The sequence below is a fragment of the Pecten maximus genome, chromosome 11 (assembly GCF_902652985.1).
Source record: "Pecten maximus chromosome 11, xPecMax1.1, whole genome shotgun sequence".
NCBI classification, from domain to species: domain Eukaryota; kingdom Metazoa; phylum Mollusca; class Bivalvia; order Pectinida; family Pectinidae; genus Pecten; species Pecten maximus.
Window position 1 is genome coordinate 10815589 of NC_047025.1, and position 144179 is coordinate 10959767.

Genomic DNA, 144179 nt, shown 5'->3' on the forward strand with positions numbered 1-144179 from the left:
AGGAGGACACCACAGATGTTTCTGGATCAGGAGGACACCACAGATGTTTCTGGATCAGGAGGACACCACAGATGTTTCTGAATCAGGAGGACACCACAGATATTTCTGGATCAGGAGGACACCACAGATATTTCTGGATCAGGAGGACACCACAGATATTTCTGGATCAGGAGGACACCACAGATATTTCTGGATCAGGAGGACACCACAGATATTTCTGGATCAGGAGGACACCACAGATGTTTCTGGATCAGGAGGACACCACAAATATTTCTGGACCAGGAGGACACCACAGATATTTCTGGACCAGCAAACAAAAATCATCAAAAGGCCAACTCTGGTTATTTACGATTCCTCAACCCTTTAAAGAGGCCTGTCTGTGAATGAACAGTAACGTATTGATCGGGCAGCATAAATGCAAAAAATATACAAGGGCCCAATGGGCCCAAATCGCTCACCTGCAATGCAGTGATCTTTTCATATATGGATCCTGCAGTTATTTGAAAGCATGCTACAGGACCAATATAATGTCTCTCTGCACTTTGGCTTTTCACTAAAAGTCATTTAAAGATTTAAGCATACTTGATCGACGTGACCTTGAATGAAGGTCAAGGTCATTCATTTGAACAAACTTGGTAGCCCTTTACCCCAGCACGCTACAGACCCAATATCAACTCTCTGGGACTCTTGGTTATTGAGAAGAAGTCGTTTAAAGATTTTAGCCTTTTTGACCCGTGACCTTGAATGAAGGTCAAGGTCATTCATTTGAACAAACTTGGTAGCCCTTCACCCCAGCATGCTACAGGCCAAATATTAGGTCTCTGGGACTCTTGGTTATTGAGAAGAAGTTGTTTAAAGATTTTAGCCTTTTTGACCCTTGTGACCTTGAATGAAGGTCAAGGTCATTCATTTGAACAAACTTGGTAGCCCTTTACCACAGCATGCTACAGACCCAATATCAACTCCCTGAGACTCTTGGTTATTGAGAAGAAGTCGTTTAAAGATTTTAGCCTTTTTGACCCGTGACCTTGAATGAAGGTCAAGGTCATTCATTTGAACAAACTTGGTAGCCCTTCACCCCAGCATGCTACAGGCCAAATATTAGGTCTCTGGGACTCTTGGTTATTGAGAAGAAGTTGTTTAAAGATTTTAGCCTTTTTGACCCTTGTGACCTTGAATGAAGGTCAAGGTCATTCATTTGAACAAACTTGGTAGCCCTTTACCACAGCATGCTACAGACCCAATATCAACTCCCTGAGACTCTTGGTTATTGAGAAGAAGTCGTTTAAAGATTTTAGCCTTTTTGACTCCTGTGACCTTGAATGAAAGTCAAGGTCATTCATTTGAACAAACTTGGGAGCCCTTCACCCCAGCATGCTACAGGCCAAATATTAGGTCTCTGGGACTCTTGGTTATTGAGAAGAAGTCGTTTAAAGATTTTAGCCTTTTTGACTCCTGTGACCTTGAATGAAAGTCAAGGTCATTCATTTGAACAAACTTGGTAGCCCTTCACCCCAGCATGCTACAGACCCAATATCAACTCCCTGGGACTCTTGGTTATTGAGAAGTTGTTTAAAGATTTTAGCCTTTTTGACCCCTGTGACCTTGAATGAAGGTCAAGGTCATTCATTTGAACAAAATTGGTAGCCCTTTACCACAGCATGCTACAGACCCAATATCAACTCCCTGAGACTCTTGGTTATTGAGAAGAAGTCGTTTAAAGATTTTAGCCTTTTTGACTCCTGTGACCTTGAATGAAAGTCAAGGTCATTCATTTGAACAAACTTGGGAGCCCTTCACCCCAGCATGCTACAGGCCAAATATTAGGCCTCTGGGACTCTTGGTTATTGAGAAGAAGTCGTTTAAAGATTTTAGCCTTTTTGACTCCTGTGACCTTGAATGACGGTCAAGGCCATTCATTTGAACAAACTTGGTAGCCCTTCACCCCAGCATGCTACAGACCCAATATCAACTCTCTGGGACTCTTGGTTATTGAGAAGAAGTCGTTTAAAGATTTTAGCCTTTTTGACTCCTGTGACCTTGAATGAAAGTCAAGGTCATTCATTTGAACAAACTTGGGAGCCCTTCACCCCAGCATGCTACAGGCCAAATATTAGGTCTCTGGGACTCTTGGTTATTGAGAAGAAGTCGTTTAAAGATTTTAGCCTTTTTGACTCCTGTGACCTTGAATGAAAGTCAAGGTCATTCATTTGAACAAACTTGGTAGCCCTTCACCCCAGCATGCTACAGACCCAATATCAACTCTCTGGGACTCTTGGTTATTGAGAAGAAGTCGTTTAAAGATTTTAGCCTTTTTGACTCCTGTGACCTTGAATGAAAGTCAAGGTCATTCATTTGAACAAACTTGGGAGCCCTTCACCCCAGCATGCTACAGGCCAAATATTAGGTCTCTGGGACTCTTGGTTATTGAGAAGAAGTCGTTTAAAGATTTTAGCCTTTTTGACTCCTGTGACCTTGAATGAAAGTCAAGGTCATTCATTTGAACAAACTTGGTAGCCCTTCACCCCAGCATGCTACAGACCCAATATCAACTCCCTGGGACTCTTGGTTATTGAGAAGTTGTTTAAAGATTTTAGCCTTTTTGACCCCTGTGACCTTGAATGAAGGTCAAGGTCATTCATTTGAACAAAATTGGTAGCCCTTTACCACAGCATGCTACAGACCCAATATCAACTCCCTGAGACTCTTGGTTATTGAGAAGAAGTCGTTTAAAGATTTTAGCCTTTTTGACTCCTGTGACCTTGAATGAAAGTCAAGGTCATTCATTTGAACAAACTTGGGAGCCCTTCACCCCAGCATGCTACAGGCCAAATATTAGGTCTCTGGGACTCTTGGTTATGAGAAGAAGTCGTTTTAAGATTTTAGCCTTTTTGACTCCTGTGACCTTGAATGAGGTCAAGTTCATTCATTTGAACAAACTTGGTAGCCCTTCAACCCCAGCATGCTACAGGACCCACTATTCAACTCTCTTGGATCTTGGTTCTTGAGAAGAAGTCGTTTAAAGATTTTAGCCTTTTTGACTCCTGTGACCTTGCATTGAATGTCAAGGTCATTCATTTGAACAAACTTGGGAGCGCCTTCCCCCAGCATGCGACAGGCCAACTATTAGGTCTCTGGGACATCTGGTTATTGAGAATGAAGAAGTCGTTTAAAGATTTTAGGCCTTTTTTGACTCCTGTGACCTTGAATGAAAGTCAGAGGCTAGTCAGGTCCATTTCATTGGAAAAAACTTGGTAGCCCTTCACCCCAGCATGACTACAGACCCAATATCAACTCCCTGGGGACCTTGGTTATTGAGAAGTTGTTTAAAAAGATTTAGCCTTTTTGACTCCTGTGACCTTGAATGAAAGTCAAGGTCATTCATTTGAACAAACTTGGTAGCCCTTCACCCCAGCATGCTACAGACCCAATATCAACTCCCTGGGACTCTTGGTTATTGAGAAGAAGTCGTTTAAAGATTTTAGCCTTTTTGACTCCTGTGACCTTGAATGAAAGTCAAGGTCATTCATTTGAACAAACTTGGTAGCCCTTCACCCCAGCATGCTACAGGCCAAATATTAGGCCTCTGGGACTCTTGGTTATTGAGAAGAAGTCGTTTAAAGATTTTAGCCTTTTTGACTCCTGTGACCTTGAATGAAAGTCAAGGTCATTCATTTGAACAAACTTGGGAGCCCTTCACCCCAGCATGCTACAGGCCAAATATTAGGCCTCTGGGACTCTTGGTTATTGAGAAGAAGTCGTTTAAAGATTTTAGCCTTTTTGACTCCTGTGACCTTGAATGACGGTCAAGGTCATTCATTTGAACAAACTTGGTAGCCCTTCACCCCAGCATGCTACAGACCCAATATCAACTCCCTGGGACTCTTGGTTATTGAGAAGAAGTCGTTTAAAGATTTTAGCCTTTTTGACCCCTGTGACCTTGAATGAAAGTCAAGGTCATTCATTTGAACAAACTTGGTAGCCCTTCACCCGAGCATGCTACAGACCCAATATCAACTCCCTGGGACTCTTGGTTATTGAGAAGAAGTCGTTTAAAGATTTTAGCCTTTTTGACTCCTGTGACCTTGAATGACGGTCAAGGTCATTCATTTGAACAAACTTGGTAGCCCTTCACCCCAGCATGCTACAGACCGAATATCAAGTCCCTGGGACTCTTGGTTATTGAGAAGAAGTCGTTTAAAGATTTTAGCCTTTTTGACTCCTGTGACCTTGAATGAAAGTCAAGGTCATTCATTTGAAGAAACTTGGTAGCCCTTCACCCCAGCATGCTACAGACCCAATATCAAGTCCCTGGGACTCTTGGTTATTGAGAAGAAGTCGTTTAAAGATTTTAGCCTTTTTGACTCCTGTGACCTTGAATGAAGGTCAAGGTCATTCATTTGAACAAACTTGGTAGCCCTTCACCCCAGCATGCTACAGGCCCAATATTAGGTCTCTAGGCCTTTTGGTTATTGAGAAGAAGTTGCTTGAATGGAAAGTTGACGACGGACGCCGCGCCACGGCATAAGCTCACTTGCCCTTCGGGCAGGTGAGCTAATAAACAAAAATCATCAAAAGGCCAAATCTGGTAATTTTTACATCACTACCATGTCAGCAAATTGCAGCGCCCGGGTTTAAAGCTCCAGAGTGTCTTCGCTGCCACAGGTGTAGAATACGGAAATGTTTAATTTTCCTATTAAACTATTACCAATCAATAAAATAAGACTTGATCATTTCAAAATATATAATTCCGATAAACTGTTCGATTTAAAGTCATTTCGATTGCGGATTTTGCTGTATATGTTCTTCCAATCCTGTCTTCGGCATTTATTTTCTATAGAAATTATCGTTGCCCGGGTGTAAAATTCATCGACGCCAAGGTGTAAGCACCGGCGCCCGGTCAGTACGATTGAACCCAGACAATGGCTGACTTAAATAAAGTCCACCCGTTAATAAAGGTGTGGTAATAAGGCTGTACCTGTATAAACAGTACTGTAACTGTACATAAAGAATAAATTAAATCTACACTTTTGTACCAACAACATTTAATAAAAATTACATTGAATACAGAAATAAAATACATATACCAATAACATTAGCTAATTCAAATAAAACAACAAAGATATAAACTAATATTCTTAAATGTAAGTTAAATGCTTGTATAGAGCTGAACAATTTACAATTTTACTATATATACTAATTCATTAAAGGCACAGTCTGCCAAGATCTCCCGACACTTCACATTTTGGCATCACATATTTCAGAAGGTCTACAGAATGTAAACAAAAAAGATTGTTATGTTGATTTTGTAAGTTTTCATGAGAATTACTTTCCTATGAATTGAAAATAAATGTACTTTGTGAACTGATGTTTTCAGGGGGATTCAAAATCATATCTTTGGGATATGAGACAATGATAACTATGTACGTGGTAATGTTGGTAATGGTCCGAAATATTATGCAATAATGAAGAAAATTTTAATTAGTTTTAACAACTCTTCATATAACTGTAAATAGTTCCCCTTTTTAGAAGTGGAGGCAAATTTGTCTTCACTTATTTTTCTCTTCTGAAATCTACAGTACCAAAGGTATTCTTAATATCATGTCTAGCACTGAAAATTCAAATAATTCCTAACACGATAAACTATATGACACTTAACATTATTAGTTTAAAAGATGGCTCATCAATTTCTTTTAGAATTTTACAAATTTTGTACCATTTTTTGCTTTGGTTTTCAGTTTCAAAAATTCTGACACTGATTTTCAAAATATGTATACTGATGGTACTTATGCAAATTCCAGATTTGTTCAGAAAATGGCAATGAAACTAAAATAATGAAGTAACATAATATAACCGACACAGAGCCACAGTTCAAGATGGTTCACTACCTACTGAAGTATGGAATTCCTATAGTCATTTCACCAGATTATGAGTTCTATGGACGAAGGACTTATATTTTTCTTGGTTCTTAAATCAGGTCTTCATAATGATTATGGAGTCCCTTAAACTATAGAATGCTATTAAGATATTTTTTATGACAGCAAATTATGAGTACAAGATGTACCACTTTATCATGCATTTTATAATAAAGTTGAAATTTCTAAAAGAGGTGTTCACTAGACAAGACGGAACATATATTATACAGGAGACAATACATTATAATTGTTCACAGGGATTTGGCTCCAGTTACCATGGTCCCTACATAATATATACAATATATATATAGACCATTGGTTGGGAATTCGTTAGTTTTGCTAAGCTTTAAGGTAAATGGATGTTTTTTAACAATGCTATTATACTCAACATCTTTGCTTCATTGTTCCAAGAGAGCTCTACGATGTGTCACACTCACCGAACAAAGTGAGCTCAACGATGTGTCACACTCACCAAACAAAGTGAGCTCTACGATGTGTCACACTCACCGAACAAAGTGAGCTCTACGATGTGTCACACTCACCGAACAAAGTGAGCTCAATGATGTGTCACACTCTCTGAACAAAGTGAGCTCTACGATGTGTAACACTCTCTGAACAAAGTGAGCTCTACGATTTGTCGCACTCTCTGAACAAAGTGAGCTCAACGATGTGTCACACTCAATGAACAAAGTGAGCTCAACGATGTATCACACTCAATGAACAAAGTGAGCTCTACGATTTGTCACACTCTCTGAACAAAGTGAGCTCAACGATGTGTCACACTCAATGAACAAAGTGAGCTCTACGATGTGTCACAATCACTGAACCAAGTGAGCCTTACGACCTGTCACACTCTCTGAACAAAGTGAGCTCTAAGGTGTGCCACACACTATCTGAACAAAGTGAGCTCTACGATGTGTCACAATCATTGAACCAAGTGAGCTTTACGACGTGTCACACTCTCTGAACAAAGTGAGCTCTACGATGTGTCACACTCACCGAACAAAGTGAGCTCTACGATGTGTCACACTCTGAACAAAGTGAGCTCTACGATGTGTCACACTCAATGAACAAAGTGAGCTACACTCAATGAACAAAGTGAGCTCTATGATGTGTCACACTCAATGAACAAAGTGAGCTCTACGATGTGCCACACTCAATGAACAAAGTGAGCTCTATGAGGTGTCACACTTACTGAACAAAGTGAGCTCTATGATGTGTCACACTCTGAACAAAGTGAGCTCTATGATGTGTCACACTCAATGAACAAAGTGAGCTCTACGATGTGTCACACTCTGAACAAAGTGAGCTCTACGATGTGTCACACTTACTGAACAAAGTGAGCTCTAAGGTGTGTCACACACTATCTGAACAAAGTGAGCTCTACGACGTGTCACAATCACTGAACCAAGTGAGCTTTACGACCTGTCACACTCTGAACAAAGTGAGCTCTAAGGTGTGTCACACACTATCTGAACAAAGTGAGCTCTACGATGTGTCACACTCAATGAACAAAGTGAGATCTACGATGTGTCACACTCTCTGAACAAAGTGAGCTCTACGATGTGTCACACTCAATGAACAAAGTGAGATCTACGATGTGTCACACTCTCTGAACAAAGTGAGCTCTACGATGTGTCACACTCAATGAACAAAGTGAGATCTACGATGTGTCACACTCTCTGAACAAAGTGAGCTCTACGATGTGTCACACTCTCTGAACAAAGTGAGCTCAACGATGTGTCACACTCAATGAACAAAGTGAGCTCAACGATGTGTCACACTCTCTGAACAAAGTGAGCTCTACGATGTGTCACACTCAATGAACAAAGTGAGATCTACGATTTGTCGCACTCTCTGAACATAGTGAGCTCAACGATGTGTCGCACTCTCTGAACAAAGTGAGCTCTACCATGTGTCGCACTCAATGAACAAAGTGAGCTCTACGATGTGTCACAATCAATGAACAAAGTGAGCTCTACGATGTGTCACACTCTCTGAACAAAGTGAGCTCAATGATGTGTCACACTCAATGAACAAAGTGAGCTCTATGATGTGTCACACTCAATGAACAAAGTGAGCTCTATGAGGTGTCACACTTACTGAACAAAGTGAGCTCTAAGGTGTGTCACACACTATCTGAACAAAGTGAGCTCTACGATGTGTCACAATCACTGAACCAAGTGAGCTCTACGATGTGTCACAATCACTGAACCAAGTGAGCTTTACGATGTGTCACAATCACTGAACCAAGTGAGCTTTACGACGTGTCACACTCAATGAACAAAGTGAGCTCTACGATTTGTCGCACTCTCTGAACAAAGTGAGCTCTACGATGTGTCACAATCACTGAACCAAGTGAGCTTTACGACGTGTCACACTCTCTGAACAAAGTGAGCTCTAATGCCCAATTAAATTTTATATCAAGAGATTTTTTATATCTATCTTCCTCTCTGACAATTTGTCTGCTCCTAGAACTATTACTACGATCTGTTGTCCTCAGTGAATTTTCTATATTGTTCTAGCTCATCTGCCCTCATGCATGGCTTAGACCGTGATAAACACTTTCGTACGTTGTCCTGGAACAAGAAACACAAATTATTGTCAGTCAACTTAAACACATCTTTCTTACCCTCTTACATACCTGCTACATAAAAGATTTGTCTTTCTTTATACATAATCAATATGTCTACACTAGGATATAAAGAGGACACAGCTTCCAATGAAAATCATTATAAAATTATACTAGAACAGTATACATGTGTTCTGTTACTGATAAATAATTATAATTCCGGAATTTGTGTAACCGGTTTTTATTTTATTAAGTATCCGGAATTTAGTCCGCATTTAGTTTGCTCTTTGTTTTTCCTGTCTGCAAAAACGGCATGGTCGACGGTGTGTCAAACTGTTGAATTTTAGCAATCCCTTGCTTAGGCACGGTGTAAGTCTTTTACAAATATGTTTAATTAAGATGTTTAACAGTCTAATTGTCCAGTGACACCATGCAAAATAGCTGTCAATTGGTATTTCATCTAGTATTTGTAACCAAATTTTCTGATGCGGCGGTACCTATTTTTAGTAACAATAATCAATGGGATTTGTTTTTGTATTTTACAGTTTTTCACCGAATTGTCAACAATGTATGCCGCGTGATAATTTGGTTAGCTGTCATAACAGTGAAAAAACCTAAACAACTAGAATGGCAACACCTACGTGTTCAGACACCCTGTACCAGGGATCCCATGATACCGGTTCGCTGCACCAGCGAGATCAACATAATGACACCACTGAGGAAAAAAGGACCCACAAACCCACAGAAAAGGCTAGAGAACTATTTGAATTAGAAGTTATGAAAAACACTGCGAAACTCTCCAAATTGAACAGAGATATGGACGAGCTTCTCACGACGTTACTGTCAACGGGAACAGACAGACAGGAAAAGGAAGTAAGTTCTCTCAAAGGCACCTACAAGCAATATTTGGCTGTTTCCAAAGAATACATAGATTATTTACATAGACAAAACACTGCGGCTAGTGAACGTGAACTTGCATCACATAAGCTTATTATTAATTCTTTAAAACAGAAACTGAGTGTTGTGCTTGGACCAGAACTGCATGAAAAATCAGAGTGCTTAAGAAGTGCCCGAAAAACAAGACAGTCATCAAGAAACTCTGATAATTCAACAAAAAAATCATCAGCGAGCTTAATTTTAGCACGTCAGAAGGCCAAGCTGGAAGGGGCTAAGGTTGGCATGGAATTCGCAGCGAGAGAAGCTGATTTACTTAAACAGAAAGCTAAGATACAGGCGGAGACCCTACTCCAAAATGCAGACATTGAAGCAACACTGAAGACCTTGAAAGCTGAACAAGAAACAAAGGTGGCTAGTGCTGAAATGAATGCTGTAATGGAAGAGCTAGAAGATATCTTGGAGGACGGGCACTCAGATGTGCCGGAATCGAGCATTTATCAGAGAACGGCTAATTATGTACAGAACCAATTGAAAATTAATACCTTTTCGCATTCTGAACACCCTGTCTATGCTCAAGAAGCTCCCCCGGCTGCATATGTTCAAGAAGCTTCCCTTGATGTCCATGCTCGACGAGCTCTCCCTCAAGTTTATGCTCAAGAAGCTCCCCCAGCTGCCTATGTTCAACAAGCTTCCCTTGATGTTCATACTCGACAAGCTCTCTCTGATCATGTCTTTACTCAAGAAGCTCCCCCGGCTGTACATGCTCGACAAGCTCTCCCTCAAGTTTATGCTCAAGAAGCTCCCCCGGCTGCATGTGTTCAACAAGCTTCCCTTGATGTTCATACTCGACAAGCTCTCTCTGAACATGTCTATACTCAAGAAGCTCCTCCGGCTGTACATGCTGGACAAGCTCTCCCTCAAGCTTATGCTCAAGAAGCTCCCCCGGCTGCCAATGCTCAACAAGCTCCCCTTGATGCTCATGCTCGACAAGCTCTCCCGGAAGTCTATGCTCAAGAAGCTCCCCGGCTACATATGCTCGACAAGCGTTTCCCGATGTGCATGCTCGACACGCTCTCGCTGAAGTTTATCCTCGACCAGCTCCCAAAGCTGCCCATGCTCAACAAACACCCTCTGATGTTCATGCCAGACAAGCTCTCCCTGCAGTTTATGCTAAACAAGCTCCCCCTGATGTTCATGTTGGACAAGCTCTTGAAGAAATTTATGCTCATCAAGCTCTCCCTACAGTTTATGCTCAACAAGCACCCCTTGTACCAACAAAAGCTTATCCTTATGTGTTTGATGTACCCGATGTACAAGCCCGTCAGTCACCTAGAGTACAAACAACGACTAGTTTGCACAGTCCATCTTTTCAAGACACATACCATTCGGATCATCAGGCTACTACAAAGGAGCTTTCCAAGTATTTAATAAAACGAGAACTAGTCACTGATCGTCTCCTTAAGTTTTCTGACAAACCTGAGACTTACCTATCTTGGAAGGGCACCTTCAAAGATGTTATTAAAGAAATTGGAGCTAAACCGTCAGAGGAGATTGATTTGATGATTAAGTGGCTGGGGCCGCAGTCAAGCTCTCAAGTTGCTAGTATTAAAACGGCAAACGCTGGGAACCGGGAACGAGCCGTGTCGAAGGCATGGGAAAGAATAGATAGCTTTTACGGCAGCCCAGAAAGAGTCGAACACGCTCTTAAACAGAAACTAAATAACTTACCAAGGCTAACCTATAAGGATAAAGCCAAATTCTTCGAACTCTCTGATACGCTTAATGAAATCATGGCTGTAAAAGTCCCCTAAAAGATGACGAAAGATACAGCGCCCTCCTTGGGTACTTCGACACATCATTAGGTGTAAACCCTGTTATCCAGAAACTGCCTGCCAACCTCCAGAACAAATGGCGCGATAGGGCTGTAACGTTCAAGCGCACCCACAATGTGGCGTTTCCGCCCTTCTCATACTTCTGTACCTTTATCCAAGAGTTGGCAGCAACTTTGAACGACCCAGGATTTGATTACATATCTACTGGAAATACTGACACCAACACCCCAGCTTCACATGGCAATGGGAAGAGATCCCATATATCCGTACGTAAGACGGCCGTCTCAGGTACTGATCACCAACAAGATAAACCTAGGTGTTTGATTCATAACGCAGGACATTCAACAAATGATTGCAGATCATTCAAAGCGAAACCCATTAGCGAACGCAGAGATTTACTGAGGAAACATGGAAAGTGTTTCAAGTGTTGTGATGGGAAACATAGGAAACAAGATTGTAAGGAATCGGTCAAGTGTGACATTTGTAAAAGTGTAGATCATGCGACAGGAATGCATTTTGGCCGCAGTTCTATGGCGCCTCAGAATCATGGCGGGGAGGAGAAAATAAACACAAAATGTACTGAAATTTGTGGAAAGTATTTTGAGGGAAAATCATGTGCAAAGATAGTTCTTGTAACTGTACGTCACAAGGCCAGTAACCAAGATCCTACACTAGCTTACGCAATTCTGGACGAGCAGAGTAATAGGACACTGGGTAGAAAAGAACTCTTTGATACTTTTGATCCTCATTCAGCACCAGAGAACTATCTTTTATCTACATGCAGTGGTAAGGTGGAAACAAGCGGTAGACGTTCCACTGGATTTATTATAGAGTCCATAGATGGCACTGCTTCACTGAAACTGCCAAATGTTATTGAGTGTGATGCTATCCCCAACAACAGGGAGGAAATACCCACACCGGAAGTGGCCACCAACTACCAACATTTGGTGGATATTTCAGACTGTATTCCACCTCTGGCTGTCAACGCTGAAATCCTACTTCTAATCGGCAGAGACCTGCTGATTGCCCACCACGTATTAGAACAGAAGGTCGGACCTCCGGAACAACCATACGCTCAGCGACTCCATCTCGGATGGGTAATCGTCGGGGAGTCTTGTTTAAATGGACTTCATGCACCTACATCTAAAGCAAACGTCCTGAAAACATTATTGAATCCTACACCAGGACCAGACTCAATCTTAAGGCCGTGTGACAGTAAGATCTGTGTTTCTGACATTTTCCATCGTACTGAAAGGGACAACAAACCGGGAAGGTCTGTGGAAGATAAAAACTTCTTGTCATTGATGGAAGACCAGATGAAAAAGCATAAAACGGGTCAATGGATTGCACCACTTCCTTTTAAGGAAAACAGATCGCGCCTGCCAAACAATAAAAAACAAGCCATGGAACGAGCCAAAAGCCTCGATGAAAGCTTGCGTCGTAACCCTGTCAAAAGAGAACATTTCCTGGAGTTCATGAAAGGCCTGATTGATTCTGGCCACGCGGAACCAGCTGCGTCACTTAATCCGGAAGAGGAATGCTGGTACTTACCTTTGTTTGGGGTATACCACCCACAGAAAAAAGACCGAATCAGAGGTGTTTTCGACTCCTCAGCAAAACTTCAAGGAACATCTTTGAATAACATTTTAATGTCGGGGCCAGACCTGATCAACAGTCTCATCGGGGTCCTTATGCGGTTTCGGAAAGAAACGGTGGCAATCACAGCGGACGTGCAACAGATGTTCTACTGCTTTTTGGTACATCCAGACCATCGCAGATACTTACGCTTCATTTGGCACGAAAACAATGATTTGAACCAACCTTTAGTAGACTACCAAATGAAAGTCCATGTGTTCGGGAACAGTCCGTCGCCGGCTGTGGCCACTTTCGGATTGAGGAAAACCGCCGATGTCGCTGAACAAAAATACGTTACGGACGTCAAACACTTCATTCATCGCAATTTTTATGTAGACGATGCGTTATCCTCCGTTCCTTCTGTAGAGGAAGCCATTGACCTCATGAGTCGTACATGTGCTGCACTCAAGGAGTTTGGTGATCTCCGCTTACATAAGATAGCTTCCAATTCAACTGAGGTGCTGCACGCATTCAACACTGACGATCTAGCCAAGGAATTGAAAGACTTGGAACTTGGAACAGTGGGACTTCCATCACAACGCAGCTTAGGAATACGCTGGGATCTCCAATCCGATGAGTTTACGTTTCATGTAGAACCTGAAGAAAAACCCTTCACCAGACGATTTGTCCTTTCTTGCGTTAACAGCATATTTGATCCTTTAGGTTTTCTTGCACCAGTTACAATAGCTGGAAAGGCAATTCTTCGCGAAGCAATGTCCGATGGAGCAGATTGGGATGAGCCATTACGAGCGGATTGTCTGCACAAATGGGAACAATGGAAGCTGTCATTGCAACATTTACAAAATGTGAGGATCCCACGTACTTACGGCAACATGTCTATGAGCAAGACTGTAAAAGAAGAACTTTGTATTTTCTCTGACGCCTCAGAAAAGGCGATTGCCGCTGTTGTCTACATCAGACTCACTGACTCAAATGGGTCTCAACGCCTTGGATTTGTGCTAGGAAAGGCAAAATTGGCACCCAAACACGGGCATACTATTCCAAGGTTGGAATTGTGTGGCGCCGTTTTGGCCACAGAACTGTACGACACCATTCGCGATGAGATGGACATAGAATTTGATCGTGTGCAATTCTTCACTGACAGTCGAGTTGTCCTCGGATACATCCGGAATGAAACTAAACGTTTCTTTGTCTATGTGGAAAATCGTGTTGAGCGTATTCGCAGAAGCAGTCGCCCCGAAGACTGGAACTACGTCTGTTCAAAACTCAATCCCGCAGATGAGGCCACTCGGTCAGTGCCTGCGGATCGCCTCCAGAATTGTATGTGGCTCAACGGACCGTCTCATATCCTCATAGATGAACCTGACTTGGGAGAGGACACTGATTATCCTCTGGTCAGCCCCGAGGAGGATATCGAAATACGTACCTGCAAAACCGAGGTTGAGGAAACTTCAGAACAAAGATTCGACAGTAGCAGATTCAGCTACTTCTCTTCTTGGTACCGCCTTGTTAGGGCTATCACCAATGTGAAACACCTCGCTACTAGATGGACAAGGACCATTAGGGGCCAGGATTCCAACCATTCTGCTACGCATGACTCTAATTTAGTCAAACGGTCTAAACAGGTCATTGTGAAAGTTGTTCAGAGTGAAGCTTTCCATAAGGAGATACAATCGCTCAGCCACGGAAAGAACATTCCGAGAAATAGCTCAATTCTCAACTTGGATCCATACCTTGATGACGATGGTCTTCTTCGTGTTGGGGGACGCCTGAAGAATTCCAACCTTCTGAAGTGTCAAAAGAACCCAATAATCTTGCCCAAGGCACATCACGTGTCTAAACTCATTGTTGCGCACTATCACCAAGAGGTTAAGCACCAGGGTCGATTATTCACTGAAGGCGCAATTCGCACTGCTGGCTATTGGATAGTTGGATGCCGTCGCTTAGTCAACACTCATCTTCGTAATTGTGTACGTTGCTTGAAGTTGCGTGGAAAGCAGCAGTGTCCTAAAATGGCAGACTTACCTCCAGAGCGGCTGGATCTTGCACCGCCCTTCACATATGTTGGAATAGACGTTTTTGGACCGTGGACTGTGGTAACGCGAAGAACTCGTGGTGGTCAAGCACATTCCAAGAGATGGGCTGTAATCTTCACGTGCCTTGTAATACGCGCGGTGCACATTGCAGTCATCGAAGAGATGACAACCTCAAGTTTCATAAACGCTCTGCGTCGGTTTACCGCGCTTCGTGGTGAAGTAAAATTCTTACGTTCAGACTGCGGATCAAACTTCATCGGAGCAGCAAAAGAACTCAATGCTACAGTTATCTATGTTGAAGAGCCAAACTTACAAAGCTTCCTGACAAGAAAGGGTATCACGTGGAGGTTTAACCCCCCACATTCCTCACACATGGGGGGTGTCTGGGAGAGACTGATTGGCATCAGTCGGAGGATTCTGGATTCACTGCTGTTGGATGTGCAAAGTAAGAACTTAACACACGAAGTTCTTGTAACCTTTATGGCCGAGGTTTGTTCGATTATTAATTCAAGACCAATAGCAGGTGTATCTGCCGATCCAATGTCTCCAATGCCTTTGACACCCAACACGCTTTTGAGTTTGAAAACTACTCACACGGTAGATTTCGAAACCGTCCAGGGTTTCACTCTCAAGGACATTTACAAAACACACTGGAGGTGTGTGCAATTTCTAGCAAACCGCTTTTGGAAAAGATGGCAAACAGAATATTTGTCTAACTTGCAAGAGAGAAGAAAGTGGAGAGAAGACAGTAAGAATCTCCAGGAAGGCGATGTGGTGCTGATGCATGATAAAGCGGTTCACAGGAACGAGTGGCCCATGGGCATTGTAAAAAGGGCCATACCTAGTGAGGATGGCCGTGTAAGGAAGATTGAAATTTGCGTGGGAGCCGATAATAAGGTGTATTCGAGACCAGCCTGCGAAGTTGTGCTTCTTGTGTCCAAGAACTGAAAGCGCCTTTTCTTGCCTACCAGAACTGAAGTTGTGTTTTCTTGTGTTCAAGAACCAAAGTGATAAACCCACTACATGTAGTCGGGCCGAGACAGTATAATTAGATATTTTTGATTTTAGTTAAATTGTTGGACTAACCTGTGTATAATTAGTGTCATCATCTTCGTTAATTGTGAAATTGATGATTTCTTGATTGTAGATACATCTACAAACTTTATCAACCTGAGAACTTTGTGTGGCAACTTTTATTATTTTATAAGGTGATATAGATATATCAGACGGGGAGCGTTCTGTTACTGATAAATAATTATAATTCCGGAATTTGTGTAACCGGTTTTTATTTTATTAAGTATCCGGAATTTAGTCCGCATTTAGTTTGCTCTTTGTTTTTCCTGTCTGCAAAAACGGCATGGTCGACGGTGTGTCAAACTGTTGAATTTTAGCAATCCCTTGCTTAGGCACGGTGTAAGTCTTTTACAAATATGTTTAATTAAGATGTTTAACAGTCTAATTGTCCAGTGACACCATGCAAAATAGCTGTCAATTGGTATTTCATCTAGTATTTGTAACCAAATTTTCTGATGCGGCGGTACCTATTTTTAGTAACAATAATCAATGGGATTTGTTTTTGTATTTTACAGTTTTTCACCGAATTGTCAACAATGTATGCCGCGTGATAATTTGGTTAGCTATCATAACAACATGCATGAACAATGGTCAATATATCTCAGCTTTACTTATATATATGATATGTAATATACAATGGCTGCCACATCAAAGTTTTACCTGTATACCGTACTTACCACTGTGAAAGGCTTTACGTAAAGATCGTTAGGCTTAATATCCATCCACTGTTTTGCCTTTGCCCCCGGATCAGAGGACGAACAAACTGACTCCATATCCATCATCTCGTCTGGTTTATCCACGGACTGATGTCTTTCCTTTAAACAACAAAATATAAAGGTTCTAAGTATTCCAGTTTGAAACATACATCGTTTTTACCTACGTTTGTCGGTCATGATATTAACAAATGTCTTTTGACACATACATGTATCATTTTGTAAAATTTGGTCAAATGATGTGGCCAGCAATTCAGATCACAGGAAACACACAGACCATATATATGTGTATTATATTATCAAGGGTAGTAACTTCCAGGCAGACAAAACTTTTCAAAATTTTATTTTTGATATATTATCTGTGGTAAATTGAATTTTATCATATATCAACGTGAAGAAAAAAAGTTAATGTTAATCTGTCATACAAGGTTTTGAACAAAGAAATGTGCAAAGTATTGATCAAGTTATGGCATAACGAATTTGAAAAAGTAGTAGATTAGGCTAAATAGACAAATATCCATTCATTGGATTCATGAGAACCCGGTTGCTAATGGGTAGGTAATTATCAAGGACAAATACATATATTTCATGCTTGTTTTGCCATTTAATATTCAAAATACCCTACTGACATATTGACTGACCTGCCTGTGGTGTAGAAATTGGATTGAAATCAACAAATTTAAACCGCGTATATTTTTTATTTACCCGCCATATTGACTATACTTAAACATATAATTGTCTATAAAAAAAACATAATTCTTGTCTAGTATTCTCTTCATACTACCCTTGATACTATTAGAATTTAGACCATTTTGGGGGATTTTAATTGTGCCAATTTATAATACTCTGCAGTTCAGCTACTGAATATCAGACTACATGTATGTGGTAAAACTCACCATCCGGAAATGTGTTGCACGCTGTATTTCTCTCACTGGCTCCAAAGCAGCATCTCTCATCAGAACAAGTATATCTGATATGGTGTATCTATATAACAGAAAAGTATGCTTTATCGATATGGTATATCTATATTATAACAGAAAAGTATGATTTATTGATATGGTATATCTATATTATAACAGAAAAGTATGATTTATTGATATGGTATATCTATATTATAACAGAAAAATATGATTTATTGATATGGTGTATCTATATAACAGAAAAGTATGCTTTATCGATATGGTATATCTATATTATAACAGAAAAGTATGCTTTATCGATATGGTATATCTATATTATAACAGAAAAGTATGCTTTATCAATACCTTATAAAACAATTGTTCTTATGTTGTATTTAACCCTAATATCCAATTTAAGTTTCGATGAAATACTTAGCATCAGTCAAAATCAAATCTTATCCATTTCAAATGATTTACCTCAGTCTTAGTATCTAGATAAGCACATACAGGTATCCACCCTTAATATGCCAGGGATTACATTCACTTTCGTTTCGCTCTCTACACACCTGATAAAGTATGCCAAGACAAAATCGGACATAACCAGCTATTTTATTTTTGTCAGGATAAAAAGAACTGGACTAGTTGCTCAATTGAGGCATTTCTTCGAAAGTTTACTGAGGAGTGACAATCAAGTTCAAAGCCAGTCTGTTAAACGGTACGGTGAGCTCAAGAGTTGTTTGATGTTTATCAAAGGATTAAACTAGTCTTTTGTTTGTTCACAAGATGAAGGTGGCTGAAACTTCAGTTTTGTCATGACATATTCCAAAGTTGCAGAGAAAAGGACGAGGTATTCTGGAAAGGGTAAGCACCTTCTGATTCACCTCAACATGAAAATCTGGTCATATTCGGGTTTAGTAGTATCCTCAATAACGAGAATCAGGGTGTTTACCATTACAACAGAACCACTAGGCATATCATCAAACAACAAACGTCTGAATAACCCACATAAACCTGGAGTCACTTTAACTTTCAAACTTTATCTCATTTCTCTTCACAAGATTAGATGTACAGAGAAAATCATATTTACAAACAAAGCAAATTTGATGTGGAGGACAAATCATGAGAATTTTTGAACCATAATCTTTATAAATCTACATAAATTTCTGAACTTTTTCACATTTTTTTGTGTTCATTATTTCTGAAAATTTAATATACAATTGGTAATTTGTATACATACTTATCAAGGTACATTTTTCTTTCTGTATTCAAATAAGGACATTTCAATAAATAGTGGAAACTCGTCTTTATCTGTTAACTAAATTGTTTAAGAGGGCTCAATCTGCAGAACACTAGGAATCCTTATGAAGTCCAGTAGATAAACCACAACACACATATGAACTGGGCAGGACGTTGGTTCTTGAATATATCTTGTCTGGTTTTAACTTACATACTATTTTTCAGAAAAAAGATGGTATACATTACCCCTCAGTGTGTTTAGCTAATTCCTCGACCTCCTCTTCAGTGGCAGAAGGTTGAGCATTCATTTGTGTCTTGAATAGCAAATAACGACTAGAGTAATCTGGCATCGGAACATACACTAGGGTCGGGAAGCTGGAACAACATAGTAACAAGTTGTCACAAAAAAAAAAGATTAAGCATTTCTTCCTAATTAACCTGTATCTGATGAGTGAATCATGCTTTTATCAATTTTATTGGATAATTCACTGTCGGAAACCCACAAGACTATAATCTATCTTTTAACTCATGGGTTTCATGACAATGATGCATTGAGTTCATCTTAAGACAAATCAAATGAACTGCAGAGAGGTTCATGTTAAATTTTCCTAATCAACTGAAATTTTCACCTCAGGATGTTCAATACACACTTACCTCTTTTTCAACATCATTTGTTTGTTGAGTAACCATGGAAACCTTGTCATGGCGATGACAGGGATGGCAGCAGTCACTTTTGATTGCATGTGCTGGAAAAGTACCTCTCTGGCCTCTGTAGTTTCCCTCATCGACAAACACTTCAATGTCCTCCATCAACACGATACAGGGCTGATTGGCTACAGCACAAGCAAACACTGCTCTCACAAATCTGGAAAAAAATTAATCAGTGAGATTGCTTATTTTCAGGCTTCAAATTTGTTAAACATACAGCTGTCATTTCAAAATAATTCTAGACAAGCATCAATGCTTTTCAACCAAAATAAACTTTCTATAAAAGTATTAAATCAGTACATGTGTTATGATGTGAGGTGGGAGAAGGTTGGCAAAGAAATTTAAGTTTTTTAAACCTTCATAAGATCTTCCCTATCACTGAAGGGAATTTGATGCGAGTAGAAAAAGAAATTGATTACTATATATGGCTTGTACATATTGTCAAATATGGTCTCTGTCACTCAGCTAACATACTAACGCTTTGGTTTAGTTTGTGGAGCCATAGATTATCATGCCAGAAACACATGTTTCTGTTTGGGGCTTTGGGCGCTCAACAGAAACGTGTGTCTCTCTGTTCTTTCATACTCAAACGAAATGGTATTGAGATTGATTCTTGATTGGGATTTGTAAAATATCAAGAAAAACAGGAGTAGTACTTATATTGTATTAAAACTGTCACTTAGCTGAGTGGCAATGTGAAAGAACAAGGAAACACGTTCTTGTCTAGTGTTCTGACAAACCTAGGTCTCCGGCATGATAATCCCTCGCTCTACCAACTGTACCAAAGAAGCATGCTCCATCAGCCACTTACTCTTTCATGTTACAGAGCTATAGACAATTCTGGACCAGCTGTCTATAACTTACTGTGCTTGATCCTTGACCATTATGGAACCACTATCTATAACTTACTGTGCTTGTTCCTTGACCATTCTGGAACCACTATCTATAACTTACTGTGCTTGATCCTTGACCATTCTGGAACCACTATCTATAACTTACTGAGCTTGATCCTTGACCATTCTGGAACCACTATTTATAACTTACTGAGCTTGATCCTTGACCATTCTGGAACCACTCTATAACTTACTGGGCTTGATCCTTGACCATCATCCTAGACATCATGGAGTAGGAGTTGACAATCATCAAGCAGGCCCGTGACTCCTTGGCCAGGGCCTTCATCAGCATAGACTTCCCACAGCCAGGGGGCTACAGATAAATAGTGAAATAATGTATGGTTCACAGCCAGGGGGCTACAGATAAATAGTGAAATAATGTATGGTTCACAGCCAGGGAGCTACAGATAAATAGTGAAATAATGTATGGCTCCAGGGGAGCTACAGGCAAATAGGGAAATTATATATATCTTGCACCTGAGGGTCACTACAGTCAAAAAGGGAAATTGTGTTTGTCTCACATCCTTGGGTTAAAGGCAAATAAGAAGATATTGTATGGATTGCATCCCGTAGTTGCTACTACTGCTTAACAAGTTAACATTTTGCGTTTTGGGAGTGGGACGACTAGTTTGCCCTTTGTATAGTGTGACTGGTTGGGGTGTCTGGCTGGGTGTCTTTGGCAGTATGCTTCAGTGAAGTAGCACTAATAAGTCAACATTGATTTCATGCTATCACAAAGAGACAAACATGAACATACCACAGCCTCCCAAAACACACAGATATACTCCATACGCATGCATCTCGTACACACTGGAGGTGGTCCTGAAATGACCATAGTTGTTGATAGGACATTACACAATACAAACCAAATTAAAAACTTACCCCATACAATAACACATTTTTTGTGGTATTTATTCTTCCTGAAATGTTGAAAAGAAAAAAAAAATGATTTCATTTCATGCAAATAATACATATAGATCTGAGGAAAAATAATTACATTTCAACAGCAAGAATTACATTAGCCTCCCAAAACACAAAGGTATATATAAAATATATAACTCATATTGCAACCAGGTTCAACCAAGAACTTTAAATTCTATTCACAGGTACGTATACGTTCCATTTCTTGTAGGGAAAAAATCAATTGATCTTTCCCCACTTCATGAAACAAAATTCTTACAGGCCTATAATCTGAAAATGTCACTTGATGGTACTAACAAGTCACAACAGGGTCATGTCACCACTTCAAGCAGCATAACTACATCATCAATTGTGTTGACATCATTTGTTACAGTGCATTTTATGCGCCATTGATAACAACATGATGTACAAGTATTTGGCTCTACATTGCAGTTATAAATATTTACTGACAGAAGAGTGTGAGAGAAGAATGACTAATCGCTCCTATGTGGTGTAGATAATAGGTAGATATATCTCAATCCTAGGAATAAGATTGTTAAAGGTCAGAACTCAGCAAAGCCTCAAGCTTAACACAAAGTATTTTATCCTCAGATACCCTTGTGCACATCACATAAGGGCAAGATGTACAACATAATAGTTTATGGTTCAAAAGGAAAAACTGTCTTAAAATTAAATCAATTCATTGGTTTATTGAAAAATATGGGTTAGAGTGACATTATAGTGAGTGACAATCCTCAGATGTACTTCAATTCTCATAACTGTTGTGGACGAAATGTGGCGATATAACGAGGGTAGACTGTAGTGGTTTTGCGATATGTGTCAAGTTCGTGTGGTCTGGAAATTCTTACCTTCAAAGAGATGTGGGAACTTAAATGGCATCACCAGTTTTTCATTCAAAATAAGTTTTGAATTGTTAAGTCCGCAGAGATCGTCCCATCCTTCTGTGATTTCATCTGGGTGAATTATGGTCACTGATCCTGATAAACAAAAGTAACAAATATAAATATATAATTATCTATAATTCTATCTGAAACTGACTTTATTTTCTCCAAATATCATCATTTTGATTTTGGAATGGATTTCAGGTTTAATCAGATATTGTTCTTCTGTTTACTACACAAAGACCGCTACATCTGGGATCTTTGTCTGCCTACATTTTACATTTTGTTTCTTGCTGTGGGCTCCCTTTCTTCACCTGTCCTCATGTACATGTATCCCGGCTGATGCGAGGATGTCATATCCTAAATGATTTGTGAAATAAACTGTTGCAATTGAGGAAACCGAGTGGACGGACTGACAGACGACCAGATAAACTGGTAGGAAACCTATAGCCCCCTCCACTGGTTTCATCAGAAGGTGAATAATAAGTTGTTGTGAGGATGGACACAAAACAAATACCGTAAGCATTGTACATCCCAAGGGCCCTACCCACAAGGAAAATATTTAATTTTGTATGATTTAAGATTCAATGATTTATTATGATGCAAGCATTTATACACAAACTCTAAACTGCATAGGAAATGATCACATTTAACTGGCCAGTTTACAGTACTTTTCCCAATTCCTAACACAGGTCATTGTTCTCATGATAGATTACACTAATATATACCTGAGATGTTATTTCTCTTACCTCCTTGGTAGAAGTCCTCAAATGGTTTCAGCTGCAGAGGTAACGGTGGATCCTCCAGGTCCTCTGTACTTGGCAAGTCATTTAGTGCTTCCACCATTTCCTCTGCTCCTCCTGGGACCTGATCACTGCAAACAGTTGCATCAACCATAATCAGGTCACATATGAATACAACATCACACATAACTTACAAGTGGTTTGCTCCTAAAGGCATCCCCACTTATTCTAGGAAAGAGGATAGGTGGACTTAAACTCACTCAAACTCAACCTGTTTCAGATAAAAAGAAGTACCAACTTTATTTCCAAAATAAAATCTTCCATTTCTCTGTAATGCTTTTTATTACAAACAATTTCCCCCCTTGTCCCATGAATGTACCACTCAGGAGATTTAATAAATGGTGGCCCACCTGCAGAATTTAGGATTTTCTTCTGTTTAATTTTATACCAATGTGGAGTTCCTGAAAAAAAGCAGAAATGATCTGCTGCCCGTAAAGTTAACATTCCCTTTCTTTACTGCCACTTTTTCATTCTGCTGTTTGTTTTTCATTGGTAGTAGGTGTCACTAAAGTAACGACAGTGTCACGGAAACAGGTAAGTCACCTGTCCTCATTATTGCATGGGGTTCATACAAGTGTTATATGACCTGGCTGTTGTAAGGTTGTTATATGCACATCCCAACAAATACACAGACACGACGTACAAAATGTACCTGTCATCAAGGGAGAATATCCATTTAATTTAATTTTTTTTACCAGGTCTCCACTCCCAGCCAGATTTCACTGGGAATATAGAAAAAAACTCACAAATACCTGCTACATGTACACTTGTACATGCGTGTACTACAGTACATGCGTGTACTACACAGAAATGTGTCTGCCCCCCCCCCCCCCCCCCCCCCCCCCGCTTCAATTTTCCCATAATCCTGAAGTTACTAAACCATATAACACCCCACTGAGCTAGATTAATGTGGCACAAAAAATAGTCAGTGAGTTAAAAGCTAGTGTGTTAAGTGAAAACGCTGTTACACTGATTAAATCATTAGACATTTGATGTTACTGTACAGTCTAACATAGTTACTCGTCGTGCAAGTTCACGTTCAATTTAATAATTTATTCTTGCAACAAAAATGATATAAACAAAATAGACGTTTGATGTTTTCATCTGATTATCATTTCATGAAAGATGCACGAATGAATGAACTGGTCATGGGTGTATCAATACAACTTTTGACCCGGAAGCGAACAGGTACTACATGTAACATCGTTCCGTTGAAACTACAAACCAAAGTACTTACCAATTTGATTCAGCCATTTTGTATTATCTTCTATCTGAAGTAGATTGTATCTACTTCCACTGTTTCGTCGGTTCAATTGCGTTCCCTATCCTAATATGCCATCATGAAACAACCGTTTGCAACGGATATTGCTCCAGACGCCAAAAAGTGTTCCGAACATGTACAGATGCAATGTTTAGCGAAAACTCCTGAGGTGATCCAAACGTCTCAAAAGTTCTACTTTCATTTCATCTTCGCACTTTTCCGTCATCAATAACGGAAACGCCCGACTGAAGTGTAGACGAATTATCAAGTTGCGATTGCCACTTATTTTGTGATGTCAGAGAAAATAACGGGTTGTGGTGAATTGAATTAATTACAACATTACCAATTATAAATACTCGTCGTACATTTTAGTGTTACATATTAGCAAATTGGTGATATAATTATACTTTGTACGTCTCTGAAAATAAAGAAATAGATATCTTATACCGTATAGCTTCATGTACAATGTCATCAGAAACAAATGATAGTAAAACATTTTAATTAATATAATATAAATACATCCGACATGTAACCTGGATGAACTGGAAATAGAATATCCACACTACAAAATCTTAATAACATCTTTGAAAGTGTAAAAATAAAATATCAAATTTAATATGTTAATATTTGATCGTAAATTGACGAACTGACGAAGACCAACATATAGCTTACAGACTAAAAGAACAACCAGATTTTTGTTTCAAGTAAAAACTGAACGACTTTTCTTGAAAGACAACCAACACCTGCATAATTTCCTCCCAATATTCAATGTTAATCAAGCCTCCTGATCACTTAATTACTGTCCACTTTCTTAGTTGGCGTGTTCTTTCTTTGTCATTCAACTATATTCACCTTCTTTAATTGTTATCACCTAGATCTTCTACCGAATGATTTACCTCCCTCATCATACTTAGTATAATGTCAATTGTTGTCACCTAGATCTTCTACCGAATGATTTACCTCCCTCATCATACTGAGTATAATGTTAATTGTTGTCACCTAGATCTTCTACCGAATGAGTTACCTCCCTCATCATACTGAGTATAATGTCAATTGTTGTCACCTACATCTTCAACCAAATGAATGACCACTCAGTATTCTGAGTATCACGTCGACTGTTGTCATGACTACCAATTGCCGAGCATTACGTTAAAATAGGTTATTGTCAAGAATATACTATATGATATTTCGAAACAGCATGTTAAATTCTTCCTACAGCTCGCCTCAGAAACTTTCAATTTTGTCATAAACTAGCAAATTCGGTAAAAAACCGAAACTCACTTTTTTCGTCCTGGACTCGGTGATACGAAGGACCTGGGCGATGTGTATATCTAGGAGCCGACAGGGGAAAGGGGAATAGGTCTAACGAAATGTCAAAATTGACCGAGTTGGAACAATTACCCCATAATGCAATCAATTTCATAATTTCCAGTGTATACCAATGAATAAAAACATGACACACAGCTAGGTTATTACACCAAACCTCAGGGACAAAAGTCCATCAACAGTGTCAACCACCCGTCATCTCGAACACTTACAGTACCTTTCACTCTAAATTCACGGTGGTTTCCTCCAGGGTATTAAGACCCCTCGCGCGCTTCCATCCGGGCCAACAAGGGTGATGAACATAAGTTGGTATAACTTGTTTCGCAATTGTTCTAAAAATAAATGAAAAAAAATACAATTACATTGGCTTACTGTAGTATCCAACCTATAACTGGCTATTCTAGCGTCATTTCCAGTGTTTCGTCCTGTCTGTTCTTAATCGATTTCAACTTATTTCTTGATTATGATCCAAGATATTCTTCATGTTATCATTGAACCCATTTTGGTTGTTTTTCATTCACTTTCGTTCACAATTAGTCTTTTATATCATCTTATTACGTTCTGGCTGGTATCAGCCTTTAGCTGTTATGTCTACATTACATCTAAGTAAACGCGGATGTTATTCAGCTTATATAAAATTGACCGACATTCCAGTCATAACGGTTGTCATCTAACCCTTAGTTCCACTGATACCGGCTATACTTGGTTTATCATCCAACCTTCCTTTAAATCATTCATCAGTATCAAAATGATATAATAGAAACGTACCTAGGCATCTTAGAACCTGCCCTGTTTGTCTTACTGACATCGAGGATGAATATCACTTCATTTTTAAATGCCCGTTGTACAGTGAGCTACGAATCAAATATATTAAGCCCTGTTACCGAATAAATCCCACTGTCTTCAAATTAGTTATATTTCTATTGTCTGGTAATACAAAAAAATTGTGCAATTTAGGAAAATTTGTTCATCATGCAAACATATTAACAGGAAATTATTTAGCAGAAAATAAGATTTTGTATGATTGACCCTGGAAATATTTATTGTAATTTAATGTATGCAAATCTTATATCCATGAACTGTATCAGTTTACGATTAATAAAGAATTGAATTGAGTAATATTATAACATCTCGAGTGATTCTAAATTAAGTTACAAAGTAATGTTAAAACATAAACAACTATATAATTTATTATCTATTTGAACATTTCTGCTGATTTTAATCACTCAATGTACGTTTGTCCGTTGTTCAAAGTAAAACGTGAAACCTAAACAACTTTCTGTAACTAAATGTATCTGATTGAGAAATCTATAACTACAATAGCTATACAGTTAAAAGCAACTGAAGTTAAACAATGAAATAAAACAGAGCTTTAGTATACACTTGTGTTTTTGTGCGTACTAAAGGACTTATCCAATACACATTTAAAACTGAATCCAATTCTATTTGGTTTATACTATACCGCTTTGTGTATCGACAATGTAAAATGTTCACAGACCTAGAATATAAGGAATTTTATCGATAATCCATACGCCCGATCTAGTCCAACCAATCATCATGTGTGTTTTGAAGATCGGTCTTATTTACTATATGTAAACATTGCTTTGTTTAAGTTTAGAAAAGACTTAGCAAATATCTTCTTCTGGATATTCTCAACACAGTGAGACACTGTTAATTCTATATATGCAAAATGGATATACAGGGCGTCCGGTAGACCCTGAGTAGGATGTTTTTGACTCCTCAAAATATCTGACTCTCTCTGACATCTACTTTGACCCTTAATATTTCTGAGAAATAGAGATTTGTCTTCTGAAATTGCTTACCCTCAAGGTCAACTAGATGTCATGTGATAGATATTGTCATTTATAAGGCAGCACGGTTGCATCTCTTGAAAAAAAAGAAGAAAAAAAGAGCAAATATTATTTTCTGGACTATTCTCAGCAAAGTGAGATATTGGTAACTTAATATATACAAAATGGATATTCTTAGTTATTATGGAATATGATTTGAATCTCGTTATTACGGATGGGTGAATTAAAAACAAATGAATATTGGTTATGTCTATGTGATTTCGTCGCTTCATGTTATAAAGCTGTACCTACTGCCCTCATTGCAAAATTCGTATATGTGATCTCATCTCTCATCTACCTGCCCTGCAGGCAGGGCGTAAGAATTGTACCTGCTGCTCCCATTGCATGATCGTAAGAGGCGACTAAATTTGGGATCTTATCTTTTCTCTTCTTTCTTAACAACTTTCTTCTTCCTAACGTTATACAAGTTCAAGATACCTTATCGGACCAATTTACTAACAATTGTCATGAATGAGTAAACTACATGCTTCAGCTCAAGCTAAAGGATCCGTGCCAACTGTGTCATCAATTAGTGTTTATATTCTAACTAAATACATTTTTTTGATATTAGCATAAGCTGCTTAAGCCGAAATTAATCAATGTCTGTTGGATAAACCTACCATGTACTAAGTTTTTTGGAAACGCTGTTATAAAGATATCCAGCCATAATTTCACAATTTCAACTTCAACATACAACGACGTTTCCGTGCCAAATACCATCAATATAAGAAAAAACATGTATATCATCCACTAACCTATTGTAGTATGTCACTATTATAAAAGTAAATTTTAAATCATTATTGGTGTAAAATTAAAATGAAATATTAAGGGAATACATTACCTGACATTGGAGATAATGAATTTGTGATAGAATTACCTCCCATTGTGCCTTAAAATTAACATTAATGAATTTAATAATTCTTAATCACCTGAACGCCGATGCGATCCTACTAACTTTAAAATGGATAATTATAGCTAAATAAGATGGAATTTTCTAGCATATTTTTTTCTCCAATTTAAGGACCAAAAATGAAAAACAGTGTTTTGAGTAGGCTATTCGCGACATAGTGTAAGTTTTATCGCCTCCGTAAGCATTGTGCGGAACTAATCAATCAGGCCGATAACAATTACCCGTTATTAAAGTTCATGTATACAAATGTCATTCTCCCACGGGGCTTGAGAAACAAATACCTATGTTGTATTACCTGGCCGCTAGAGGGCACGCTTGTCGCTGTGATCGTCCTTTAGAGAATCGATCAAGTGTGGCGACGTAACAAATACATCAAATCAGTGTTTGAGGCCGTCGATACGAGGTGCTCACAGGAAGAAGAATAGCAGACGGAATACACAACTCTATTGTCTTATAGCACCTGTCAAAAATCACAGGTAAGTCAAAATATACCGTATTGTGTATGATGTACAAAAAATCAGGTAGAAATCGAGTTGTAATTTCCTATATTGGAGATTTTAACGGGTTTTATCACACAAGCCAGGTGAAAGCGTAGCAGAAATTGTTTATGTGTTCCCGTCCTAGCAACATGTGACAGCGATCTTTATTTCAACTCAGAGAGGGACTTTAAATACCTGCATGTAGATCGATAACCTATTTAAAGATGTGTCTATGTTACCTGTACAGGCATATATGATAAATTACTATTTGATTGATCTCACCTAAACCCCATTTTGAAGTGATTTCCACACATACATAAGTTTACGGTATTCGAAAGTGTTTCATATATGTATGGCCCTGTCATGTCAAAACATGTTATATATGATATATATTGACATATTTTAAATATACGCGAACACGCACTCTTCAGTTTAAATACCTAATTTTTCGCTTGTTGACATGACAGGTGTATATATATGGCTTTGAGGTACCATATAGCATATTTCTTACAATAAAAATCTACCACGAAATCAGGATGGGTACTGTCATATACATATATAAAATTTACATATGAATTTACGTCAAAAATTGTATGACGTGCAGGTGTAGTATTTCTTTCAACTTGTAAGGCTAGCTCGCAGAGTAATGTCCGTGAAAAATCTGTAAATCTAAATTATACATGCTCGCCTTTGTCCGAACAAAGGGCTGTGTTTGAGTTTGTAAAAGAATCAATTTGCAACTTACTCAAAATTACACATACAATAAACAATGGGGATATTGACTAAAAAATACACAATGCAAAATATGCACATTATTGTTCAATTACGGTATGTGCAGCTTGATACGACTCATAAGCACCAAGTATAGATTAAGATAATTATATGGTATTTGGTAGTAATATAACAATTGATATTGTTAAAGAAAAAAAAACAATCGCAGCTTGTAAACACTTACACATTGTCAGTTGAAAATCAATAAAATTCACAGTTAAATTACGGCATATTGTTAAAGAAAACAAAACATTTTAAAAAAACTTGTTAGGACTCTTATGAACGGTAAAATAAATAGATACTTACCGTAATTATGAAAACTCTTGCTGCCAAAGAAAACGCATTTTAAACATACAATAAAAGACCCCTAATGCTTTAAAATCTTTCTCAATAATTACACATAATGACAATTTGACCCCACCTTACCCCATTTATTCAACTTTCAACACACCAAAGACGAATTCCCGATGCTGAACTTGTTGTTAACAAAAGAAGTAAACTGTTATCGAAAGTTTAACGGCATAGAATGTTTACTGGGGTATCTTAAAAAATGAGGGGATGGTTATTCTCTCGTCCTAGGGAAACTTGATAAATTTTTAATCTTAAAAAGTATCTATTCTTCTGGCATACGGCATACTAATTTTAATTCATAATTCAATGAATGATGCTTATTATAATACTTTTAACCACTATTCACTAGAGCTTTAGATTAACCAACTACCCTCACAATTATCACCAAAATACATCTCACGAAAAAAAAAAAAAAAAAAATGGCAGGAGGCAATGAAATAGTTGGGCAAAGATCAGTATATATTCAAGAACTATGAAGAACCAAATACGAATGCCTGTTTATGTGATGCAAATCCTATTTAGATTTCAGGTATTTAAAATAGGCAGATTACTACGTACTGTATATACTAATACAGTAACGCCAGGATAAGTCCATCTTCGCTAGCTAAGGCTTCTGATTACGTCACACTCCACGAACAAGATGCCTTGGCTAGCGAAGATGGGACAAGTCGATGTACTACATATTTGAAAATTGTCATAACATGTATTTACAGTTCCACACAACGTTTTCCCCTATTCTACTATATCATTGAAATTGTGTATGTTGATTTTCATACTTTTCTTCCTACAGAATGTCGTGTCAACAAAAACTGCAACAGAAAAGATTTATACCCAAGGTGAGTATTTCTTTAAACTTCACGTGTAATTAATTATCGATCAGTCATTTAAAATTCAGGAAAACATTTATATACAATATCAATTTTTCTGTGGGTTGGCTACTGTTATGTGTCTATATATCAGCGAATCCATTTTAAAGTAAAATGTGACCAATGTATGTGGACAAATGTATTCAGTTGACGACGTAAGAGTCGTATGTCTACTTGGTTACAAATACATATAAATCTAGATATGGAGGAGGCAATTCATGTTAACATGATAAAAAAAAATAAAAAAGTTTAGAAAATCCCCTCATGAAGTAAAAGAGGCATGCAAGTGATTTGAATGAAGTATAGAAGGACGGAATCAGTTGAGTAACCCAATGAACATCCTTGATGCTGATTTAATCAATACTATACTTAGAGGTGTTAATCTCTAAACAAAACAGATATTGATATCTATGGTCGGGACTGTGTATTCATAAATAGGCCGATGAAGCGTAAAATGCGGGCAGAATTCTGAACTGACAGGTATCATTTGATAAACATTACCTGCATTGAAATCAACCCAACAACACAGTTATTAGTGAGCTGCCAAAGTGGACCAAATGTCTATATCTCCGTCTGTTTTCACCGAGATAGATTACATTTTGAAGAAGATATCGAAAGTTATGTTTTATAATATGAATAGGTGTGGTTTTAGTTAATAGGAAATGTTACTGAATGCCATTTATAAAGGTTAATTCTCCAAGCGTTATTTAAACACGACTGGCCAAAGTCAATATCTCGGTTCTGTTATGAAGATTATTCCGATGAATGTTTCCAGCAAAATCGATCTTAAACTATTCAACTACTGATACAGATCGATATCGCAAGCTATTCAGGGATAGATGATCACCGGAAGGCAACGGGTTTGGACCGGAAGTACAGGGGAATATAAGAGGAAAACTGGAAGCGATACAAACTGATGGCACATAATAAAGACACTTGTACTTTACATGCAAGCCACATTATGTTGTACTTCTCCGCTATGTCAATCATAATGGATAATATCTTGTACATCAATCTTGATGTTCTAGATTATACTCCGAATGTTAACAGAATATGCCGACTATGTGCAATTAAATAATGCAACGAAGTTACCATTTTCTCATTGAATCCCTGTTACACTAGCCTAGTAACAAAATAAAGTCATTAAACACCACGAAAGCACAAACGACCTCTTAGATTCAACGGGTTTCAATGTCGGCTTAGCCATGTTGCAGTGTTACGTAGTAAAAACATATTCATTCTCAGTTTTTGTGCGTTTTGCTCCTACTGATGACATATTCTTGGGAAGATACAAAACCATTCCATGAAAATAGAAAAAACAACCGTTGTTTTGGGAGTGAAATAGTCCTACAGATATCATAATTTGACCTAGATTTGTATGATGGGTGTCGCGGTGACCTATATTTGTATGGTGGGTGTCGCGATGACCTAGATTTGTATGGTGGGCGTCGCGGTGACCTAGATTTGTATGGTGGGTGACGTCAATGAAGCAGAAGACGCTTACTCTTCCGAGTTACATGGTCTTGTTCTTGTTTAGGATTCCACATACAAATCTATATTTTCATTTATATTTTTGTTTTTGAAAGTATGCCATGATAAGATGTATCCACAATTTAGAGTATATTGTTTGTCGTTAGCCGATAATGTCAAGGATGTTCACTACTTTGAATCTTTGAACTTGGTTCCTTTACTTCAATATCATTTTCCAAATAAATCAAACACCAAAATGCTGCTCGATTTCAATACAACTGCTGCAATATCCTTACTGTGAACTTTTAAATATTGCTGCTGTATTTTACATTTTTCTGAAATATATTCTGACCTTTGAAATATGCTTTGTTTCAGTTCAGGGATGCATCGGGTGAAATGTACATGCTGATACGTTTCCGGGGTGATATGTATCGACGCATGTGCAATGCACTCAGCAAAGAAAAAAGGATTATGGAAGAATATAACGGAGAACTCATCGGAGTAGCCAACTCGGTAAATGAAACTTAATTATTTCCTGTTACAAATTTAATGTTTCAATTTGATTGGCTGCACTCTCTGTCTCATTTCATTTTTTTAAAATTTGGAATTTCGAATCCTGTGTAAGTGTAAAATAGAATTTGAATCTGGACGAATGACATTTTTTCAATATGGGGAAATTAACCGAAATCATCCACCTCCCACAAAAATAAATAAATTTAATGTTTATGCGACATGATTTCGCCATTTTCCTTCTAGAATTCCTACCCTCCTCTTAAATCTTTTTTTTGGATACAAGTACACAGATATATTTCTTGATATTGATTACAGTGAGTACAGGTAAGTCCTTTATTTGATATGCACCAATACCAGCTTAAACTCATACATACATCAACGCTATGATAACTATGTGAATAGTCTTTGAAGGATAGTGATATGACGCAGTTCTGTTCATTGCGTTTATTGGGATATATAATGTACTACATGTATATATATTATCCAGTCAATAAAAAAATCGTAATAATACGATACTCTATTTTATTGGAAATGTAAAGGTGAGAGGGATTTAAAAGACCAAAGTGACCGTCATGTCAAGGAGATTAACATTGCGCATATAGGTCTTAATGGCGATGTCACTATACGTATTCATGTGTTTGTGAACCAGTGTATATATCAAATATGTACACATTGAGTACAGGATTAATCTTCATTGAGCAGTATTGACATTATTATTTGGACACAAGTATGTTCGCACCACAGTACACGTATTCTAAACAAAGTCTTATGAATTGATACAAGTGAATGTAGCTAAATTGTGTTGATGAAAAAGTTACATTGACATCACTGACACGGCAAGTAAAGTGTGTTGAATAAGGGCAGTAGTGCATGTATTCGAACCCATTCAAAAGTGATTATAATACATTTAATGCATGCATGGGTTCTAAATTGATCGTAACAGAATCTGAAAAATAAATGAATAGATAAACGATGAATATGATATGCATGATATTTATGTAGTAGCTTAACTGATGTTGATTTAATCTAAATAAATAAATATGAATTATTAATGAAGTTTTATGACAAATATTTATTGGTAGATTATGATAAAATGAATTGTATTTACTTGACAATAAACGTATATATATACATACAAATGTATATTTCGTTTAATGTGTCATGTTTATTACTTCTCCCAGGAGATAGCATACTGTAATAAATCAATCTTCAATATTTTGTTAAAGCAAAGCACAATTTCCATATTTTTACAATAAACTGTGTCATATAATTTGACAGTTAATGCGCCCTTAGTTTTATGTCGACGCTACAGTGTATATACAGGTGTATTGTATATTTGTTCAGCTAAAATCATTTTAAAAAAAAACCGTTTTCTACGTATCCAGACACTTTTTACATCTTAATTGAAAAAAAAAACTAAAAAAAAACTAAATGCCCTCCTGGATTCCCTCACGTATGGCTTCTAGCATCACTGACGAGTCGTAAAAGGCTGAAATAGCTGTATGAAAGCGTTTCATATTCTTTACTCTCGGCATTTAGTGTACTTTTACTCCATTCATATTTGAAGGATATATTATTTTGTACAATACAATTGGCACCAGACATATTTACTTGTTGCTTGGGAGGAATTCGGTTTGTTTTGCCAACACTTCAGGATAGAGAGGTAAACATTGGACTTATTTAAATCCTAGACACACTAGGCATGTAGAAAATTCATTCGATCACATGTTCGACTGTTGGAAATGACGATGCAAAACAAACTTGGTAAAGGTAGATTTAAATAAGATATTTATTACTTATGATTTACATGATATACACGTTATGGAAAAGTGGATTTAAACTCCCATTTCATTCAAGTTGCACGCTATGACTCAAATCATTCACAATATTGTAGCCGACTTTGAGGAACCAGTGGGTTGCCATCTGTACTTTAAATGCAGTAGGGTAGTGATATTCAATAACCATGACTTGCTGATGCATCACTGCTTCACAGTGCTGTTTCGTTCTTGAAGGACTTGTTAGTGATACTTTGGTGCCAAAGGTGTGACAATCCATTCTGGAAGGTATAAATCATTTATATCTTATTTTAGGATACATTTAATTTCTTTCCTATATTATGGAAGCTTAGAATAATGTAGATTTACAAAACATGTGAATGCTACCTTCAAATATGGACTCATTACAAAATGTGTATCATACAGCTGTCTCGTCATTCCTGGATTCTTCAGCGATGCTATAACCATAACCAAATGTGTGGAAATCCAGACAAAATGGGAAAATAAAAACGGCCTATATAAGATTTTAAAATATCTATAAGACAGGTGGACAAATCATGGTATATATCACTTTGATATATATATATTCATGCTGGACCCATGCTATACATAACCTTGGAGCTCAAACCACAAAGGAAAATTCAACGCCGGCAATCAAACTGCGTGTGAAACCACATCCCATTTTCAGTCTCCCCCCCCCCCCCCCCCCCCCCCCCCACTCCAAAAACAAACAAACAAACAAACAAAAGAACATTAAACAAAAGAAATAGTTTCAAATATACCATCAAATAAACATATCCATCTAACTCACTTTTATACAAGGTAATTATGGGTTTCTCGATGTTATCAACAAAAACTAAATGCTTGAGAGGAATTACCACAAGTTCAACTTGTGAATTTATAAAATTAGATTTTAGTATTACACAGGATTAAGGGATATCTACAAAGCTGCCCTAGGTTTTAAAAGGTTGATCTTCTTATCGAATTAATATATTTTGGTTTAAAATTTTGAAACTAATACTTCAAAATACTTCAAAATGTAATTAATAGAGTCCTATTCAAAGAAAGTCAATGCCTACGAATCTATTCATTTAAACAACTTTTTAATCTGACCATTCTGTTTAAAGATTTGACTCTATTCAAGTTCTCCCTTGCACTGACCTTGTACATTAAAGAGAAACACTTCTACATACATCATATTGTATTTTAAAGCGGTGTTATTATATATTATTTATTTTGAGTTCGCATCTTAAACTTATTCAACACGCGATTTTAAACCCCCAATTTCAAGTGTATGTTTTTTATATGCAAACATTTTATGGTGTCTGCAGACATTAAAATAATTTAAAACCCGTGATCGATTGAGCAATTATAAACACATATGCTTTAAAACATCACTCGAATAGAACATCCTTGTTTTAAATGCATGTTTGAACGAGGACCGTAATTAGCATTAAATACTAATGGGTAGAAGATGTCCTCGGTAATTAAACCTTTCAAATTGAATACAAATTGTTCATACTTGTTACCGGGAATAACACGTTAGATAGAGTACCCGTTTACTCGTGTAACTATATAAAAAAGTTGATTGTTGTTGTAATTTGTATATGTATATAAAACTCTATTAAAAACTACTTTGTAGTTAACTACCATCTATAATTTGTATATGTATATATTTAAAGCTCTATTAAAAACTACTACTAGTATGTAGTTAACTACCATCTATAATTTGTATAGGTATATAAAACTCTATCAAAAACTATTATGTCTGTAGTTAACTACCATCTATAATTTATATAGGTATATAAAACTCTATTAAAACTACTATGTCTGTACTTAACTACCATCTATAATTTGTATAGGTTTATATAAAACCCTATTAAAAAATACTATATCTGTAGTTAACTACCATCTATAATTTGTATATGTATATAAAACTCTATTAAAAACTACTATGTCTGTAGTTAACTGCCATCTATAATTTGTATATGTATATAAAACTCTATCAAAACCTTCCATATATGTAGTTAACTACCTTCTATATAGAGGCCACGTTTACCAAGACTTGTATAAGATATAATATGTTGTAATAAACCTTGGCGGATATCTTGTTCTGTCTATGCATTATTCGAATACCCGTATATATGTCATACCTTGAACGAAACTCCATTGCACTGTTGAATCTGCCCTTAATGCACTTTTAGAGAAACACTAAACGTGTCTATAAAACCAGCTGTTTAAGTTTCAAGTAAATGTCTAAAACCTGCCTATAAATGCTACAATTGACATTGTCTCTGTTTCGATGAGTGGCTTTGATATTCATGTTTGACTATTTCTTAACCACTCAAAATCCATGTTATCCGCATTGTAATAAATATCTTGAAGTATGACTACTACAATTAATATCAATTCGATGATATATAGTTCTCAATATGATTTCATTCAATCCCTTTGAGTGGCCGTTATAAACAGAATTGATTGTACATGACATGTTATGCTTATTTAATTACGGACATTTATTGCTTCACAATAATGACGAATATGTACATACTATTAATAGTAAACACCTATTCTTCAAACAAAAATGATACAAATTTGTCTTATACCTTTTTCTTTTTCTTTGTTAATAGGTCAATGTCGTAGAGTGTTCTTACAAGTACCCATCTGATTGCGGATTTGCCCTTTTGAAGTTCGATAGCGAAAGAGATGGTGATCATTGGCTTATGAGCGACCCAATATTTAAACAGCAAGACTGGCCAAACGCAGCCGACACATTGGAAATAAGCATGTTCCCACTTAGCTACATTCCACAAGGTACTTCGTACATTTTGTACAGTATTTATGAATTTTACATCATAACAGCATTGTCTTTCATAAACGTACAATATCAAAAAATTCTGATACTACAATAATCATTTTATTATACATTATATGTCATTTAAGACATAAACAAAACCAGTGGAAGATTATTGTTGTCACAATACATGAACAGTTTAAATTAGATGTCGTAAAAAGGCAAGTTAAGACAATTGAAGATTATATCCCAACTGACCAAACGAAAACGACTTGGATATTTCTGTAACTTCGAATGAAGACAGCCAAACTGTAATCATGAAATGATTAAATGATCATATTTTCATTCTCAAATTTCATCTTGCTTACTAACATATAAATGCTTTTCATTCGACAACATATATCACTTACTAAACACAGAACATAACATATCTATCAAATGAATAGCAATATGATCAATTTGGCGCCCGGTTTCATCATCTCAAACCATTCCACATCAAAGCATCATTAGATGCAAGAGGACTTGAAGTTCGATGAAACTAGGGCCAGGATTCTCAGAAAGAATGACCATATACGCACAGTAAAACGCAGTAAATATATTTTTTGTTATTTGTATTTTTTTCATCATGATTTAGAAAATGGATACAAAACATTCCACTTGACCGAAATTTGCAACGTATGTGACCGGAACTTCCAACAAAATTACGTCGACAAAGTGGCCCCGATCATGGATAAGTTCGGAATTCGACATGGATTGGTTGCAACAGATGACGTTAAAGATCTAAGGAGAACATGGATTGACAGGACGGCGTTTGTCTTGATCAATGCATACGAAAGTATGGAGCAATTCAGACAGTTCTACGACTCCGGTAAGACAACTTTGAATATATCAAATGACAGCGAGGATCGATAAACCATAATTACAGTAGTTAAATATCTTTCTGCGTCAGTTGGTACTTCTTCGATGGAAATCCCAGTTACCTAATTAAATTAGTATACGGGATCGGAAAGAATTGCTGTAATTATTGCACAAAAGATATTATCTGTTTCGTCCTTCTAGAATTCGGCAGTTGTGATAAGGACCTTAAGTGATTATTGTATTGGGGTGACCAAAAGAAATGTCAAAATAATGTTCTCACGAACTTATATTTCCATTTGCTCTACATTGCCACTATATAACCTTAGCAAACAAAATAATTATTTTATTATTCCCATTAGTGTAATAATATATTGAACAATATTAGTGACATCGTCACTCAATGACGTTGTTTTGTTTGACGTCACTATATCAAGTGTATTTCTGACGTCACGAAAATTCGTGCGACTGGATTAAAATATCCAATTGCTCCATCTAACTCGCAACAACTTATGTAGGTATGTTGAATAACAAATTTTATCTTCACGGTTTAAGATATTGATGAAAAGGTTGCAAATAAAATGATGACTTTGTGTTTATTTCCATTATATTCTATAATTGTGACGTCAAAAGAACGGGTCAAATGACGGCTTGAAATTTTACTTTGAAACGAAATAACAGTGTTACAACTTAAATTTAACCTGCCTTAATCATAACGCGCTAATCGACAAAATGGTATCACGGACGAGTCTTAGAAGGACAAAACAGTATCACGGATTAGTCCTAGAAGGACAAAACGGTATCACGGATGAGTCCTAGAAAGACAAAACAGTATCACGGATTAGTCCTAGAAGGACAAAACGGTATCACGGATTAGTCCTAGAAGGACAAAACGGTATCACGGATTAGTCCTAGAAGGACAAAACGGTATCTCGGACGAGTCATATATGGATAAAAAAAAGCTGAACGTTCGTATCAAATGTCAAAAGGTTCAGAAGTTTTAGAAAATTCAAAAATCTTACAAGATATTTCAATTGTAATACATGTTGTAATGTTTTATCAAACAACACTGCATGACTAATTGTTTTTTTTTCTTTTTCTTACAGTCCAATACGCTGACCTAAAGAGATATCGACAGGAAACCAGCCACACAACATCCATAGTATTTACAATTCATAACGAGCACCCGAGCACCCGGAAGTGACGTAATGGATACAAATTTAAAATATAGCAAAACGTAGCATCTTAACAATAGAACGAGCAGAACTTTTAATTAACAGGATGCGGTTTGTGTTCTGAAGTTGAACTATTTCGAAATCTTCCCTCGTCTTCCTTCATATGTACTCATGGCACATATCTACGTAAGACAAACAAATATCTCCAAAATATCTATGCTCAACATTCTCAATCGATAACAATATGGATCAAAATGGCAAGTGTTATCTCAGAAAAATACAAGCTTTAATGTCAAAATATTTCGCATAATCATAAAAATGATTTTTTATTTAAAATTAACTCGTTCAATATTTAATTGCTAACTTTTCATTCTTTTTAATTTCTTATTTCGAATATTTCTTATAAGGGATCAAAGATTATGAAAAAATAATATAAATGGGGAAGGGTCGGTCGGATAGATTTAGGTGTTGCCATGGAAACAAACTGTCATATTTCTTTCTTCTGGAGTATGTCTAATATAGAAGTTTTCAGAGTTGTTCAATAATGATTATGTTACCAACCGAACTACTTGTATTGAAGAAATCCTAGAAGATAGTGTTGGATTCTATCGGTGAAAACCATAGACTTGTGATATGTACATAAACTATGATATTACGATATAATTTATATAATATGGATGTATTGAATGTATAATGAAAACCAATTTGCGGAGCAGATTATTTATGAATGACATTTTTGTATATATTTTCTGCGAATTTTGTTCATAAATATATAACAACATATGTAGAATGAATCACTCCAAGTATGCTTGCATGGGGTAGAAAGCCAAATTAGATCTCCCGACTTCGTCTTTAGTATTAAAAATGTATAAGACGGACATAAATATTATCATATATACAATAATATGTATATCATACATCTTGGTAATAACGGTATCTATAACTATCGATTTTTATTTGTAAAATGACAACAAATATAATCCGTAATAACGTTTTTCAAATCTTTTATCAAATAATTGAAAAATATCCATGCAATAAAAAGGTTTAAAACATAGAAGATGAGTAAATATTTATGACAAAGTAGCATGCATATACATAAGATAAAAGACATTTAATTCAAGAAAAAATACAATAGGAGAGACGACTTAAATATTCTAAATGGGGAAAAGGCCTATTTTTTTATTTTTTTATTTTTTTTTGGTCCGGAGAAAATGTATATTCAAGAAATCTCTCATCGTTACTCGTTGTTTCCATCTCTGTTATCGTTATTTACATTTCTGTAATTATAATAATATGATGTTTTCTGAAGGAGCTTTTTGGAGGTACACGATGGTAATGTTAACAGATAACATTTCACAAACATTAATGTTATTAGCGCAAATGTTAATAATTATGTTGTTTTTGGTTTACAAAGATTTTAGCGTTTCTTGTCTTCAATCTTTTTATGAATACCATTCCAGTTTTAAAGCATTACATTTCAATATGAATTATTTACTGGTGTTAACGACAACATTAAACCGGGCTAATCCACAATGTATTTATAAGAATAACTTATTTAATTATTGAGGAAATCACTTTTCAGTATTTTATTACCAATGAATTAGTTTACTTCAAGTCAATAATTGAAATGTCTTCAACGTTTTTTTGTTGTTTATTTTTATAAACAACCCATATTGAACAAATCCAGCAAAGGTCTATTGTATTATTTGTTTGAAATAAAAGTATAAAAACATGAAAAATTCATACATCGCCCATTGGGCCTCATATCGTCTCTTTATAGGATACGAGGAGCAATCACAGAATTTTTTGTATTCATTTGCAATATCCGTTTATCATCTTTTCATAAAAACCATTGTTACTATAGTTTTACTTCTCTCTTTTCTTGCAGTCTTCTTACATTAAAGCTGACAATGTAACCTATTTATCTCATATTTATGGATTAGATATTTTCAGAGCGGCCCATTATTGCCCAAAAGAGAGCATTTCATTTTTGTATTTACGTATAACTAACCATGCAAGTTTTCGCCAAACCCGTATTGTTACGAGCCCTTTGCTATTTGATGCTAAATTCTTCTTTGGTCAAGCGGACATTTAACAAATCAAATCCGTTATTGTTGACCCATCGTGTGCCAGGTTTCTACAACCTGAGAATAAAAATCATAAATAAATAAGTCGATTGTCAGCTTTAAATCTAGTATGTGACAATGAAATACATATATATGTATCTATGATTTTTAGAACAAGATACGGTCAAAACATGATCGCCAAAATAAAACTGGCAGGAAATAGATCATTGTAGAAAAATGATAATTTAAGCTTTGATTTTAAGGGAAGGTTGAAGTAAAATCAGGTTTTGTATTTTGATTACATATTCGTATTATATGTAGTGAAGAAATAAATAAATATTGATATATATTTCCTCGTTCTTGTATGCTTGACATTATTGATCATCAATGATGCCTTGGTGATTCAGTTGGCAATTTATCTTAAAGTTTACAAGGAAGGTGAGCAGTATTGTACTGTGTGTTACTTGCGTTATACACATATCAATATATTATCAGTTACCTCTTGTTCTAACAATTTCGGGCATCTCCAGTGCATACACTGTGTACAGTGTATATCACGTTAGTATCAATCCATCCACATTGAAATATTTCCAGCATAACAAAAGAAGAAAACTGTAAGATTAAAAATGCTAGCCTTTATGGCAAAAAAAATAAATAAAAAATCACCGTCACATATCGTATTGAAAACATCTGACATCTAAACTACATGATAAAGAAAAAATGCTACCATTTCATCATTTAAGTACAAATTCCTTCTTTTACTTGATACCAAAAGCAAGAACCGATTAGACACCAAAGAAGCGAATGACACCGTTTTCTATGACACAAGTTCTACATGCGATACCGCGAAAGTGTGACAGGTGTGACAACCTATCATATTGGATTACTGTAGAATGGTTAAAGCAGGCTTCGCGTTGAAGCCATCCCAATAGCCTTTTGAAGCATAGAAAATTGAAAGGACCATTTTTTCTGGAAGCTCCATTCAAATTATTCACAAGGACCCCATTATATCTGAAAAGGACCCCCCTTTAAGAAATGCCCAGTGCAAACCCTGTAAAGTAATTTTACTTAAAAGTAAGTATAGCTATACTGACCTACGATTTCATCCAAATCCCATATATGAATCATCCGTTTTTATATTGACTCTTTTTTGTTAGTGTGGGAAAACCTTGACACGAGTCAAAGCCAATTTGTCATAACATCAAAAATAGTAAAAGGGTCGAAGCGTATTGATTTTTAGGCATTTTTTCTAATCGTCCAATTGGGAACGTCCGTACATGACTGTCAAGCACTGTTTGACACAAGGTACTACCTCTTTTTTCTGTTCACCATATTACTGCATCTTGAAACATTAAAAACATGAGGACGTTCAGGTATCCACGATATTCAAAGGGTTCGTTCTCGGGTTTGTAGAAAGCATTACCCTTGGACATCGAGGACGTGGAAGGAGTGCATGGTTCTTTATAGCGTTCTTGCCGATTGGATCAATTGTGCTAACAGATATTGTATTCTGAATTTGCTCTTGGAAAACTGAGAAAACCGTAATTTATCATAGACGTGTCCCTCTATTCTTTCTTCGCATAGATCTAGTCTTTTATCATAAATGCTATGTTTTTGCCAGGAAGGAGTTTATGTATATTTCTTGTCTGTATCCTGGGGTTGGATGATCAATGACTCTGGGCAGTTTTTGTTTAATGTTGTTGATGTTTAATAGTTCTTTGAAACCTTTGTGGTGATTTCCGGTTCTTCCCGAGTGTTAGGTTATCTTGTCTGGGGGAAGGATTGGTATCAATTATTCAACCACTTACTTCCATAGTCCATAAGAGATATATAATTTCTTCTTCTTCAAAATTGTCTTTTCAAATGGGCATGATGCAGCATTTTAGCCTCAGGTTTAATACTTATGAATCTGCCCGTTCTTCAAGGTTTTATAGGTCTTTTTGGAGGATGTTGTTGTCGCTGAATGGTTTTATTTGGAGATACAAAAGACAGTCGTCAGGAAACAGGCGTACTTGTGAGTCTGATAGGTCATTTATATGGCAGAGGAAGAGAAGTGGCCCTAGATAATTGCCAGTTATATGTTGTCCCCACACATATAGTATTGCTCGACTTTATGCAGGAGTTTTCTTGTGTGGTTTGGAGTCTTACGCAATGGCGAAGTCCAATATTGCTTTGCCAAGTCGTTCGTGGTCGAGAGCGAGTGCGTCTCGCACGAATAACCATATCTGAAACAGTGACTAGCATTTGCTTTGTGTTTTAGCATATATTGACATAAAATGTTCCAGAAGTTTGTACCAGACATATGTTGGCAATGCTAAGCGGTCCTTTTCCGAAGTATGTTGCATATTGTTGTTTGCATTTCTGAAGTTTGTTGGAAGTTCTCCCGTGTCAAGCGATTCAAAAGAAGATATTTTTGCGAGTCCAACAGATATTTCTTCTGTGTTTTCTTTGATGATTACATCGATTGCGTCTACTTTGAGGTACAGTACAGGATAGTTTTTTTTCCTGCTACAATGTATCTTTGTCGATGTTGACTACCGAATAATGGACCAGAATGTTCAAGTTTTTAAGTTGCATGGTAATTTTTAACACCAATTGCGTCTATTTTAATACAAGATAGTTCCCCTCTTTTTTGGTATTCTGCTGTCTTTGTCGATAGTGAATACTGTTATACCAGAAGATGACAGTAACTTTGCTTTGAAAGGCGAGACGGCGCATGCCCTCGTTGAATGCTCTCCAGAAGTCATGTACATTTGCATTAGTTTGAGTTTTGCTCGAACTTATTTGATGTCTTCTGTTAGTTGTTCCAAAATCGAAATACACGTTAATCTTGATAGAACTTCCTTGCTAGTGAGGAATGGTTAGGTTCTGTCTGGATGCCTGTAACTACCATCTCATTTTACGATACCGAGGTACACTTTAGGCTTAGGTTTGTAGTAAATATGAAGACTACATAACATGTTTTCACATGTTGGTTGGTCGTGTGATTGTGCTAGTTGTTATGTTGATATTAGCAGGGATAACTCTGGAGGGGGCCATTTGCCCCATATTTTCAAAAATGGCCCACCAAAACTCACAAATTCTTCAATTTTCTATGTTTAGGCCCATACGATTTCTGAAATCTTGTCAAAATGGCCCATGATTTGTGGGTCCAGGGTGAACCCTGATTAGTAGCCTTTATGTTTACCTATTCTGTCTTCCCTGGTTTAATGTCTTGTTGTCACAAAAAATGTCAGAGGAGTTGAAGTATCAAGTCAACATTAAGTTTTTATTTTTTTTAGTCCATAATCGTTGCGAGTCCTTTATCCAGATGCTTTTTATTAAGTCCAAGTTACTTCTGTGCGACATGTAAAAGTATCCTATTATCACGTTCTTGTTTCTCTGGATGAAATCCTCGTTTCCTCGGAGCTAGATTTTGACCTGTTCTACTTCACAGTCCTAACATATTCTGGTGTTTCACTGATGTTAGGGATTTTTTCACTTGAATAAATACACCTCCTCCAAGGGTTCCTCTGTCATATCTGCATATGTCATATTCGAATGGAAATGTTTCACTAGGTTTTATTGTGGTGTTAGAATATCATTACTCAAGTATACAGTTTTGTGGAAAAACTATTAACACATCTTTTCTGTTATTTTTAATTTTTTTTTAATCCTTTGTAAGAAGAGTACCAGAATTATTTCTAATTCAAAATCAACTTTTAAAAATATTATCATTTTGGAAAAACATGAAACCATAAACAAGTTTAACTTGTATCCAGGATTCGGATCTTCTTTTCCAGTGTCTGTTTAGGGAACATTACCTCCCTGGTGATGGAATCCAGTGTGTTCAGAGCCAGTGTGATCTGCATTTTCACACCATCTTCTTTCTCGGTCACCATGCACTGCCTTAGTGTTCGGTATACATCCCTAATAACGGATTCAAGTACCTACAACACAAAAAGGACTTGTATTTGATTTAGTAAACGATTTCACTGATCAAATAACTCATATTCATATATAGATATAAGACCTTAAATATTTTGGAGTTTTCATTTCATATGAGATTTCACAAAACAAGTGTGGAAGTTTTATTTTTGTTAGCCTTTGAGAGCAAAAATTGAAATGGTCGAGATGACATTCATAGAATCTAATATGAAATGAAATTTTGGATACTTTTATATCACATAACTCAGAAATCTTCCAAACTGACAGCTTTTTAAATCAAAATGTGTAAGACAAAATGAAATGATGTAACATCATTTGTCCATATTACATAATATGACAATTTTTTTCTGAGTGGCGCTATGGCACAGCCAATGAAACATCACTGCAGGATACCTTACACTAGTGACATATGCAAAAATATATTGGAAATTCAATGGATAACATGAAATATAATTCATCTTCATCGTATATACCTTAAGTGTATCTTTCCCTAGTCCTTCTAGCTGAAGGGATACCATCATGGCTGCAGCCTGCCTCACCTCTAAGCTGGTGTCGGACTTCAGTAACACACAGGTACAGTTAAATATCTGAAATGATTGACAGTCTTACAGATGTTAAATGTCTACCACACATCCCCAGCAAGTGATATATACACAAATAGATGTCTAGTCACAGCCCCTCAAAGTCAGGAGTGAAAATATTGTAAATTGTCACAAAGCGAGCCATATTTCAAAATTTATTTCATAGTATAAATGTATCGAATTTTTTATTCTATTTCAAATTTTACAGTGAATATTCTGATTTCCCTCAACCTAAAATTTATTTTAACGATTCTTCATTCTATTCAAAAGTAATGAAATACGAGCAGATTTCAGCATCATTAGAGCAGGTGATGGTCTGGCCTATAAAATTAGCCAAGATGGCAACTATATACAGTATATATATACAGTATATATGTAGGTACAATGTATATATCTAGTCAATAGACTTCCGTTTTTAGGTAAAACTTGTAGAATGGTTTGAGTAACTTACCAAATGAATGAAGTTTCCGACAGAGAAGCGTAGTACTTTACAGAGTTCTCCCAGGTTTGAAAGACAGCTGGCACGGATAAGTGGATCGGTATCTTTACATCCCTGTAGAAAAGTTGTCAGCAGGTTGTCACGGTAACGGGGTGCCATGTCACCTTCAGCAAGAAAGGTTAAAAAATATCAAAGTTGTTAAAACATAACAGTCCTTTGCACACCATACAAAACAGAACTGTACAACCTGCAACCATAAGTAATATCAATTTGGAATAATGTTTAAAAATCTAATTCTTTAGAACAGGTATTTTGTTATAGCTAATTATAGGTCATACGATTAAGGAACAAAAGGTCATGAAACCATGGATATTTGAGAAGCACGATAATATGACAAAGCAAAAAAGTAGATACATAGTTTTACTGGTTTTATGGTGATAAACGAAATTGATCCCCCTTTGTGCCTTTTGCGTCCACATCTAATTTACCTAATTTCCTTGAAATCTGAACCAGGCACTCTCCCACTTTAATCCTGTCATCAGCCTTCCTAGTACTGTCCCCTTGTTGTGTCGGGGCTGATGCTGCTCCTGACAAGAACTCCTCTGTCAGAACTGGGATAACCACATCTGGAAATTTGTCTACCATAGAAACTAATCCATTCACAGACGATAAATACAAGTAAGAGTCTGGGTGATGCAGATTTTCCTTGAAAATGTTCAACAGAATCTCTCTTTTCTCCATTGCTTCAGGATCTTTCTTCTGTATCAGTTTATTCATCGTGATCAATGCATGACCCCTGACTGGAATGAGGGGGTCATGGAGTTCCTCAAATGCCTGCCCTAAAGCTGAAAATTCTGAAGCAGTTTCTTTGCCTTTTCCAGTACTAGATTTTGAAGCAGAATGGTTTTGTGGTGCCCCTTCTTCAGAATAGCGTCCTTTTTCACCAGAAGCCTGCTGTTGTTTTGGAAGACTTTGCTGTAACTTTTGAGGAGAAGTTTGGCTTATCACTTCCACCAAAGGTTTCTTGCCTGTTTTAGATTCTTCAGCACCTAGGGATTCCTGCTGAAAGAAAAATTTTAATTCTGTAATTATTAAGGGACCAACCAACCAATTGTTTTTCCATAGACTTTAGTGTTAACGTTTTGGAGTATATCATTAAAATTCTTGGATTCAATTGGGCAATTATGGTTTATAACAAAATTTTAGGGTCTCGTATAACACGTAATCAAAAAAAAAAGTTGGGTCCTTCAGCTCAAATTTTTTCCAGGGTAGCCATTTTGAAAATGGGTGAATTTCGCAGTAAAAATTCTCAAAAATATGAAATATTTACCTGTTAATTATTATGACCTGATCTTTTGGGAAAAAATTCAATCGGACTTACGAAATTAATATCAACAATTCTTATGGACAGTAACCTATCAGGCCACATATCTATTTTGTTACTTCATAACATACTGGCCAATCAGTGGCAGCCAGACATTTTATCCCTGGCTCAACTTTCTATACACAGGGGATGTTTCAAAAATCTATTTTTTTCAATTGGTTGGTTGTTCCCTATAAGGTAAAATATTTAATTTACAGGAATTATTTCCTAGAGGACAATGGATGGAAAAAAGTTTGAAAGGAGTAAAACCGACATTGGACGTAATTTGACTTCATTTTAAATATTTCATGCTTTGATGTTACACATTTGTTATCAATTTTAGGACATTGCCAAGGACGAAGTAAAGTCCCATGCAGAAAGGATCAAAGCCTCAAGGGTGACCTTTGACCTTTTAACCTTGAAAAACCAGAATCTGATCAGGTGTAAAACTTGATGTTAGGATACTATGGTGTAAATAGTAACTATTTTGAGGGGTTTTCAAAGTATACTGTCATTGACTCAAATTTGGATGAGACAAGATGGGTTAGACATATTGATATGGGTAATAGTATATGCCCTCATGAAATAGCAGGACAGACAGGAAATGAAAATGACTTTTATTAAACATTTTTTACATTAAAATCAACATAAGCTCAGTAGAGCTTTTATTATGATGCCACTAAGGGACCTATTGTTGTTTTGGATGTTGGGAGAAAAACCTACAGGGAAAACCAATCTGCCATCTGTGGGAAAAATATCTACATGTAACCCAACAGAAAAAAATCCCCTGCTGCCATTGTGTCTCTAACCCAAGATATATTCTAGTGGAGACTGGCTAATACGTAACTGCACTCACAACAGAATTCTATAGTCAGCACATTAGCATTGTATCATAAAATCTCATAGAAAAATCTTAAAACTTTCATACACAACTTCCGTACATACTTTGCTCGACAAGTTTTGCTGCTTATCTCCCTTTGTGCTACTCTTCAGCAACTCAGACCAGATCACCCCATGTGTAGCTATGGCAACTCTAAGGTCAGAGGCCATTTCCTGTATAGTGTTGTCAGGATGATTGGAGCTGATATCCTCCAACAGGGGCATCAGTTTCTTCATGTATTCCCTGTCATCCTCAGTAATCTGTAATCAAATGAATAAGTTGTTCAGAGGAGCTTAATCCTAAAGAATATAGAGGATGTAGTAAGTATATGGAAAGTATGATTTTATCTGTTATCATGCATAGGCAACAAACCCTATCCTGAAAGAGCAATTACTTAAATACTGTAAATGTGGAAACTTAAAATGTGAAATATGTGGAAATCATTTACCACATAAATACTCTGTTCCCTAATGTGTCTAGTTTCATGACATGTATGGTATTTCAGAATTATTAATTGCAGAAATAACCCTCACATATAGTTAACTCTATATTAAAATTGCTATTCATTATGCAGGGAATCTGACAGGAGTTGAATGCTCAGTTATGTGGAATTAAGCTATGTGACATTCTACTGTGTATGTATATTTTTAACAGCAGTTAAACAAAGTTGAGGTACACACTTACCTTAATGGTACCAGTAAGTACAGCAGTGAGCATGCCCATCGCCATGGTAAGGGTCTCGCTCTCAAATGCTCCGAGAACTTCATCAGAGGTGTTCTTACACACCTGTACCCCTCTTTCAAGTGTTACCTGAAATACAACGCAAGTGTTACATGCATACATACTAACCCTTCCTATTTGGAAAGAAATTCTTTGTATGTTATGCTAAGTTGGAATACAAAATATTATCAAATCAATTCTTTGTTACTATATATGCCTTATTTCAAAATTCCAATAAGTGACCAGGAAGAGCAGTGTTATTCAAACATGTTAAAGGTATATGCTTGTTAAAAATTTAGTTAAAAGGCTTTTATTAGGGACCAAACAACCAATTGTTTTTCCATTGACTTGAGTGTTAACGTTTTGGAGTATTTCATTCAAATTCTTGAATTCAATATGACAATTATGGTTTATAACAAAAGTTTAGGGCCTCATATTACCTAATAAAAAAAAAGTTGGGTCCTTCAGCTCAAATTTTCTCCAGGGTAGCCATTTTGAAAATGGATGAATTCGCAGTAAAATTCTCAAAAATCTGAAATGTTTACCTGTTAATTATTATTACCTGAACTTTTGGAAACAAATTCAATCGGACTTCAAAATTTATATCAGCATTTCTTATGGATTGTTACCTATCAGGCTACATATCTATTTTCTTATTTTATAACATACTGGCCAATCAGTGGCTGCCAGACATATTATCCCTGGCTCAACTTTCTATACACAGGGGATGTTTCAAAACTCTATTTTTTCAATTGGTTGGTTGTTCCCTATATAAGTGTACTGTCATTTTTTTTCAGGCTGCAAACAATCTCTTCCCTCCCCCTCTTTATAAAACTCCTCTTCCCTCCCCTTCTTTATAAAACTCCTAAAATATGCCAGGTGGAAATTATTGTTAACCCAATGGATTTAAAGCTTCAAGTAGTCGATGTGGCTTGTACATAGTATTAAACATGGTCTCTGTCACCCAGCTGATGAAGCATACTTCTTCGGCTCTTGAACAGTTTAAAACATATACGAAAACTTTTCAATACCAACCTGTACAAACTTGAGTGTCTGCTGGGTGTTTTTCAGACATGATGGCCCTATTTCCTCACAAATAGCTGCCAGCAGGTTCAAAACAGATACTTTGCGCTGGAAGTTATCTGCCATCCGTTTTTCTTTCATTTCAGCTTCCATGAGTTCTTGTCCATTACCTTCCATTTTCAGTGGGACACGGACATCTCTGTGAATCTCTCGATTGATGATTTCAGTCAATTCCTGAATAAGAAATCACAATCGGTATTACTTACAGGTGTAACAACTGAATTTATCAACTTTCAATTTTTTTTTCTGTTTTTAAGATCCTATATCTTCAATAAGTTCCCACATTTCAATCAATTTATTTACTGTATAATGTACAACAGCAAATGTTCTGCCATACTAAAACAATGACCAGTTTTCTCCCGTTTACTTTATCCGATTTAATACAGCTGTACCTGTAAAGAGAATCTGTCTATAATTAAATGATCACTTGGTTTTAAGTCAGTCACGAAATGGCTGAATTTCTGATAATAATCTCAAATTAAAATCAATTACAGTCAATGATGAAACAGTTTTACACACAAGGAGGGGTATTCCACATGTAGGGTTCACAAAATCTGGCAAAATATGAGACTCTACCCTCATATGGAGAGTTCTACAATACTCAACTCAGATGCCGTCAAGAATTTAGGTTAAAATATCTTGCCAAATGACACAACTAAATTTGTCACATAACTCATTCGTTCTACCATGTTATACGGTCATGTCATAAATGTTGTAAAGGCAAGTGTTAATTTTGGATGTCACAATTAATAGATATGATATCACACATGGACAAACAATTTGAGAGTTTTCACTAAATATATTTTCACATTCAAATAATAGTTATGTGATAAACAGAATTTTACATTCCTGACTATGTCATTATATCAAAACTCATTCTATCATTAAATATGCCACTCACTGTAAAATATCAAATTATTGAGCTTGTTTGATGAATTACACATGACATAGGCACTCACGGAAGATCTTCTTTATCCCAACACCCTTAGGATCCAGACTTGTGACCTTGAGATCAGTCAAGGTCAGAAAACTATACACTAAACTGTGCACTACCACTCAATAATGAACATTATTATGATCAGAGTTAGTCATACCATTAACAGTGCCAAGAAGAAATCACCAGTCAGGCCACTCTTTTCTAAATCCTTCAGGATAATTAAAGCAGCAGCGGTCATCATTTCATTGGTTACTGCCCCCTCATCACCATGGTTACTGAAAAGTGAATTGATAAGTTTGATGAGTATTTAGAAAATCACAATATTGAGCCTTTATAAAATATTGATATCTATAAAACTATCTATCTTAAAGATCTGATAATGGTGGGCTAAAAAACACCAACCTGCCTCCCCTGACAACAACAGTAACTCCTCCACTGTCCCCAGCCGAAAACTGGACTTCTGGGTGAATTTTTGTGATGGCAATGGAGAGTTTGTTATCAGCCTTTTTACTCTCTGGATTTTCCTGCTGTAATTAAAGAAATATGAATTTCATCTCCACTTTAAGGGCAGACAATTATTGAATTGGATCAACAGCTTTGACATTTATCTTTAGTTAATGGGTACTTAATATGTAGGCAACTAAAGATAATAAATAAATACAGATTGGGGGGATCATGTGATTTGTTGTTGTTAGGGTCACAGATTTCAAAATGGTGGTGCCCATAGTATGTCTGAAACACTACTCCATTTGTTTTAATCAATGAAACCTTTAATTACTAGACTTCTGAAGGTTAAACAATTAATAAAAAAATTCTTGGAGTGGGACCTGCCAGCTGATGGCCTTTTATTCCTAAGGATTTAACAAAGCGAATTTTGTAATTAGGTTTAAAAGGAAAAGGATGATTCAAAGACAATGGAGGACAGACAAAAGGTGATTTTAATAAATGAGCAAAATGGAAACAGAAAGTTAAAACAATCACTTGCCAGCTGGTGTGTCTCTGTGCCGAGGACCCACTGGTGTAACAAGGCTATAGCCTCTTCCTTGTCCAGCCCCTTCAGAAGGGAAACCAAGATCTCCTTACAGCACATGCTGAAACAGTAATTGTAACCATGAATTCATTATGAAAAATCTCTATTAAAGTAATTTCAAGAAATGTTTCACTTTAATTGTTATCATTTCATTCTTATACATCAGTTTTTGGACCTCCTGAATTAAGGAAAGTTTTGCAAGTGCAAATTATATTGAAAGAAGTGGTGTTATTTTTGCATTTTAAGCCCCATTAAGTACCTGACAAGTGCAAATTACAAAGATCTGAGATTTGCAAATTTGAGGTGTTTTTACATTTTTTAATAAGATTATTTTATTCCATTAATAATGGATAAATAACTTCCCAATCAGTGATATTTTTATGAGAGTACATCTAATGTATGTATATTATTCAATAATCTCACCTGAGATGGGACACTCCCTTCTTTGTGTAGCAGAAAAGCAAAAAGATGGTTTGGCTTACAGGTAAAAGGCTTGTCATCAATGGGGTGTTTGGTTCAGACCCAGCCACAAATACCTGTAATAACACATTGCAAAAATAAAACACCAGTCATCAGGGAATATATATTAAATTTAAATATTTCTAATAATATATTACCAATGTTATAATACTAGTCATCAGCGGATGTTCGGTTCACAACTGACTACAAATACCTGTAATAACTCATAACATAGGAATTTCAATAACATTTTCTCTCCTAATCACGAATCTGGATATTTTTTAACAAAGAACAGAATTCTGAAGATATGAAAATATACCTTATGTAAGTCCTCAAGGCATGTGGTCAGCTCCTTTTCCTCCACCAAACACTGATTCTCTGCTCCGATGGCTGATGGAAATAGAGAAAAATGTCAAGTTAAGGTATCAGGTATTTATAAGTATACAACCATCTTTTACCTAAATTGTGTGTCAGGTTTTAACTGTATATTGTGTACAGTGATATGGTTGCCGTCTAGCTTTGCACTTTAGCCCAATCAGTAGAGATGGCAATTTGATTTCTTCAAAAAGTATAAAATGAGCCCATTCCTTCCAAAGTAAAATCTGCTTTATCATCTTTAACCTCAAGCTTTACTTTATTTTTCATTCTAATGTAACTACCATTTTATGTCCCCAAATGGTCATACTTCCTCGAAACACTCCTATAATGCTCATGTTACATGTTTCCCTTTAGCCTAGATGTGTAACTTATGAACATAACATACGTTTTAGCTCAGAGCATCTCTCCAGGGGCTCCATTAAGGGAGATAATAGATATTTCCTTGTCAGGTCCGGCTGCTGAGCCATCATCCTGGCTATAGTTGTACAGGCTACCCGGAGGAATTCCTGACATACCTTAGTGTCTGGGTGATGCAGTAACAGCAAAATCTGTCGTATAAATCAAATGTCTCAAAGAACAATGCATCTTCATCTTTTGAGACAGCATGGTAGATTGTTGGTGGGTTTAAAGTTTTCTAAACAACAGAAAAATCTATGACTCTTCAGAGGCCCAACATTTTGCATTCAGTGGCTTAAAATATCATAGGTCTTTTTCTGTGATTAAGACTGGCAGCCATCCCCTTCATTTTTGTAAGGAGTTGCCCAGCTCATTCCTACCTTACCTTCCCCTAATTTAAAACTTTCGATGAGACAGATCACTATAAGAGATCGAAATTATAAGTCTCATTTTTATTTATTTAAATATCCTTGAGACAGAGACCAGCCTATCTGCAGTTCTCCAATGGTCCTTCAACAGAAGAAATTGGGAAATCATCTTTAATTCTGCATGAGGCCCTCATTTGTCGCCTCGCAGTGAGACAGAGCAGGCATAATCTTTCCAACATTCTTTACAGATTGTTACACTCCACAATATCAATTCACTGCCAGCTTAAGGTAGTGAGTTTTATTAATTGTTCCCAGAACAACTCAATTACCTGGGGTGAAACAAGAGCATAGTATTCCTCCACGGACGTTGATGTCATGGGACAACAGGCAATCACCTTGGCAACCGCATCACATTTCCTCCAATCAGAAGCTGTGGATTTCCCTTTCTCTGAAAGAATAGATAGAAATATCAAATTTTGATTAAAGGTACAGTAGGGAGTAATAAACAAAGGGACACTATGTCAATCATTTACCAGAGAAATATAACTACTTTGTGTGTTTTGATCCTCTTTAGGTTACAATTGTTTTATAGGTCTTTTATCCAGTTTAATATCCCACATGCTTTCTTATCCTAATCAGCACCTACTGTTTCAGTATTGATATCCTATGTCGGTTCAGTTCTCAAGCTAACACATATTAGGTATCCCCTTGAAAAGGACTCCACTCCCTCACCCTAGATCTTTATTCATCTTCCAAACACTTTTTCTCTTCACATTTTATCATTATCATAGCGGGGGCTATGACAGCTCAGTTTGGTTAGAGTGTTGGCCATGTAATCTCAGGTAAATGTCCGAGGTGCATGGTTTGACGCTCCCTACCCGTGACGGTTTGCGTTTCTCGGGAAGCTGGGAAAGATATGGGTCTGTGCTGTCATGCTTGAGTCCTCAGGTAAGAAACTTAAGTGTAGATGGCAAGTGACAGGTCTCCCATATGTTGTTCACTGAGGTAGTCACCAACTACTACAAGGAGACCCCACATCAAAAACGACTCTGGCTGTTCACAGGCAATGAACCAACCAAACAAACAAACATTATTATAGATAATCATGTAAAATGACTAAATTTAATTGTGATATAACTGACCTCGTCCAGGGCCATCTAGCATGCCCTGCAGGACATGAATGACTCCCTTGGGTTTCATGAGGATGTTGGTAAGCAGACGTCCACACACCTTTCTCAGCCAGACTGGGGATGCCCACTTTCTCTTTGCAGTGCCAACCTACGACAAGGGATAAATAAGAAGATTATGGAGAAATACGATTTTTATATACTGTATTTTGGGGAGAAGGGATGCTTATCTTTCCTATTGGCAAAAAAACACAATTAGGGATTTACAGGGCTTTTTCTGAGGGCTTTTTGGAGCCTTTAATGGGCCCCATTCCAAATTGGAATTCTTTCATTTTAAAGCCAAAAACCTAAAATTTTCTGTTTGCTCCTGAAATGTTTCCCAATTCACCAATTTTCTTCCCAAAAAGAGACAAAAAGACCCCATCCCAAACCAGTGAGAAAAAGCCCTGACTTTGTCAGGAGTCTAGGGTTTATTTGTCCCCATTCCTAATCGCAAATCAGCCCTATATTTGCCAAAGTTCAACTTAAATTTTTCCAGTTGGAAATGTTCACCACCAACAGAGATAACAACAATTCTAAACTAGATATTACAGTACTTCAATGTTATTCTGATGATGATGACAACATGATAACCAGTAGAACCATCAAATCACTGATGCTTGTCCTCAATTTTCAGATAAATCACTGACAAAATTTAGTAACTTTAGGACATTGTTGAGTATAATTATTCCTGCGTAGACGTAGTTTTTTTCCTATTCATGGTGCTATTTTCCAAGACAGAAAAGCTAGCCAGCGTTAGAGATCCCAAAATTATTGCCATCATGTTTTTGCTACATACTGACCTGTTTGGGAGGAGCAGGTGCCCCACTTTGTAGTAACAAAAGTTCACGGACAAGCATTTGAGGATGGGCCTTTTCTAGTAGCTGTTGTAACCATGTCTCGCACAACTGCAGTTCACGGTCTCCAAGTGACTTCTTGCTGCTCAGTTCCTCCCTGAGAAACTCTTCCTTGTCCATGGCTCCCTTTTCGAGAAGTGCTCCCTTGTCGGTAGGTCCCTCCTTACATAAATCTACCATGTGGGTTCCTTCGTGATCAGGTGCTTCTTTATCAACTACAGTATTCTCCCCTTTACTTGTTGAATGCAATTGTTTCTTTACGACCATATCAACAACAGAAGCAGGGGTCCAGTTGGATGGTGCCGTAGTGGTAGCCAAACTCAAACTGTCTATTTCAGATTCTGGGGTAGTGATTTCTGTAGATTTTTTATCTTTCAAAGTTTCAGGTATCGGCTTTTCAATATGTTTGGGAATGCTGTGTAACAACATCAACAGAGAAGCTAGCAAATCATTTAAATGTCTGGACAGGACTAGACCAGCAAGTGAAGGAATATCCAACAATGACATAAATACTTTAACACAAGAAAACAAACACAAATTTCTGCTCTCGGGTGATGCTTCATCTGGTTTGGAAGATGCAAGTAACAGTTTGGCAAATTCCGATCTTCTCTCCATGGGAATACCAACACCGGAGTCAAGCTTTGGACTGATCCCCAAAATGACCACAAACTGAATTGTGGTCAGTACCATTTTATGATGACCAATGCTTAGGCTGTCGGGAGATAATGGGGGTGCTTGTCCTGGGCGGAGCTCTGGTGAAGGATTTTCTTTAGACTTTTTTGTGAATTCTTCCATTGCAATGGAAATAGATGTCTGTAGCAGTGTAAGTGTTTCTAAGCATGCACATACAAAGCGCCACCTGCATGTGTCTACTTCAGTTTCCATGGAAACAGATTCATTCAACATAAGTTTCACATTCTGATATTTATCTGTCTCAAGAATTTCTCGGTACAAGGCTAAATTTGTTTTCAACAGCCAATCAAATCCATTTTCTTCTGGATCACCTGAAATATGACAAGATATATTTCCCATTATAAATAAACGCTGTTGAAAATGTATTGACATTTCAAAACTGCTACTATGATCAGCTATTACTCAACATACATTTTTTGTAGGTGTCCAGTTTTCTTAGTTTTTTTGCATAATTTGTAATATGAATATGACTATAATTGAATTTCATTATAAAAACTACATTTGTACTCATGAGACAAAATCTTAAAGTGTCTAAAATGTAATGAACACATTTAAAATGAATCCTATTAAAATTACAATGAATCATGCATGCATTCCACAAACAAAGTGAGACAGAAAATTCTACAGAATTCAAAATCCATTCAAAGGTAATTAAATAGATAATTAGAAACAACTGTAAATGTGTATCTTACTGCTTTCTTTGAACTTTTCCATTAGTTTTTGTTTGATCAGGGGTTGTTAATGCTTCTAACAACTTCAGTACCAGACGAACTTGCTCTTCCTTTTCATTCATCTTGTCAGCACTACTGTAACAACATAATACACAATACACCTATAATTACTAATACATTATAGAGCAAAGGCTATTACAGGGTACCATGTCACTTTATCATGTCCTGTGTAATACAGTGAAACCTGTCAAAACTGGTCAACTCTATATACTTGAAAAAACTACAAAGATTTTACATGTAATGATCATATTTTCAAGCTTGAAGCTACCAGTATGCATGTAACATTAGAAATTGCACAATATAAATCAACAAAATGTTACGTAGCCTAACATGGACATGATCTCATTTGCTTGGGGTATCATTACAAAAATATAATTTTATTTTATACAAACAATGAATATAACAGAAATGTTTAATGTGCCATTGAGAAAAATCGACTTTAAACCAGACTTTTTAGGTATATAATAACATCTCACCTTTATACCACATGCAACTTCCTGTTGTCAAATTGTGGAACTCTTCAGTTTCCAAAGATAGAAACGTTCATATGGCAAATCTGGCGCGAGCATGCCATATTTTGATCTGAACTTAGTGGATATTATGGTTTAACTTAAATATTACGAAAAGGCAAACAAATCTGGCAGGTTCTTTCTGTAGAATAGTGAGGTTTGCATATTTTGCTGGAGGTAGGCAAAAATCGTTTTACCAGTTAACTGACAATCGGAGCATGAGTAAATACAAGGTGCGTTTTTGTAATCTGGTATGTCCAAACAACACACATGACCCGATCCCCTTGCCTCATGGCGAGGCAGTGGCTATCGGGCGTAGTCCATTGACCCGTATCATGGACCCGAGATGTTCCAGGAACCAGTGTAAGTATATATATTCATAACGTCAACCTGAGGAGTATGTTTAATATTCAGTACATCTACACCGGTACCTATATCAACTCACTAAATTCGTGATCACTGGCTAACGTTAAACATCTAAAATCACCAATGTTGCTGTAGCTATAGTTACATTGTAGACCAAACTTGGCTAATGTAACTTAATGATTTTATCAACATATATTTGTGATTTACTTTTGCAGATGGAAAAACAGATTACCAGTGATTAAGTTAATGTGTCATGCATGTAGTACAACCAGTTTGCCTATAGTCAGCAAATTGTTTGATTCTTTGCTTGATTCTTACCTTGAGTATGTTAAATTCAAAAGTGGCGATTTAAGAAAGAAAAAACTATAGTGAGTAAATTCAATGTGATGTTGTGGCATCTGAAATTCACAATTGACCTGGTTTCATCAAGTTTCAGTACATATGTACATGTCCTATTCATTAAATTTGATTAAAGCTGCATGGGGTCTGCATGGTCATTAAGTCCAAGATTGGGGAGAAGAAACTGAACCTGTGTTGGTCAAAATCAAATAAAAATAAGATATGAAATATCTGTGATTGCAAGTGTTCTTTAAGATGGCCATATATAGTGCCAGTGCTTCAAGAATTGTAAGAAAATTAATTATCATATATATAACTTTCAATAAAATTAATCATGATGCATGTTGAGAGCAAGCAATACATGCATATATATGTACTGTGTATAATCATATTGTTTTGATTTTGTGAATACTTCCATCTTATCTGAGATTGAAAGGAAAGGAATGAAGTACCAAATATTGCAAAATTTAAGTTTGCAACAATTCAAGTCATTTTGAATTTCATAGGACTAGTTTGGCCTTTAATGTTTCCAATGGTAATTCAATTAAAATTCACTCAACTATATATATATTGTGTTCAGAAAATGCATTGATCATTTGTTACATTTGTAAATAATCAATGCAGACAAATTTTGTTTATATCACCAAATCTGCCTTTAAAGCAAGATTTACCAGTGGGTATACATGTACCTTTGTGTGTAAAGTTTTAGAACTTAAGCTTGTATGTTGTCTATAGAAGTCAGTCATATTCTTGCAGTGTGTAAAAATGTCATATTTATTTAAATTTGCAGTGGAAGTAACAGCAGACTGGAAGACAGAGGTTGTCACAGTGAAGCAGAATGGCAACAACTCATCAGCGTTAGATGGTATAGAACTGGAGAAGGGGAGACAATGCAAACTAGAAGAAGGAGCAACAATTTATGTGTTAGCTGGTAATTGCAATCTGATAATGGAAAATCCAGCTTGTCAAAATTTTCTTTATGAAACTTCTAATACAGTACATACCTCTGTAATACATGTATATTTATCCCACAGTTTTGCATGGGTTTATTGGGAGGAGATATTGGGCTCCGTCCGTCCAACACCTTTTTCCGAAACGTAACTCCAAATCCATTTAAGATAATTTCACCAAACCTGGTACTTGCATTGCTCTAGTGGAATCTTTTGGTATGGAGTGCTTTTTATTTTTCATAATTTTCCTGTAACCATGGAAACAAATGATTAAAGATGTAAATATCACACTTTATGCAAACAGCCAAATTCATGCTTGTATGGATAGATTCCATTTCTTTAGCAGGCTGTGGGATATATTGACAACTTGTATTTTTCTATGAGTAATATACTGATAATTGAATGATATGTTGATTATTTTGCAGGTCAGTATCCACAGAAAGTAGAATTTGTGAAGGAAAAAGTACAAAATTCCAATGGAACATCAGAAAAATCAAGAAGTAAAACAAACACAAAGAAACGACCTGCTTCTGATAATGTACATAATACGAAGAACAACAAAAAACCCAGACTGTCAAATTCATCAACTGTTAAAGCAAAGTCAAGTAGTGAAGAGGAAGAACATGTGAAATCTGTTGAAGAGAAACTAAAAATGATGAAAGCAATCTCCGAAAAAACATCAAGAAAAAAAGTCATCAAATTCTAAACATTCAAGTTCAAATGCAAATCAAACTCCTTCTACTTCCAAGTCTTCATCACCAGGAAATTCTAAATGTAGTGATGACGAACCAGTGAAAAGGGGAGTTAACTCTTTAGGTCCGCCAAGACAGGACAGCAAGTGGGAATACCACGATAAACTATACGTTTACACTGGGAAGGGTGTACGGGCTAGTTCAAAGGTAGGTAGTACACTGATCTAAGTGGCTCAGCAAGTTATTTAAAAAATTAATTGATGATATGCTGGCAAAACTTCCTAAAGGGATCAGGCAGTCAAAAATGCCCTTTTTATAGTGTTGGATAACCACTCTAGATTTCATCATCGATCATCACCATTGCTTAAATGATCGGTGATAACAGAGAGGAAAATATCTGCAAAAACATTAACCAAATAAGTGAAAATGCTGTGGATATGTAAATGCAAAGCATTTGAAGTATCAAGTCATGATTAAAAGCATTAATTTTGATACTATATCTATGTTCAGCATTGTTAGCTTGACAATGTATGCTGTGGATAATTTATAATTATTTGTTTGTTTGAACTAACTTGATAATGTTTTTATGATCACAGTATTTTGTATGTTGATTTATGATTGTGTCCTAATTTCATTGTTGACAGATAGCAGGGTTTGACATTGATGGGACCATCATCACAACAAAATCTGGACGAGTCTTTCCAAAGGACAACAGTGATTGGAAGTAAGTGTTGCAAACTGAGACAAAACTCTTAAAAATAAAAGGAAATTTCACCTTATTGTCTGACAGTTATTTAATATTTCTTGAGCATAGAGATGTTTAACTACCAAGGATAACAGTGTCAACATGTGAAGCATTATGTGATTACAGACAATAGCCATCTATGACAATGTGGTTGGTAAAGTCATTGTCAGCAGTGTCAATGTTGTGGTGGATATGACATAAGTTTCACTGTAAAATTGATCAGTTCATAACAAGTATTTAATATTAAATAGGATGTAAAAAAATCCAAAATCGATTATTGAGAATATATTGCATTTATTGATGAGGCCAGAAAAGGTGAGAATACGTAATAATTTAGGTAAGTTTATTATTTGAAGGCTAATTAGTATACAGTATGATGAATGTACATGTGCAATAAAGAAAATAGAAATGAAGCTACATTTTATTGATGTTGTGAAAAACTTTAATAGGGCCTTGCATGACCAACTGGTTGTATAATTGATAATTAGGAAGTTGTATTCGCGGATAATCAATTATAATTTTTCAATGGATTCCGAATATTATTCTGTATATTTCAGTTCAACGTACTAATCATTGATCATGATGTCTTCACCAGTCATTATTTTCTGTATTTGTCAATTTCTTTCAGAATTCTTTACCCTGAAATTCCTGGCAAGTTGAAGAAACTCCATGAACAGGGCTACAAAATTGTCTTCTTCACTAATCAGGTACAGTTATATAAATAAGAAACTGATCACCCAATGGGTGGTCATGCAGGTGGCACAATGGTACACCTGCCTTTCGTCTAGGCAGCTGCTGTTTGATCCCCAAATCGATCAGGAAAAGGTATAGGGTCACCTGCCTGACCATGTTGATTTCCCCATGGAACTCTGGTTTCCTCCCCACAGTAAGACCCCATGCAAGCTTCCATCCGGGCCAACAAGCATGATAAATATAAGTTGTCATAACTTGTTTCACAATTGTTGAATGTTATACGTTTATGCAATATACTGTATAGAATATTTTTTTTATCACTGATAAGAATAAACTTCAACCTAGTTACATTATTTATAATGTGGATGTTGTCAATTGATCTGATAAAAGACAAGCTTGAAATTATAAATTTTTCTCTAGACTTTCTTGAACAGAATATTTAATTGAATGCAAATTTCTCTTTAAAGAAAGGTGTTGAGAAAGGGAAAACTTTGATAGAAGATCTACAGCATAAGTTCACAGCATTGCTAAAACTGATGGGTGTCAGTGCTCAGGTAACTGTGAAAATATAAATACTTATTTAGTTGTTTTATTATTGATATACGTCATACAAATACCTAGTGATATATCATTCAATATTATTAAGAGAGACTAAACTTTGGAGGAGAAAGAAATGATTTCCTGTACATTATTACATACTTGTTCTGAGGGATAGCCAGCTAGAAGCAAAATATTGCATTTTCAGGAATTAGTATAAATGATTTGAAATAATCTGCACTGTCAGATTGTAATATGTTAAATTAACTTCTACTACAAAACTGGCAATTCATATAATTTTGGCAATCATCAATGCTGTCTATAGTTATTTGCATTGATAGTTAAAGGGGCATTCCTTTGTTTGAATAAAGTTTAGGTTGTCAAAATCTTTACATTCATAAGGCAGTTTTACTCTCGAGATAAACCAAAGTTCTTTGAGTATTAAGTCCTGAAAATTTTTAATTCGACCTGAAGTATCACTAATTACTGCAGAGACATACAGTATTTGTATACGATATGTCTTTTCCCTGTACATTTTGGTGTTAATTTCATTAATTGTAGGCATAAACACTCATATAATCATCGTTCTGACATAGATTTCATCAATAGAAGTTGTGCATGTTTCTGATGTCCAAACGAGGGAATGCCTTTTAAATGTTTGTACAGCTGTAAATATGGTATGTCAAACATCATCTGAAGATGAATTGATTAAAAACTTCTAAAAACAACACAAAGTCTGCATGTGTAAATGTCTATGTAAAAGAAAACGCAGATAGCTTGCTTCACCAGAAAGCCAGCAAAAGACATTTTCAGGTATGTAAAAGGTTATCTAACACGACCAATAAAGTTATTGCTAGTGACATTTTGCACTGTTATCGACACGTCTCTAGCAATAACTTTATTGGATGTGTTAGGTAACTTTTTATACAGCTGTCCTTATCAACCTGAAGAATATATTTCACGACATCTTCAGATGTAAACTACGCAGTCTGCGGGTTTACGCAAGAAATTATGGCAGACTACTGTATACTGTTTACCCTATCCTTAGCTACCACTGAGAGATCTTATCAATATTGATAACATGACATCATGGTGTATTTGCTTCAGATTCTGATATCCACGGGAGAAGGTGTGTACAGGAAGCCCTGTCTGGGCATGCTCGAGTTCCTTCGGGACCGGGTAAGTTCAAACGTTGAGTCACACTATTACACCGATAAGTTGCATCATCGAACGAAAACAGACTGTGTTGCCTTGTCCATGTATTTTGAGGAACAGTCAGCCTGCCCTAAGTTATTTAGTAGTATGGATTACTACTACAGAATTTTAAACAGATGACAATTGTCAGATATGAATTTCCATACTTCAGTTATCATAACAGATCTAAATTAGATTTATTATCTGAACTTACTAAAGCTTTACTTTTTTTCAGGGAAATGAGGATATAATGGTGAGCATAACAGACAGTTTCTACGTAGGAGGTAGGTTTAAAATACTGTACTGTACTTGATTGTCGCATGTCATCATTGTGTTGACTAGCTCTATAGAAAGTTACCTGCAATAACTACATGTTGAATTCATGGTTTTAAGAAAGCCGCGAAAGTATGATACAAATATTACTAAGTGAAAACAAATTGAACGTGCTTTAAGTTTTAGATATTTCTAATTTTGAGAATATAGCTGTCAATGATTTATGATCTAATGGTGTAGAATGCTTGACAGAGTGAGACATACATGTGTGTGAATTTGTTTCAGATGCAGCTGGCCGTCCGGCCAAGTGGGCCCCGGGTAAAAAGAAGGATTTCTCTTGTAGTGATAGAATGGTAAGCTATATCATAATATCATAATTTTATGTCTTCTGTTTTAGAAATACAGTGTACATATGTTTCATCAAACAAAACCAAGAATAAAGCAATTTTTAAAAATTCATAGCATATATTTTCCTTGTAAAATCATGATTCCATTTATTTAAGCCCCTACCCTATAGGCCAAGAAAACAGTAAGGTAAAAGTGATTCTTAAATAAGCCCTCCTCAAAGATTTAGTGCTTTTTGAACTAGGAATAGGGGCCTATCAGAGGATGAATATGGAGGGGGGAGGGGGGCTTATTTGAGGATGAGAACAGTACTGAAAATATACATAACGGGAGAGGGCTTATTTGAGGATAATTATGGTACTTAAGATTTACATTAGAGGAGGTTAAGGAGGAAGGAGGGGCTTATTTGAGGATGGACACAATACTAACTTTTACTTACACTAGTGATGGGGGCTTAATTGAGGATAAATACACTACTGAAGTTTTACACTAGGGGAGGGGTCTTATTGAGGATAAATACAGTACTAAACTTTTACACTTAAGGAGGGGTCTTATTGGAGGATAAATACAGTACTGAACTTTTACACTAGGGAGGGGTCTTATTTGAGGATAAATACAGTACTAAACTTTTACACTAAGGAGAGGTCTTATTTGAGGATAAATACAGTACTAAACTTTTACACTAAGGAGAGGTCTTATTTGAGGATAAATACAGTACTAAACATTTACACTAAGGAGGGGTCTTATTGAGGATAAATACAGTACTAAACTTTTACACTAGGGAGGGGTCTTATTGAGGATAAATACAGTACTAAACTTTTACACTAAGGAGGGGTCTTATTTGAGGATAAATACAGTACTAAACTTTTACACTAGGGAGGGGTCTTATTGAGGATAAATACAGTATTAAACGTTTACACTAGGGAGGGGTCTTATTTGAGGATAAATACGGTACTGAACTTTTACACTAGGGGAGGGGGGTTATTTGAGGATAAATATGGTACTAAACTTTTACATTAGGGCTGGGAGCTTTAAATTTGAGGATAAATATGTTACTGTATTTATGCTGCAATGGTAGAGATTGTACTACCTACCTAGGATCTTCATCTGAAGTTTTGTTATATAGTCTTAGTGGTGCTCTAACAACTTTCAGAGCTGTTGTGTCAACAGATTATCAACCGATTTTGTGTAAACAGGTATGGACGTTTAGAATGGCATGAATTTGTTTTGGCTATGGTTAATCCTGAAAAGGTGCAGGGTGTTAGACTGGGGGATTACAGTTCAAGTTAGATGTATATAAGATTTCAATGATACAGAATTTTCAGTTGTAATGCAGAGAGCATTTTGTTTTTATTGACAGTTTGCGATGAATGCTGGACTGAAGTTCTACACTCCGGAGGAGTACTTTCTCAGTCAACCCAAGGCCAAATACGAAATGCCTGATTTTGACCCGGTAACGATCTTGTATAATGAGTTAACTAGAGTCCGATAATTGATAAGATTTATTTAAGTAACATGAATATTCATTATTGTTTTCTCAGAAAAAAAAATATTAAGATTTAAACTATAAAATCAGTATTGGTGAAAATTGAGTGCTTGAATACAGTTTAACTTGAAATAATGAAATAATTAATCCCAGTTTTGTATCTTAGAAACATTTAATTTTCCATATGATAAATAATTGCAATCAATGAGCACAATGCGATACAAATTCCTGATTTTGTTGTCTGATTGCAGAGGAAGGTTGACAGTGGCAGTTGTCTTACAGAACCCGCTAATGCTAAAGTTGTCTCCCCTTCTCCAGAGGTAAGTTGACACATGTACTAAGGTTATAGGTTTTCTGAAGTTCATTCCAGTGTTTTCTCCTCATAGGTATTGGTATAAAGAACAATATGTATGCAAGTGCACAAATTTGTAACTATCATTTAGGAGGGAGGATGGTTTGATTACTGAATTTTGACATTTAAATACCAGAGAAGGTTAAATTTATAGACAGTTTAACATTCTTCTAGAATCCTACATCCTTTTTGTTTAAAATTTTCATTCAGACAGCAAGCAAGCATAGAAATAAGCTTTTTGATAGTTTGCCTAAAGTTTTTCAAAAGCAAGTGATATTGAATCAATCATTAAAAAAATTGGTTTTGGATGAGAATTTTGTTGTATCCTTCACTATGTTGACATTGAAAAGACCTCCTTAGTTGAACTCTTTATCTACTTTCGCTGTGGTTCTGAATAAATCCATGTAATGATGTGTTCTTAGACTTTTGATATTAAGTCACAATCTGATAAAATTGGTGATTGGGATAGAAAGTTGATCATTTGTATGTATCCTTAAATTTTTCAGATGGTGATACTTGTCGGATTCCCAGCATGTGAGTAACTCATAAATCGTAAAGTCTGATTTTATATTTTGCTTAATATATTACTCCTCTTTCTCATTGTTGCATTTATCTCAGAACAGAATGAATTGAATCATGTTTGTCGGAGTGTCACATTTCTAGGTAAATCTCTCATTCCTCCCTGTGGAGCACCATTTGAATGAAACTCATACGGCTGCTTCATTTTTGTTGATAAGATTTTTGCAGGGGTAATAAAAATTACTCTGTATTAAACATTTATTAACTGTTTGTCATGTATAAAAAGGTTTAGGTTATAATGACTTATATGGAATTACAAAACTATAAAACAAAATACTACAGATTTTATTTATAAATTAAACTATAATTTGTTTTATCTAAGTATCTGACAAAAACTTTCACAGAAATGTGACATGAAAAAAATCTTAACTGGAAAATATAGTCCAGAGTATTAACAGTATTAAATACTCCTGAGGTAATTTTAGACAGCCATTGGTTAAAAAAAATATACAATGATCACAAAGTCGGGTTGTTCTGTATAATAGATAACAACGACTTGCTTAGTGATTGATTTTAATGTTTGGTCTTTTCAAATTTTACCTTTGTGTTGCTATATTTACAGCTGGAAAGTCCTTTTTCTCCACCACTCGCTTGGTACCAAAAGGTTACATTCAAATTAACAGGGTAGGTACTAAACTTAGATATTTAGTATAAAAGTATTTATCTATTGTATATTGTGTGGAATGAGCATCAAGATGGGTAAATAATCTGGCACCAAATCATGTTTGTCTATCAGCTATCTATTTACTATTTAGTTACAAATTAATGACTTAACAAGATTTTAAAGATGTCATAATATGATGTACATGTATATTATTGGTGATGGAATTGCTTCCGAATTCTGGATCATGATCATTTCAGATATCATTGATGGTCCGTATAAGGGAATATTTTAGATGTGTGTTTGGCCGTTATTTTTCAAGGTCAGGAAGGTCAGCTGCTTAAGTACAAAAAATTGAGATGCATGAATATTTGTGTGCATGATAGCCAAGTTAGATCTTGGCCATATAACCTCTGATGAAGATCCGAAGTGTGTGGTTTGACACTACCTCCTCGTGCCAGTTTGTGTTTCTCAAGAAGCTTAGAAACAGGCCAGTATGTGCTGTCATGGTTGAGTCCTTGGGCAAGAAGCTTTATTCTAATTGCTCTCGATGGTATGTTGATCAATGAGGTAGTTACCAACTACTACAAGGAGGCCCCCACCTCAAATGACCCTTGCTGTTTCCAGGGCGATAAATCTAGCCGATAAACAAACAATCATGATTTTATTTTCAAACCAGACCTCAGCACAGGTTTCTCGACAGATCTTGAGGTTATACTGTCTAAATTATATATTTTCAAAGTTCAATAGTTGTCTCCTCTTTGCAGGACACCCTTGGGACATGGCAGAAATGTGTAACTATGTGTACCAAGTCGCTAAAAGAGGGCAAAAGTGTTGTCATTGACAACACCAACACTACGAAGGAACAGAGAGAGAGGTGAGTTTTTATCACAGAAATCCTGTCCCAGCTCCTGTGATCCACCTTCAGTTTCAATTTGTTTTTAACAAGACTTTTTTACTTCAAGAAGTTAAGTTGTATTCAAAAGGTGGTTGTTGAATTTAGTTATTAATTGGCGTTTATCAATTAATTTAATTTTTCGAAATTCAGTTACATTCACTGATTTGAGTAGATTATGATACATGTTCGTTAGGTTGGTAAGTATGAATGTGAACAGACTTTGGTATATCAAAACCAGTGTATGATTAGAGCGTGACATTTCAGTGACTATACTGTCACCTTCGTCACACAAATGACTAGTAATAGACTTTGGTATATCACGCAGTGTATGATTAGAGCGTGACATTTCAGTAACTACACAGTCACCTTCGTCACACAAATGACCAGTGTAGCAGTAATGTTCTCTGAGGTGTTAGGTGTACAAGATGGGTTAGATTATAAGATGTACGAGATTGGTTAGGTGTACGAGATGGGTTGGATGTACGAGATTGGTTAGATGTACAAGATTGGTTAGATGTACGAGATTGGTTAGGTGTACGAGATGGGTTAGGTGTACGAGATTGGTTAGATGTACGAGATTGGTTAGATGTACGAGATTGGTTAGATGTACGAGATTGGTTGGATGTACGAGATTGGTTGGATGTACGAGATGGGTTGGATGTACGAGATGGGTTAGATGTACGAGATTGGTTGGATGTACGAGATTGGTTGGATGTACGAGATGGGTTGGATGTACGAGATGGGTTGGATGTACGAGATGGGTTGGATGTAGGAGATTGGTTAGATGTACGAGATGGGTTAGATGTAGGAGATTGGTTAGGTGTACGAGATGGGTTAGGCGTACGAGATGGGTTGGATGTAGGAGATGGGTTGGATGTAGGAGATTGGTTAGATGTACGAGATGGGTTGGATGTACGAGATGGGTTGGATGTACGAGATTGGTTGGATGTACGAGATGGGTTGGATGTACAACATTGGTTAGATGTATGACATTGGTTAGATGTACGAGATTGGTTAGATGTACGAGATGGGTTGGATGTAGGAGATGGGTTGGGTGTACGAGATGGGTTGGATGTACGAGATGGGTTAGATGTACGAGATGGGTTGGGTGTACGAGATGGGTTGGGTGTACGAGATGGGTTAGATGTACGAGATGGGTTAGATGTACGAGATGGGTTAGATGTACGAGATGGGTTGGATGTACGAGATGGGTTAGATGTACGAGATTGGTTAGGTGTACGAGATTGGTTAGGTGTACGAGATGGGTTGGATGTACGAGATTGGCTTGATGTACGAGATTGGTTAGATGTACCGTGTTAGATTGGTTATATAAAGGACGATGATGTCACTATTTACAGATTGGTTATATAAAGGACGGTGATATCACTATTTACAGATTGGTTATATAAAGGACGATGATATCACTATTTACAGGTATATCCCATTAGCCAAGAAAGCTGGTATACCTTGTAGATGTTTTGTGTTCACTGCTTCGCTGTACCAGTGTCGCCACAACGAAAGGGTAAGATAATACTAATTATGATGGTAATATAGAGATAAGATAATTCTCTAGAAAAGTAAATTATAAAGGTAACATATTTCTTTACAACTGCTAAAATAATTATGAAGATATGTCTTAGATGATTCTATAGGTAAGAAAATTTTATAGATAAAAAAAAAGGATTATTACATAGTTCTTAAGATAATTTTAAAGATAATTGTATAGGTACATGTAAGACAATTCTATAGGAAAGATAATTTGTCTGCTGCAATGTATGATAGGTGTAAAGATAATCACTAAACTTAGTGGTCTTATGACCCTCCTAATATCCTGGTAGACTTTCGATCATTTCTGTTGACAGTATCGGGAGATGGTGGATAAAACCCACAAAGCCATCAGTGAGATCACTATGAACAGTATGAGGTAAGTCATATGATATATGTACATACTTTTGATATCTTAAATCTTTCCCTTTTGATATTATGGAAACGGTTTCTAAAAAAAAAAAAAAAGAAGGAAAAAAGAGGTATAGTAGCTAAAAGTCAAATACAGATGCATAATATGTATGTAAATGAAGAAAAGTATTAAATTGAAATTATTCATGGAAAAGTTTGGCAGAAATACAATTAAAAGTGATGAGAAAACAAGTATTTGAGTGAAGAGTGATATTTCTAGCACATTAAAAAAGATGTTTGTCTTTAACACAAACACCAATGGAAGATTGTTGTGTTTTTTAGCCCATCTTTTCAGTATATCTGATACATCTTTCTATTGTCTTTATAACAGGTCAAAGTACGAAGCACCCAACACCAGTGAAGGCTTCAGTGAAATTGTGAAAATCAACTTTGTGCCTAATTTTGAAAACCCCCGACATGAACGATGGTACAAGATGTTCCTTGTGGAAAAATAGGACTGTCCTGTGATGGAGCCAGAGAAATGACTAAGCTAGGGGCTATTCCAGTAAAATATCCTGTGGAAGGACTCCAGAAAATGATTTTCAAAAATATATGCATGGTGGGTGTCGTCGGAGATGTGTCTTAGTATATGGTACTGTTTTGAATAAATCAGTTATATTTGTGGTCTTGTTTGATAAACCTGGAATCCTCTAGTTGTGTAGATATTTTACTGGAATAACCTCAATTTATAACAAAGATAAGCCCATCCCTGATTCAGTCTTGAATATGAGGATTCGTCCTGAATACTCCATGGGTTACGTTCACCTTTCGCTCTATACACCCTTGGAAACTGTATGTCATGGCAAAGTTGGAGGCTCAGTCACTGCCACCTTGTGAATGGGATAAAATCTGTCTGATACATGTATGTAGAAACTTGCTCTTTCCGTACAGATATGGTATACCAGTAGATTTAGGCTCAGTATAACATGTAGTAACACAACTTTAATGGTGATTGGGACAGAGATTAAGGACTATTTATGCTTTATAAATAGACTAAACATGTCTTTTACCTACATCTCTTGGGTTTTTAATGGGTAAATTTAAATTTGGAAATTTCAGAATTATTTTTGTGTTTACAGAATTTTATCTAGAAGAAACATGTTTTAATTTCCATCTAATGTTAAATGTTTTAAAAGGAAAATTTGATACCAAGAAAGAAATACATGTTGATCACCGATAGAAAGTTTTATTTTAAACATACTTGGTAGTGCTAATATGTAATCACTTTGATTTTAATATCAATTGTAACTTTGAAAATAACTTTAATTTGAATATTAATTGTTACTATAAAAATAGTGGAAAACTGATAAAAGGATAAAAGCAAGAAAGTCACTAATCTTATTTCACTTCTAATAGGATTTTGTACTTTATCTCTGAATTTATGTGTCTAAGGATGTCTTTGTTTGTTTGGGTTTTGTTGTTGTTGTTTTTTTATGTTGTGTATCTTTGTCCTCTTTGGTTTTTGAGTGTTTTAAAATTTTAACTTCACATGTGTCAAAGGTCAATGTGATGATAGTGATGTGTGGAGCTCAGAGGTTGTATCTTATTCTAAATTCTGCCACCGAATTAACTTAAACATCATTCTATTTTGACCAACAAAGAAGTATTTGGATAGGCCTACTACCGCTTGGGAGCATCCAGTTGACCCTAGAATTGCAGCAATTTCAGAAGTGGTCAAGACACATGTCGAATAGACATGTCATGTCAAACCTGGAGGTAAATCTCATTTTGGGGAGTCAAATGCATATTCTTAAGGGTCTGCTGGCTGTCCTGTCACTTAATAAAACCATAAGATATTCAGGTGGCAGTTTGACCAGTTCTGGTACTTCATTGCTTCTACCAAATCATTTAAAAACTTGAAATAAGTCACAAATGCTCCACATCAATAGGAAATCTTTGATTGCCGTCATGGTCTGAATTAAGTACTTGAAAATGTGCACGTTTTCTATCAGATAATATAAGAATCAAGAAAGTAATACAGACCCTTATAGACCTTCTGTTTTAGTTCAGGGGCAGCATCATAAAACAAAATGATTTCTTAATAGAAATAGACAAGTTTGATGCATATTTTAGATTTGGGTTGTGACATTGTGTTTTTAATGTGACATTTTTTCAGTACACTAAAAATATTCGCACGTGCATGCTATTGTTGGAATGTCCGTCTTTTCTGTGACTGGGTATCATTGTTTTTATAGCAAAAATCTTCTTTTTTTTTTTTTTTATTTTTATGATCATTACTATTTATATTTATAAAAAGAAATGCTGTTAGGGCTATTTTAGTAAATTATATATCCAACAGAGGAATCCAAAAAAAACGAAATTCTATGCAAGGTGGATGATGGAGAAAATACAGCCAATTATATAGTTCAATTTTGAGTGGTCCCTGTTTGGCAAACCTGAAGTCCTGTTGTTTAGATATTCTACTGGAATAGGGGTTTCAATTGTCATATGTGTGAGGGAATAAAAAATATATGCACTTTAAATTGATTTCGTTATTTTTTATTTGAAATTGAAATTAAAATTTTAACAACATTCATAGATATGTCATATTGTCTTGGGTTTCATATTAAACATATATAACAATTGTAGAGTGATTTAAAGCTGCATGTTAAAATCTTAAGTTTTATAACATACACGTTTATAATAAAACCAGGGTGAATTCATCACATCAGTAGTTCATATTACAAAGTCAATATGCCATTTACATGTAAAACAAAGAATGTATCCTTCATACTGAGCCAGGTATTAACAGATAGGAGGTATCAAGTGCTAATTAATTTGAATTAATCAGCTGGTGATTTATGGCATGTAGAATAGTAGATCAACCAGATTGTAGATTCATAGTACTGGTTCATTAATTAGCTGTTGTTCATCTTTGCAAGCCAAGAGTTCATTTTGTTTACATCACATTCATTCACACTTGGTGGATTTAGACTTGCTTTAGATTTCCTGCCCTGATACCTAGCGGAGACACAGAGTTATCCCTCTTTATTTGCAAAACTTTTAGGATTGTTCCTGTATTAGCTCACAATATATTTTCAACACTTTGTCTATATGTATTACATGTATAATATATTCCTGCCAACTTGTAAGACACAATTTCATTGGATGCCCCTAAAAACCAGGGCGTGATAATTTTTAATTTGAAAGCTGAAGAGAACAAGTGTTAATCCACCAATGATGAATACAATATGAACCCTTAGTTTACAAAAATGGCTACAGAGGGAATATAAATTGACTGCTAATGAATCAATATGCATTAAAATTGGATGATGAATTCTTAGATTAAATAATGAATGATAAACATTGATGGATTTAATGATTTCATTGTTAGCTCACCTGCCCGAAGGGCAAGTGAGCTTATGCCATGGTGCGGCGTCCGTCGTCCGTCCGTCCGTCCGGCCGGCCGTCCGGCGTCAACTTTTTCATTTAAACAACTTCTTCTCAATAACCAGGAGGCCCAGGAACTTCATATTGGGCCTGTAGTATGCTGGGATGAAGGGCTACCAAGTTTGTTCAAATAAATGACCTTGACCTTCATTCAAGGTCACATTGGTCAAATAGGCTATAATCTTCAAACGACTTCTTCTCAATAACCAAGAGGCCCAGAGACTTGATATTGGGCCTGTAGCATGCTGGGGTGAGGGGCTACAAAGTTTGTTCAAATAAATGACCTTGACCTTCATACAAGGTCACATGGGTCAAATAGGCTATAATCTTCAAACGACTTCTTCTCAATAACCAAGAGGCCCAGGGACTTGATATTGGGCCTGTAGCATGCTGGGGTGAAGGGCTACTAAGTTTGTTCAAATAAATGACCTTGACCTTCATTCAAGGTCACATGGGTCAAATAGGCTATAATCTTCAAACGACTTCTTCTCAATAACCAAGAGGCCCAGGGACTTGATATTGGGCCTGTAGCATGCTGGGGTGAAGGGCTACTAAGTTTGTTCAAATAAATGACCTTGACCTTCATTCAAGGTCACATTTGTCAAATAGGCTATAATCTTCAAACGACTTCTTCTCAATAACCAAGAGGCCCAGCGACTTGATATTGGTGCTGTAGTATGCTGGGGTGAGGGGCTACAAAGTTTGTTCAAATAAATGACCTTGACATTCATTCAAGGTCACATTGGTCAAATAGGCTATAATCTTCAAACGACTTCTTCTCAATAACCAAGAGGCCCAGTGACTTGATATTGGGCCTGTAGCATGCTAGGGTGAAGGGCTACAAAGTTTGTTCAAATAAATGACCTTGACCTTCATTCAAGGTCACATTTGTCAAATAGGCTATAATCTTCAAACAACTTCTTCTCAATAACCAAGAGGCCCAGTGACTTGATATTGGTCCTGTAGCATGCTTGGGTGAAGGGCTACAAAGTTTGTTCAAATAAATGACCTTAACCTTCATTAAAGGTCACATGGGTCAAATAGGCTATAATCTTCAAACAACTTCTTCTCAATAACCAAGAGACCCAGGGACTTGATATTGGACCTGTAGCATGCTGGAGTGAAGGGCTACAAAGTTTGTTCAAATAAATGATGTTGACCTTCATTCAAGGTCACATGGGTCAAATAGGCTATATTCTTCAAATGACTTCTTCTTAATAACCAAGAGGCCCAGGGACTTGATATTGGGCCTGTAGCATGCTGGGGTGAAGGGCTACAAAGTTTGTTCAAATGAATGACCCTTGACCTACATTTAAGATCACAGGGGTGAAATCGGCTTAAATCTGTAAACAATAATTTTGCGATAGCCAAGAGCCTCCTAGACCAGATATTAGGCCAATAAAATGCTGGAATGAAGGACTAGAAAATTTATTAGTATGAATAAACCTAGCTTACTATGATAATCAGCATAGTATCTGTAGAAATGAACTCAATCAACTTCAAAGTTGCTGTAGAGCCAGGTGAGCGATACAGGCCCATTGGGCCTCTTGTTGATTGGGTGATGTGGTACATAGAATCTCAAGTCAGCATTTATATATCAACAAAATGCACACTGGGCCTGTATCTCATCCTACTAACACAACTTTAAAGTTCAGGTTGACACTAAGCAGCATACCTCTTCATTCCAATATGAAATTAGTTTATATTCTCTTGAACAAGTTTTGTAGCCCGTTACCTGTGACCTTGGAAGTAGGTAAAGGTTGTCAGCATGCTACTGGGGCGACATCATGACCTAGGCCTCTTTGTTAATGAGAAGTGGTTGAAAGAACTTCACATTTCTTTGAATCTGCGACCTTAACAGTAGATCATGAAAGTCGTCGATACTAATATACTATCATGACCCAAGGCTTCTTGGTTTATGAGAAGAAGTTAAGATATTGATATATCTGAACCCTGTGACCTTGAAAGAGGTCAATGGTACACTTCATCCTCGTGATCCTGAGAGAAGAAGTTGAGAAATGTTTGAAGATTTTGTCACATTTGACACCCGAAAAATACATTCACCGCACGCATGCATCTCGCACGTAGTGGATGCCGCCCTTAAATTACCAAAGCTGTCGATAGAATGTTAAACAATAATAAACTAAAGAGTTGAATCAGTTGGAACTTGTGACCATGAAAGAAGGTCCAGGTAATTAATTTGATATATTGGCCCAATAGCATGGCCTCATATTGGGAAGTTGCTAAAGGTAAAGTTTACGACGTCGCCGAACCATGGCATAAGCTCACTTTGCCCTTAGAGCAGATGAGCTAAAAACTCCATTAAGCATTCATATATTAACAAGAGTCTCACATTAGGATTCACAACAAAAAGCTAAAATGTGTCAAAATTTATCATAACCCTATTAATCTTAGCCTGAGGCTTAAATGAACATTTACATACATGTATTTATATATTAGCAAACTCGCTTCATCATTCAAATATTAACACATACCGTACGCGTATGTATATAACAGGAAATCATTTCAATATATGCAACACACGGGGAATTGAACCCGACGATTTAAACAGTGTATATCCTATCGTAATATATATGCGCCATGGGTTTCAAATTTGTGTCGAATCCCTGTGTTTCAACAATCGCTTCACGAGATTCCATTCAACATGTATAAATATTAACAGGACATTATATCGACTCTACAGCACCAAACAAGGAGCTATACATACTTAAGTACTACTGACAAAAGATATCTTCAGATTGTTGTAATTTGCCAGTGCCCTTTACAATCAATGTATTTTGGCTTAATTGCTATCACGGCTTGCTTCCCGTGAAAACTATCCGATATGGAACATTTTCTTCTTGTAGGAATTTGGAAATAGACTTTCGCATAGTGAAGTTTCCATAACTACACATTGTAAATTTGTCACCTTCATCAGACAAATGTACAGTGAAGGTCCGTACTCCGAGTCTAACCCTGACACCTTCATCAGACAAATGGACAGTGAAGGTCCGTACTCCGAGTCTAACTCTGTCACCTTCATCAAATGTACAGTGAAGGTTCGTACTCCGGGTCTAACCCTGTCACCTTCATCAGACAAATGGACAGTGAAGGTCGTACTCCGAGTCTAACCCTGTCACCTTCATCAAATGGACAGTGAAGGTCCGTACTCCGAGTCTAACCCTGTCACCTTCATCAGACAAATGGACAGTGAAGGTCCGTACTCCGAGTCTAACCCTGCCACCTTCATCAAATGGACAGTGAAGGTCCGTACTCCGAGTCTAACACTGTCACCTTCATCAGACAAATGGACAGTGAAGGTCCGTACTCCGAGTCTAACCCTGTCACCTTCATCAAATAGACAGTGAAGGTCCGTACTCCGAGTCTAACCCTGTCACCTTCATCAGACAAATGGACAGTGAAGGTCCGTACTCCGGGTCTAACCCTGTCACCTTCATCAGACAAATGGACAGTGAAGGTCCGTACTCCGGGTCTAACCCTGTCACCTTCATCAGACAAATGGACAGTGAAGGTCCGTACTCCGGGTCTAACCCTGTCACCTTCATCAGACAAATGGACAGTGAAGGTCCGTACTCCGGGTCTAACCCTGTCACCTTCATCAGACAAATGGACAGTGAAGGTCCGTACTCCGAGTCTAACCCTGTCACCTTCATCAGACAAATGGACAGTGAAGGTCCGTACTCCGAGTCTAACCCTGTCACCTTCATCAGACAAATGGACAGTGAAGGTCCGTACTCCGAGTCTAACTCTGTCACCTTCATCAGACAAATGGACAGTGAAGGTCCGTACTCCGAGTCTAACCCTGACACCTTCATCAGACAAATGGACAGTGAAGGTCCGTACTCAGAGTCTAACCCTGCCACCTTCATCAGACAAATGGACAGTGAAGGTCCGTACTCCGAGTCCATCAGACAAATGGACAGTGAAGGTCCGTACTCAGAGTCTAACCCTGCCACCTTCATCAAATGGACAGTGAAGGTCCGTACTCCGAGTCTAACCCTGTCACCTTCATCAGACAAATGGACACTGAAGGTCCGTACTCCGAGTCTAACTCTGTCACCTTCATCAGACAAATGGACAGTGAAGGTCCGTACTCCGAGTCTAACTCTGTCACCTTCATCAGACAAATGAACAGTGAAGGTCCGTACTCCGAGTCTAACCCTGTCACCTTCATCAAATGGACAGTGAAGGTCCGTACTCCGAGTCTAACCCTGTCACCTTCATCAGACAAATGGACAGTGAAGGTCCGTACTCCGGGTCTAACCCTGTCACCTTCATCAGACAAATGGACAGTGAAGGTCCGTACTCCGAGTCTAACTCTGTCACCTTCATCAGACAAATGGACAGTGAAGGTCCGTACTCCGAGTCTAACCCTGCCACCTTCATCAAATGGACAGTGAAGGTCCGTACTCCGAGTCTAACTCTGTCACCTTCATCAAATGGACAGTGAAGGTCTGTACTCCGAGTCTAACCCTGTCACCTTCATCAAATTGTACATTTGTACGTACTCTGATCCACTACATAGTCAAATGTGCCAAATACTTTTCTGCTACAAGAGTAGCTACCAGAATCCATAACTTCTATATAGTACCAATAACTTATCAATCCATAACCCAAATATCGTACCGATAACATATATTTATAGATGATATGAATAAATTAAACATTAAAAAACACATTTGTTGATTGGATAAATATCTCTAACGCAGTATCCACTTGTGAGCCGCGGAATTCTGATCTTCCTTCATTTTCGTGTTGAAGTGTCGTTGAACGCCTAGTCCAGCTACATCAAAGTAGAAAATGTCGTTAGAGGCGGATGGCTAATGGATTCACGTTTTTCTTCCACTTTTTCAGTCACCTACACACTTGTATCGTCTGTCCGCCTGGGTAAATGATAAATAAAATATGTCGCATGTCAACTTAATAGAATTTAGACTATTTCATAGTTTCTAAAAGTTGGACAGAGGATCAAGGTACAATTTGTAATGGGTTGAGTTGGCGATGGTTTTGTGCAGGGATATGTACGGAAGCCCATTGGTGCCAAAAGTTAAATGTAAAAAAAACCGACATTGCGTTGAAACGCAATATATTTGTTCTTTTACATTTATCATTTGGCATCAATGGGCTTCCGTAGATATGAACAGTAGTCAGAAACGGTAAAAGGGTTAAAACACGTGCCGTGATATAGGGACTTTGTCTCTCGTGTGGTTGCCACATCTTTCGATAAATTGTGTATTTGTGCTTAACTGACACGCTCCCTAAAGTATAAATCATTACTTAGGACCATCGGGGTGCCCCTACATATAATTTAGCCCAGATACGCAATATCATTGTAGTATGCCATATATGTGGACCGCGGATGGGAAATTTAATTACGCCATGTCCGTGTGCATTGACCTTTGTGTTCAGATCTATCCATATGACCTTGACCCCATTCTTGAAACTTATAGCGTTACAAATTCATTTTAAAGTAATTACACGAATTTGGAAAGAAAGTAAAATCAAAACACTCGTTGTGTAGCTTCTATTTAGCTTCATTTCCGTCTAAGCGGGAGCAAGTAATATACATGTTTTAAAACATTTTCTAGGGGCAGATAATTTACTGTTTTGTAAGCAAAACCTCTCTAGTATGTTAAAATGATAAATTCCTTGATTAATTTTGTGATTTTCTCCCATGTCTCAAATTAACCAGTAAATAACACAGGGACTTGACATATTCCCAACTCACGGCTCCTTTTATGACATATATGAACCATGGGATGGGAACGTGTCAATTCCCTGTGGTAAAAATCCCAGCCTTTAGTATATATACCTGAATGAGTTCTCCAATGCAGAACCCCGGAAGTATTGTGTAAGCCTGACGAGAATGACCTTTCTCCTCAAAATCCAAGGTCGCGTCCCTTCCGGCGTGCTCCAGCAAAATCTCCATGCCACCGGGATGCTAAAGAAATAACTATCAAATGATATCGCAGTCTTGATAGAATATTATCTTATCTTGCTTCCTAAAACTATTTTTTAAAATGATGTAGCCAGAGTTATCAACATTATGTAGGGAAAAGACATTATAATGATTACTCAGGATGCAAAAGAGCTAGGGCCCTTAACCGAAATACCATAATACAGAGCTGTGATATTACATTTCATCGTTAACAAAGGGAGTCTGACTAAAAAAATCTTAAATGATATGCGTATCACGAGTATGGATGCTATTTTTGTAATTAGATTTTTCTATAACGCGTGACATGCAGATTCAAAGTTAGACTTCTAATTTCTTGTGACCTTTAGACGATAACGAAATCTCATTGTTTTGATTGGTTACCTCGTGGATGAAATGAGTGACGTCATACACCTTGTCATGAATGACAATCCAACAGGACTCTGTGTCACAGTGGTCGGCCACTTCTTTTAGAGAGTATAGTGACGTTGAAGCCTCGATGTGAGACCCGCACGAGATCGCGGAGGTGTCCTGGCGGCCAATCAGTGAAGCCATCACAGAAGTCTGTAATTACATAGAGTCATATTAATTAATCTAAGCTCACCAGTGCTTCTCTACCATATACCCAATTAATGATGCATTCACTTTGAATGTATAAGATATGTGAGAAGCTCAAACGTTTGGAAGATGGTAATAGCGCAAAGTGCGTAACATTTGGTATTGTATAAGAATATGTAACGGCCTATTCTGGCTTTCAATCGGTCATGATACGGGGACATTGTATTTCGATTTTTCGTTACGATTGTATATTCACGTCAGCATCGGTTGTTGTTGTTGTTGTTGTCGTCGTCGTCGTTGTTGTTGTTGTTGTTGTTGTTGGTGGTGGTGGTGGTGGTGGTGGTGGTGATGGTGGTGGTTTTAAAATGATGATTATACAAAAATTGACCCTTGTGACCTTGAAAATAGGACAAGGTTGTTCATTTGAACAAGCTTCAAAGACCCGAATCCCTGCATGCTACATGCCAAATATCAAGACCTTGGGCCTTCTGGTTATTGAGAAGAAGTACTTTAGATATTTTAAAACATTTGACGCCGGTGATATTGGAAATAGACCATGAAGTTATTCATTTGAACAGACTAGGTAACCCTTCATCCCAGCAATCGACTTGTCAAATGTCACGATTCCGACCTTCTTTGATATAGAAAACTTGTTTACACATTTTTACACATTTGACCACTGTGACCTTGGAAGTAGGGCAAGTTCGTGCAATTGAACAAACTTAAGCTAGGTAGCCCTTCGTCCAAGCATGATATTGACACAATAGCATGCCATCGAGCCTTTTGGTTATTGAGAAGAAAGGTTATGATCGATTGAAAGTATCGATAAACTGTTATATATATTTATGCAGTACCAAATGTCACATATTTACATGTAACACTATCATGTCCCAGACGTTTGTTTTATAAATATTAATTTTCTTGCAATGTATTGGATATGTATATTTTTTTACGAACGGGTGATGTAGCGACGACAGACAAAATGCTATCGCAATGCTGACAACGGAAGGTGTAGATAGAAACCGTCCTAGAATCATATGTGAAGTATGTAATGTTTATGATATTGAAGATGAATTTCATTTTCTACTGATGTGCAGCTGTTAAACTTCTTTATGGTAAAGGTATATTAAGCCATATTATTGTAGAAGTCCCAGTGTTTTATGTTGACTTCTGTTAGTTACCCGTAATATTGGAGATTCAAATACGTTCTATATTTGTGTTTTAAACGCCGAAGTAATTACATAAAAGTTAAGCCGATATGATAAAATATGTAAAACCGTATATGTATATAATTGTAGTAAACAGTGGCATTGTTTACCGTTTCTATGGTACTAAGATATTGTACATGTGTTATAAATGAAACGTATTGTATTACTTAATTATGCATTTATGATATATGTATGTATAATATATATATATGCCAGTGTTTATATAAATTTTATTCTTTGGCCAATAAGAAGGATATATACATATGCATATAGAATTTCTTATTAATTGTTCTGAATTGAAAATATATTAGATATTACGGGGGGTCCGGGTGTACTCCCACGGGAAAAAAATTAGCAGTTATTTTTTTCCTCCAGTGGCAATAGGTCACCTGAGACGAATTCGACCTACTAAGTCTGTGTGCCGGAGTGTAAAAGGCCACCTTGTCCAAACAAGTCACCGTAGGTTCACAAAGACTTGAGATAAAAATAAATCACCACACATCATTTCACAACACTATACAGCCAACCAAACCTTTATATATACTCCAGCGACTGTGAGAGAGTGGGCTGTTATGTTGGATGACATGGGAACTAGATCATACGGCACAGGGATTTGGCACATTTGTGTATCATATACGGATTGTTGAGTCAGGTCCCTGTGGTGTATACCATATGTCACGAACGTACTACCGAACTTTAATTCAATTCCAAACTATGATTGACGAATCACAAAAAGCGTGTCACAAGGCTATTTATTTATAAATGTAACGTAAAACATCTTTCCTTTGGGCCCTATTTTACTTTTTATTATTTTATTTGTTTCAAATATAGATAATATACTTTTTTCGTAATATTTTGAGGGATCCATACATTCGAATTGACCCTTTGACGCCATTAGGCGTTATACATGCATATATTTCTTCAAGCATGTTGATATTTGTTCGAAATTGAACTGCGAGTTAAAGTTAGCTTTATATCACTTTTGCTTAATATAAAGTTTTTATCTGAATATGACACGTTGTGATACTGATAAGAATTAATCTAATGTATATAACCGTTATCCACATTGTTTTAACAGTCGGCAAAGAGTCCTGCCTGGTTGTTAGCATGCAAAATATAGCGAAAATGTCTTAAAAATGAATATGTCAAAAAGTGATCTTTGCATATTCAAAATCCAGGGACTGCTCTCGTTATAACTGTCATGATAAAATCGAAAGCACTGTTAAAGTGGCCATTGTTGGAAACCCACGAGACTGAACAAAAACGATAGAGCACAGTCATGTGGATTTCCGATAATAAAGTAGTCACGCGACAGCATAATCACAACAAAAGGTCCAGAGGGCCTGACTCGCTCATGTGAATATAGTTTTAATAAAACAATTAAAACAGTTTTCTGAAATAAATTTAAAGTTGACGGAAAGACAGACACACTGTGTGTTGGTGATTCGAAGATATAGATTTGAATTTCCTGTCGTAGTTGTACCGAGAGAAATATATATAATATATGTACAATTCGTATCCATGTATGTAAATACATTGTGATCCAGGTATTCATATCATCTTATAGACGACTTCCACAACGATCATGTCAGGGTATCGGGCCGACCATCACTGCGTCATTGAAACGTCCTTTTTTAAGAACGCCGATGTGGCGCAGCGGTATAAGCTGCGGGTATTTCTGGCTAGGCGATTGGGTGCCGTAGATCGTGAGTTCGAGCCTGGTCAGGGCACGAGTCAAAAAGTTGTCTTCCTTCGTCATTTGTGTTGCTAAGTTATATATATATAGATAATTCATCGTAGCGATTGTTTACTGACACTTTGTGTCATGTGAGCTAATTATATGGAATGACCGGCGTTGATTAAGTGTAGCTCTTCTCAAACATGTATCATCAACAGATGTCTGATACAAACCATATAAGTGGTTGGTCAGTTACATATGTCTCGAATCAAATTGGTAAATGTGAATCTTAGGTTTCCTCAAATCCGGACGATAAAGATGAACTCAATCTAGAATTAAAATTAAAGGATTACTGGATAAGCCGGTAATCCGTACTCCGAGGTGTGGTATCCATGGTAACCGAAAAAAAGAATTGTACGTAAGTGCAGTGAATTTTATTCTAAAACCTTGACGTAGATAGGGTCGCCGTGAGTGGCAGAAATGTCACCAATATGCGAGCGCTAAAAAATGTTGTTTACATAATACATAGATTATACATAACATGACGGGATCCATTATCTGTTTACAAATCTTTGCTATTTAACCATTGCTTTATATACATTGTAGGTACGTCAATGAAAAGTTACCGTTTGTTGTCCATTTCTATTTCGTGGGAACTCTACTCCTTCAGTTAATTTAAGTAGCACATATTTTTTTCAAATTGTACCACAGGTAATATATTTTTTAATAGGTAGTGCTATATTTAGTATACAAGGTCTACTTCATCTACATGTACCAGTTACGGAAAATTTACATATATAAAATATATATACTGTGTATATAATTGGCCATGTACGTAGTAATAGCGACAGTACAGACAAGTAAATTGTCGAATTTTCGAGGCAATCCGTCCCTTTATCAAGACAAAAAGTAAAGTACAAACGAGCACGTGCAGCCAGAACATGGAACAGTTGCACAAGTTACATAAACAAAAGCATATATATTTATATAACATATCTATTGTGCCAAATAAATTTAATTGTCTTCAAACAAATATTTACGTCCTAAACAACCATATATAATCATTTAAACCAACGACAGTAGATATTACAAAGAATATGTAAACAACTAAACATGTAAATAACGTACGTTACATATACACACATATAGTATACATGTATATATATGTAAACTAGGTATACTTACCGCTAGACTCGTCGCACTGGACAAGACCTTAGTCAGTTGTATTGGACTGTTGCTTTGCATTATTCGTGGTATGTCAAAACGGAATATACTCGGGTATATTGAATATACCTGGAGAAAAGCCAATAAAAATGTAGGTTATTTCAAACCTATGTATCATGTGCGTTTGCCAGGTCAAGGCCGCGGCGACACTTTTAGCCAATCAGAATTCAGGATTTAGACCCACCCACATATTTGTTACACATTAAAGTATTGTTAGCATACATTTGCGATGACATCGTTATTTTCTCTTTGACAAGACGCATGCGCCCTTAACACATTAAATTCATCAAAAGCTTTCAATTTATCTGTGGCTAAGAAGTGATATTATTTCTATTTCTAAAAACCGTTAAACTTATTATAAGGAACGATTTTGAAAGCCATCACACATACATTGTCAACAGAATTTACAGAATTTTTAAAGCTTAAGATTTACTTCTTTTGAGTAAACAACATCACACTATTATGGAAACTTACAGTGTTGAGTCTGTATAATAAATAGTAACGTGTTTGTAGAAAGACCACAGGGATTTGCCAATTTGGACCAGACATAGTATATTTAAGCAAAGAACAATTTTACACGTTTTATGAGTCTAGTTTTAACAGATTATTCACATTCGGGGAAAATGACGCCCCTGGGTGTCCATTATGATTTAAAGAGAGTTAATCGTTAAAGTAGCACCCACTCAAATTAAAAAAAAAAAAAAAATAAGAAAATAAAAAAAAATAATAAAAGAAATAAATAAAATGTATTGTCCTCTTCACACTATGATATAGATAAAATACGCACATTTTCAAGTATCTGTGATATAGATTTGTATTATTAAACGCGCGTACCACAGACGTCTGCTTCTGGTTAGTATAAATAGAAAAAATATTAACCTCTTCTCCTATTATATCTATTATTTCATTTTAATACTAACCAGAAGCAGCAGCCTGTATACGTACTTTGCATGAATGTGATGAATATATAGCAGATATTTTAAGTGTTTTGTTCAATATTCATATTTGATCTCATGTGTGATAAACAGCTGGTGCTGTTGAAAAATAACATCGTTAAAAAATCTCCATAGTTTTTTTTTGTGAACAGATTTTACGTGTATGATTCTACAAAGTTAAATATCTGTCAGACTACATTTGTGCATTTTTAAAAATTAGCATGACAGGCGACATGAAACAATGGCGGAGCTTGGACTATTCAGAGATGGGACGAAAGTGTTAAGTCAGCTGTCAAAATAAATAACACGAGTTCAAGACGCATTTTCGTCCCAATAATACCTTAATACTATATACTATTTTCCCCATTTCGCCCATTATCGGACTTTCGGCCATGTCGAATATTGAACAGTCGTCGAGCAAAAAAAATTATTGAATTATTAGCCAGACAGCGGACACAACCGTTTTCAATGGCTGTTTGTGTTTTATAGACCAAAAAACCTTCCATGACACTATTAAAGACCTGACCAATTTAACAGTCGTTTCAAAACATGATATAAAAAACTTATCAAGACTTTCGATAACACAGCCAGTTGGCATTGTCTGGTGTGTGGTCGACTATAGCAACGCTATCTTTGATAAGTAAAACATTGAACTATGACCCTAAAAACACGATTTCCAGTTAAAAAGTTGATACTATGAAGTAATTGTAACAACAAGTACCTCTACATTCACGCTATCAGTCCCTGTCACAGTATAAGCGACTATAACTGTAAAAAAAAATGAATATGCTGGAAAATTTTAAGAGACGTAATATTAAACCGGGAGCAAATGACATAGGATTTTTTGTGTGGAGTTAAAATGTTTACAGACCTCATCTGCAGATGCTGGTTAGCTACGAATGTTTTCTTGACAGATGTCAAGATACAAACATTGAACACGCTGAAACATTATCCTTACTGGCGATTTCGACATTTACTTGTTAAACTCTCAGCCATGTTCCTTGACTGACATCACTTCAATTGTGAACTTTAATAGACCATGTACAATGAATGTATATACCTCGGCTCCAGAAATTCTTAAATACCACAAAATGCAGTTGAACCTTCGAGGGCATACTATACATGTACAGGGGCCGCGGTGGCTGAGTAGTTAAGGTGTCCCGATACTTTATCACTAGCCCTTCAATTCTTGGTTGTGAGTTCGAAACCCAAGTGCGGCAGTTGCGTGGTACTGACCGTAGGCTGCTGGTTTTTCTCCGGGTGCTCAGGCTTTCCTCCAGCTCCAAAACTTGGCACGTCCTTAAATGACCCTGGCTGTTAATAGGACGTTAAACAAAATTAAAACAAATATACGGTCCCAGATTACATTTGACTGCTCAAAATTTGTAGTGAATAGCTCGTCCGAGTGATTACTATCCTGTGTGCTCCGTAATAAAACGTAAATTTGGTACAAAGTTTACACACACGGATCATTTAAAACTTTGATGCAAATCCATTCCTAAATGACCTTGACCCTGTACCATGGTCTGTAATCGAGTCCTTTCGGATGTTGACAATACACTCCAAGCTTAGATCAACCTTTCTCTGTATTGTCGATCAACATGCACCTAGACTGCAAAGGAGAATTAAAAAGTCCTCACAGCCGGAGTGGATGGAAGTAAACATCCTAGAGAACACCGTCTGAGAAACCACCTTAAACAAAACGGTGAAACAAAGTGACTAAACTCATTAAAGATGCCAAGTCCGCCTTTTCCAAAATGTTATTGATAATAATCTTGACAACCCCAATAAACTGGAAATGTATTGTGGAGGTGACTCCGAAACAATCTACTTCTTCTCCAAGCATGATTCAAGTAGATGTCAAACCTTTTTTGACAAGCTAGATATTGCTGAATCATTGGGCATAAAAATGACGTTAGAAACACCAATGGTGTGGTTTTCAGACACTTTGATATGGTGAACCAACAATTATTAATTAAAAAAATTCGCATTATATCAATGCGATCACATGTCATTGTATTGGTTCAAGTCCTACCTTTCAAAAAGTTTCCAATCATGTATCTAGTAATAAGCTTATTACACATGGTGTGCCCCAGGGCTCCATATTAGGGCCTCTTATGTTTTTATTTTTTATAAATCACCTGCCGATTAAACTTGGGGCCTCCACAAATATGTGGACGACTCCACTCTAACTGCGTCTGGTAGTTCTGTTCCTATTTTACAAGAACAACGACAATCAGACCTCATCAAAGTTCAAGATTGGTGTCATGAAAACAGAATGTTGTTTTAAAAATACAAGTTAAACCAGGTGTATGGTTGTTGGTACAAAACAAAAATTGAGTAAAATTGACGATGTCGATTCTTTAACTTTGCTTCATTAACATATATTGTCTCTACATTTGACATTCTGTCTTTTACTGAATATGTAATGGTTAACCATGTAAATGTGTATCTTTACTTCTGTGATACTGAATATGTAATGGTTAACCATGTAAATGTGTATCTTTACTTCTGTGATACTGAATATCTAATGGTTAACCATGTAAATGTGTACCTTTACTTCTGTGATAATCTGGTGATATGTTTCTTTAATTGTGCTAAAATAATGACACACCAAAACCATTGACAATTATTTTAAAACATTGTTGGAAAATATCAATAATGGTAAGCTAGATGAAGCTTTAACAGAATTAATACTTATAGTGACTTCACACGAGATATGCATGATAGATGTTGTAAGTCTTATGTAATGTTACGTACATCAAATATATGTAACATACTGACGTATATACAGAGAAAAAAAAATGTGCATTTTTGCACCTGTAATAAGAAAATGGAATATAATCTTTGACGTGACCATGACACACACAGACACTCGTAACATCATGTATACACCACGGCTTTCTCAAATCATGATCACGCGGAAATCAACTGGTGAGGTTTTTAATGACATCGTTAGCATGTATGTGAATCAGAAAAAAAATCAAAACAGACATTCTTATGAAAGAATTCTGAAACCTTTTAGTCCACCACCATGAGATGGTGGCCTAAATCGCACTGTATGGTGAGCCAAATTGTCCTTTATTCACGGAGCAACGTTGATACAGGATTTGACCAAATTATATCAGATATCTTATAAAGAAAAGTTTGCAAGATATCTTATAAAAGTTATAAGATATCTTATATCTTATATAAGCTATCTTATAAATTATATAAGATATCTTATAAACTTTAAATAAGATATATCATAAACATATAAGATATCTCATAAACATAAGATATCTTATGTAATTTGGTAAAACACTGGATCAACATTGCTCCGCGAATAAATGACAACTTGGTTTGCACTAGTACTGCGTCCGTGGTCCGTCCCCTCGTCCCACCGTAAACATTTCTTGTTATCGCTATTTATTAAGGATCTTTCTCCAATTTCATATACAAGTTCCCCCTGGTCCCTTATTGTACATATTGCATTTTGGGACTGATCAGAAAACAACATGGCCGACAGGCGGCCATCTTTGATTTTGACAATTGCAGTTTGGTCTTGCTATATCGTGTTATATAAAGTTGTAAAATGTTTTGAGGGAAGAGTAAAAGAAGGGAAAATAAGAGAAAAGATCATGCAGTCTTTCATTTGACTAATGTGGATTATTATTCAATTGTGTGGGCGCCAAGATCCCTCTGTGATCTCTCGTTGATTTTTTTTTTTTTTTTTTGTAAAATTTATCATTCCGAGATGTATCTGGCGTCAAATACCCTGAGTTTATACAGAGTAATTTAAAATATGATTTATATATCCTTCGTTAGACCCACCAAGGTCGACATGCTGCCAGTCAATAGGCATAGTGTGCTGTGGAGAGCCGACATACAGACAATACCTATATATGTGATGAGTTTCCGCGGCGAACCTTGACAAACGAATCCGAAGAAACTGAGCCGAAGTCGTGATTCATTGGCCACATTTGAACACATTCTCTTCACCACTATATCTTTTGGGCATGTCCACTCATATTCATATAAAAAGTCAAAAAATAATCTTTCCTCCCATGGACAATATCCGACTAGAACAATCTACTTAAGACATTTTCAAAGATGATTAACCAATCGCTTTCAAACCATTTTTTAAACTAGAATTTGTTAGGGGCGGTTATCAGTAACATCTCTCACATATGCAATAAGTAAATCTTTCAGCACCTTTAAGATTTTTTTTTTTTGAAGAAAAACGAAGAAAGTGACGCTAAACTGCTTCCAAATATTTAGGTATTTAGTGAAGATTTGAAACGATTTTTTTAGCATCTTCTCACATTTTAAACTGATTTTTCTAGATTTAGAAATCTTAGAGAGGAGAAGGTTTTGATTGGGAAAAAAAAGGGAAAAAAGAAATTCATTGACACCCATTTAAATCCATTTTTATTTCAATCAAACCGTTTGACTAATAATTTCATTATTTTAAGTATTTTGTTGAATTTCCTTTCGCCGTGATATATTTATGTTCATCTCCTATGGCAACGTGTTATGTTACCGATGTACCCGTTCCTTTTACATTCTTGTGTGTTTTGATTATCTCAATTAGATATAAAGTATTATATAGCTTGTGGGACTCCTTTGTATATGTTCTGAAATTTAAGTAGGAACTTTTACAAGTAAATTCAAGAACATATACAAAAGAGTACCACAAGGTTCTATTTTAGGCCCCATCCTATTTAAATTCTTCATCACTTCATTCCACACTGCAAACTATACAACTATGCAGATGACAATATTATAAGCAAGGCACAACCATCTTTAGACATAGTAAAACAGCACTACAAACAGATAGCAATTCACTTATCCACTGGTTCGCAGATAACCACATATGAAGGCTAATCCAGACAAATGCCAAGCAATTGCAGTAGGTAGCAAAACACAACAACAAAACATCACCTTTCAGATAGGAAATAACACTATAGAATGCAAACCAGAAGCTAAACTTTTAGATTTCACGGTAAATTACCACACACGTGTAGCAAATATCTGCAAAAAAAAAGCATCATGACAACTTTAAAACAAACTAAAACGCATTGGCAAACACCTTTTAAACAGATTAGGCAAGCTCACAATATATCACTCTTTTATCCTTTCAAACTTCAATATCTGTCCACTCACATGGCACTTCTGCCGAGAAACCAACACACAAAAAATGGAAAAAGATCAGGAAAGGGCACCAAGATTCAGATACCACACGCAGGAAGACACTAACGAAAATTTACTAGCGCGTTCAAAATTACCCAAAATGTCAGCACTCGTGGCTGTCTGGGACTTGGTGATATGTTTTTTCTCCTATGTGTAATTCAGTTGTTACTTATTACATCGGGGAATGTTGAGATAAACCCAGGACCTGTAAATATTTCTGATTCTGATTTCGATATATCCTCTGAATCCTCATACCTCTCTAGTAATGCAAGCGACTACTACGACAATTCTAAATACTCATTTGTACATTTGAACGTCCAAAGTCTCCGGAATAAGATGGCTATATTATTTACAGAACTACACAACGTCTGTGTTTTATCTTTCACTGAAACTTGGCTCTCCATTAATGATAATTTAGTTGATTTTACCTTTCCTGGCTATTGCGACCCTTTTTGCCACGTTAGACCAGATCGTGTCGGTGGGGGAGTATCTGTGTACGTTTAAACCAACATACCTGTTAAGCGTCGCCCTGACTTAGAGCTTCCCTCTGTAGAATGTGTTTGGGTTGAACTAAATTTATCAGGAACTTCTATACTCTACGGCACTTTCTACAGGCCTCCTAATTCTCCGGTCTCTCAATGGGACCATATTTCACGATCTATAGAACTAGCTTTTAACACTGGATGTGAAAACATTATTGTAACCGGTGACCTGAATGCTAATTATCTTACTAACAATCAATCAGTCTCGCACTTACACGAACTTCTCCAAACTTTTAACCTGTCCCAAATGATATCGTCTCCTACATTTTATACTGAAAACTCCTCATCTCTACTTGATGTAATATGTGTTAGTAACCCTCAGTTGATTGATAAATGCTCTGTAGGTGAAAGTTTTCTAGACCAACCTCTGAGGTATCATTGCCCCATTTTTGGTAGCTTAAATGTATCTGTACCGAAAAAGTCGTCAGTTAAACGTAAAATATGGCTGTTTGATCAGGGTAATTACGACATGTATAGAGAGAAACTTACTAATATTGACTGGGATACTATTCTAACAAATGCTAACATTGATGACTCTGTCGATTCCTTTACTAATATACTTATTAATACTGCTAAGGAATGTATTCCTAACAAATTAGTAACAATACGCACCAGAGAACCCCCATGGATGTCCAGTGAAATTCGTAAATTATGTCGGAAAAGAAAAAGATTATTCAGATTAGCCAAGAGATCAGGAACTGCGGAGGATTGGAGTAAGTATAAAAGAGTCAGGAACAAATGTGTAAGTTTAATACGTAGTGCAAAAAATATCTACATTCGTAAACTTTGCGGAATACTTGGTAATCAAACACATGGGAAATCTTGGTGGAAAACGGTAGGTAAACTGATGTTAAATTCTAATAAAAAGAGTAATATACCACCCATTCATACTAACACGTCTACTCTTACCAATGACTCTGACATAGCCAATGCATTTAATGAATTTTTCTGTCTTAACTCCACTGTCGATGATACTAACGCAGAACTTCCACCCACTTACAACAATGAACCTTTGCTTACTCATATCCATATTGAAACAAATGACATTTATTCCGTCTTATCTAATCTGGACTGTTCCAAGGCAGTGGGACCTGATCTTGTAAATCCAAGACTACTTAAGGAAGCGGCAGCAATTTTGTGTTATCCCCTTCAAATAATCTTTAATTATTCTTTAGCCACTTCATCTTTTCCTAGTACATGGAAATTAGCAAATGTTACCCATGTGTTTAAAAAAGACGATCCTTCTCTTCTCAAAAACTATCGACCAATATCTTTAATTTCAATAGTAGGTAAAGTAATGGAGAGATGTGTTTTTAAGTACCTTTATAAGTTTATTACTGAAAATTCTCTATTATCACCGTCTCAGTCTGGATTCAGAGCTGGCGACTCTACAGTAAATCAGTTAATTGCAATTACTAATGACATTTATTCAGCACTAGACAAAGATAAAGAAATTCGAATGATCTTTTGTGATATTAGTAAGGCATTCGATCGAGTTTGGCATACGGGTTTACTTTCCAAATTACGCAAAATAGGCATCGGTAGAAGATTTTTATCATGGTTTCAAAGTTATTTAAATAATAGGAAGCAAAGAGTTGTTGTTAATAGTAAGACTTCCGAATGGATGGAAATTAGTGCTGGGGTTCCCCAGGGGTCAATATTAGGCCCTCTATTGTTTTTGATTTTTAGCTCTCTGGACGGAGTCCAGGAGAGCTTACGCAGTCATTCTCATGTTTTTGCCGGAAGTAGAATTACTAACATTTTGTGGACAGAGGATATCAGAAACAGTGGGAATGTCAGAATGGATTTCAAGACACATGATTGGGGTCGACACGAACGAGATTTGACAAGAAATTTGAGTTGTTTAATGTTTTCATTTTCGAGTAATCGTCAATTTAGGGTGTCATTTTGGACATACTTGGTGTCACAGGGACATGCCGAACGTTATTCTGAGGAGTTATGAGGCAAAGTTCCTATATCAACCCACTGTAATGTGTATATAGTAATGTGCTGAAACACACGTTTCCCTGTGCCGCTGCAAAAATTTGCTGCTATGCGTGTTACCTTATATACATTATGTCGTCTGCTACAGTATACAGAGAGTCTCGCGAGGTATACGTATACGTCCCTGGCAAACACTGATATGAAACATTAGTATTTCCATTGTTTATGAATGGATTTTGACAAAATCTGTCCATTTGTTATAAAATATCCATAGTGTCTTCTCAAAATATTAACTTAATTTCTTGATAGCAAGGACTTTTCTGCATTGTTAACTTCCGTGTGACGCCCTTTTTTGGAATTCTGTAACGAAATAAAATCATATTAAAATAATAAATTACGAATTATGTTTATACACACCGGGAAAAAGTGAAAGTATTATGAGATTATGCAGAAGACAAATCTCTACAAGTACACAAAAAATCAACAAAAATGATCCAAAATGATTTTCTCAAATCAACATGCTTACTTGATGTAAACATATAATGCATGAAATAATTAGGTGAGCAATACAGGCCCTCTGGGCCACTTGTTTATTGATGCAGAGAATGGTCAAATACAGTGACGTGCCAAAAGTCTTTCAATTTTTCTTCCTTTGCTATATATTCTTTGCATTTCCACATTTTTTCAATGAAATTTCCTGACATTGTTTATGAACAGATTTTGACAATATTTCGTCATGTTATGAAGAAATGTCCATAGTTTCTTCTCATAATATTTATTTATTTTTCCGTTGAGTATTTATGGAGCAATACAGAATTGTCTACACAGATAATTTCCCCGTGACGCCATTTCTCTATATGACGTTACTAAAATAACGTCAAAATGGCGTTCAAAAAATTAGGTATTGTAAAAAAATATGATTCCTCTAGTCATATACATCGGAAAACAGTGAAACAATTATCTTTAAGAGTACAAAATTTCATTTAAAACGATCAATACACAAAGTCAGGCAAATTCATGGAAAAGGTTTAAAATACAAAGAATATATAGCAAAATTAAAACAAAAATTGAAAGACTGAAATTGGCACGTAACTGTATATACAAACAAGCTGAATTTCAAATCAACGTCCAGAGAGCTACGAGGCCCTTGGCCTCTTGTTATTAATGATATTGTTGAAGGCATCAACACCAAAATAAAATTATTTGCAGACGACACTTCTCTTTATGCTATAGTAGATACTCCCACTCACTGTGCTGATATGTTAAATGACTGTTTAAGGAAAATACATGAATGGTCTGAACAGTGGTTGGTTAAGTTTAACCCAGAAAAAACCGAATCTCTTTTAGTGAGCAGGAAAATTAATAAATCCCGTCACCCTACATTATTCATGAATAACGTTCCTGTTAGTGAGGTCAAACATCATAAACATATAGGGCTATTCCTCTCCCATGACGGTACTTGGTCTGAACATATAAATTATATGATTAAAAAAGCATCAAATAAACTAGCCATATTGAGACGTTTCAGATTTAAAATAGATAGGAATTCACTTCAAACCTTATACTTCTCCTTTATCAGGCCCATACTAGAATATGGGGATATCGTCTGGGATAATATTACTATTCAACAGTGTCAATCTCTAGAAAATATTCAACTGGAAGCTGCAAGAATTATAACGGGTGGGACCAAACTTACAAGCCATGCTAAATTATATGAAGAAACTGGGTGGGACACTCTACAATATCGCCGTAAAGTGAAGAAAATTGTTAAGGTACACAAAATGATTTTTGACCTCACTCCCCCATACCTTTCTTATTTACTCCCTCAACGCAGAATGGACGTTCATCAATATAACACACGCGACGCTGATAACTTAAATAATGTATTCTGTAAAACGAACTTCTATAAAAACTCTTTTCTCCCTTCTTCTATTGACCTGTGGAACTCACTACCCCCAGATATTAAAAATAGCCCCTCCCTTAGTAACCTGAAAAAATACCTACACAGACACTCACCGACAGTCCCTCCTTACTATAGTTATGGGAAACGTTCTGATCAGGTTCATCATGCTAGATTGAGGATGAATTGCAGCTCTCTAAATGCCCATCTATTTAGTCGTAATCTTATCGACAGCCCTGTATGTTCATGTAGACAAGCGTATGAAACCACTGAACACTTTCTATTGTCTTGTCCAAACTATACCATTGTAAGAAACGAATGTTTTGTAGATCTACCAATAGACTACACTTTTGATATGCTTCTATACGGAAATCCAAATCTATCGATTACAGAGAATGAAAATATTTTCCATTGCATCCAACTTTATATTTTAAAAACCAAACGTTTTTTAAATTAATAGTGCCATTTTACGAGTCCCAAGAGGTCACTAGTGCTGTATATTTACATTATATCACTATGTTTTATTATGTCATTATGCTTATGTAGTACCTATAGTATCACTAGGTCCCATTATATCTCTCTCTCCCCTCTCTCCCACCTCTCTCTCTCTCTCTCTCTCTCTCTCTCTCTCTCTCATCAATAGTTTTGTTTTTAAGTTATACTATTTGACTAATAAATGGCTATACAGTGTTGTCACCCGCCAATCTATTATTTAAGGAGACAGATTTAAATAAGTATTTTCATACTTTTTTCTGAATCCTTTTATTATTATGTATCATATATATGACATGTAAATATTGAATAAATATTGTTTAAACTAAAATTACCCTCACTCAGAATAAGGAGATTCAGGAATTTCGCGATAGATGTCTACAAAATCGCAAACACTTAATGAATATCACAGAAAAAACATACACATTCAGATATCACAACACTGCAGATATACTACTTGTTAGGACAACAAAACATGGCAAGCTTTTCGGTCAGAAGCACCTAAAATCTGGAATGCCCTACCAGACCACTTCAGAACAACAACTTTACTCACACTATTCAAATCACTGACAAACAGCTGGTATGGGCCACAATGCAGATGCAGCACATGAAGACAAAACATATAGTCATACACATAACATCAGGCGGTCTTTTTTTTTTTTTTAATTTTTACTTTTCGCCGAAATAAACTTAATGCTTAATGTTTAATTTCCATATTGTAAAGTGCTACTGCTATATCTAAAGGAGGTAATTCCAAAGAAATATATTTCCAATATATTTCCAAACAACTATCATCTGCAGTTATCTTTTTTTTTTTTTTTTTTTTTTTTTACAATTTAACAATGTTTTAAGTTCCAAAATAATTTTTTTAAGTGTCTTAGTAAGCTAAATGCTTAATGTTTTATATCCACATTGTGAAGTGCTTCTGCTACATCTAAAGAGATAACTCCAAGAAATATATTTCCAAACAATTATTTTCTGCAATTATCTGTTTTTAAAATTTTACAATGTTTTTTTTTTTTATTACAATCAGCTAAATACATGTGTATGCTTTTATGTTTTATTTATTTTTATTTTATTTATTACATTTTATAATTGTGCATGTCTTTTACTGTTGAAGTCGGTTTTAATAGCTCATTAGAGCTAATGTTGATTTGTTATAATATCATTATGTACCGACTGTATTCATCATAGTCTACATTGATGAACGGGTACCTGTAGCGGTCTAGGGGAGGTAACTTGTATTTAGTTGTCTTTTGAGAACTCTTTTGTGAGAGAAACCAAAATTAGATAGGAGGAATGTTTGGTTTGTTTTCAGGACAACCAGCCCATCTAAGCAGAAATATTTGAAAATGAGTCGTCAAAACACATCTCCATCAAAGTAAGTTGACTAAAATTGCAATCTGTGAGTTTGAAGGGCATGATGTGTGCATTGTGCAAGACAATTCAATTTGACGCCTTTATTGCAATAACTACAAACAAGTCTGTGCAAAGCATCTCGATATATTTTCAGCTATTTTAGTATTGCTAATATATTTTAATATGCATGGCTCTTATAACTTTGAACTTCTGAAGCATATAGTGCATTAATAAGAGAATTTATTTTTCAAAGCTTGAACATCATGACTTGTTCCAGAAAGTGTCCAATGTCGGAAATACCAGCTTCGTAATACTAAAACATGCATTATGTACTCCTAGACTGTATACCGATATATCTTGTGTACCGCCCCCTATGAACATCTTTAATATTCCTTCTGCAAACAGTCAACACGATATAAAGAAATAGAATGCTTATTACTCGAAAGCTGACTGAGTAAATTTTGGGTCAGCATTTGAGAATTTTCCTATATTTTTTCTTAAAATCTCACTGCAATTTTGTAAGTCTACTATATCTGTACTGATTATATAGTATCAGATACTATAGAAATGCTGAATACCCTGACATTGCTGTTCGACATTTTACCTTCCTAAAATCTATTAGGGTTCTACCACAAGTCTCCTCTAAAATAAATATGTATTTGATTTATGCCATTACTAAATCAGTACTTTTTCTTTTCGAATGTTATAATGTTAATGATTCAATAATCTAAAGTTAAGTGATGTTTTCCTGGCTTTTTAAAAATCTGATATGGGCTGACTAACATCTGAACTCCTGCCATAGTGGAAAGGGGCGAAAATCAAGGCCGAACAACTCGGGTCAGCTCTTCGGCATACCTTTCCAATTATTCAGTACTGTTGTATGGATAGAAACACACATACAATGTATATTGAAACCTGAATAATTTTTTGACCTTCCTTACCATACAGGGATTCATGTTATCATGCATAAACAGGTGAATCAAATAATTAATCATTTGTTAATCCAGCTCCAATTTTGAAAACATTTTGCAGTCATATTTGTAATGTGAATCATGTGATTAAAATCTCCAGAGGAACTATTTTCAGTATCTGTATCAGGTATCATCAGGTCACATAAACACGGTCCCCCATTTTAACTATGGCAGGAGTTACAATGTTAGTTGGCCAATATAAGATTTTTAAAAGATCAACAAAACATGGGGAAACTTTGAATTAATTATTCATTTATTGTGATATTTATTGCTTATCAGCAGATATTTAAAACTTATATTATCAATAGAGTTCCACTAATATTAAAGATAAATGTTGAATATTTTGTAATAATTGACAAATTCTTAAATACACAATATGAAGGTGAACCTTCGAGGGCATACTATACATGTACTTTGTAGGACTACCAAAGAAAAAGTATGTTCCTAGGTGTTTCCAGATTAAGACCAATAAAGCTATCAAGTTATTATCATTCACCATTGGAATGAAGTCATCATATAAGCCAGATGAAATAAAAATGTGTTAGTAATTTTGATATCAATCTGGAAACACCCAAAAATCCTTAGAAAACCAGGTTCTATATCATGTATACATAAACATGTAATTCAAAATCCTTCCACTCGATCTCTTAAAATAAAAAGACAAATTTGTAAAAACTTTTATCAAATTATTGAATTCAAACAGACCAAAATGAATTGTATACTATACAATTTGTAAAAAGCTCTAGGCAACATAGACAATTAAGCTGGATAGGTATAGTTGGGTAGTGACCATCAAGGATTAAGTTTTTGTAAATTAGTTTGCGTTTTTGCAGCTATAGGCTTAATTTAATGTAGCATTTGTAGCCTAAACCCAAAGGTCTTGACCTCCAGATTCTTACATTACTGTATATATTGTGAAGGTTGTTTTTTTTAAATTGTTAACATTTTCGCAATTTAACATCAAAATTTTCAAAAATATTCTTTTGCAGAAATAATGAAATGTACAGTAATTTCTTCAAAGAAATGTTCTCCAATATTATAAATTCATTTCCATGGTTTTTTGGTTTTTTTTTTGTGATTTCATTATATCCTTGAAAATGGCAAAAACAGAAACCCTTGAAATTAACAACTTTTGAAGTAATCATTAGTACATGTATAGAGAATAATCTTCATCGCCTGACCTTTAACCTCTCATTTCACAGTGGATCATCACTACCGATGACTTCGTCTGAGAAACAGGTGTAAGTTCTGTGTACACTATATTTCATATATCATTTGGGTATTATCATCATATCTGTTGTACTACAGGTACTCTGCACAGACCAGTAGAAACAATTAGTAAACAATGAACTGTTTGTTATGTAGGCTAGATCAAAGTTACAATTTTAACCCTAGACAATCCAAAGTATATCAATTAATTCAGAGTTTGCACTGGGCATTTCATAAATGGGGTCCTTTTCAGATAAAATGGGGTCCCTGGTCCTTTCAATTTTCTATGCTTCAAAAAGCTATGGGGATGGCTTCAAAGGAAACCCTGAGTTATTCATAAATAAAAATAATTTTGACCAGATTGTGATGTCCCATGAAAAAAAAATTTGTTTCCACTTTCCCTATTTCAATACCTTTGTATATATACTTATCCTGTTGTCTTTTGATTAGTATAATTTTATTTCATTTTTTTTTTTTTTGCTTAGTAAAAACAAAGTATTATCGCCAAAAATAATGCTTTTCTGTAATCTATTAATCTGATAGTAATATAACCTCTGAGGGAAAAAAAGAAGAAACAGTGTTGTTTGGACTCGCGTAACTCCATTTGGTAGACAATTCAGTATTGTTTTCAATTATTTTCAGCTTTCTCCTAAAGGAAATTGTTACCATTATTATGTTCCAGGCTACATAACAAACATAAACTGTTTAAAACAATCTTGCTCTGGGATCATAAAGTAATCTAGATATACATGTACATGTAAATTTGTAAATCACAATTTTTTCTAATGTTATATATAAACATATAGCAGGGATGGTAAAATTCAGTTGTTCAGCATCAAGGACAACTAATTTTCACAATCAGGCAAATGCCAAAACTTCTCATTCTTGCGGCTGTTTCCCTGGGCTTCCAAACTTAGTTTTATATATGTAACATATTTAAATGAATCTTCCAGTCACACAAATATTTTTTGGTCTTCCGTGTAAACAGATATAAATAATTTTGTTGTTTGATGTAATTAAAAATTAAATATTGACAGATTTCTCAAAGAAAAGTTCCTTCGTTAGATATCCTAAAATCAGACTATTTCATGATCCCAGAGTTTAGTGTAATACCATGTTGTACCTGCAATATGCTTACCACTTAAGGGTGTATGGTACCTTTTCTGCAAGTCTCCTTATGTGTTCACAATATAAACACCAGTTTTGTAAAATGGACTATCTGAATGGTATTTTGATAGAACACTGTATTTGATGTTTTACAGTTAATCAATATTGGTGATAGATTTGAAACATGACACAAAATAACAGAAATGAAAGTGTTGTAATTTAGAGTTGTTAAGTTGATTATGCTGTTATAACAGGAGATAACCTGAACAGTTCAGAACTTTGAGGTGATTTTACATTTTTTAAGGGGAGATAACTTGAGCAGTTCAGAACTTTTAACTTTGAGGTGATTTTACATTTTTTAAGCGGAGATATCATGAGCAGTTCAGAACTTTTAAGGTGAATATACATATTTCAAGGGGAGATAACTTGAGCAGTTCAGAACTTTTAAGGTGTCTATACATATTTCAAGGGGAGATAACTTGAGCAGTTCAGAACTTTTAAGATGATTAAAGTACATTCTGCTATTGTATGATACTAGTTTTCTCATGATGTCTGATTATAATATTATGAGCTTTGTGATGAGTATCTATAATTTTTTTGTAATGTAGAATATATCAAACTCAGGCCAAATAAAAATAATAGATGTGTGCTTCAGTTTCCCTGAATTTTTCAGGAAAACGTTTTATTCTTAAGAAACCAATTCACATTGCTGCCTGCAGGCACCTATAACTTTAACAGTACATATAAACTATTGCCTATAGATCTAGAGCAGGTCTTGAGAAAACTTCAAGTTAGTACTGAAACCCACACATGTATAATTATTCTAGCCTCATTGAATTATTTGATATGTCATGTTCATAATGGCTGAATTATTTTATCAAATTATTGAACTTTTATTAATTCAAAATTCTCTATATAATTATAATTAATATTTCTTTTGCTTCGTAGATGATAACCATATTTATGAATAAATAAATAAATCCGTTTTGACTTTCTTTAATTATTTTAATCCCTTCTAAGGACTCCTAACAATCAACTTAGTAATTGCACTTAGTGCAAAATCACAAGTGGTGTTGGGTTTACTAAAACCATTCCAAAGAAATCAGGGTTAAAATAGGAATTCACTGTAGAATCTGTGTTAAAACAGGAATTCCCTGTGGAATCTGGGTTAAAATAGGAATTCCCTGTGAAATCAGGGTTAAAATAGGAATTCCCTGTGAAATCAGGGTTAAAACAGGAATTCACTGTGGAATCAGGGTTAAAGTAGGAATTCCCTGTGGAATTAGGGTTAAAATAGGAATTCCCTGTGAAATCAGGGTTAAAATAGGAATTCCCTGTGAAATCAGGGTTAAAACAGGAATTCACTGTGGAATCAGGGTTAAAGTAGGAATTCCCTGTGGAATCAGGGTTAAAATAGGAATTCCCTGTGGAATCAGGGTTAAAGTAGGAATTCACTGTGGAATCAGGATTAAAACAGGAATTCACTGTGGAATCAGGGTTAAAACAGGAATTCCCTGTGGAATCTGGGTTAAAACAGGAATTCCCTGTGGAATCAGGGTTAAAGTAGGAATTCCCTGTGGAATCAGGGTTAAAATAGGAATTCCCTGTGGAATCAGGGTTAAAACAGGAATTCCCTGTGGAATCAGGGTTAAAATAGGAATTCCCTGTGGAATCTGGTTTAAAGTAGGAATTCCCTGTGGAATCTGGGTTAAAATAGGAATTCCCTGTGGAATCTGGGTTAAAATAGGAATTCCCTGTGGAATCGGGGTTAAAATAGGAATTCCCTGTGGAATCAGGGTTAAAGTAGGAATTCCCTGTGGAATCAGGGTTAAAATAGGAATTCCCTGTGGAATCGGGGTTAAAATAGGAATTCCCTGTGGAATCTGTGTTCAAAAGGAATTCCCTGTGGAATCAGGGTTAAAATAGGAATTCCCTGTGGAATCGGGGTTAAAACAGGAATTCCCTGAGGAATCTGAGTTAAAATAGGAATTCCCTGTGGAATCAGGGTTAAAATAGGAATTCCCTGTGGAATCGGGGTTAAAATAGGAATTCCCTGAGGAATCTGGGTTAAAATAGGAATTCCCTGAGGAATCAGGGTTAAAATAGGAATTCCCTGTGGAATCAGGGTTAAAATAGGAATTCCCTGTGGAATCAGGGTTAAATAGGAATTCCCTGTGGAATCTGGGTTAAAATAGGAATTCCCTGTGGAATCGGGGTTAAAATAGGAATTCCCTATGGAATCAGGGTTAAAATAGGAATTCCCTGTGGAATCTGGGTTAAAATAGGAATTCCCTGTGGAATCGGGGTTAAAATAGGAATTCCCTGAGGAATCGGGGTTAAAATAGGAATTCCCTGAGGAATCTGAGTTAAAATAGGAATTCCCTGTGGAATCAGGGTTAAAATAGGAATTCCCTGTGGAATCTGGGTTAAAATAGGAATTCCCTGTGGAATCTGGGTTAAAATAGGAATTCCCTGAGGAATCTGAGTTAAAATAGGAATTCCCTGTGGAATCTGGGTTAAAATAGGAATTCCCTGTGGAATCTGGGTTAAAATAGGAATTCCCTGTGGAATCTGGGTTAAAATAGGAATTCCCTGTGGAATCTGGGTTAAAACAGGAATTCCCTGTGGAATCAGGGTTAAAATAGGAATTCCCTGTGGAATCAGGGTTAAAATAGGAATTCCCTGTGGAATCAGGGTTAAAATAGGAATTCCCTGTGGAATCTTCGTTGAAACAGGAATTCCCTGTGGAATCTGGGTTAAAACAGGAATTCACTGTAGAATCTGTGTTCAAAAAGAATTCCCTGAGGAATCTGGGATAAAACAGGAATTCACTGTGGAATCTTCATTGAAACAGGAATTCCATCTGGAACCTTGGTTAAAACAGGAAATCCCTGTGGAATCGGGTTTAAAAGGAAATCATGTTGTTTTCTTTTGTAAAAAAGACTGAAGATTGTGTTGGCAGCTCAGTGAGGTGAACTATTTTATCTCCTAGCTCAGGTTAAATAAGCACACATTTCATCTTTATCAGATACAGATGTGAGTGTACTTTTGAGGTTGAATACTGTAATATTGCCTTTACATTGTATGTCTATCTAGGGTATTTGATGGTATTGGTTTTGGATATCCTTACATTTATGTATAAATTGTACGAATTGTGTGACCATTTAAATGATGTCATGTTTCATCACTTCCTGCTTTTTTTCTGGATTATGAGATGTTCATTCATTTTTCTTACAGGTATATTCATGTATATATGTTTTTAATGAATTTGTCACATTTTTGTCCTGGGCAGTATCATGGCTGCTACCAATTCTGCATATATATTGGCAATGCAGATGTAATTATCCACAATGCACTGTAACACCCACAATGCACTCCAATTTTTATGCATGCTTGCTTATTCCTGCATATCCATTATCCAATATATGTTGATACTGTTGCAGCATGCTGTGTTAAAGGACTTTTACAGAAATATTTTAGGTTTTTTTTTCTTGAATTTTATCAATAAGCATTGTTTTATTCTTACAACTGGTATACATATGAAATTATTTTGTATATGTGTATATGATTTTAGTCTTTAATTAATTTTCTATGTAATTGTCAATATTTTGTAGTGAAAACCAAGCAAAGTTTTGTCAAGCTCGTGTCGGTCAGACAGAAAAACACCTAGGTCTGCTATGTGAAACAGTCGGCTCCATGAACAGAAAATCAGCAAAAATGAGAGACAAGGGTATGATATGTTTTTAATCCAAATATTATTGATCTTTCAGTTTCATTTGTTGTTGATTCTATTGAATTTAATAAAAATATTTAATGTTTCTCTTGCCATGGTCCATTTGATAGTTCAGCCTGTAAAGAGATACATCAGTGGTGTCATATGTGAGCTTGTAAAAGTAAGATAATTGCAAGCATGTGAATGACCCTGATCAAATATTCTGGCACACATGCATGATTTCTATGATTACAAATGCTGTTTCTAACTTAGGTGATATCCTGGCAAAGCAGTTGATTGACTACGCAAAGAGTGAAGACATTAGTCACTCACTAAAGAACGGCTTGTTACACTTCTCAGAAAACTTGTCTGCCATACAAGATTACAGACAGGCGTCAGTAAGTATTACAGTATTTATCAGAGAAATGGGCTCATACCTGATAATAAGCCCACCATATCTATCGCAGTCATAAAAATGTTTTCAAATGCTATTTCGTTGTCCTGCAATATTTTGTGAATTAAAAATTATTTACTAAAAAAACGGTACGTTATACTTTATGTTCAGTATAAATAAATGATATGACAAGTGTATACAGTATATATGATAACACAATTGTGATCACTGATGTCATAACTACTTTATGATGTCGCAATAAATATACAAAGTTATATGATTGTGTCTGTAGAGAAAAACATACTGTCCAAGTTGAAATTTGCCTAAAGGCTCATGGCATATCAAATCATGGAACTTTTTTAATAGATTCCATGACATATCCACTCCTATAAGATCCTCTATGTATACAATTCTAGCAATCTAAATAAAATTAGAGTTGTGATTTCCCCTCCTCTACGATACACTGCGATACACAGTGTAGGAGGAGCGGAAATCACAAGACTGATTGAAATTAGATTGACAATTCTAAGAACTGTGAATTTTTTTAATTAAAGTTTATATATACAGTGTATCTAGGTCCACTGACGATTTAATGCTGGAAACATTTGCTTTGAAAGATTTTTCTCAAATGACAAATTTCTAGTTAAACAGAATTACCGTACGCATTTATGTAACTATCACTAGTTTTTCTTTCATCATTACATATACATCAGCCAGTTGGCAATTTTGCATATTTAATTTTTTTGTTATTGATTTAAATCTGACAGAAAACATTTCATATTATTAGTTAACAATCGAATACCTGGAATTAATACTGATTTTAATAATTCTATTTTCATTACAGATTCAGAGAGTAGAATCCAAAGTGTTACGTCCGCTGAGTGATTACGGAAATATCTGTAAACAGGTCAAGGTCAGTATCATGAGGACTCGGAGAAAATAATATAAATATTAGATACATATTACGTACAAGCAAGTTTTTCCATCCACAAAAAAGGAGAATAATTGAGAAATTTGTTTAAAGCTCCTTTTCGTTCACTCTTTGACTTCCTGATTACTGTGATATTTCCTCTTGTGGAGATGTAGAAAATATTTATTTTTCGTATATTTTCATTATCATGCATTTGTAGAAAATACCTCATAATTTATTTTTCGTATATTTTCATTATTATGTACAAACTGTATTTCGGAATTCTATTGATAGTCCGGTGTGAAGACAGAACTCACAGCGATCAAAAAGGAACAGAAAATGGTACAACAGCTTCAGAAAGTGAGAACGAAAAGTCCAGCTGATGCTCATCAAATTGTATCCTTTTACACATACCCTGGTATACATTATAATGTAATGTTAATTAGGATTACCGGTAATGAGAGGACACCGATCTTATTGGAAAATCAAACTCCAGTTGTCTTGGTACAAGATGCAGACTGTTAAAAGTGTTTCCATAGATCAACTATAGCTTAGGTGGTCAGTTAGCACAGTATTTATACACTTGGCTTTCACCCAAGGCAAACATAGTTCAGTTCCCCGATCAGAGGTGAAAAGGTACGTGGGTTTCCTCGGGTTTGTTCTTGGTTTCCTCCCACTGTAAGACCCCTCACACGCTTCAATCTGGGCCAACAAGCATGATTAATATAAGTTGATATAACTGTTTTGCAATTGTTGTTAAATAAATTTACAAAAATTGCTTTAAAATAATTTTCAGACCTAAATAGGAGTCTCAGACTTGTTGTCATATTGTTTACATTTTATAACATTACCTGTAGCTATAAGATAATTTTCAGACCTATCTATATATAGCTAGAGGTCTAAAACTTATTATGTTATACTCAAACTGGGAGTGCAACACCTTAAAACCTGCCAGCTAACTATTACCTGGTACATTACATGTTTATATAAATTTCCTTAACTGTTTGTCAGAGTCGGGTAAGTGCAAATTTTGAAAACTGTCAGAGTACTTTGCATATACTATCGTTTTAGAATGACATCATCGAGACTCAACTCTGGGAAGTATAATCATTGTCACATTAAAGCTTTGAAATTAAACCATAGCAAGATTGTAATGCGATTTTAATGTAATTTTTATGTCATTTTAGTATCTGTTGAACATAAAAAAAAAATCCATTGTTCTGCTAATTAAATTCAAAGATATTTGAAAAAAGATTTAGTAAGGATCACATTAGCTTGAGTTTTCTCGGCCCTGACATAAGACATGGTGTAAGGACCAGAGGAAACTCGGGCTAGAATCGCATTAGAATTTGACATCTGGAATGATCACTGTAAACATATCATTTTCGCTCATGCGATTTTTAGAGTACACATATAATTGAATTTAGCAGATTGAAGAAATGATGGATCGGCACACCTTCAGTACTTGCCATAAAAAACAATATACAGAAACTGCAATTAGCAAAATAAGCACAATTAGTACAATCATAATTTAGCAGAAAGATTTCAATTCTAAAAGCGCTAAAATAAGTTTACCACTAGAATATACATGTCTACAGTATGTTTGTGCGAAATCTTATTTGAACTAGAATTTTTTAATTATTGTGAGTAGACAAATATCATGTTTTTTCAAATTGAATTGAAATTCTAACTTCTGGAACTTCTGGAATTTTTCCTCTAATTTCAAGTAGATTGAGATAAAGCATGGCCTGAGATGATATGTTATACATTCACACAATAATTACAAGAAGACATGTTAAAATGTTCGTGACAATTTTTGTCTACAGGCAGAAACAGAAGTACAGAAAGCATCTGCTGACGCCTCTATAGGAAGTAAAGCCTTGGAGTCACAGCTAGATTTGTTTGAGAAAAACCGACTTCATGACCTCAAGGTATACTTGTTGTCTTTTTTTCTTTTGTGTTGAGGTCATCATTGGGATGTAATGCAGCATTTCATCCATTTGATGCCCTGTATGTTGGGTGTAGAATTGTGCCTGCTGTTGCCATTTCATGATAAGTAAGGGATGAAAAATTTGGGATCTTTATCTCTTCTCTGTGTTAAATCTAAAATATTTTTTTTTCCCTTTGACACTGCCTCACATTTGGCCTTGAAACTGAAAGTGAACCCTTTAAAGGAAAGTGACGAATATTATTCAAAGGCATTGATCAACCATAGTCTGTAAGATAGATGATGCTCTTGTTCTGGGATCATTTTCAGAGTTGTCTCCCTTTATCCCTGTGAATGATTGCTCTATCAACCCATAGGTTATGACTATAGCATATGTTGGAAACAATACAAGGACGTCATGGCAAATACAATGATGTCATGCTGACAATTTAATCATGTCAACATTGGGTTCATTTTTTAAAAATTATTTGAACAACTGGACATGGTGTTATAACATAGTTGGTTGGGAAAAAAATAATGATCCACACCGGACTTGATGATAAAATCTCCAACCCTCATGGTGATTATTCTTAATTGTCTAGTGCTTGGCAGAGCTTCAGATAAGACAACCAAGAATGTCACAACTCGGGTTGGAGATTTCTCTGTAACACTGTAACACCCTTAAGGAAGGGGATGATTATATTAACGTTCCCCTCTCAGCAAAAGTACGGATGTAAAAAACCCACTATTACTGGCTCATTCCAGTGCTGGGATGATGTATGATGGACTGGGGGAGATGTCATGTCAATGTGTCTGGGACAGGACATTTTAGAAAAATGGTATGATAAGTCAGCCCTTGAGTTTGCCCTGTTCCAGTAGCCACCATCCTTATGCAGTTTGAAAGAAATGAGAAATAAAAGATTTTCAAAATCCTTTTTTGTCAACATAGTATTTAATCTGAATTCTCACAATTGTTTTTTTTGTTTTGTTTATCTTTACAGAATATCATGATGGACTTTGTGAATGTTGAGATGATGTTTCATGCCAGAGCTTTGGAATTCTATTCCAAGTGTTTTGAAAGTCTAGCACTAGTAGACGAGGAAAGAGATTTAGATGTAAGACACAGTCAAACCTGTAATAGTAACTATTACAAAATACCTGTCTATAAAGGCCACTTGGCCAGTTTCTTTAATATTCCTCAACATAAGGATATTTCTTAACTTGAGGAGTTTCCATATTTAAATTTTTACCTATCGGAAAGCATCACAGAATTTAAGGTGATTTCCTTTGATAACTGAGATTTTCCCCTTAAATATGATAAATGCTTTCCTATGGAAAATGTAAAAGGCCACTCAAATTCTGCAAGCCCGTAAATATTGGAAATAAAACCTGTTAGTTAAATTAGATTTAAATGAAGGCCACTATTCTTTGGTACCTTCAGTAGCCTTGACAGTTTTTACAGTATACATAGAGGCAAATGGTTGTTAACGATACACAGGGAAAGTACAGGTATATTTAAATTAAAACTTCAATATGTAATGCTTCTTGTTCAATCACCACATTGGTTACACTACAGCCAACACCTTTCTTGGTCACCTTTATCCTATTTTCTGTTTACATCATCTGATATAGTTACAGCGACAAAATTACATTTGATGAATAATGACTTGTCTTGTACTTTTTATTTGGTAAAAATATTCATAGGAAGGTATTTTATGTCTTGTTGAGGAAAGCCCCCAAATTATACAGGTTAATTGTTTAGACAAGTCTTCAGATTGAAGAGGTTCATATTTCAGACAAATAACACATCACTGATTATTTCAGCCTGGTTTAGTTGAAAATGTTAACAAAACTCTATTTTATATAAACAGGAATTCCGACGGAAGCTACGGCTTGCTAAAGGTATGAATCCAGAGGAGTACAACAGGACATTGGAAAGTATCGGAACAGGCACGTCCTCTGGGATGTCCACCACAATAGGTAGTGGATCCATGGAAACGGATACATACGGGGACACATATGGCGACTCGTCAATGTCTGGGTCTCGACGCGTACGCATCAACACCAGAGGGGTTAGTACTCTCAGAGGCATTGTTTACATCACACAAAGGCTATTGTCTGTCTACTAACTGTCACAATTAATCACCCACTTATATTTATGATTCATGAAATATTCGCCTTCTGATATTTTTTTTCCCCTGGTTGACCAAGAAAATCAATATAATTGAATTTTTTCCTTGTGATGGACTAAAAAATTTGATATTAAGGAAATTAATGAATCTAAGACATGATTGTCTTATCATGGTATAGGAGGGAACTTTTGCCAATCTTTTTCTTGCTCTTGAATTGTGACTATCCTGTATAGTCAGTGTTAAATTTCACCTGAAAATCCCTATCGGTTTCCTTCATTGACCTCAACTTTAAAGGAAATTAATATTACTACTGTATTTGTATAATCAATAAATACAATGTATCTATGTGGATGAATACAATTAACATTTTTAAAAGCTATTTATTCTTTTTCCGATTTCTATAAAGAATAACTATTAATATTAAAGTATACTTGAACTATCACTGATTTTGTCATCAGTGATTGTATGATAATCTTACCTGAAATGTATTTCCGCTCTACAAATGTATTGGAAGTTTCTATGTATACATTTTTTTCATAAAACCTCCATTTTGCCACAGATAGGTAATGTTCAAATTTGTCGTTTCATCATCATATGTTTTTTAATTGCAGTCAACAATGTATGGAGATGATGATGACGACGACGACGACGATGATGACGATGATTATGAAGATGACCTATCAACACGACGATGAAAATATGTAGGCAAATAGTTACAATATCATTATTAATTTTATTTATTTTTCATATTACATCAAGCATGAATCTCTTTACACACATTAATTTGCATTGATGCTTAAAAAAAAGGAAACTGGAAGGAAAAGTGGATTATTAAATGAAAATAGATTTGTAGGTAAATTCTTTAAATGAAATCGTCCCAACAGTTAGAAAATATATATATTTATTCCTTTATCTGTCAGATGTATATGTTGTACTTGGGGAAATAGAGGGACCTTTACCTCGATTAGGATGACCATGGAAAGAAGATTGGAATTTAAATGGCTTGAAATCAAACAATGTAAAAGAAACCACTCTATGAATATGTACTCTAAATTTTACAATTTTTCACTGTAGTGCTTCCATACATTGTATATGAAAATGAACTTTATTTATACGAATTATGTCGTTTTCAAATTGCCCCTTCTAAAAAAAAAAACCGTTCGAGAGCTGAAACCTAATTTACATTATTTTTTCTAATGTCAGTGTCGCCAAACTCGCCTGATTTCTTTAGTTTAAAATTACTAAAATTATGAAAAATGCTGGAATTTCAACTACTGTATTTCATTATTTTGAATGCAGAATTAATGTTTTGAAAGCTGCAATATAAGTAGTCGAAATACTTTCAAAAATAGCAAAGATCCTCTTAATACATACAAATGTGAAAACTATACGTCGAAATTGATCACTGGGACTTTTTACTGGGTGGTTGTTTGAAATGAGATATTTCATCTCCGCGGGTTGGCGACCCTGGTGTTTTTTTTTCTGCCAATGTTGTTCTTTACATGTGCATGTGAAATACACTGCGTTTCTTGTGGAAATGGTGCATATTTAAATTGTACTCCATAATATTAGTGCCAAGAAATATTATGAAGAGAAAAGAGTTAATGTAATTAAATGGTCTGTAGTTTCTCCTCATCCAAGATTCCGATCTACATTGAATGTATACTTTAATAAAACAATTATGCTAGACAATATCTAATTTCATGATATAAAAATGTTTATATATTAGATAAATATGATGTCTAGGAATTGGAAATTTTCAAAAAATATATTTGTCAATGATTGATCTAGCTTTGAAAAATATTGATTTCAGAAGATCATTCTTTATGGAATATGCAAGGTAGAAATTAGTTTTGTTTTTTATTCATCAAATATATTCGCTAGGAATTTACTCTTTTAAGAAGTAAAATGTTCATGCTTGTCACATAGGCTCTTCAAATATTATAATAAAGAATATTGAGTAGTTTCTTCTACATGGGAGCCCTCGCGCTCATTTTTACGTAAAAAATGGCAAAAGAGGAGATTTAGGAAGTAATTGGATTAAGTTTTGAATTTATTTATCCAATTATCTAAAATTACTTAATCATGTATCTATTTCTCAAAATTCAGACGGTCACAGTGTACTTTGATAATATTATATGCTAACTGTGATTAAGAACATGTTATTCAACAAACATATCATTGAATATGATGAACCTCGATGTTAAATGTTTCGGTGAATATGATGAACTATGATTTTAAATATTTTATTAAATATGGTTAACCAGGATGTTGAATGTTTCATTGAATATGATGAACCACGATGTTAAATGTTTTGGTGAATAGTACTTTGATAATATTAATGCTAATTGTGATTGAGAACGTGTTATTCTACAAACATATCATTGAATATGATTAACCGCGATCTTAAATGTTTCGGTGAATATGATGAACCATGATTTTAAACATTTCATCAAATATGGTTAACCATGATGTTGAATGTTTCATTGAATAAGATGAATTATGATGTTGAATGTTTCATTGAATGTGATGAACCATGATGTTGAATGTTTCATTGAATATGATAAGCCATGGTGTTGAATGTTTTGTTGAATATGATGAACAATGATATTTCATTAATGCTTTAACATTTTTTTTTGATAATTCCCTATGTTGTTTTAGTTATATTCAGACATTTTCACTGATACTCATTCAACAATGTTTCCTTGATCGACATAATCTAATGGTACATATTCAAATAACACGATCGTAATTTAGAAAAAAATACGCAAAACATTTGTTCTTTTAATCATGTAGAGTTTGGCTTTAATACTAAAACTTTGTATAGTTTTCAGTTGATAAGGTGGCTAATATGATGACTGGCCTAATTAATATTTAGATTTATCAGTTGTCTCGAGCTTTACCTTCAGTGAATTGTAGCCTGGCCATGTACTGTCCATAGAATTCACACTTAGGAAATATGACCTTTTGCAATGTATAAACGCCTTATATTGTTTAATGATTATATGAACTGTAGAGGAAATTACGCGAGGTGAATGTACGCTTTTTATGCGGGGAGTCCTTTTGATCACAAAAAATGCCCCATGCGTATTATTTTGATATCAATTTGCGTAATCTTGAACTAAAAACGAAGGTGAATTTATAGGAAAAATTACCCCTACACGTATAGTTTACATATCGAAATCGCGAAATTAAACACCCGCGGAAATAACCACATTTATAGTACTTTACTGTGATATTTAATGTAGAAATGAGTACATAAGATAAAACTCCATATGTGGCGATCTGCCCCTCCCACAAAATCTTAGGCTTATAAGTAAAATAGTCTTACATATACCAATGACTTTTATTTGTTGGTGGTATGGAGGCGAATTTTATTTTGGTTGGACAACTTATGGACCTTATTTTATATACTCGGACAAAACTTGTCATTTCATAGTCGACATCTTCAATAAGGGGTATCATACTTTTTACCCAGATTCCGTCCATGCACCTTTTTTAAACAGATATATATTAATTCAAATGATTTGAAATCCATATTGCTTTTTATGGATCTTGCATTCCAAAGATCAACTTGGAATCATTACTGATTCTATGTGACCTCTGCCCGATTACCTGACCGCGAAAATGTTCTGGGACAGTAGGATTTACTTACAGTTTGGTATGTATCTAGTTACCCAGTATGTCCAATTCGTGTTGTTCCACACGTAGAGTAACATTTTGAGATACAGTTTTGAATTATAATTTTGTGATATACGTATATATCAGTTCTGGTATTGAAATTAATGAAATTGAACTTCCATTGTAATTGCATTAATATGGAAAGAAAAAAATATAATTTATTTTAATACGAACTGACGATATTAAAGTGGATGTAATCTCTAACATTGCTATACATATACTGGATAGTGATTTTTGTGTTTTACGATATTTTCTGGTCTTATAAAGGGAATTTGTTTTTAATTTTGAGCTTATTTATCAAAGAATAATAGCAATAAACAATAACAACTGTTAACGTAATAATTAACTCATATTGCAAATTATATATAAAACATATACACGTTATATTTATTTTGGGTTGAAAAAACAAAATCTGAAACGATGGATCTAGTCAAGTTAGCTTATAAATAGCCACGTGCACTTATTTCAAATAAATTTGGTTTATTATTTTGAAAATTTTTTATCTGATATTACTCAATGTATTTATACTAACTTGTCTGTGATAGTTGACGTTGGCACTGGTATATAACGTACTCGTCTGTATATCAATATTAAATAATGTTGTTGCTATGTGAAGCTTTTAAGCGAAATGTCTCGTATACAATTTGTGATAAATATACATTCCTGTATTGTTTGTTATATATACTGTTTTCACGACTGTAATAGTTTTATTTACAGATTAAGTATGATAATGTTGTTGGTATACGTGATTTTATTTTTTGCGTATCAACAGGTCATTAATCACATTTCTCAGATAACAAACAAAAAATTTTGAATTTTTTTTCAATATCCTTTATTACATATGAGACATGAAAATATACTACAATTGTTTAATGTTTGCGAAAAAAAATAACCCTTAAAAATACACCCGCCTGTATCCCAAGTTTTGGAATATAAAAGTTTATCCATTTATATTGAATATTGTTACAGATCTAGAAATCATATTGTGTTGATATCAGGTAGCTTCATGCTCCAAAAGAAATGAAAATACAATATTTGTAAGAACCTTTCGTAAATTTTTTCGGAATGATTTTAGCGGGTAATTAATGAGTAACTTATAATGAATCTCCAGAATACTTTAACCCTGGAATGGCTACTGCAATGTAATCTTAACCTCAACCTCCAATAGGAAATATTTTACATGGCAGCAAGTTCACTATATTTATACAAACATTACTGTGATCATTACTTTTATTGTCTCAAAACACTCATTGTTTGTCATTATAATCAAAATATCATCAATAAACGAAACAAAAAAAATTATATATATGATTCGTCTGTTATGAGAAACAGGTGAAAAAATTATGATGACAGCAGGTTTCTTTATACAATTCATTGATGAGGTGTAAACTCGTCTTGTAAACATATGTTTTGATTGCTCATGTCGTTTGTTAAGCAAAATATAGTGAAGGGACAAAAATGGTTGAGAAATGATATTTTGAGTTAATTGCTAGAAGTTTAAGATACAGGGTATTTGGGTATACAATGTTTAAATCTTTGAATGATTGTAGTGTGAATTATGAAATATTGTCATCAGATAGTCTGTCACCTCTCAACTAACCTAGGCTTATGTAAACATAAGTAAATTATTTGTTAAAATATCAATGTTGCATTCGTTAAATTCTTTACACTGTTCAGCACTCTAATCAGAAATCATCGGTTCTGGTTTACATTTGTGAGGTACCCAGTGACCACGTCTCAATATATAGGTTTATGACCTCAAATTGTCATAACTGACAGTAACTTATTGCGGCTCGCGCATCTAATTGTATCTTAAGAATCAAAAGTTTTGAGAAGTACTTGTTAAAATGACAACCCTACGTAACTGAACGATTGCTATTTGATATAGTTTTATATATTTAATTGAGCTTTTAGAGATATCAAAAAAATTTACTGTATGAAATGGCTAAAATCTTTTTCTGTCAAATTATTTTTTTTTTTATTGTATTTCTATTTTATCAAATGTGAAATTGTGATAGTAACCTTAACGATTAAGAGAATATTTTGTCCTCTTGTAAACCACAACACAGCCTAACTTATACCAGTTAGAGTTCTGACAGAAAGAAAAAAAACTTTTTGTGATAGGCCTGTCAAATAACCCTATAGATAGGGTTTTAATATGTTGTTTTCACTCTTGAAATAAACATCCATTGCGATTGTGTATAATAGACACGATTAGGTGAGACATGTTTATCTGTTAAAATTTGTATTATAAATAGCATCAGGTGTACACACATGTCTGACACTGCCCTTAACAATAGCAATAACGCTGCGATTCTGTGCTAACATTACTGTGTGTAGTTCGGGTAGAGAATGATTTGTTTGTGCTACCATTACTGTGTGTAGTTCCGGTAATGACTTGATTGTCCTACCAGTAATGCTATTTTACTTTGTGTAGTTCCGTAGAAAATAATGTGTAGTTTCGGAAGAGAATATTTTGGTCCTACCCTTATTGTTTCTATACTGTGTAGTTCCGGTAGAAAATGATTTGTTTGTTGTTGTATAGGGACTGGATTTAATTTAGCCAATTCATACAACATGATTTGATGTTATAAAATTAACCTGCTTCTGTAGACGATGTCATAAGTTGAGGAGGCGTAGTTGTGTGAGATATTCAATTCTATAAATCACCATATTTATCTGGAGATCATGATCAATGATGGGTGCACCTCTGTGTATTTTTAGCTGGGGCAGCAGTTATATAATCTTTTAACTACAAGACAACACCACGACTTCGAGATAACGATGTTATAAATTGTCTTGGCAATGGTAGTTTGAAATGTTTAACCCCAATTTAACTAACAAAATATATTGTGATGTAAATCTGAAGCTGATCATTTAAACGTTTCGGATTCAAGGAAATTTAGAAATATATTGTGATGTAAATCTGAAGCTGATCATTTAAACGTTTCGGATTCAAGGAAATTTAGAAATAAGAAAACAAACTTTGTTATTTCGAAATCTGATAACTCGAATTGTTTAACCCGGAAGAAAAATTCAGTTCCGCCAGTTAAAATTTCATATGAAATATACTCTGTTAACTAATACTCGTGGTGTCTCGAATTTTTTGACGGACAATCCAGCCGCCACCATCACTACCATCCCATTTCGAAATAACGAGTGGGTTCGAGTGTATTTGTAAGCCCCCAAATGTTAGATTGGAGAAATTGTGTTGTTTCAATCTTTTCTTTTAAAGGCAGATTAATGTACTTAGATAATGAAAGGGAGATTTTAAAAAATAAAGGAATACTCACCATCATTCTGATCCTTTGAGAAGACAGGTCTTATCAGACCCATGATATGGTACATGTACTGTCTAAATCTCCAATTCGTAGGGAACGCCAAGTCATCATGCCATGTTCTAGAAGAAAATATATGTAATTTAAACTAATTGATAAGTTTTACAGTGCCAATAAACTAACTTGTAGAATCGTGCTGCTTGCTTTTAGGCAGTGATTTATGTAGAATATGAATACCGCTACAATGATCTTTTGTGTATTAGTGATTTTATCTTTGTTTCATCATGTCGTTAGCAAAGAAAATAAATCACTTGTACCACTTAATTTGATCATTTGTTTTCATTCCTCTTTATTATGCTTTAACTCATATTTCAAAAAGCTGCATTATATATATGGAAATATTTCTTTAAATTAATGTAAAGCAAATCATGACTATGATCAATGGATGGCGTACGACTCTGGACATACTTCAATATGACATGACAGGGGAAATAATGGAGACCATATGGAAAAAGCAAGAAAAATAGTACCATATGACCTGGAAGGATTAATCACAAAGGAGACAAATCAATGTTCTCAAAATGAGAAACGGGGTAGTGATAACTAAATGAATACAGTTAAATAAGGGTGATAAATCGATTTAATATTGCTGGATTTAGGTTTGCGGCGCTTTGATTAACCTCCGGATCAAAGCAGTTGCAGCTATTTGTGCTACAATGTCTTTAATGATGGGGATGTTACACTCTGTGTCAAGCTCTTAATTTATATGGCGAGTATCGTCGATGAGGTATAAGACGCTTGATCTTCCGGAACACCTGTTCCTTTTCTGTTGTTTTTAAGAGTCTCCATGAAAAATCTAGATTATCTATTCATAAATACCCTCGTTTCATCGACTTCGAGTCAGAATAACGATTTTCTTACTATTACATCTGAATTCTCTGTTATTTCGAGAACATGGTGGTTTATCATACCGTGAACAGCCAGGGTCATTTTGAGTCGGGATCCCCTTGTAGTAGTTGGTGATAACCTCACTTAACGACATATGGGAGATCAGTCACATGTCATCCAGAGCAATTAGGATAAAGTGGCTTGTCACAGACACGAGACATGACAATCGAATGTAGATTAATCGATAGAATTAACTTTCTGGGACACCACCATTTGTTTCCGGATTTTAGTTCGCTGAACAGAAAAGAAAGCTTACATAGAAATGATTTTTATGCAACTGAGAAATCAAGAACATGTAACGGTTCAATGGTTCAGATCATCAGGTGATTAGAACAGAGGCCGGGGACAACATGCCAGACAGCGGAGTGCGAAGGAGAATCGAGGAAATAAAGCAGAGCCAACTGATAAAGCACACTTACTGATCAATGATGACGCTGATGATTTAAGAATACCGACACCATTCATAGAGTCAGTGCTGTGGATACAGGCTTCAGTAAAAGTATAAGAGAAATCATAAGAATTTAAGAGAGAGAAAATACCAACATGATACCCAAACCATAAATCAAGCTCAAAATCAATTAAACGAGGACAAAATATAGACAAAAACATGGGTAGTCCTGTAATGTAATTAAAATACGTTCTAACGACATCGCCTAAGGGGTCACGTCAGGATGACCTTTTAGATTAACCAATCAAATTACTACTTACAGAATCTTGGAAGTGAATTTCGTATATGCGAAATAGCAGGACTAGAATGCATGCATGCATGATTGTCAATCGGTTTCAAGTCATTTTGTTCAACGAAGCATAAAGCTATATTCATGCTATACCGAAATGGTTAGTTTCAGATGCAGGATATGACGAAAGGGTAAGATTGATGACATCGAAAAAATTGACAATTCGACCTGTGAAATATTGAGAAAGCGAAGGTCATCCTGACGTGACCACTTTAGGTCCCTACACAGATATTATCAGTATAATAAAAAAAAGTAAGTTTAAAATAAAATATACATGTATATAAAAAAAAATGACCCCGGGTCATCGCTATACTGTATTGTCGTTCGTTTTATTTTATGCAGGAGTGCGCAGTGTATAATCTCCCCTAGATTGGAAAATTTCTCGAGGAATAACAATTATAGACACTTCATGATAAAAAGTCATCCAATTTTCATTATTCTGTTTTATGTAAACGAAAAACCTTCGAGATATATGCCCTCCGTCGTTCTCTTAACTGGTAGCAGACACGAATACACAATACTATGGTGGCGGATTTCGGTCATTTCGCGTTGTCACGATGGCGCCCCGATATAGTTTAATTTATTTGGTACCAATCTACCTTATCGGCGGATATTTCCATAATGGTCATCTATACAACAGAACTAGATATAGCCCCAATCTTGGACAAGCCCTGTGCTTTGTCTGTTTGGAGCTGGGCACATCTGTTTTCATCTATAACACAAGATTATTTTTGGAAACGACATAGCTTGCCGCGAAATAGATTTAGTTACCGTATCAAAGTATTCACTAGACAGGCGGTTCAATAGAGATATCCGTGGTAGTATTGAAATCAATTTCCGACATGCTTTGAAAGGAATAGTTAGTTTCTGGTTTACCGCCTACATGACTCAACCTATTGCTAGGTTTCGTCTCACCAAATCCAGTCAATGTTATGTTGGCGTGTGAAAGGAGTCATTCTTCATGTTCTATGTTTATCTTCAGAAAAACATCGCTACCGGAAGTCACGCATCTCTGTACCGCGTGGTGATATCACGAGGATCCGGGCTTCCAAGGTGGCGGACACGACTTATCGCCAATTTCCATTAAAATCGTAAATAGTTTGCGATGGATAATAGTTGTTTACATATTATATCAATTTGCGTTAGCCACGGGTATCGGACGAGTTTCGCTAGTGTTCAGACAGGTGTATGTTGGTAACTTTGTTAGAATAGAATAATGAAAGCCTCCCTTTGTATATGTTCTATATGATATATTTTCGAAAAGAAAAGTTTAAGAAATTTACCATTTTATTTTTCATTCTTAATGCAGTTTTGATAAGCACCGTAGTTCTCATTCTTGTTACGTTTTAACTCACTTGAATCGTGAAACATTTCAGAATAAACACATAACTTGATGGGTTTTTTTAAATAAAAAAAATTGGTTTCCCTCTTTAATCAACACTTAATGCCATTAGCATGCCTTTATGCCTGAGTCCTAGAAGGACGAAACAGCAACATATGGTGCAGTCTAATTTATTTTTGCTGTACTGTATCGTATTTCCAATTTGGTTCGATCGGTGAAAATTTATTTTTTTTTTTTTTTAATTTTACAATCCATAAAAAACCGGATTCGACCTAGATTCGAATTCGAATGGTATTGTCGATGACGCAGAAGTTCCTTACTCTTCCGGAACACGTGTGGTCCTATATTCCTTGTACTTTTTAGAGTATTCATGATAATATGAATATTTTGTTCTTATTTGCTCTTATTTTATCTATTTTTGAGTTAGAATCATTGTTTTGATTTAATTGGAGTATTATCTTTTTTTAAGCCATATTATAAAATAAAAGCCATGTAGAGGATATGAAACAGTCATTTACTCTCTTTGCCTTAGCACATTGACTACGCTAGCTTAACTGCCCACCATCTTAATTCGTGATAGACATGCAAGTGCAAATTGATTTGGAGACACATGATCTTTGAGTAATTACCCCGATAATCAATATGGCTGCTTCGATCAAATATTGATTACGCTAAGCCCAGAAAAAACACCGGTCTACATTCATTCTGTTGTACGTAAAGTGATCTCTCCTCCCCCCCCCCCCCCTTTTTTTTTTTTTTTTTTTTACTTACGTTTTGAATTACCAATTGGAAAGTGGCACTGGAAAACATGCATATTGAATTTCAATATCAAAATGTTAGTATTAATCTTTGTTAGGTTATATAGAGTTTTAGAGCACCCTGGCCTAGCTGTAATATTATACTCTGGTAGCTTCCACTTATAACAATATGTTTGACAGTTGAGTCCTTTGTGAATAGCTTCAAACACGTGTCATTTAGGCGGGTCAAAAAGGTCGTAATCGTGTAATATTTTTCTCATATTTACAGTTTTCTGTCAGACAGTCAAGCTCGCTAGACTGGTGATCAAAATTCTAATCAAGACAGCCATTTTTTATGTTTCTTTACAGCCAGACGTTGTTGATTAGCTCTTTGAAATTGATCCATTAATTATTTTTCAGAAACGACAAAGAGTACTGACGTAATAACAAAACAGTAATTCTAACTGACAATCGATAAAACTAGGACAAAATATGAACAAAAATATATAGAAAAATCGGGAAAGTACAACGAGAACGTGACCAAGTGTTCCGGGCGAGTAAGCGTCTTCGGCGAGTGGGTGTTTTCAACAGAACCATAACACATATCAACAAACATCAAATACGTCTGACGTCATATCGCACAAGACAATATTTCTAAATAAGATCATGATCGACGTCGACCACAAAACATTCTGGTTTCATTAACCGGCATCTTTTGAAACCCTGTGCTGCTTTTTTCCTAAGTAGTCGACATCAGCCATGGGAATCGTAATAATGAGAACAGTTTTAAAGCCCTTGAATATCAAATCAACTGGGATATGTAAAATCGCAGGTTGGGAAGCTGATCATCAATGAGTTCACAATAAGGTTAAGATAAGCGTCTTCTTTCAGATTTCTGATTATATGAACGGTAAGTGAAAGTATATACACTGTACATCTTGCCCCAAACTTAAAAAGGTAATTATTTACATTGGCTTTGTAAAAATCCAGGAACAATATTTGATAATTGAAACACTTTCACACACCAACAAACAGACACCGTCACATACACACCAATACACATCCTCTCATACTATTGACCAAAGAACAAAAAGTAATTACAGACAAAGCATTGCAGACGTTACGAATCTCACGAAGATTTTTTGGTGATTATGATAGAAGCAGTGATCTCAATTTTACCCCATTGAAAGATGCAGACAAGAGATGATGGTTGTGAGCAATTACATAAAGTTTCATGGCATTCGGATAGATAATGAAGTCGATCGAGGGTGTAAACGCCGAAAATCTATTAATAGTAACAGTGACCTCAATTTTGACCAGAAGAGACGATGGTTGTGAGGAAATAATTAAGTCAGTAGAGTGAGGACGTCGAAAATCTATTTAAAGTAATGGTTACCTCAATGTTGACTCCGGGTGTTTGAAACACAAAGTGTGAAGTTTTAGAACAATCTGTAGAGTGAGGGAGTCGTTTGGTTACTTACCGTGTACTCACGGGCCGATTACTAGCTATATACTGTATATACCTATGGTCCCTTGCCGATGGTCATTTGCCGACTCCATTGACTACATGTAAATATCTTCCAAACTAGGCCAATTCCTTTGGAATTATATCAATCTTCCTCTGATGCAAAAAAACCCCCATTAAAGTAGTCAATTACATAGCAGGAGACCAATTAGACTCGAGTGTGTTTCTTTACACAGCAGTCAGGGACAAATTAATTAGTCTGCAGCATCTGGCTGTGTTCGCTCATTAATGGATTCTACGAAAGTCAAACATGTGAATAACAACTTTAAAATGTATACTTTACTTATTTTACAAACATTTGCGAAACACTGATAGGCTAATTTGAAATGAACATGAAAACTGTGTGAATTTGAATCATTGGTTGTAGTTATAATAAAGAACAACCATTGGTCACATCAATATAAAATAATTAGCCAATGGGACATGCTCCATCTGAATACTTAGTAACAGCGACTAGTGGCATCTGAGGACTTAGTCACGGGGAAAAGTGACAGCTGAGGACTTAGTCACGGGGAAAGTGACAGCTGAGGACTTAGTCACGGGGAAAAGTTACAGCTGAGGACTTAGTCACGGGGAAAAGTGACAGCTGAGGACTTAGTCACGGGGAAAAGTTACAGCTGAGGACTTAGTCACGGGGAAAAGTGACAGCTGAGGACTTAGTCACGGGGAAAAGTGACAGCTGAGGACTTAGTCACGGGGAAAAGTGACAGCTGAGGACTTAGAAAAGTGACAGCTGAGGACTTAGTCACGGGGAAAAGTGACAGCTGAGGACTTAGTCACGGGGAAAAGTTACAGCCGGGACATGAATATCAAGCAACTTAAAACAGACAAATTTCACAGTTTAAACATTGAACAGCAAACGGTATTAGTGTTACGTAAACCATTTTCACCTAAAGCAGACTATAACCTTCCTCGGGGATAGATTGGTTGTATAGAAAGTGATAATGTTCTTAAATACTTGGGCATGCTGTTGTTATACAGATTTTATAGCACTACATTACATTGTACGATAATCTCAGGAGACGCTAGTTGATAAGGCAATGTCAGTTATGGTCGCCAACGAGATCTCATGGGATATATGACTCGAAAGCAATTGAATAAATTCTGTCACTACACATATCCCGTACATAAACAGGTAATATAACAACCAAACTCCCTGACACACCTTACAGTCATTAAAATAACAAAGTACATGCACACTCTTATCACAAACAGGTATTCCTAACCCAATGACGTAATTTGGAATGTTAAAATGATGGTTGAAATTTATCATTAAAATGCCTTTATTCGATCTTTGTGGTGTGTTTTACAGAGTTTTGTAGTCGGACTACTGTCGTCTCTTTGTAAACAGCTTTTTTCGTGAGAGTCAGCGAATTTAAAGAATGATAAAATAGAAATGAAGAAAGAAAACTTGAGAAAACAGGTCAATTGTTTCAAAAAGGAACATTGCAGCTTTAAAAGTATTGGTTAAGAAGGATTTTATTAAAGTTTAGTGCATATCAATATTGTTTCCGGGATATATCGTATGACTAGTATTTCAAAAGACAACATATATCACATACTAACCAAGGGTTTGGCATTTCAGAAACGTGTACCCAATGACCCATTTGCTGACATCTGAACAGTAATTCACGTGTTTTAATTGTGCTAAAATTCTTGTAAAACTTTCTAGCTTATTGACAGGGAGTACGGGTTTACCTCTTTGGACCCCAAAAGTTTCATCAATAATATGCATTCATTTAAGATTGGCCGTACGATGTCTAAAATCTACACGAACACGCGTCAAAGTTAAGGACCGAATAACATCTTATTCACGACAAAGCTTCACCCAGCAAAAGAAAAAGAGTGATACTGTACATTCGACTTTTTAAGAGAAACTTGTAAAGATGGACGAAATACCCTATTCACTACACCATGTTAAATATAGATTCCGCTAGGAATTGAACTTGGGACCATTGGCTTTCTAGTCTTACGCACAACTTATCTAGCTAAAAGAACAGATCTCAATTGACTAGCGGTATATTGCGGCCAGTAGACTGCCCTAATCGGGAAGAACTCGTCCTCGACTTACCATGGATTGCTTTCACAAGTAACGCTAAGTGTACATGATTCCCGGATCCCTACATGGGTGTCAATATTACAAAGCGCATGATAAATTTGATTCATTCCAATGCTTGAGCCATGGATCGAATACAGAACCTCTGGGTTTCTAGTCTTCTGCTCAACCGATCGAGGTAAAGAGGAGTTCTGTTCAATCGCAGAATATTGCGATTGGGGCTAGTATTTACAGTACAAATGTCACAATTTGCTGAAGACGCAATGCACTCTGTGAGACAGTATATGTCTGAAAGCACACTAGGGCTGCAATAATTCAGTGCCTCGCCAGTACACCAAAGGGAGGTTTGATAACATTAATGACAAAATATAATGACTTACCTTCGTCTTTGTTACCGTGTCTGATTGTTCCATTGACAGCGACGAGGTTCCACTTTTGAGACCGTGACATTTCCTTGGTTTAACCAATACTGGCATGGCGGGTGTCGTTGATTAAGCAGACGATCGACCTTTCAAGACATTCAAATCTCTCTGTAAATGCTTTGCTTGATTTGTTCATATTTCATCCTGTTATCAATTTGAGATAGATTTATGATTTGTTTACAAGGCACTGTTCTGTTTTTACGAAATTTACATTCATTTGAACATATACTATTCATTTTCTATAATCACATTGAATATCAAATTGTGCTAATGTTTTGTTAAGATTACATAAAAAAGAATGTTGTATTTTTAATTTGATAACAATGATGTTATCATAGTTAACCTCCCTGATAACCATTCTTCCACATTTCGTTACTTTAAGCTGACGAAGTGATTTTCGCTTATTAGATGTTCGATATCCTGAACAAAACGTTATTTACGGAACCTGGAGGTTCCTGAATTTTTTTCTTCAGGGTTTTCGTTTTTTTTGCATGCTTTCACTTCCATGACCGTCTAGACGCGTTTGAATATATACGTCAAGCAAGTGCAGTTCAAGTGAGAAAGATTGGAGTGGCCATTGACAACTTTTGTTGGCTTTACATGTCTATCGACTTGCCGTGATTAAATAACAAACGTTGCACTTCTGTGGTTTTGTACCAATTGGCATTTTTATCTATTTAAGGATTGGTTAAAGACATCTTAAACATTTTAGGTTATATTCGTGCTCATAGCATGTAAGGGACACACAATATATTAGCACATTTTAAAATAGATTTCAAGTTAGATGCAGTAAAGCCAAAATGATTTAAACTTCATCATACACCTGTTTTGTCCTTTTAAAAATCTTCAATGATGCCAAGATCTAATGTGATCATAAGAGGCGAGCCAACAAACTCAAAATCGATTAAAAGAAATCACATGATCTAGATGGGAAGGTGCAAGCTCGTGGACTAAAAACTTCCACCAGCAGTGTCTACTACCAGTTATTTATACATTACATACCAGCAATGATTTATCACATACGAATATGCATTCTTCATTTGTTGTATTAAAGTTGATCTATGACACTGAATAACTTTTTGTCCTTACATTGTAATTTTTTTTTCTGATTTCAGGCTCCCCGGGTTTCCCCTTATCAGGCTTATGGCCGTCTTGATTTCTGCCAATAGCTTGTGTGGCCTCGACGTTTCCTCTTCCTCAGACTCAAATGACTTTTGGCCATCTTTACTAATAGTGATGGCCTTTAAATCATTATAAACTATACCCTGGCCGTCCATAACCTTGTCTAGTCGGATGTTTAAGGTGTTCAAGGAATCCAAGCTTACTGTTTCCTCCCACGGAATATTCCACTGGTTCACAGATCTTAATACGGATGAATTCGTTCGAATTTTCGTGCTTGTTGTTTATTGATACTGTATCTTTGTATTGCTTTTGGCTGTCTACTTGATAAATCTTTCTAGAATTTCATTGCAGTGCATACTTGTCTGTTTTCCCCGCTTGTAATTTTATACCGTTCAATCATATCTCCCCTTATCCTTCTGTAGCTTAACGGGGGTAGTTTGAATTTCGTCAATCTTTCCGGATACGATATTTCAAGCCGGATAGGTGTTTCGTGGCTCTCCTTAGCATTCCTTCTAGTTGTCCCAGTTGATTTATTTTGTAGGGTGACCAAAGCAAGCTCGAATTGTCTAGATGGGTACTGACAAGATATTTATAGAGTGGAATAAAGGTTTATTGTCCAAGATGTTTGAAAATCTTCCCAATGATTTCGAACATTGAATTTGCTGTCTGCACCTTAACAGTTTTTTAAAATCTATTTTTACCTATTATTTACCTAGGTATTCTTATTTCCATACACTGATACATAAAACTCTAAAAATGCAGGTGGAAGACTTTGTGGCAGGTTTTTAGGTCACTCATTTGATACGTATTCAGGACTCAGGTGACCAGTAAGGCCATACAAATTGCATCCTGTATGTTGGCCAAGTGGCACAGTGGTAACACACTTGCTCTTCATCTTGGTGATCGAGGTTCGATTCTCCGCTCGGGCGTGAAAAGGTATGGGGTCACCTGCCCGACCACGTGGGTTTCTCCCCAAGTACTGCTGTTTCCTACCACAGATAGACCACGGCGTGTGTTTCCATCCGGGCCAACAAGCGTGATAATCATAAGCTCATATAACTTGTTTCGATGTTGTTGTGAAACAAATCAAGTTCACATCTTCACCTTAACGCCGGTGTTGTGTTTGGGGTTTGCTTGGCTGTGTGTACAATATATAGAAAATCTCTAACACGTGCTGCCTCCAACTTATATTTTATTCTTCTCAACTAAACATCAAAACAACTTCCGGTGATGGACGGACACAAATTACGGAACAATCTATTACAATATACATACTAACATAAAAAAAAAGATATTTATTATAATTTCGGATACACACTTGATGGTTGATAATATATATGTGATAAATACACATTTGTTATATATATAACACTGGACTCTTGTTATAGTTGCAGTCATGGATCATTGGCGGATATTATTTCCTTTGTGCCATGTGAATATCGAGATTTTATGAAGAAAAAAATCTTTTGGGGATGTTTGTTAGACCTAGATTAATACAGACGTTAATCTCCATATAGTTTTCAATCTCCATGTAAAATGTTACCTAATATATTTAGCCCTGTTCTACATCGATCGATTCCGAGTACGAATTACGATTTTGCGTAATCTTCGGTATTTTTATGTTTTCCTTAAATTGCAATGAGCACCATGTTGCAGTACGGCAATGGAATCACATGATGCTGTCACCAATTTCATTTGTCCAAGATTTCGGTTTTCAGAAAGCAAATCGAATACGAGAATTATTTTTTTGTATGAACAGCGGTTATATGTTTGTAATTAAACCAGGCAACATTCTTTTGCACTCATATGGAAATTCAAATGAAGACAAATTTGTGGTTATGCATTTATACCATCAAATAACCAAATCTAAACATCTTTCCGGAGTTCCGGATTTCAGTTTAAATTTCATTTTATTATCTTTTCATAGCAATGATAGGCTACGACGCCGTTTATTGAGGAATATAAAAAGTTGGGATTGTCGAAATCGGCGTTTTTATTGATGAATTCTCATAAATGTTTAAAATACTATTTGTCGCATAAGACAATAGAAGCATTTTTAAAGTGATGGATAAACACACGGGGTTTGCTCTTTAGATTTAATGACTGTTATCGATGATGTAAAATGTTAACAATTTATATTTGCAAATACGCTTTAGTATATACACGCACACGAATTCCCACTAGGATTGTGGAGAGGGAGGTGCTACATCCAGCCTATAGTTCAGTATTACATTTCATTGTAATTAGTCTATACTATATGTGTCTGCTTGTTTTCGTTGTTGAAAGTCAAAATTCTCCAAAACACATTTTTGTTAATGGAGTAGTCGTGCTTTCAAAAAGTAAATAGCAGTTCTTCTACAAGTTAAAGTACAGAAATGTGAAGATAGAACTTTCATTGATGTGACAAATCCTTTCGCTTTGCTTTTTTTTTTACTTTGACCTCGTCTGTTTGCAGCACTTTGTAAGATATCAACGTTGTTGATATGTTTGACTTTTCTTCAAGTAAGATGCAGCGCTTTACAAGCTTTCTGCTGCCCTAAACTGAGCCATTTGACACACCAAAGAGGCATTAATGATTACAGCAAAATGGATTCACGTTATACAACATTCAGAAGTCGGAGTCATATTTCTCCTCTGGTTGATGTTTTAGGTATATATTTTTTTTAATTGCTCCTTCGCCAATTCGTCTAAAAGGATCCATTAAAGTGAAATGCTTGTATAGTTCGATCAACAACGTTAAGTCACAATCAAAAAGCAGTTTGATAGATTATCTAAGAGCTTCACTTTGTATAACTGCGTTTATAAATCGGGTCTCATTAATTTAACCACCATTAATCCGATCCTTTTACTTTAAAACCATAATTATCCCAGGTTTCTTGCCATCTAACCAACATTAACTTAACTTTCCTACCAAAACCACCTATTTATAGTTTGCCGTCTAATAACCATACCAATAGTGACCCAGTTCTCTTGCCGCCAATCTTCCATTTATTTTGTTCTTGTCATCAAACCACTATCAATTTGGTTCTTTTGTCATCTAGCTACCCTCTATTGCCGTATAGCTACCCTTAGTTGTATTATATTACCGTATAGCTACCCTTAGTTGTATTATATTACCGTATAGCTACCCTTAGTTGTATTACATTACCGTATAACTACCCTTAGTTGTATTACATTACCGTATAGCTACCCTTAGTTGTACATTACCGTATAGCTACTCTTAGTTGTATTACATTACCGTATAGCTACCCTTAGTTGTACATTACCGTATAGCTACCCTTAGTTGTATAACATTACCGTATAGCTACCCTTAGTTGTATTATATTGCCATAAAGTTGCCATAATATGTATTATATTGGTGTATTGACGCTATGGTATATTTTGTCAATATGTGTTGACGCTATGGTGTATTTTCTCAATGCGTGTTGACGCTATGGTGAATTTTATCAATGCGTGTTGACGCTATGGTGAATTTCATCAATGCGTGTTGACGCTATGGTGAATTTTATCAATGCGTGTTGACGCTATGTCGTATTTTATCAATATGTGTTGACGCTATGGTGAATTTTATCAATGTGTGTTGACGCTATGGTATATTTTGTCAATGTGTGTTGACGCTATGGTGTATTTTATCAATGAGTGTTGACGCTATGGTATATTTTATCAATATGTGTTGACGCTATGGTATATTTTGTCAGTGAGTGTTGACGCTATGGTGTGTTTTATCAATGTGTGTTAACGCTATGGTGTATTATATCAATGTGTGTTGACGCTATGGTGTATTTTATCAATGTGTGTTGACGCTATGGTATATTTTATCAATGTGTATTGACGCTATGGTATATTTTGTCAATGTGTGTTGACGCTATGGTGTGTTGCTTTCATTTGTAAACATTTCTACTTCCATTACCTACTGTGTTAAAGGTCCAAACTTATTCGTTATTCAAGGACGACCCATTATAACAATTTTCGTGACAGATGTTGACTACGGACAGAAGACCTAACAACACTGTTGTATTTAACCGTCGTTGATATGTCTGGTGGCTCCGTTACTATCACCCTAGTTCTTATTTTTGAATGTGATCTTATCCCTAGATTTTATAGTGGGTGTCGTCGCGACCTAGATTTGTATTGTGGATGTCAGCGTGACGTAGATTTGTATAGCGAGTATCGTCGTGACCTAGATTTGTATGGTGGTGTCGTCGCGACCTAGATTTGTATTGTGGATGTCAGCGTGACGTAGATTTGCACGGTGGGTATCGTCGTGACATAGATATGTATGGCGGGTGTCGTCGTGACCTAGATATGTATGGCGGGTGTCGTCGTGACTTAGATATGTAATGCGGTTGTCGTCGTGACCTAGATATGTATGGCGGGTGTCGTCGTGACTTAGATATGTAATGCGGTTGTCGTCGTGACCTAGATATGTATGGTGGGTGTCATCGATGAAGTAGAAGACGCTTTTCTCTCAGAAACACAGTATTATCATCCTTGTTGTAAATCTATATTTGGTTAATATTTTGCCACATTTTATCGATTTTTTGTTAGAATTACGGTTACGTTTGCGTGTCAGTATTACCTGTAATTTGTATTCTTGTATGTTGACAGTATTTTCCCCTGTGCCTTGTTTTCTATGTTATATCCCCTTACGCTGACTCTTTGGTAGAATGTCACATTGTTTGATGCCTTCAAGGAAACAGGTATTGCTGTCTCAGATGCTCTAACCCATAACATGTCTACATACATATACATTGTATGTACATTACGTATCTTATCGTTCCCCGTACGACTCGCACAACGCAAATGGTTATCGCCGCGATCGGCCGGTGATTAAGCAGAGAGCTTTCAGTAATCCATTTCCATTATTCGTTCAAGGTATGCAATTCCGGATAACGTTGCCGCTAAAGAAGTTCGTTTTTTTTCCAGAATGTATTATATACAACGGAATACCTATTTAGAGAGTCTGGACTTAAAACCAGAACATTTGAAGTGATTTGGTATTGTTGCTGATGAGCTTTGGTATAACTGCATTGGTATAACACAAGTCCCGCCTTGGATAATGATGCTGTTATGACCGAAATCAATTTGTGGCCAAGATATGTCCTTGACATCGGCAGACCTTGTCCACAAATCAACTCTCAATTACTTCCGGTATCTTAATGGAACACGATGTCGGGGTTTCTATTTCCCATCTATCCTCGTTTCGTGTAGTCACGAATTTGCTCTCATCGACATAATTTTTTAGATGGGTGAATCAAGAAGAAATACTGCTTCAAAAAATTGCTGACCAGTATCATCCGGAAAATCAAAACAAATTATTCGGTTGTTTCCGTTTATTACATTCCTGGATTTGATACACATTTTAGAGTGTAATTTTCGTATTATTTGTACAAAGGTACTGAATTCGAAATCCACACTTGAACATGATTTATATCATTATTCAAATAGATTAAACGAACGCTAAACGAATTTATGTCACCTACTTGCTTTGATGGGAATATAAACTTTACCACAAGGTGTGCTATCCAGTTGAGATCAGAAAAACGCCAACATCTTCCATAATATGAATTTATAATAGCAGGTCATATATGACGTCTTAACGTGTCTTGAGCATAAATAGGATGGTTTTTATACACAACATTAAAAATGGCTTGCAGATGTCTAAATAATGTACCGTGGACATCTTGCACGAGCCAAATATTGACAAATTTATAACTACAGACAGAAAAGTCGTTTTTATATTTCCTTAATTTCCATGGCGATGTCGTCAATAACACATACGATCTTATTAAACTTGTACATTTTCACTATCCATCTCTATCCTTTGTTCACATTCCTCTTTCGTTTTATCAATTTTGAGAGAGATTTACGGTTTTTATTTCTCAGTCCAGTATTCTGTAGCTGTTTACATGTATGTGTTAATCAAGCATATCTTCCCCTCCGTCTAGATTCTCTCCAATGGACGTCTGGTGGTTCCATTGTCTCATTATCATCTGTCATTCAACGAGTTCCACGATTCTGATCTTAATAAAAAAAAACGAAAGAAAACCGTGCAAAACATGCGATCCGTGTATCAAAATGTCATCTTGTAATGGACTTAGGCTTTCCAAGTGTTTATTCAAATACAAAATACTTCGATTTGAAATCTTCTATTACAAGACACAAGATACATGTACTTTCTCTTGAAAGGAGGATGGTCTTTCCATTTATCCAATTTGTTTTCCATTTTTATCCCAATTGGTTTAATTAAGTATTCATACAATAAGACAACTAGAAATCACGGGATATCAAAAGATTTATTCGTCATATCCTTATCACGAATATTATCACGAATATTATCACGCGCACCCCCCCCCCCCCCCCCCCCCCCCCCCCTCCCCCTAAGTGTATTGGCTTCCATTTTTTCCCCACTCATTTTGTGGATGAACGTGATCTGTTCCTGATATCCGGTTTCGTCTAGCAGAATCTTCAGTTTCACGTGTCTGACGTCTGGTGAAATGGTTCAAATGACCGTCAAGTTACCGACATACCAGACGAAATCAGTCTTATTGCAATGTAGATTTCGTTACCGTCCAAAATATAATAGTTATTTATTTAAAAGCTTTGACTTCGCTGCAATTTCACCAAAGAAAATCACAGGCAACTTGGACAAGAAATTACTATAAAGATTGACTTTTCAAGGGGTTATTTTTGTGAAAAATATATTCTTCTTGCTTAAAGCTTCTGAGAAAACCCTGAAAAGATAAACCATATCCAAACATGATTTAATACAAAGTCGGGATGAGATAAACTGTATCTGCCCCTATCATCGAAATTAACCATGGTAAACTAAAACCATTCTTGAACAAACCGACTGTCTACCAACCTTCGTAGACATTTCGTGCTTCTATCCGTTTGACTAATAAATTTTAATCAGTAAGTCTAGTGATAGTTTGTTCATTATACCTTAGAGACGAGCTAGTCTGTTCAGAAGGAACGATCGAAGTTAGTTGTTTCTACTGTTTTCATTAAATTTTAATTTCAAAAATATTTTATTTATTCAAACTGATTTAAGGGGCAATATATTTTGTCTACACAAGCCCTTTCTCTTGGGATAAATACATTTCAAACAATGATAGAACTATAATTTAATCATTAACAACTAAGCACTGGCTTGGAACATTCAAACAAAATTAAGTACTCCTTTTTCAAATAGATATTCAAATTTTCGATAGACGTTTCTAGAAATATACACAAATATATTTTTAATAAGTATATATTTATCGACATATACATGCATATGTATATTCAGGATGCCAGGTCAAACATGCGTATACTACATTTGAGAAGAAAATATCAACAATGAATAAATATTCTACCGCCAGAATTTAACCTTTTCTGTACTCTTGTTCTCTGTTAATCTGATGGCCTCGACCTTGCCGTAAAAAGGCAAGCTCGCCCACGCATGTGTCCTACTCCTGATTGCTCCAGATTCCAATATCTTGGTAATAACTCCGATAGATATATAAAACACCTCCGGCGTCAATAAAAAGGTGTTTTCATATTGCCATGTCTATAAAACAAATAATATGGTGGGACGAGAGTCAAGAGTGAAAGGCCAAGGGTCAAGGGACAAGAGTCAAGGGTCAAATCAGGGGTCAAGAGACCCGCTAAACACTATAGCTTTACACTAAATTAGTTGGAAATTGAAACAGAGAGCTAGACTTATGAGATTGCAAAAAGTAATATTTCTTTTATAAATAATGGAACTCAAGTCTTAAAACTAGAAATGAATTTATTATTTTCAGCTATCCGAATTTCATTTGGTAAGCTGTCCCACACCCGGGAGGCTGATGTCTGGCCTCTCCCATATTTCCTTCCTTATAGAAAATTAAACAATACAAACCAAATCGTAGGAACTGTTTAATGGCCGCCATTATGATCTCTGATATGTTAGTTCTCAGAACCCGGATTTGACCCAGAAAGCAGAAGACGCTTACCATTCGGAACTTCTGGTCTGGTTATCACTTCAATGGTCTCCATGCTGATCACTACTAATAGTTGTATTTCTCGTCGTTCTATCTATTTTGAGTTAGCATTACGCATTACGCTTTTTTGATGAGGGTACTTCTGTTTGTTGTTTTGTTTTGTTTTTGGGTTTTTTTGGGGGTGGGGGGGGGGGGGGGGGGGGGGGGGGGGGGGAGTGGTACTGACTGTTCCTGTAAAAAAAAAAACCACACTGATCTGGCTTTCTATGAAAGGACAGCTGTTTTGATAAGACATTTCCCAGGTATCAATCATGATTTGAAAAAAAAAGATTCTATTTAACAGAGAACGTTTCGGGAATAGGGAATTTTATAGATCGGGTTCATAATCTCCATGGAAACCAAACCATCAAATTTGCCTACAACCACTAGGAAACCCCGAAACTTGGAAACAACAAAAACCTTCCATCAATGGAAACCACCTGCGGGACTCTATATATAATTGTGCTGATTGAATCTAATTTGAACATAATTTGAATAATTTGTTCTAATTTGAACATTTGCTGTTGGAGAGGAATTAAAATGTGACATTTTACCATTTCGTCGCGGAACATACATAATAAGGGTTTCCTGGTGAGTTAGATAGATTAATATCTGGAAAACCACAAGACTTCCTTCCTGCCATGGCGAATTTGTCTGCTATGATTCAATATGATTTAGCACGAGACATTGTTTGGCAACGTAATTCTGGCTTTGGATGCAGATTGTGATGTATTCAAACACGTGAAACTTGTAGAAGACCCGGCGATATATTTCAACATATTTAATTATGACTTTGAAACTCTGATTTATTGTGCATATATGTATTACTTAAGAATGGTTTCATCTTAATATATGAGTTGTAATTGACAGTCTATGTCAGCATCCGTTATTGAATTATTTTTGTAAGGAGGATGGCTTTATAATTTTTAATAACGTGGGCAAAGTCATATTTTCCACTTTTGATAAATGAAATATGATAAATGTCACAAGATATATGCCGAGCGAGTTACCCGTTATGTTGTGATCAAAATCAACTACTGAGTTTCTTGCCTGACAGGGTCCGCATTATTTATAACAAATAAATCATTTTCCTGTTTTTGATGTTAATTATAAATCTTTCTGCGTTGTCAGGATCCGGATAGGACTTTTTCTCTATTATATAAAACCGGAGTAACGAACATGAGAAATGAACCGGTCTGTGCTGTCGTGGTTGTGTCTTTGAACAAGGCACTTAACGCTAATTGCTTTGTATGGCATGCGACGGGTCTCCCGTATCTTGTTCAGTGAGGTAGTCACCAACTACTACAAGAAAACCCTGCCTCAAAATGGCCCTGGCTGTTCACAGGGCGATGAACCAACATTCAAACAAACAAACAAGCGTTGTCGGGATGAGGATAAGTATAAAGTGGAACCGCATAAACACTATTTTCCGTATTATCCGTTGCAGATTTACAAGTATCCTGTATTATGTGGCTTAGATTTGCGAGTTTACCGTACCGATAGGGTGGATTACTAATAACACCTTTTCCGTATTATCGGGATCCAGATTAACGAGATTTCTGTGTGTTTTATGGTATTTTCCGGAACCTGATGTACAAGGTTGTATCTACAGCCATTCTCGTCTATAATATCCGAAAGGCTTTTTCTTGACACTTATTTCCCTCAGACTTTTCTGAAAACGGAATCGTATAATCGCAAACGGCGCTAGATTAAATCAAGACGCCCAGTAAACCGTCGTATTTGCCGATTCCCTATTAAAGGGTGTGCCTAATGGCGGCCATAATTACATGGCTACGGGCACGTGCTCAAGGAAATCAATGGAGGACGAAATTGGACAAGTCATCAAGACTCACTCAGAGTGTCCGTTTGTAAATATATTTGGATTGGGTCTGTAGAATTTATTGAGAAATATCCGCCATATAAGCACCCATAGAAAATTGTCTTCAATTAAGAAAAGGATTAATGTTGATTTCCGTTAATTGAAACAGACTATTTATTGTATATGAAAACAAAAGATTTTGTAGTATATGAAGCAAATCTTACTCTGTTTTATACCCTTGTAAACGTAATCTCGATGTGTATTGTAAAACATTACTAGGAGGATGTTTTGTTTGTTTCTTTATTTGCTTGTTTGTTTATTTGTTTAGGAGTCATAACTATTTAATTGAATCGTCCTATGATCAAACAATGCAATATTTCAATAAAGATAAGGCTAGTTTATGGCGTTGTAGCTCCAGCGAACAATGTAACAAATGGAGGTTCTGCTGTCTCTTCAGCAGTAGTTGCTGATATGTATTTGTCCTTATTGTTCCTGTATACTATTTCCCGTTAGACTCTTTAAATTTTTTGTTTTTCTTTGTTTTTTTCTTTGTTTTTTTTTGTTTTTTTTTATTATTTAATAATGCAATTTAATATTTTTTGTTTGTTTGTTTGTTTTTTGTTTGTTTTTGTTTTTCCTTTTTCGAGGCAGCTCAAGCCCTAACAAAGAAAAAAAGTCACGAGAGAACCGAGGTGACGAGAACGCGCGGATGGATTGTAGGCGAGAGCCTCCGAGGTCGCACTGAGATAATTATTTCTAAACAAAGTAAACAATTACAGAAATGGGTTACTAAGTTCACAACAGAAGTGTCCCCACCGAAGTCCGCTTTTATTTTATGTTGATAAAACCAGTTCCGGACTTCGGGGTACGTTTTCCGGCGAGACTTCCTTACTTCCACATCACTTCCTTCAAAGCGTTGGCACGATTTAGAAAAAGAAAGTCCTCAATGGGAATTGGGATTATTTGGTCTTTGTTCCCGGAAGCTATGGGGTCATGAACCCGTCTTGGATTACATCTGGGTCACGTATTTTGCTTTAAGACAACAATTTCTATAAACGAGTTCCTCGGCGGTATACGACAGGACAAACAATTACGAATTAGACGTTTAAGCATTGTTATTCTCCCAAGTTCACTGTCAGTGCTATTTTAACGAGATGTTTCTTGGTGCAATACCCGCACAATTTAACTTATCGTATGAAAATGTTCTAGGATTCGAAAATACAATGATACATAGGAAAATTATATGACAGCTGATGACACTCAACGATGATCAAATGTGTGAGATAATTAATTTTAAATTCAAGATTTACGAATAAAAGACATGGATATTTTTTATACAGGTTTCAATCTTATTAAAAGCATACTTGTAATGTCCGCTTCTCCGCGATACGCTAGGTTAAACAGCAATACAGGATCTAGTGATTCCCCACAGAAGGTTATTTCTGTATGACCACTGAGCTTCAGATATAAGCCAATGGAACTTGTTTTTGAAGTTTTTCTATTACACTGGCTGTTGGTACCTCGTTGACACCCGACCTCATATGACCCTTGCTGTAGTTGCCTCTATGTCACTCGTCCCCATATGACCCTTGCTGTAGGTACCTCGTTGCTACCCGTCCACATATGACCTTGGTTGTTGGTACCTCTTTGATATGTCCTCATATGACCTTGGCTGTTGGTACCTCTTTGATACCCGTCCTCATATGACCTTGGCTGTTGGTACCTCTTTGATACCCGTCCTCATATGACCTTGGCTGTTGGTACCTCTTTGATACCCGACATCATATGACCTTGGGTGTTAGTACCTCTTTCATACCCGTCCTCATATGACCTTGGCTGTTGGTACCTTTGATACCGCTAATTCTGGCTGTTTGTGCCTATTTTAACCCGACCTCATATAACCCTGGCTGTTGGTACCTCTTTGACACCCGTCCTCATATAATTCTGGCTGTCGGTGCCTCTTTGACACCCGTCCTAATATAACCCTGGCTGTTGGTGCCTATCTTAACCCGACCTCATACTATTCTGGCTGTTGGTGTCTCTTTGACACCCGATCGCATATAATTCTGGCTGTTGGTACCTCTTTGATACCCGTCCTCATATGACCCTGGCTGTTGGTGCCTATTTTAAGCCCACCTCATATAATTCTTGCTGTTTGTGTCTATTTTAACCCGACCTCATATAATTCTGGCTGTTAGTGCCTCTTTGACACCCGTCCTCATATAACCCTGGCTGTTAGTGCCTCTTTGACACCCGTCCTCCTATAACCCTGGCTGTTAGTGCCTCTTTGACACCCGTCCTAATATAAACCTGGCTGTTAGTGCCTCTTTGACACCCGTCCTCCTATAACCCTGGCTGTTAGTGCCTCTTTGACACCCGTCCTCCTATAACCCTGGTTGTTAGTGCCTCTTTGACACCCGTCCTAATATAAACCTGGCTGTTAGTGCCTCTTTGACACCCGTCCTCCTATAACCCTGGCTGTTAGTGCCTATTTTAAGCCCACCTCATATAATTCTGGTTGTTGGTGCCTCTTTGACACCCGTCCTAATATAAACCTGGCTGTTAGTGCCTCTTTGACAAACGTCCTCCTATAACCCTAGCTGTTATTGCCTCTTTGACACCCGTCCTCCTATAACCCTGGCTGTTGGTACCTCTTTGATACCCGTCCTCATATGGCCTTGGCTGTTGGTAACTCTTTGATACCCGACGTCATATGACCTTGGCTGTTGGTACCTCTTTGACACCCGATCTCGTGTAATTCTGGCTGTTTGTGCCTATTTTAACCCGACCTCATATAACCCTGGCTGTTGGTACCTCTTTGACACCCGTCCTCATATAATTCTGGCTGTCGGTGCCTCTTTGACACCCGTCCTAATATAACCCTGGCTGTTGGTGCCTATCTTAACCCGACCTCATATTATTCTGGCTGTTGGTGTCTCTTTGACACCCGATCGCATATAATTCTGGCTGTTGGTACCTCTTTGATACCCGTCCTCATATGACCCTGGCTGTTGGTGCCTATTTTAAGCCCACCTCATATAATTCTGGCTGTTAGTGCCTCTTTGACACCCGTCCTCATATAACCCTGGCTGTTAGTGCCTCTTTGACACCCGTCCTCCTATAACCCTGGCTGTTAGTGCCTCTTTGACACCCGTCCTCATATAACCCTGGCTGTTAGTGCCTCTTTGACACCCGTCCTCCTATAACCCTGGCTGTTAGTGCCTCTTTGACACCCGTCCTCATATAACCCTGGCTGTTAGTGCCTCTTTGACACCCGTCCTCCTATAACCCTGGCGGTTAGTGCCTCTTTGACACCCGTCCTCCTATAACCCTGGTTGTTAGTGCCTCTTTGACACCCGTCCTAATATAAACCTGGCTGTTAGTGCCTCTTTGACACCCGTCCTCCTATAACCCTGGCTGTTAGTGCCTCTTTGACACCCGTCCTCCTATAACCCTGGCTGTTAGTGCCTCTTTGACACCCGTCCTCCTATAAACCTGGCTGTTGGTACCTCTTTGACACCCGTCTGCATATAAATATGAGGAAACGAATCGCTGACTCTTTGCGGTTTTGTATTGAAATCATTCTTTCTAAAAACCGTGGTTAAATGCTACCAGTATCAAAGTCGACATACCAATGACAAGTATAACCCACTATCATATGACCGTGCCGATATAAGTAATGTGGGTCAGTGTGTTAGATGTAATATTGAATATCATTTTTTCGTGGCAGCTTCCGTATCAACATGTAAATGATAGGAAAAAAGATAAACGAAATCATGCAATATTAGGATAGTATCCATAAAGAAGAAAAAAAAGTTTTCATTTTTTAACTCAAGTTAAGCATCCAAATTAGATTTCTTACGATTCAACAATAGTTATGCCCATTTAAACGTTCAGCAGTCATGCACAAGAACGATATTTGGAAACATTTAGTTAGGTATCTAAAATGTCAAATAATATGCATTTCAAATAGAATATGATTATAAAATATGATATCGAACACGAAAACAGTTTAATAAAGCAGAATATTGAAAAAGGTTTAGATAAACGCCGTTCTCGCCGTTTCTGGAAATATCATGTATTCTTGGATGTGACCCAGAGTAATTGGTAATAAGTCCAGCGAAGTTTCGTAGAAAATGACGAGGGTATGGTTTTTGTAATAGTCTGGGTCCGTGAGACGCTTGCATGATAAGATGAATTATTCCAATCCATATCCGCCAGCCAATTTGGACAGTTCTGATAGATATTATATATTCTGAATTGATCATCTCGAAGTAATCGGCTAGATTTCTGTTCGCATTATCTTTGACGTAATAATTATCTTCTCACGAAAACCAAGGCCAAGGTTTATTTTTAGGGGATTTAATGTACATAACTTATGAAATAAACAAGTTATCACTAATTACAAAAATTGCAATAAACAACACATTTATACAAGCGCAAACTAGTTCCTGTTTGAGATGTTTAAAGTAAAAAGTCAACTAGAAAATGTATGTAAGTCATAAATGCCCCTATATATAGAAATTCTGTTTGTTATATTGTGTTAGCGCTGATGAAGTTAAATTTGAGTGTAAGAAACTAAGGGAAATAACTCCGTAAATAAGGACGGGGCTTATCAAAAGAAAACATTCCAGAAATAACGCCAGAGTAAACCTATGTACAAAGTTTCATGATATTCAGTAGAGAAATGTACTTGTAAGCGTGATAAAGTTAAATTTCAGTGAATTACAGATAGGGCAATAACTCTATATTAAATTAATGTATCAAGTTTAATGAAACTCTGTTGAAACATTCGGTTATGAGAGCTCTGACAAAGATCAATCTGGGTGAATTAAACTAAGTGGAAATATGGGAGCACAGAATATGAAACATGTGCTCAAAAGAAATATTGCCAATAATAGAATTATACATTTGCACGAAATTCTGTTGAGAAATAAACTTGACGGGCGCTGACAAAATCATATTCGAGTGAAATAAACCAAGGGCAATAACTCGGTAAATAAGGAAGCGCTGGTTCTGAAACTCAAACTCATTCGAGATATTGCCATAAAACACTCATGTATAATAGAATTATTCATTGGCGCGAAACTCTGTTGAGAAATAAACTTGACGGGCGCTGACAAAATCATATTCGAGTGAAATAAACCAAGGGCAATAACTCGGTAAATAAGGAAGCGCTGGTTCTGAAACTCAAACTCACTCGAGACATTGCCATAAAACACTTCTGTATCAAGTTTCATGAAATTGTGTTGAGAAATGAACTTGTGTGAGCGCAGACAATGTTAAATGGAGTGAAATAAACTAAGAGCAATTTTTATGTAAATAACGGAGCGCTGGTTCTAAAACTCAAATTCATCCGAGATGTTGTCATAGTAAACTCGTGTAACAAATTTCGTGAAATTCCCTTGAGAAAAAAGACCAATGACCAAGGCCGAATTCTATCATGTAAAGAAGCATTTATGTTAATGTTCTTAATCTGCGTCTTGGTAGATATGACTCTGGGTGTCCAAAGCTTCGGAAGTATTTCATAACTGAAATATTTTTTCTTAACAAATATTATTTTCTAAATTCTAGAAATGCTTTACAATTGGTCAATTCTAAAATTAAAATTTCCTTAAAGAACAGACAATTGTCGTCCTGATTTCATTACATTACATTGTAAAATTAACACAAATCCCAATAATAAAATCCTTCGGGCGTCCCATTCGAGTTAAGAATTCCATTTCCTTTAATTTCTAAACGTTTGACTTATTAGTTTTACATTTAAATTCAGGGTGACTTTAAATTAACAAATGAGCCCGAGAAAGCAAATAAACTGATCAGTTATCCCCATCACGTGGCCATATTTTACCGTAATTATGTCACATTACTGACATTTTAGAAGGATCACGTACAAATCGTGTCATTGATGAACTAAAAATACCTAAACGTCAGCTTTAATCAGGTGTAATTATTTCCAAACGAGAGGAAGTCAAGATTTACTGAGTCTCCAAACGGTATCTCATCACAAATATAGCCAGTATGTGATAGAGTCTAACATGTATTCCTAGTGATTCAGTTGTCAAAGTCATTGTTCTCATTGACCTAGCTTTTCATAGCGCGTGCCGCTGATGCGATCATAATTCAACCTTACGGCTGATTTACGCTACCTGGCAACAGTTTCATTATTATTTCTTAAATTAGAACTGTTCCTATAAAAGCATTACAAAGGTGGGGTTGCCAGAAATGTCAATTTTCCATAGGGATCGGCCTACATGATGTTTTTACACTTAGAGGCCACTCACCGATACATTGCTTTGTGTTATCAAAGTTGGCTCCCTTGGCTATATATTTAACATACATTTATCGATGATGCCCTTGCCTAATTGACTTATTTCGTAACTAAATTACTAAACGAAGAACGCATATTGTCAAAAAACATTAAACAGAATTATTTTTTCAACAAAAACGGATGGCTTGAACCATTAACAATATACCAAAACACTAACGCAGTAAAAAAAAAGCTGTTAACATTTAGTTTTTAATTATTGTGTCAAAAAGTTATTTTTTGTGAACAAATGAGATTTTCAATGTCTTCTAAATTCATTCTTTTCAAAAACTTTTATCATATAGAGAGCTTTATCTCTTAATCAACCCTGCCCAAAGAATAAAACTTTACAATTTGTGCAAAGTCAAGAAATATCAGAAACGAAAGCAACAATCTGAAGATCAAAACGTTGCTGCTGACGACAATACGTGGCGGAACTTCCCATTATTATCAATAGAGGATATCTTTTATGGCCTGTTTTCCCACGCCAAATACACAGTTTTAAGCAAAACTCTATCATTATGCCCAAGGGTGAAAAAAATAACTCACCTTTCGTCACAACCTGTGCTGTCTCTGGTCCTCATGTAGTCTGGCCGTTAAAATTCGCACCGATTCAAGAAAATATTGAATTCCAAGCTACCATCCAGATCAAAGGAAATCAAAGGAAATCTCCAAATCTTCAAAGCAGGAGTCTTCTTTTACTCTGTGTTTCTCCTCTCTGAATGATGCAGATTATAAAGCCTCGACAGGTTAGAAAAGAGCACAGTTTCTAGAAATTCTTTCACGTTGTCTGTTCTCTGTTGACACTGCTATTTAGACTACAAACTGCGAATATACACTACTGTTGCTCCTAGTCAAAGGTGTAGACGGACATAACCGTGGAAACGCTGTTCGACTCTTTTGAACGCGTCCAATTGAAAACATTTCATTCCACAGTAAAATCATTAGATATAACTAGCGTTCCGGTTTTTTGTTTTTGTTTTTTTTTTACTTGAACATCTTACAACAGAAAACAATCTGGAGCACAAGACAATTGTGTCCGAAGCATTTTTGACAAGCAGGCGACTGTTAAACTTGCCGGTACATATCTTATTCCTGAGAGTTCTGATCACAATCCCCAACGCATCTCCTACTGTGACCAGAAGAAGCGGAACTATTTTAAGTTCGTGAGCATAGCCCTGTCTGATGAGTACATTCTGGAAACAGTAAGACCTTTTTCTAGAAGCAATAATGATGCGAACATTACAAAAGCCATCATGGGTAGTCTCTCCTGGTTGGAGAAAGATGACAATGTCATTGCTGATCGAGGGTTAGGAATGGTTTGCCAGATTTAGAATCACATGGTTTGACAACAAAGATGCCGTCTTATCTCAAAGCCGGACATACTCAACATAACGACCATCTACAAACTAACCCTGATAGACCCATACTTAAATCGGGATGGGTATAGGAGTCATATGACGGACGATTCAAGCGATGGCTGATTTTTCAAAACAACTAACCTCTAAGCGATGACTGTTTTTGTTCAAAAAGACTTGCCTCCAACTATTTCATTGCTGTCATCGAGGCACTCGTTAAAATGATAACAGCCTGCCTCAATGTTATCCGATGACCCATGTATGTTAGAACACAAGAGTAAGACGCTATGTCACTGGCTGACAAAATGAAAGCGCGCCCTAATTCTCAGATGAGCCAGACCTTACCAGAAGGGCCAAGCCACTATTTGTCAAACAAGATGCGACTGCGGATAGATGTGATTATCCAAATGTCCTGCATCATATACCAAATATAACTAACAGCTGGTTACATAAGTGAGCACCTCAGTGATGATGGTGACTAATATAATCTATCATGAGTCTGTTCCGTGGAGAAGGATATCTGAACCCGAGTGTAAGAGTTTGGCCAGTCAGTACGAGGCTTGCCGAGTGCAGGCCAGCCAAACTCTTACACGGGCGTTGAGATATCCTTGTTCGCGGAACAGACCCATGATTGATTATTTTTCTCACATACTTGCAACCAAACGTAAGTTATTAAGAAAGTTTTTCATCGCGCCATCTTCAATGCTCCTTGGAATGTGCGTCAAAATGTATGACGTCATCGTTTACGGCTTGGTTACTCAACGTAAAATGATGACGTTACGTTATTGTGAGCAGCGTCATATAGCGCGTGCTGGCTGTCTTTACCCACCCTGTGTAAGATCGATTTATATTTTCCCTAGCAACCGCCGGATAACCCTGTGAAGTATGGGAGAAAAGAATATCTGTATCTATCGGCACTCACAGGACAGTGTACGATGCCTGACCAACTCGAGGCATATAATAGTGCAAAATACAATGTTGAGTATGACAGCTTCCACACCCTTAATACCATAACGGATTATTATAAGTTGGGTCCTACCGGACAAAACCACGGGGTATATGCCCACGTAGCCAGTGTCCTATACTATTTAGGATACTACACGCATCTGGAAACCAGTAGGCCTTTGCATCCTAAAGTAAAGCCTCAAGTAATGTAGATATCGCTACCAAACGTCACCTTCCAGACATCAGGCATGGTTGACTTCCACCATTATAACTACGATGTAGACCAACACTGGTCATTCAGATTCTACGACGACGAAGCCATATTGGAAACTCGATTAGGATGTGTGATGTGTAAACCAACATTACATAGCAATATGTTTGTCAATCAATTTTAATTACTTTGCACAAAACTCCTGATAACTACTTTTGGGCAATTTGTTCCGTACTGTTTGAAGAGTTATAAGCTTATAAATGTAATTACGAATGAACAGCAATAAGATGTTGTATTTTAATCTTCAGAAAGTTCTTCCTCACAATTCAGCACATTGCTTTGCATATATGTTATTATCAGCATGTTAATGCTAAGTTTTTCCAAATACGAGGGAATGCTATTATAGCATTTTAACAGAAACCATACAATCATTATATTTAGTTTTTGTCGTGTTTGGAACAAAAAGGGCGCGATATTCCTGCGTTTGTACATGGTTGGACTCTAATAACGCCTATTTGCAAACGCAGGACAACATATGCTACCTATAGCACAAATAAAGTGTGATATTTGTTTCTGAAGTCTTTTTGAAACACTTTAAGGAATGGTGCTCACGTGGTCTTATCTTTGTACTTTTGTCAAGAGCTTCTTTGCAAATCAATGTTATTCTCGCAATTTACACTCGTTTATCGATGCTGAGTTAAAATTGCGGTTTCGTTAAATGTCGATTTACTTGTCGTTGTTGTGTTTCTCAATACGTGTACATTGTATGCCTATTTCATTTTGAACCTTCATCCTTAAGGTGATTTTATCTATATATTTCATGCTCATTAAACAATGATATTTCGAACCTATTCCGTATACAATGTTATAGATAAATATTTACGAGTTTTGAAACACCTTTTACCTCTGTTGATGTTTGTAAACAAAGCCGAATGGAGTCGCGTAGGTGCGACTGACGTGTCCGTGCAGCGTTCTACTTACGATCGGTAACATACGCATTCTTG

The 144179-nt window shown here is 36.1% G+C and overlaps 6 protein-coding genes across 11 annotated transcripts; 3 read left to right on the forward strand and 3 right to left on the reverse strand.

Moving 5' to 3' along the window:
* Positions 1-8383: 8383 nt before the first annotated feature.
* LOC117337282 (vacuolar protein sorting-associated protein 4B-like) lies at positions 8384-24384 on the reverse strand. Of its 4 annotated transcripts, XM_033898182.1 has the most exons (9): positions 24214-24384; positions 22923-23047; positions 22141-22269; positions 21254-21291; positions 20566-20684; positions 19425-19635; positions 19017-19145; positions 17532-17619; positions 16685-16737 (listed from the first exon to the last, which is right to left on the reverse strand). In XM_033898182.1, exons 1-7 carry the CDS (start codon positions 24228-24230, stop codon positions 19104-19106), a joined length of 681 nt encoding a protein of 226 aa, XP_033754073.1. In that variant the 5' UTR covers positions 24231-24384; the 3' UTR covers positions 16685-16737; positions 17532-17619; positions 19017-19103. The 4 variants fall into 4 exon arrangements, with proteins under 4 accessions (XP_033754077.1, XP_033754074.1, XP_033754076.1 ...); XM_033898186.1 differs by lacking the exons at positions 21254-21291; positions 22141-22269; positions 22923-23047; positions 24214-24384 and adding an exon at positions 8384-8494 and having other exon boundaries at positions 16600-16737; positions 20566-20685; XM_033898183.1 differs by lacking the exons at positions 20566-20684; positions 21254-21291; positions 22141-22269; positions 22923-23047; positions 24214-24384 and adding exons at positions 8388-8494; positions 20433-20449 and having other exon boundaries at positions 16600-16737.
* A 4307-nt stretch (positions 24385-28691) lies between these two features.
* Positions 28692-41787, forward strand: LOC117337285. Its single transcript, XM_033898190.1, has 6 exons — positions 28692-28799; positions 30715-30760; positions 32636-32773; positions 37179-37362; positions 37977-38210; positions 39304-41787. Exons 2-6 carry the CDS (start codon positions 30716-30718, stop codon positions 39399-39401), a joined length of 699 nt encoding a protein of 232 aa, XP_033754081.1. The 5' UTR covers positions 28692-28799; position 30715; the 3' UTR covers positions 39402-41787.
* On the reverse strand, positions 40996-57969 carry LOC117337283 (transport and Golgi organization protein 6 homolog). Of its 2 annotated transcripts, none has more exons than XM_033898188.1 (18): positions 57923-57969; positions 57408-57521; positions 55969-57026; positions 55142-55277; positions 54329-54447; positions 53621-53783; positions 53177-53247; positions 52822-52934; positions 52354-52459; positions 51771-51895; positions 51526-51643; positions 50384-50605; positions 49313-49438; positions 48694-48888; positions 46874-47444; positions 46398-46549; positions 45839-45952; positions 40996-45367 (listed from the first exon to the last, which is right to left on the reverse strand). In XM_033898188.1, the coding sequence occupies exons 2-18, from the start codon at positions 57427-57429 to the stop codon at positions 45185-45187; spliced, it is 3594 nt and encodes a 1197-aa protein (XP_033754079.1). In that variant the 5' UTR covers positions 57430-57521; positions 57923-57969; the 3' UTR covers positions 40996-45184. The 2 variants fall into 2 exon arrangements, with proteins under 2 accessions (XP_033754079.1, XP_033754078.1); XM_033898187.1 differs by having other exon boundaries at positions 46874-47447.
* Positions 57970-57987: 18 nt separating this feature from the next.
* Positions 57988-72629, forward strand: LOC117337284 (bifunctional polynucleotide phosphatase/kinase-like). The gene is given in 18 exon segments (XM_033898189.1): positions 57988-58318; positions 59451-59591; positions 60036-60268; positions 60270-60509; positions 60947-61026; positions 61676-61754; positions 62208-62294; positions 63385-63456; positions 63707-63755; positions 64030-64097; positions 65450-65542; positions 65827-65895; positions 66434-66461; positions 67069-67130; positions 67875-67984; positions 69440-69527; positions 69868-69929; positions 70293-72629. Coding segments are annotated over 18 exon segments (1830 nt in total). The 5' UTR covers positions 57988-58173; the 3' UTR covers positions 70417-72629.
* Positions 72630-77810: 5181 nt separating this feature from the next.
* LOC117337286 (cytochrome b5-like) lies at positions 77811-84085 on the reverse strand. The gene is made up of 4 exons (XM_033898191.1): positions 83937-84085; positions 79692-79871; positions 79185-79313; positions 77811-78255 (listed from the first exon to the last, which is right to left on the reverse strand). The coding sequence occupies exons 1-4, from the start codon at positions 83994-83996 to the stop codon at positions 78223-78225; spliced, it is 402 nt and encodes a 133-aa protein (XP_033754082.1). The 5' UTR covers positions 83997-84085; the 3' UTR covers positions 77811-78222.
* Positions 84086-96246: 12161 nt separating this feature from the next.
* LOC117337573 (protein FAM92A-like) lies at positions 96247-109826 on the forward strand. Of its 2 annotated transcripts, XM_033898614.1 has the most exons (11): positions 96247-96341; positions 98493-98531; positions 103221-103336; positions 103592-103716; positions 104557-104625; positions 104917-105018; positions 105634-105639; positions 106449-106553; positions 107551-107664; positions 108421-108621; positions 109293-109826. In XM_033898614.1, exons 1-11 carry the CDS (start codon positions 96313-96315, stop codon positions 109374-109376), a joined length of 990 nt encoding a protein of 329 aa, XP_033754505.1. In that variant the 5' UTR covers positions 96247-96312; the 3' UTR covers positions 109377-109826. The 2 variants fall into 2 exon arrangements, with proteins under 2 accessions (XP_033754505.1, XP_033754506.1); XM_033898615.1 differs by lacking the exon at positions 98493-98531.
* The last annotated feature ends 34353 nt before the right edge of the window (positions 109827-144179 follow it).

Coding starts and splice junctions, on each gene's coding strand:
- LOC117337282 (XM_033898182.1), bottom strand. Junction 19,636..20,565: donor ATGGTCAAGGATCAAGCCCA/GTAAGTTATAGA, acceptor ATTTTTTTCCAG/ATTTGTGAGAGCAGTGTTTG. Junction 19,146..19,424: donor CAAATGATGTTGAAAAAGAG/GTAAGTGTGTAT, acceptor ATGTTGTTCCAG/CTTCCCGACCCTAGTGTATG.
- LOC117337285 (XM_033898190.1), top strand. CDS start 30,716: ATGTCGTGTCAACAAAAACTGCAACAGAAAAGATTTATACCCAAG. Junction 32,774..37,178: donor TCATCGGAGTAGCCAACTCG/GTAAATGAAACT, acceptor CTTTGTTAATAG/GTCAATGTCGTAGAGTGTTC. Junction 38,211..39,303: donor CAGACAGTTCTACGACTCCG/GTAAGACAACTT, acceptor TTTTTCTTACAG/TCCAATACGCTGACCTAAAG.
- LOC117337283 (XM_033898187.1), bottom strand. CDS start 57,429: ATGGAAAAGTTCAAAGAAAGCA. Junction 54,448..55,141: donor GCTAGATGGCCCTGGACGAG/GTCAGTTATATC, acceptor CTATTCTTTCAG/AGAAAGGGAAATCCACAGCT. Junction 48,889..49,312: donor TACTTACTGGTACCATTAAG/GTAAGTGTGTAC, acceptor ATTTGATTACAG/ATTACTGAGGATGACAGGGA.
- LOC117337286 (XM_033898191.1), bottom strand. CDS start 83,996: ATGCAAAGCAACAGTCCAATACAACTGACTAAGGTCTTGTCCAGTGCG. Junction 79,314..79,691: donor TCACTCATTTCATCCACGAG/GTAACCAATCAA, acceptor TTATTTCTTTAG/CATCCCGGTGGCATGGAGAT. Junction 78,256..79,184: donor GCATTGGAGAACTCATTCAG/GTATATATACTA, acceptor TCATTTACCCAG/GCGGACAGACGATACAAGTG.
- LOC117337573 (XM_033898614.1), top strand. CDS start 96,313: ATGAGTCGTCAAAACACATCTCCATCAAA. Junction 107,665..108,420: donor ACGAGGAAAGAGATTTAGAT/GTAAGACACAGT, acceptor TTATATAAACAG/GAATTCCGACGGAAGCTACG. Junction 108,622..109,292: donor TACGCATCAACACCAGAGGG/GTTAGTACTCTC, acceptor TTTTAATTGCAG/TCAACAATGTATGGAGATGA.